This window comes from Lepidothrix coronata, unplaced genomic scaffold, assembly GCF_001604755.1.
Source record: "Lepidothrix coronata isolate B3197 unplaced genomic scaffold, Lepidothrix_coronata-1.0 Scaffold164, whole genome shotgun sequence".
In the NCBI taxonomy this organism is placed as follows: domain Eukaryota; kingdom Metazoa; phylum Chordata; class Aves; order Passeriformes; family Pipridae; genus Lepidothrix; species Lepidothrix coronata.
This window is the reverse complement of record NW_016690344.1, coordinates 1,933,697-2,073,182: the sequence shown is the minus strand read 5'-3', so window position 1 is coordinate 2,073,182 and position 139,486 is coordinate 1,933,697. Positions and strand designations below refer to the sequence as shown.

Below are 139,486 nucleotides of genomic sequence, written 5' to 3'. Positions count from 1 at the left end.
CTAGCTGTAGTCTACCACAGCACTGATCATACGTGACAAAGAGTTGTCACAGTCAGCCGGGGTTCATGTTGTTTCATCAAGGGGAGAACAAAGGCCAGTGAGTCCTGTGCATTGCTGAACTTGCAGGATTTCACCCCGAAAGAATTACTGCCTGGATATACTGCTAGGGTTTGGTTGACAGCTATTGCTTGAAAGACATTGAAAATGTTTTCTGAGATGTGGGGACCTTCCTCCTGATTTGGGGTGCTGAGCACTGGGACACACTCTGCGTGATTCACAAGGGTTCAAGTTTGGTAGAGGATGTGCTGCTGGTGCTAGACCAGGCTGGCTTGGCCCCATGACATGCTGTGGCAGAAGGTACAGAGGAAGGTTTGCTGTACGTGCTCTGTGTGTGTGAACCAGTGGCTGCCCTCTAGCTGCTGTGGGGAACTGACCTGCTGCACAGCAGCCTGAGAGCAGGACTGCTGTGGACTGGCAGGTTTGTGCTGTGGACTAGAACCCACAGGAGGTTTGCCTGCTGGCTCAGTTGTAGCCCTGCTGCCACAGCTCAGAGAGCCACATAGCCAGGGTGGCTTTAGGCTCTTTCCCTCAGGTCCATAGCAGCTGAGCAGGCATTGACCCAGGGAGTGGCAGGTCCCCCTGCTCAGATTCTCCTTGGCACACAGGGTCAGTTCTCCTTGCCAGTGTCCTACAATTTGTCCAGGTGAGGGTGGCTGTGCTCTGTTCAGCATGTCCAGCAGGCTGTGTGGCAGGCCTCCCTTCATCTCTCTGCCTGCCCACACATGGCTACCACAAACTTCAGACCTGGAAGATTCGTATTAAATATAGAAACTTTACAGGGAAGAGCTAAGAGCACTTGGAAAAGAAAATTCAGTACCTGCCTTCGGTGACAAAGGCAGAAGTAATGGGGCAATGCTATTGTTAGCAGAACTTTATCTACCAATGCTTGCAAAAGCTTAGTGGAAAGCAGCAGGACTGTGTGGCAGATTCCTCGGCCTCTTAATAAAATGCTTCCCCCTGCTGTCACTGTCCTATGTTCCCAGATAACAGGCACAGGCCAGAAATAGGACTGCCATGGTGAAAGAATTTACTTAATCCTCTTCGAGCTAAGCAAAAATGTATCAGTGAAGAGGCAATTCACAGGGCAGAGCTGAATTACACGGAAGAAAATTGTGTCTGCAAATCAAACAGAGTTCAAAGCATTGTGAGAGAGCAAAGGCAAAACAGGCTGGTATGGAAGGGGGAATAGCCCAGAGAGATGCTTAAGGGCATAAGGCAACAGGAGGTATTTGCTGAGCCTCCCCCAGCTCCTGCTATGAAAGCACAGGTTTGTGGATGGATGCAGCTGTCAGAAGGCAGCAGGGCAGATGAAGCTGTCATAAGATGGGAGGGCACTTCCAGCTGTCCAGGCAAAATAATCTGATAAGACCTGGGACCCTCTGAGAAGACAAGAATTGGTGAAGGGTTGGTGTGTAGTTCATGTAGAGAAAAATTAATAGGATAGAGGAACAAAGAGTAGGCAGCTAGACCAAGGGGACGAAGGGCCTGAGCAGAGTATGCACCCATGCCTGCACCCACCTGTGTGGAGGTGCCGTATCCATGAAGACACTTACCTGCTCTGCTTTGCACTGGCTGAACTTTGAATGACAACAGCGTGTGCAGAAGTACCCTCAGAAAATCGAAGCTGCTAAAGTTTCAGAGATGAAAACCAAACCTGCCAAAGGACTGCTTTTCAAGAGTTGGGCCCCACTGGCCTGGAGAAAAGACAGCAGATCTGAAAAGTAAGAGTGCACAGAGAACCTTAGAATGTGTTATATGCTTAGGAGTATGGGCTGGTTCTTTAAATGAGTAAAGGCTCCTGTTGTAAGGAGTTGAGGTACAGACTTCTGCTTCTTGAGGATGCCTGCTTCTATGCTGGGCTTTGTGGTTGATGTCCTTTTGATCTGTACTGGATGTGATAATTTTACAGGGCAGGTGAGACCGCTAGAAGCGTTGCATTGGGAGGGCTTCCTAAAAGACTGGGGCTTGGGGATAGAGGAGAGGTCCTAGCTCCCCTGGGGCTAGTCCAAACACTGAGTAGTTCAGCAGGACAGCTTATTGAGAGAGTTGTTTATCTCAAGACAAAATGAAGGCACACCTTGCACAGCATGTGCTATGCTGGGCACAAAGATGTCTCACTGCCTGAGCTCCTCATCTAATGCTCAGATGTGATGGGCTTGCTACACATGACCCTGCAAACTTCTTCTGGCCCACGGGGACCTGATCACATCCTCCCAGGGAAGCTGATTAGTGTCACCTCTGTTGGAATGTGTGCTCCTTTTGCCCCCTCTCCTCTTGCTTGTTTTTTTCACATGCATTTGATTTATACATATTCATTCCCTTCTTCACCAGAATGGGTTTTGGTGCGTGTCAGATGCATGAGAGAAAAATTTATAGAGCAAGCTGCAGAGGAAAGCAGCTGGGATTTTTCTTAGGAGAGCCGCAGTCGTTAATTATAGGAGTCTAACTAAACCTCAGCTCAGGCAAGAAGCATTTTCGAGATCTCCCTCCTTTCTTTTGTACCTTCCTGCGCAGGTTGTCACATCAATGTCAGGATTCGTGAACAAGTGAAAAAGACACCCACCTTTTTAAATAAAAATGGCATGCTGAGTGCCAGGGAGCAGCTCTCTTTTTGGCTCCCTCATCTCCCAAACTGGTGTGAGGGGCACTGCACTGCTCCCCAGCAAGGGCTGCACACAGCACTTGTCTGTCCCTTGGGCTTGCTCCCGCTTCTTCCCTGCCTCAGGCAGCATGGTGAGTCAGCTGCTGCTTTACTAAAGCATCTCAGGTCTGATCTAAACACCTGCCTCCTCTCCCCAGCTCAGTTCTGTGCAGCCTGGCCTGTTCTTGGGACAGCAGGTTCCCCAGGGGTACATTTTGTTAGCAGAGTCACTGCAGAGCTGGGTATTTAGGTCCCAAACATGTGTGCATCACAGGTAGAGCCAGCAGCACTGGAAAGGATTTTCTCTGTATGAGTTTACGCCAGGGGAAGAGAGGGAGGAGACATAACTCGGACGACCTTAAAAGCCTAATACTTCCTATGCATGTGCCTCTCTGATATGTTTCTGGCCAATGATCCCAGGACAGGCCATTCTATTCGAAGAGTGCCTACACAGATAACTTGTCTTAACTTGGCCAGCCTACTGACAACCTTTGCTCATGTCACTTCATGATCTGTAATACTGAGATAAGAGCGCTTTCTGCAGCAGGAGTCTGTCTGCATTAACAGCTAAGAGATACAAGAGGAAAGAAGGCTAGAAACATACCTATGGTATATAAAGCTATTTTGGTCTCTTTGCCAAAGAAAGTTGCTATGTGTTTTCCTCAAAGTTTCACAGGGCTACCAGGAAATGTGTGTGCCTAGCCAAGGGAGGTTGCTGTCATCAGAAGCTGATTTTGGCGCCCCAGATGGATGTTCATGGCCTTTTGATGGGGCTTGGGCAGGGAGAGAAAAGAAGGGGGGAACTGGCTTGCTAATTAAGAGGTATTCTCTGTCTGCTGCCTTTCTTCTGCTCAGAGGGGGAGGCAGAACCTGTGCCTGGTAAGAGCCTCTTGCCTGTGCTGGGACCCCTCTTAAAAGCTGCTAAACATTAAAAAATAATAAAGAAAAAATTCTGTGAGCACTTTGATAGTCCTCACAAGAAAGTGAAACAGAAGAGCCTTTGAGCTGCACATAGAAGAAAAACCTCTGTACATTGGTGGGGGGAAAAAGGCTGGTGGAGCTGAAATCTGGCAACAGTCCCCAGCTGGCGAGGGAGGTGCTTTTCTTCTGCAAGCTCCTGTCACGACTGATGCAGAGACAGAGAGAGGAAAAGCGCAGGATCCTCTGTAAGAAATAACTAGCACCTCAAACCCACCGGGGTGTCAGTGGGATGGGGAGGCCAAGCCAGCACTCATCCTGTGCCTTCACGCAGGGTCTTGGCCCTGGGCTCAACCCAGCAGAGGCACCCAGCCTTGTCACATCATGCCTTCTCCTGGGGGACCCCTTCCCACTGTGGGAGCCTCTCAGCCAGACAGCCTCCCCCTTTGCATCCCCCCAGGTTTCCATAGCAATCGGTGTTGTCAGCTGTGTAGGGAAGCCAATGGAGGGAAATAAAGGTTTCTTCCCATCCTGGGCCAGCTATGGGTTGGGAGAACAGGAGCATCCTGATGTTTCTGGTGCTTCTGATAGAGGGAGCAACACCTAGGCTACTCCAGTTCACCCCCAGAGAGGCCAGGGCACAAGAATGTGATGAAAATGCACAGCTCCCAGCGCTCTGCAGGGCAGGTTTTGGGGGACTGCATGCACCCCAGAGCCATCCTCACACACCCGCAGCCATGCTAGAGAGCTACTGATAATACTGAACGGATGCCATCCTTGATTATATGTCTTCTTCTCTCTCAGCCTCCATGTCTTTTCCCCCTCAGCCTGCTCCATTTCCTCCCTCTTGGCACATTGTCAGTCAGTGAAGTCAGAAATTAATCTTCAGCTTTAATGGAAAACACTTAGAGGGGGGAGAGGTGGCAGGAGGGGGAGAGCGGGGATGCATTTGGGCATCCTTGAGGGGCAGCCTTGAAAGCAGCATTTTTATTCCCAGGGTGGGGTAACAGGGCACTGGAGTAAAACCTCAGGGAGAGAGCAGAGGGTTTAGATGACAAAGGGGAAGGTGTATCCACGACAGTGCTCCAGCAGGAAGAGAAGGATCATCCTGGGTAAGCTCCTTGTACTGTTCGCTCCATGGATAGAGTAGATTTCATTACCTGCTAACTGTCTTCACCCCTCTCCACACAGACAGAAGGAAGGTGGAGACCTGCCCATTCAAAACAAATGGAAAACTTATGGGGACTTTCAGAAAATAAAAGGAAAATGTTAATTTGAACCCCAAATGTTTTGTATTATTTATCTTTAAAAAAATAAATTAGAAGATAGGTTAGTTTTGAAATGGAACTGTCATACTGAAAGAATGCCAAGCTATTTAATTTGTTAAATGTCTAAACATAATGTTTTGACGTTTTCAGGAAAAAATTATCCCATAAATTTTCAGACAAAATTTGCTAACAAATGTGACTGAAAAGTTTGAAGTCCTGAAAACCGCATTTTGAGGCAAGCTTGGTATGTGCCAAACATGTTTCATATGCTCCTGGCATCCAAAGCACAGCAGTGCTGGGCAGATCCCAGAGAGCTGCCCAGGGAGCAGGGCTGCCCAGGCATGCTTGGCACAGTTTGGGCTGGTCCCATTTATGTCCAGGGCAGCTCCATATGGTTGGTTTCCCCCTGACCCGGCTCCTACCAGCACCACTCTGCCTGCGGTGGGAAGCATGGCACAGGTACCCATAGGTTGATGTGCCTGTGCTCAAGCTACAGCTCTGCTGCAGGGGTGAAAACTGGGGCCCTGATTATATTTAGCATATGATAGTGGGGAAAGAAACTATAAATAAGCTAGAACCATCCTTCAATTGTTCATGCAGCATGGGGAAGAGAAACACAGAGGTTTTTGGGATATTCATGTTCATAATCAAGGGGATTCTTGGAGAGTCTAAATGCAAGATTTATTGATAGGAGAGAGAGGAGCAGGCACAGACACTGAATGCTGTGTTCCTGCATGGCTTGTTGAGAGGCTTACATGCTTTACAGCAGCAAGATTAGATGTCAAGAGGAGATTACCATTTACAACACACTGTACCACTGTACACTGAGACCTCTGGTCTCGCACAGCACCTCTGTGCCGGGCACCAACTGCAGTACAGCTTTGACCGCCTACACACCTCTCACCAGTTCCCAGCCCAGGCTCCTGCAGGTTGGAGAGGCTAAAGGCACATGTCTGGGAGGGGATTTCACAATTCCCCATGCCAGGGAGGGACTTGTTTTGAGCTCAATAACGCTCATATAATAATGAGTTTGAATTGGGAGGGTGACCAAAGCTGGTGCCAGGCAGAACTCTCTGTATCATTTCATGGCTTACATAGCTTAAAGCTTGCCCATCTCAATAACCAGCTCTGGCATACTGTGAGACCTGAGAGTATCTGACTTACTTCCATGAATTCAGCATTTTCCTGTCTTCACCATTTCTCCTGCAGCCTGGAGGAGGGAAGGAGGGGCTTGGCGAAGGAAGTACAAAGAAAATGAATCTGCAAAGGTAAGAGAGGAAAAAGCAAGGAGCAGTTGTGACTCGAGCTGTCTGCAAATCCCCAGAAGGACTGGAGGACGGCTGAAAGCATCTCCACTGAAGCAGGTTACTCCTGAGAGTGCCTTGTCTCACTGCAACAGGCTTGACACCAGCACTCCCCTGAGCCAGTGCCCTGAGGACCTCTCAGCTCTGACAGCTGCCAGAGATTTTTTCCTTAAGTCAAAGCAAGTTTAGTTTCAGGGTTAATATCCTTCCCCTCTGAGGGTCTGAAACATTTCCCAGGGCCTGCTTCCTCCAAACTAAGCCATACACAGCAGCAACAGATAGCAATAAAGTTTCATCTTGGGGCACAGGTCTTCTCTCTGCTGCTTTAATAGAAAATAGCTTAAGAAATAAAGCTGACTTCTGCCTGCAGCCTGGGCCAAGGCTCCTTGCAGCAGCCGAGGACCATGGATTGGTACAAGGTGGCCACTGTGGCAGCTGTGTAGCCTGGAGCCCCAAAATGAAATTTTCTGCAGCCTGTTTTTTTCATCCAGGCAGTGCCTGCAGTGTTAGGCAGGACACAGTGTAAGCTCAGCTCTGCTGTCAGCAGGCAGGGGGTGAGCAGGAGCTGGCCTCTTTAATGGGAATGGAAACCCAATTAATCCTTTTCAGACTCAAAGCCTACCATCAGAGGAAGGCTGAGAGGTCAGTGGAGAACTGCTCTACATAGCTACATTTTTACTGTATTAATTTCCCTGCTGCTCAGTCAGAGGATTCCAGAGCAAATCCACTTTGCAGCTAACACATAAATAGAGAAAAGCTTTTAGAAAATGGTGGGAATGAGTATTACCATGGTAGAAGTCTGCATCACTCAGCTTTGCATTTCTCAGGAACCAGGCTGCCTTTCCAAGGGAGTCTGCTGGTGCTTGCTCTCCTGGCCCGTGAGAGCAAGAGATGTTAAATGGAGATCTTCCTGATGGGCTGCCTCAATGTCAGTGCCAAGCATCACGCTGGAGCTGCTGCTCTAGGGCAGAGTTCCTACCCTACTGCCTTGCTTCAGAGACCAAAGATGGCGGGTTTTTCTTCCAAAACCTTTCATACAACCTCAGGTGGAAAGACTCCTTATTTCAGTCAAAGTCATGAATTCAGAACATTAGAGAAAAAAATGGTCAATCGCTATTTTTATCAGAGATCAATTTTTTCTGCCTTAATTGAATGGGCTTTTCTTTCTTCCCCTGCTAATGCAGAAGCTTCCAAAACAGTTGCCCAATTGCGATTGTATGCATGTTAACTGCTGAATTGCATTGAATTATTTTGCACTTTTTGTTGTCATTATTAAAAGATTGGGGAAAAATTTAGTAGTCATCTCATGAAGCCGAGGCTTGACTTCTACATTCTCAGTGTTTCATCTGCTCACCTTCTCATGCAATTGTGTGGACCTCGTGAAGGCAGTGCAGAGTTTGATGACTTGGGAAGGGCAGCAGAGGGGCTATTTCCCTTGCTCTGTTTGAACACCCTTTTTCTGCTGCTGGTGTGAAGGTCTGCAAAGCTGTTTGACGCAGGAGCTCCTGTTGCAGGGGACGTCCCTGGTTTCCAGCCTCCTGAAGCCTCCACCATCACCTGCTTGGAAGTACAGAGTTTATCAGTAAAAGCTGAGGCTAGTGCCTGCTCCTCCCTCCCCAACAGAGGGGCTTTGGTTGCTGTTTGAACTGTTTGAGTCCAGCAAGGTGCTGGAAAGAATCCAGGAGGCTGAAGAGAGGAGTGGCACCCTGATACCATAAGGGCTATAGGAGCTGGGGCCCAGGAGTGGCTTTGGCAAAGACTGAGGGATGGGGTACCACTGTCAGGGGAGTGGAGGGAGCAATGTAGGGGATTTGGGTGAACTGGGAGGTGCCAGGGAAATGTGACAGGAGTGAGCAATGAGGGGCAAGATTAAGGGAAGAAGACCTGATTGGAGCTGCCCTGAGCACCTAAGGAGAGGAGCACCCAAGGAGCACCCAAGTCCCCAGTGGCTAATAGCAGTGTCCTTGACCCTGTCTTTAGTCCCACTGCTGTGGAGCCCAAGTTCTGGGCACCCGTCCTGGGAAGATTGCTCAGCCTGCAGAGGAGTGACAAAGAAGGGAGACCTCACTCCCACCTAGCTTTGTGGTGCAGTGACAGCTACAGGGGCAATGGCATGGAGCTGCAGTCTTTGCAGCATCTGGTAAATTGATGCTAGGGCTAGTCATTGCTGACTTCAAAGGGGCAAGGAAGAGGAGAAGTGGATAGCTGTTTTCCTGAGAATGGAGAAAAGCTGGAGGTGGGTGACCCAGGCACTGGATGCTGTTGGACAGGGTTTGGTTCTAACCCAGGATTGCAAAGTTGCTTCGTTGCCATTGGCTTTTGGTCTCTCTATTGGGTTAACCTCTGTGGTCTCAGCTAGTGCTTGCTAGGGGTGATCCTCAGGCTCTGGGGCTGAGCACAGGCATCCCCTCAGAGGTGAAAGGGTCTCCTCTGGACAGGGCTTTAAGGACAGTTCTGCTGGCCTCGAAGACAGACTAATATTTGATGGAGAACCTGTTTGTGTTCAAGAGCCATCTGGATCTGGTGCTGAGTGACATGGTTTAGGGGTTACAGTGGTAGTTCTGTGTTGGTGGTTGGCCTGGATGATCTTGAAGGTCTCTTCCAACCCTTGACAATTCGATGATTCCATATTCTCTGCTTTACAAGCACCAAGCAGAGTGCCCACAGTGTACACAGTGCCCACAGCCTACAGTGCTCCAGGTCAAAGGGAGGGACACCACACTGTGGCCATGTGGGGGAAATTCCTGGACACTACCTTGGTGGGCAACAAGCTTCAAAGTACTAGCCTGCCAGCCTGACCCTCACAGCACCTTACCCCAGGCACCTTCTTGGGTCATACCAACCAGGCAAATATGTACTTTAGCTGATCCTGTGCAGAGTCCTGTGTTGAAGTGCCCGCTGGGGCAGGGCCCCTTCACTGCCAGCACACTGCTGACTGTACAACTTTCCACAGCCAGCCCTGCCAGCCCTCTCACTCACACTTATTGGAAAAAATAATTGGATGGATTGAAGTGCAGTGCTGTTTTACTTAACAGATAAGAAATTTCATATCTGCCCTGATTAAGGGCCAAGAGGCATGAGCTTGTTCCAGAGACAGCAGTGGAAGCAATTTCATTTCACTTCTGCTGACAGAAGAAGAAGTTTGAGGGGCTGAGCACTGCTATGGTTTGCTGCATTAATGTCACCACAGGAGGGACCTGCCTGCTCCCAGCGGGCACAGAGATGCTGATGAGCTCAGCGTGGAAGGTGTCATGCCCAGAGAGAGCCCTATGCAATGCCCAAGCCCAGCTAGTGGCACCTGGCAGTGAACACAGAGTGAGGGCTTGGGGCGGTGTGAGATACTCATCCTCCTACTCAGCACCTGGAAGGCAGGGGGTTCCTAAGCCCCTGCTGCCAGTGCCAGTGGTACCTGACACCTCACCACCTCTGTTCCTTCATCACAAGGGAAAAACATCCAGACTGGTAAAGAAAATCAGAGTCAAACTGAAGCCATCATAGCACATGGGTCTGTTTAAGCTGGCAAGAGCTTGGTGTCACCCTATGTTGAGTGTAGCGCTGCTGTGATGTTTTTGGCGCCTCAGCACAACAAAATGTCTTCACTAGAGGTATTGCCTAGTTCCCTTGGAACCAAGGGCTCCACTGGTTCCCCTGATTTCTGACTCTCTTGCTGCCACAGACCATTTGAAATAGGCTGTGTCACAGCACAGTGAGCTCTGCAGATGGGCCAGGACACAAACCCATATCATGGCAGGAACACATGTGCTTGAGCACCTCTGTCTTCAGCACTGGTCCGAGGTACCCGGCAAGTCCACGTACTCACCAAGGTAGGCTGGATGTCCCTCATCTCCCAGAGAGGCTGGCTGGCAAACAACAAAATGGTCCCGGTAGTCCTGGCATCCAACAGGTAAAAGCTGAAGTTTGGGAAAATTTGGGCAGCTCTTCAACTCTGCCACCAAAGTTGGAGTAGATGAGTGCGCAGGTATGAAGATGAGGCATGAAGAGGAGGACCTTTGCCTGTACTTAGAGTGAAAACAGTAAAGTTATTAATTGCTATCAGCACTGTGAGCCAGAGCAGGATGTTACACTGTGCTGGGGGAAGTGGCATCTGAGGTTGAGGCAGCAAAGTTAGGAGGAGGTGTAAATTGACAGCAGGTGTGAAGTTGCTCCTTGAACACAGGGTTCCCTGAGTCCAAAAAGTCAAGGGACAGGGGAGGAGGAGACATGTGAAGCACTGACGACCTGGCCACTGTTTCCCTGATGGCACAAACACTTGGCACGCAGACAGTGCTGTCAGTCCTCACAACTTCATTCCTAAGCTCATGGCATTTGGCACCTCACTTGGGGCCCACTGTCTACAGGCAAGTTTCCATGAGCTTCAAATAAAATTATTTTTAATTTTTTTTTAATATTATCAAAATAAAAATAATTTCTAGCCTTTCAGAGTTGGGACTGTGCAACTGGAAGGCACTGGCATTCTGCATTATGGGCAATCCTTGTGAAGGAAATGGTACTGGTTTGGCTAAGGTAGTGTGTCCTTGGGATCCAGGAGCATCTGCAATGCTCCCAGCAGCAGGCAGCGAAGAGCAGCAGGTTCATATGGTGCTGTTTTTAGACCCAAAACCACCACCAGTCCCTAGTTGATCCACAAAATGGAAGGTATTGAGCATCCTCCACATACTGAGAGGCTTTTGGGAAGTTGGATGCCCTCTCACACAACCCTGCACAAGGCGTAGGGCAGAGATGAACCAGGGCTAGAGAGTGGTGGGCTGATAAACGTTCTCCTGCTGTCAGCCAGGACCAGGTGCTGGAGTTCAGAGGAGGAAGCTGGGGAGGTTTCACCTCTCTTATAAAACTAATGTTGAGTTTCTAAATCAATACCTTCACCTTCTAAAATGTTCCAGAAGAACCTGTAATGATTTTTAATCTGTTCTAAATGTCAGAACAAACAGTGTTTTCTTCTGAAAAGCTTTGCAGTCAGTGGTGCTGGGAGCCAGGCAGGCAGTGAGTACAGCTCCATCCCTCTGCTCCTGGCTACACAGCTGCCACAGTGGCCACCTTGTACCGATCCATGGTCCTCGGCTGCTGCAAGGAGCCTTGGCCCAGGCTGCAGGCAGAAGTCAGCTTGGGTGGCTCCTGATTTTCTGTGATGAAACTTCAGCCAGGGGTGCTCATTCAGAGCCTGGGTCATGTATTATCCCCCATCTTTTAATACCTCTGGGTACTTCACCAAAACACCTCACAAGGATGAAGGATTTTCTGAGAGGAGGGTATAAGTGCTAAAACCTGTCTTTAATATTTGGACATGGCACTTTGAGCCACAAATGGACTTTAGCCCCTTTTACCCTTCTTTCTTTTTTTCCCCCCCATTAATTTGTGGCACATTATTAGAGCAAAAAACACCCATGTATGAAAGAGAGCGATTCAATACCTTGAAATCTTAGGCTAGTTTCCCTTGTGGAAGGGCACTTTACATGCTAAGGGAAACATCCTATGCACTGGCTTCATTTCAGACAGAAACCCCATATACATTTTGAAAAGTAACCAAAGAGCTGTGAACTAGCTTGACCCATGGAAAACAGACATGAAAACGGAAATAGCCCACTCCCCTGAGACACCAGCCCCTAAAAAGAGCTAATACACGTGCATGCTTCCAAAACGTCTCTTTTTCACACACAGCAGTTGCTGGTAAAGGTCCTCCTGACATGACATTTCAAACAACTGCATTTTAAACCAGCCTGGCTCAAGAGCACTCAAGGGAGGCATCGCTCTGGGCTTTGCTCTAAATAATGCATGTGGATTGCTTTGTGAAATAACTGCAGGTGACCTCCTGTTTGCCAGCCTGGCACTGCCACGTGTGTGATGGCCCCTCGATGCTGCTGTCAGGGGCATCCTCGTCTGAAAGAATTGAGGACACAGTGTAAGAGCATCCTCATCATCAGGGGAAATGTCATGCTAAGAATTGTTGTCCTAAATTTTAAAAATGAGGTTTAACAAGAAAGAACTGGTTTTAATTAAAAACAAAAAGGAAAAAAAAAGAAAATAAAAAAGGATGTGACTTCTGGCTAGTAGTCATTCCCACGTAATGCCCAGATTAGGAAGCCCATGAGTCTGATGCTCTATGCCAAGTCCTCTCCTGCTCTGCTTAGAGGTTATTCAAGCCTAACACACAAATCTTCCAAAAAACAGGATGCAGGACATCCTATTGGGTGTAGATGGTGGACATCCACACCACACTGACTATCTTTACCCCTCATCAACCAAAAAAGTCTTTGTCAGGGCAGCCAGGACTTCCTCCTGCCATCAGCAGGGCACAGCAGCCACCTCAAAAACAGCTCACCCTCCAGCAGCGATGCTGCAGGGCTGGAACCCGCATCCTGTCCTGGGCAGGGGATGATCCCCCCAGGTCCTGGGGAGCCTGTGTTCACGGGCAGGAGCTGCACTCCTCCTGCTGTTTGCAGACAAATAGGGGTTTGGGGAAATGCTAACTGCTGGCTTGTCACTTTGACAGCAATGTTTTCTTGATGGCCTGTCAACTGCAGATAATGGCAACATCCTCATGCTTAGGAACACAAGTCCCAGCATAATAAATCCCACACTTCTTGTCTAAGTTGAGTGGCAGAGAGAGATGAAATTGGGTCATTGCTGCTGCAGATTTGTCTTTGGAGTTGGAGGCACATCTTTCGACACAGCCAAAAGATGGTGGCTGATGAAGGCCGTAATCTCTGGCTTTGATGGGCCTCACAAACATATCATGGCATTGATGAGTTACTGGGCTGGGTTAGTGAGGTGTGTGAATCTCTGATGGCAAAAACAGAGGGGAGACAACAAACATCAATGTTGTCTAATGGGAGCACAGAGGAAGGACTGCTTCTTCGCTTGCCGTGACGGATGATCAGAACGCACTGAGTTTGGTGCAAGCTGTGCACTGGAAAGAGGATCCAGGTAATGTACACCCCAAGGAAGTGGTCTCAGGAAAGGATGGCTCCTGTGCTGGGGGTAGAGGCTGGAACAAGAATGCAGGTGAAGAAATTCCTACACTGCCTCCTGTACCACAGAGATAGGGGTAAACAGTGCAGTAAAGAGCAATTCGGTCAATGTAGTTTCACAGAACTGGGAGCTTCCCAAGGATTCAAGGTAATTCTGCTTTTGGAAAAGCAATGGCTTTGATCAGACACATCTCTCAGAGTATGTTGTGTCCTACCCAATGAACCCCTTTGCCTGTTAAGCCTTTCACCAGTGCACAAGGTAAATCACTGAGTGAGAAGATGCCCATGGATATAGAACTTAATTTTCTGATGAATGAGAGACAATTAGTTCAACCAGCCCTGGAGCTCCACCAGTCCTAATCAAGTCATCTGTTGCTGCTGCAGAATCCAGATGTAAAAAATCTCTGGGCTAGTGTGCCCCACTTTAACCTGGCCTCAGCTTCAGACACCGCTCTTTCTACTATGCTGGTCCACCCCAGGCTTGCAAGGGTTAAATAATTTTTTTTTTTTTACATGACAGACATGTCTTTTTGCACTTGCCATAGCCTGCTTCAGAGGAAATTCAGAGACCACACAATCTCCCATGGTCTATATGGACTTTGAATCTCATGGGCTCTGATCTATAAGAAGGGCTCTGAAACAGAGAGCTGTTCCTGCTGTGTGTGTAGGCTATTTCTGCTCTTTATAATTGTTTCCTTTGCCCTGTGATGTACGTCACTGAGTTTACTTCAGACAACGAGGAATAAACGTGGCATCCCAGGAAGAGAAGTGGGGCTGAATAACTAGAGCTTTGGATGGGCAACCTTGAAGGAATAGAAGCTTCATACACTCTAAATGCTTCTACCAAATAAAAAAAAAATACAAAGCTGTAAAAACTAGGGAGAGACCATACGTTCAGGAGAACTAACTCTTTTATATATATATATATATATATACACATGCTCTCTACTTTTCTGCAAGTGGCCAGGATTTCAGCAGCACAAAGGTGTTCTAAGCCTAGAAACGAGACCCCAGGGAGCGAGCAGTATGGGTCTGTGCTGTGGTGGTGTCATCCTTGATGTTTCAAACTTTGAGCAAAAGGCTGGATAAGGGTAAATGTGTTAATAAATGGCTAGAGCCTGACAGATATAAAATAATGGTCCTGACAGCCTGGGTGCAGCCAGACCCCAAATGAAGAGCTGTTGCTTTTGGATTCACAAGCAGCCGTGTCAATTTATCAATTTTTTATAGAGATTTTGATCTATATGAATGAAGCCACTGAGCCTCCAAACTCCAGTGTTTGCTCTTATTCCAGAAATGCAAGTTGTTTGAATACACTCTTTTTTTCTTTTTTACTTCATGGGGATTCTTGATATACAAAAGAAAACTGTAAGTTTTCCACTATTTCTCTATGAAAATCAGGTAAATCCAGCATGGCTCTACATCACATAGTAGAGCTTTCTTTTTTGAGTTGACCCTCTTGAGAAGACACTGATTTTATCACTCTATTATTGGAAATGAACAGAAATGTTGGGTCTAAGTGTCTGTCCCTAATTGGGTATTCACACCCTTGGACCACTGCCATGAAGATGACCCACCAGGAAGATGACCTGCCACACGTCACACTCTGTCCTCATAGAGAACTGTGCATGCTTTCCAGAGAGGGAAGAAAACAGAGGACTGGTCTATGTGCTCCTCAAAGCCAACACAATAGCAACCACTGACCTTGTGGATCTCGCACGTAGTGGTCAGGTGCCCAATGGCACTGCAGAAGGAGTGGTGGGGAAACATTGAAACGAGGAGCATGTGGTGGCCTCCTGGACCAGTTCAAGAAGTTTTCTTTCCATCTACTGAAGGTACTCGCTGTGAAGTGTGTCTGATTCAGCCAAAACAGCCGATGGGTGACAGCAGACCCCAGTTGGTAGCACTCAACTTGGAAACTGTTATGAAGACGAATGGTTCATGTCACATAAATCAGCATCTTAGCAGCTAGCAGCAGCTTAGCAGAAAGATTTGTTCAAACAATGAAGAAGGCCCTGTGTGCTTGAGAAGGAAGAGCATCTGTTCATGAACGCTTGACTAATTTCTCATTATCTTATTGAAACAGCTTATACCATTGGAAAAACATCTCCAGCATTGCTAATGTTCAGCCAACAGTTGGTTACCTGCTTTGATTTACTGAGATCATCAAGAATGACACAAGAGATGTAAGAACAGGTGCAGGTATTTCAAGAGGAGAGACAAGTAAAAAACATTTGAAGAGGAGATATAAGTAAAACCCCCTCCTTTAAAGCAAGGAAAACAAAATGAACAGGAGCAGGGCCTCATCTGTAGCCATGGCCAAGGTGAAATGATGGGTTGGGTTTGTTCAGGAACGGCTTGGATCAACTTCTAATAAATGTACCTGCTCCATGGGATCTGGGTAATATGAAAGTAGGAGTTTCTGTGTGAGGCTATGTGGGCTATGCCTGCCTCTCATGGCCTTTGCCATGCCATGGTCATATCCACTGCTGTGTCCATCTGCTCTGTTGGCCTCCCTGCTAAAAGGCTGCTCCCCTCAGCCTTCTCCAGCATGCAGTGTGCTGTGGCCAAGGTCTAGCCTCAGCATGGGCTCCCAGCAAGTCAGTCCTCTGCTACTTCAGCAGCAAGCTGGAGGCAGATGAGTGTCAAAGTTTAGGCTGAATTTCACATTGCAGACTCCAGATCTGCAATGAAAAGTTTGTTACTGCTCCCACTGGGAAAGTCAAGCTTAACTATTGTTGGTCCCTGGGGCCAGGCCCCTTGAGTGATATTTTCCTTCAAAGCATAAAGGGGAAGCACTCTGCTTGTGTCCCTCTCACTCATTACAGAACCCAGTGATTTGTTTCAGCTTCTCTGTCTGTGTCATAGAGATAAAGCAATTTGCCTATCACTGCAGAGCACTTGGTGATGGCTGGATGGAAAGCACTCTGAGAGCCAGCCCTCACCTTGCTCCAGCTATAATATCACAGCTCCCCAAAGGAGCTTAGCTAAGGAAGCTGTCCCTTTCTGCCATCCTTCATCACTTTGGCATCTGCTGGCATGACGTGGATGCTCCCCAGGTAGGCTAGATCTCTGCTGCTCTGGCTTCAGGAGATCTGGAAAAATGAAATATGCCTGGGGTGTGAGGGGAGGAGGTAAGGGACAGGTAGGGAACCAATGCCTGTTATTTCCACATCTCAGGTCTTTCATCATCATCACAGTTGTAAATGACAGTATACAAATTGCCGAGAGATAGAAGTAAGGAGAAAGCAGAGGGGAGAGGCTGGAAGAATGAAAGCAAGAAGAGGTAGAGAGTAAGAAGTAAGAGAATTATGGGCGCAGTTAAAGGAAAGCAGCACAAGGAGCAACAGTGCCAGACTTTGGAAGCAATGGAGGGACAAGGGAGGAATAGAGAGAAATAGAATCTGGCAGGGCAACAGGGGAGACAGGAGAATGGTTCTCAGGGAATTAGCTGGAAGAGGCAGAAGATGGCTGCTTCCCTGGTGTTCAGGAGTACAGATGGATAATCGATCAAGGGAACTTAATGTATTTCATCCAGTAATATTTCATGGCTGGGAAAGGCAGCTGATGTTTGGGAGGAGAGGGAGCGGGGGCTACTGGCAGCCTGCCTTCTAGCTTCAGGCTGCAGTGGCATTCCTAGGGTTAAATCTGGGTTTCAGAATGCAGATAGAGAGACAACTGGGAATTAGGAGTCATCCAGCCTGATGGGACAGCTTTTAGAAATAAAAATAAAGAAATTAACAGATGCAGAGAAACACAAGGGACAGAGAAAAATTGTTTGCCTAACATGTAGCAGATCAGGGGCTTCTCAGAGAGGTCAAGCAATCACCTAAAGCTGCACCTGTGAATAATGCACTAATAGTTATTTGATGAAGAAATATTTTTTTATTTATTTGAGCCTCATGAAAATGCATATAAAATCACAGCATATGCAAACACAAGCAGAGAATCTAAGATGCCTGCACTGAAATTAAAGTGACCAAAGGACAGACCCAAGGCACTTGGTTCTCATCTGAAGGCCAGAAAACACTACAGTATCTGGGGCTCAGCTCTCTAATTGAGGCGATTCATTAGCTTTTTGGCCAAATGTCTCTAATCCTGTGACTTGATCCCAGGCCTTGGCCTGGAGAAGCAGCCATCTCTCCTGCTGTGTGATGTGGTCCTTGCAGAGTTCACCTGGCCAGCTTATTCCATTTCATTTCTCCCTCTTCCAGTCTTCAAGACATTTTTGCCTTTCAACAACCCCCAGGTTTTTATCCAGAGCTAAAGACAGGGCTGCGAGCACTGACTCTCCCTGCCAGCTGCCTGCTTGCTGTCAGGAGGGGCTGCCCCTCCAGGCAGGAAACTGTAAACCCTTAGGCAACTTCTTGGGGTGTTCTCTCAATGGCTTGGTGAGTGTGGGTTTTGCAGTCCAGAGCACCATCTGATGCCAGCAGTAAGTCACAAAGCAGCCCCGTGGGGCTTTGCACACGTGTGCAATTAAGCACAGGCTGTGAGGGCGATGAAGGGTCTCTGGTTGAAGCACAGAACCAGGGCTGGTTTTCTTCAAGAATATGGTGGCCACTCGATGACTTGGGGTATCTTGGGTGTCCTTCTGCTGTGCAAGCAGAGGTGAAAGTGCCCCAAAGAGGAAGGAGTTGCCCATGGCTGCTTAGCACGCTCTCTGAAGCCAGGCAGCAGGCTGGAGTAGGCTGGGCAGCAGCTGTCCAAGGTGGCTCCCACGTTTGCCTGTCACCCATACCCTCCTTTCACACAGGCATTGAAGCCCACTTGCAGTCTGTAAGCCAGATCCAGTCTTTGGGATGCTTCCAGCCTGGAGGGGTCTTGGAAAGCTGAGCACCAGCACAGCTCCCCAGGCAGCTGCTGTGAAATCCCAGTGTCAAGGGTGCAACTGAGGTCCTTGGGAGGGACACCTGTGACAGTCCCCATATCTGGTGAGAACTGGGGTATCTCCCTCACATGCATAAGTGTCCTTTGCATCCCCAGCCTCTAAATGTAGAGGAGGGTGGATGATCACCATCAGACCCCGATCTGAGCAGAACTGTTGGCTTCTCCCCCTATGCAGAACAGGTAGCACCCGCTCCCCACTGATGGCTGCAGTCTTCCAAAGCTTTTCTGGGAGAAGCTTCTGGGAATGGCAGATGAACACAAAAAAGGCTAGAATGGCAAAAATGAGCTCTGCAGGACCAAAGGGAGCAGCTTGCCCTGTGACCACAGCACGGCTGTGGGCTGAGCTGCTGGGGATGGCAGCCAAAGGAAGCACCCAAAGCCAAGAGCGAGCCTGTGTCTGGGTGGATGGATACCTGAAGGAGGTTGAAGCAAGGAGAGAGAGTGAAGCAAGGGCATTAACTGGGCATTTCATAGCAGCTGTAGCTCCATGCTGCCTCCTTCACCTGTCGTCCTCTGCCTCAGCACTAGGACCCTTGGAAAAGGCAAGGAACTATGGGAGCAAAATCATGGGGAGATGGAGGGCTCCCCACCAGCTCCATAGCCCCTCACAGTGGGCTCCAGCACCAAGTTTTCCCATTCTCAGACCTGGCCAATTTCAGGTCAATTTAAGGTGGCATTCCTTAGCCAATCAAATAAAGCACTTTTCCTGACTGGCCCTTTGTGATGGCTTTTTATACAACTCTTAATGAATTTCAGGGTTTGCCCCTTGTAAAGCTAGGATTAGACAGAATTTTAATGAATATTAAGAGTAATACCTTTAATTGAAAGATAGCCTTCATCTGAGGTGAAATCCCGGCTCTGCAGGAGTCAGTGAGAATCTTGCCAATAACTCACTTGAGCCAGAATTGTACCCATTAGAGTTCAGGGCAATTTCACGGCTCTAGCTATTCCACAGGTTTAAAGAGAAAATGCCACGATTTGTTGTAATTACCCAGCTCCCTTTAATGAGAAAATTAAAGGAAGTTGGTGCAGAACAGGAGGGAAGAATGGGATGACAAGGAGAATGCTGAAAAGTTACCATATCAGTGGGGTGACATCCATCCTGTGATGTTCCTCACCCTTCGACCTAAGCTTGAAGCCCAAGTGAGCATCTTCATCCAGCCTTCATCCCTTGCCCTGCACACCCAGCCCATGTCCAAGTTTTGCCAGTCTGTTGTGCCTGGTTTTTCTAGGGTCTGGCTTGCTCCACTGCATGGATAACCCTAGCTCTAATCAGGTGCTGGTCAAAGTCATGTTTTGACAGCTCTGCAGCCTGCTCTGCACCCTGCAACCACGCTCCTTTATCTGCCTCTTTCAGTCCACGTCCAGTGGGACCTGCTTCTGTCACCATGATGTGACATCGACAGCTTTCTCTCTGATGGCTTCTTCTTGAATCGGGTTTAAACTTCTCATCCTCACCTCCCTAACTTTATCTTTCCTCTCTTTTCCTTTTAGGTTCTGATCACTGTTCCTGATCTCCTGACCATTCTAACTCTGAGCTCTCCCAGAGATATTTCTGCTGGGGCCGGCTTTGTGTTGTTATGTGCAGCATCCCAGATATGCCCTCCACATTTCCCTTTTTCACATCCACACAATACCTGCTGCCAGCATACTGCCTGTCACTGTCATCTCTGGGTGTTAGCAAAATGTAATTACATAAGTCCACATTGCAGCTGGGTGAAAAATAAGAATAGTACCAATAGTGCAGTGTCTTCCAAGCCCAGCCTTTCTTGCTCTATAGCAGCACTGCTGAAGGAGCAGCTAAGGTGGGGACAGAGGTTTGACAAGGTTTGGCAAGCAGTTCCTATGTGGATGGAGAATGGGACTTTAGGACACCCACAATAAACATTGATGAAGGCTTTAGGGACTAGCGAGGCCAAGTCAGTCAATCCAGTGCTTTACAGGTAGCAGAAGAGAAGACGGTATGATAATGGAGCTTCAGCCAGTATGCCAGCATGCTGCTGCTTCCAAAACAACCTGCAAGGCACAATGGAGAAGCCCTGTGGAGACGGAATTACAATAATTGAACCAAATGGCCATGTGGGTGTTTACTGCTCTCACATGGTCATCAGGGAGTGCAGTAAATCAGGGTAAAACCTGTGCAGATTGCACTACTGGGTGAAAACAAATAGGATGCTCTTTGGTACTTCACTTTTCCCATTTCCAGAGCCAGCAGAGATGCCACAGGAACATAATGCTCTGAAAGTGTGCTGGTGTGGCATGCAGTGCAGGGCAGTGATACCTGGTTGTGAAGACCCCAGTCAGAGTAATTTGGCAAAGTTGCCACACTGGTCTGGAGCAGAAGCTTGTTTTTAAAAACATGGGACCATTGGCAGCTGAGAAATGCTGCAGTAGGGAATGACGTCCAGCTACATGTCATGTGCTACTATGAGATGGCCCTGGCTGGGACACCTGAATCCAGAAGCTACATGGTCATTTTGGTGTTCAGGCTGTACCTGCTCAGGCCCAGAGCTGTGGTCTGGAGCCCACAAGTCTGCACATACAGGTGTGTCTCCCTGCTAGTGCAGGGAGGTGAAGGAAAAGGGCAGGCAGGCAGGCCCTTCCAGGCAGCGATGATGCTATTTGTGATGATGGGTTCGACATGCTGTATTAGAAATGCATCAATGGCTTTCAGAGAGCCAGAGAGGCTTGTAAAACATTTTTATTTTATTCTCACCTTTTAGAAATGTGTTTATGAGATTGTATCTGTAAGTGTATCACAGATAACAATATCTTAAGTCAATTGATTATAGCACGGTTCCTCGAAACTACAACCATTTATGTCATGGCCTGGCACACTCAACACTTTAAATACCTCCCTGTTTATAAATGATCGCTAGTCTGAGGTTGAGACAGTTATTGATATAGCTAAATGTATAACCCTGAGAAGGGACCCAAATAAAAAACAAGCAGCTGCATAGACTTCATGCACAGTTGGCTGTCAGAGCCAAACATCCACAAGAAGATAAGTATATTGGCTACTTCTCCTTAGATTCAAGCTCCCTACCACAGCCTGTCTGCTTGTGAATGTACCTCGAAGCTAGCCTGAGTCAGTGTGGTACCAAAATGGTTGCAGATGCAGTCCTTGTCACAGGTCCAGCTTGGGGGATATCCTGGGGTTAGAGAGGTAAAAGCGAATGGGCAATTTATAGGACTGCTGCTTCCCTCTGAACCCCACTGCTATTGTATTTTTGTCTCTATCTCCAGGCAATCTCATCTCCCAAGGTTTGTAAGACTCTTCCTCCTGTTAATCTAGTCCCTACAAGGTATTTCAGTAGCTGATGTGAGTGATTATTGGCCTGCTATGGATTTCAGATGGTGCATAGTGCCACCCATGATAGTGCTTGCTCTTCAGCAGGGAGAGCACAGTCCTTGTCCTGCTGCAGTGATTGAGAGCGAGCTCCAAATATAAGCACTTTTTTCGGTAGTTCATCACTTTCCATACAAATATTACCCTTTGAGATGCATTTCCTCTTGCTTTCTTCAGCCATAGGTGGTATATTTTGTAAAGTTTGATAATAGTCTGTTTGGCTGGTCTGTATTATTCAGATAGGAGGGGGTAAAGTGAGTTTAGCACCATGGGTATCTTCCAGATTGTACTTTTTCTCTTCCTGCAGTTTGATACCTTAGCTCCAGCATATCCCTCAGCTACTCAGCTCACATCCAGGTTCAAGATTGTCATTATGCTGAAGGACAATTTGGTTATGAAGAGTGATTATTTATGTATAACATATTTATATATAATATAATACATTAACAGAAATTATTATATATAATACAATATAATAAATATTTATATAGTGGTTGTTTTAAGCTGATAGCACAAGATTTAGCAAGGTCCAAGCCTGGAGCCCTGAGAACGTGAGACTCCATAGATGTCCGTAGGAAGTCCCTCTTGCTATAGCACATCTGCTGCTGCTCTGCACCAGGGTTTCCCACCCATCTCTCCAGAGCCTTATCCCAGGGCAGACCTGAGGAGAAGGGGTGTTTCCCAGCTATGCAGAGTTTTGCACAATCTCTTGTGATCTGCAGCCTGTGACCTTCTGCAGGTTCCAGCAATCACTTTAGGACTGCTCAGTGTAATCCTCCATGAAGGATTCCATCCCTAAATGGGCACAGTAGCTCTACCAGCATGCAAACAAGGCAACTGTGGCCAACAAGTTACATCAGTTTGTTTCAAAGCCCATGGTGGTTCTCTGGGAAATGGAGTTATGCTACCACCAAAACAGAGCTGTAGTGTAGGAGCCTGAAACCATTTCCCTGGCAGCTCAGTGCATCCTTGGCTCCTATCCCAGAGCTGTGTCTCTGCCATTTTCCCATATGACAGGTTGCTCCTGGGGATCTCCTCACCTTCACCTCCCATTTCCTGGCAATTTCGTCCTGCCACTCATCAATTTTCAATATAATTTGAGCATTTTGTCATTGGAAAAGAGAGAATGGTCCATTAGCATTGCCTTGGGTGCACTCACTGCCCTCCAGTTCCGCCCCAACAGACTGAAAGCAGCCCCCGAAACAGCCTGACTGAGCTCACGGGCAGCAGCAAGGCTTAAATGATGCAGAGGGATGGCCTGACCAGAAGATGTGATGTCATCCCAGAGCCTTGTCACCTCCCATGGCCAAGTGTAATGGACTGAGCCCACAAAAGCTGCAGCTTCTGCCCTCAAAAAATTGAGGTTGTCCTCAATTAGTTGCCACTAATTCATTCCCTTACTTCCTTACATTTTCTGCCTCCAACTCATCCATTTTTGTATTGCATCTCTTGTCCACCATTACCCCTCCACCTGTGACACCCCAAACTCCTCCAGCCCCCTGTTTCTCAGGGTGTAGGGTCAGTGCTAGCTCTGGTCCCTGGCAAGTACAGGCAAACCAAGAGGTTTGGTGGGACACAAGCTGGTCCAGCTGATGCTGACCGAGTGGCTTGGCCTGCAGAAGCTGATGTCTGTGGCTTACTAGCAGGGATTTACACATCAAAAGATTTATTGGAAGGATGCTGAGGGGGCCATAGGGTTATTGAAAAGGAACCCAAGGTCTTTCCGTGAAGAGACAAAGCCAGAAATTTTGACCTTGTCTGAAGATCAGAAATGTGCTGTAGACCTGGTTTGACATTAATGAGCTGAGAGCAGAAGAAGGGCCTCTCTGGAGGTCCCTGCCCTCAATTTGTCCATTTTCTCCCTGTTAAAATCATGGCACTCCCTGGGGATGGCAGCTCCAAAGCCCATCTAATTTTGTCATTTGAATGAAGTGTTTGATCTGAGAATTATTATTATTATTATTATTTATTATTTAATATTTGAAGGCTGATAATGCCTTTGACACTCAGACAGAGCTTATGAGCAAGACAAGTCCCCATCCTAAGGCTTGAGGGCCACAATTCCAGCTTCCAGTTAGTCACAGGACATCAGAATGCTGTTCTTAATGAAAAACGATGTGACGCATATGTGGTATGAGTCATTATAATGTTAACTACAGTTACTTCAAGCCCAGACATCTCCAGAATCACTTTCCTCCCTGAAGATGATTCATGTGCCTCATGTGTGACAGTTCAGCCATTTTTTTGCTTATTCAAGTGACTTTCAATACTTTTTAAGGGGTTGGGGGGTAAAGCCATTCTGTTCCTCTTTGCTGAGTTGAATTTCCTTAATGTGTTCACAGTCAGTTTCCCAGAGGTTTGGTACCAGGAAGGAGGAAAAAACCAGAAGCCATAAGATCTGCAGGTCTGTGTGCAGGGGGATTGCATTGGAAGGCTGCCCTGTGCAAGGTCCACTTCCCACTCCAGCCATGAAGAGGAGGGGGCCCCATGCAACCAGCTGCCCACAAGTCGAGCACAAGCCCTTAGGAGAGGGCAGAGGAATGCTGAAGGGTCTGGAGGAGGCTGCAGGATCCCAAAGGCAGGGGTGCAGCCCACAGCTGCCCCTCCTCTGAGTCAGCAAAGGACTGAGCACAAATTGGGAAGGTCCCTGTGGTGTTCACACAGCTGAGCCTTGATATGTTCTTCCTAACCTTGCTATCTGCCTTTCACCCAGGGCTTCAGTTGCCTTCATTTCCAGAGACTTTGCCTCCTGAACTGACTCAGGAGGTCCCCAGGGGCTCAGTCTGCCAGCCTCTGAAGAGGATTTATTCAGCAATTAGTCAGTGGGGGACCTGCTATCAAGTAGGCGACGGCCACCTCAGGTAGTAGCTATCTTTGCTGGGGTTGGACTTAAACCCTCTGCAGCCACACCACAGCACAGAGACAGCCTGAGAGCCCCCAGATGCTGTGGCTTTCTGTGTCTCCACAGGTACAGGCTGGGACACATCCTTGCTCAATGAGGATTCTTTTTGGGCAGAGCAGGACAACTCTGAAAAACGAGAGAGAACAGAAAAAAACCACACCTTTAAGGAAGTGAAGCACCACAGTTCAGCCCTTGTGGAAGAACAGAATTGAACCTTGTTGGCTCAAAGCCAGCTGTGGGACACAAGGAGTTCTCTCTCTGTCATGTCCTCTCAAAACATGGCTCAATCCTGCTATTTGCTTCGTGCCCTCCAAGGCCCTAGGGACTAGTGGTTGCAGTCTGTACCAGCCACAGAACCAGCCCTGGTAGCACGAAGGCTGAATCATGTCCATCAGCCATTGACCTCACTTCTCTCCTGATCGGACCTGGGCAAGGTCTGCCAGACAAGCACATGTCATAGACTTCTATTCTCGAGAACAGTTATGTCAAAGTGAAGTCTTCAGTATATGACCTAAATTCAACACAATAGGATGCAGAAGTGCACAAATAGGTCTCAAACACTCTGCCCTGTACCAAACACATCTACATTTTTACAGCTAAATCTCACTGAGCTATTTTGGTACAGGCTACATGAGAGTACAAATTTGGGGTTTTGCAGCTTTTCCCCCTTGATTTTCTTTGAAACTCAGAGTTTTACCTTCAACAGTTGTAGAATCACAGTGCATCAGGCTGGAAGGACCATTCTGAGGTCATGTATGTATTCACAGGTAGTCCCACCAGCTCAGCATTTTTAAAGACCATTATCTTTCATGGACAGATTTACCACAAAGCTTTGGCTGCAGGCGAAAACAGCCAAAGCATATGGAGCAGCTATTCTGAGTTTAGAGCTGCTTTGCTTTTCCAGAGCAATGCAAAGCAGCTAGACAGCACACAGGGTTCCCTTTCGTATTCCACTCGTCCTCCAGATGTCCTCTATTTCCTTGAACATACCCCCTACATGACGTGTATGCACCTGTACACACTACCTCCTTCTCCTTCCTTGCCCCACTTCGCATCCTCGAACATCTCACATTACTCCCCTGCTCTCCCAGCCTACACCTCAGCTGGCTCAGGTCCAGGAGCATCATCTCTGCCAGTGACATTTGGAATTCATGGAGGTCTCTTGCCCTCATAAGGACTTGCCCTTTTCCATAATGACCTCCATGTGCTGTCATGGCAAGCAACTGTCCAGGAGGATGGGAGTTTCTTACACTGCGGGGAGCTGGAGATGTTGCTGCATACTTTAGGCATCCAACAAGACTTCATAGTTGAGGAAAAGGTCACACTGAATGTCTACCCACAGCATGTCAATTGGAAGCTTAATTACTGCAGAATTCAGGTGCTCAGAACAGCTTTCCAAAAGTACCTCCTTCCCCCATCCATCGTGTGCCAAAGAAAAGTGCCCGGCAACTGAATATTGCTCCAGCACCACTGACAAGGGGGAGAAGGGCCTCTCTTTGACATGGCCACACAAGACACTGTGGGGGCCATGGGTGATGGGGAGCAAGGGAGGGATAGGAAGGGATTCCCTGTGGATTTTACTGCACTGGAGAGTTTTAGTTTTCATCCTCCTCAGAAGCTGATGTTTACTAAGAAGGAAGAAAATTACACTAATGCCAGAAGGATGCTATTCAAATATATTGCAGATGCAGGCTTCTCAGGAGCTTTAGCTACACAGGAAGTTGGAGTAATCTGTGTTATCAGGTGCTAATCATATCAAATCAGACAAAATCTGATGCTGGGTGCTAAGTTTTGTAAGGGACCTGCAAATTATGCTTTACTTACTGCTGTCTCCTAAATGGCCAGATTTCCTCATAAACACTTAAAAACTTCATTCTGTGCTCCAGGGCTTAGTGCTTCACTTTTACAGAAGACTTTTTTTTTCTTTTTAACTGTATTTTTCACGATAAGCCATCTGAATCTCTCTTATAATTGAAAACCCTCAACTTATCTATAACAGCTGAGTCATTACCAACACAGTACTGTAATATTTTTATTATTTTCTGTATCCCTCTATGAAAGCAATCTGGCCGTATGTTGGGGTTTTTTTCCTCACCACTGTACATTAACCAGATGGTTTTTGCTCTATTGTCCACAGATACACCCACATAGTCTTTTTGCCTTCATGCTTCCAGTTAATTTAGAAATCAGTAGTGATTATGAAGCATTGAAGTCGTTCCTTCCAATATGTTTTACCTTCTCCTTGACCATGCTTAATTTCTTCTCCCATCATGCTGCCCAATTAATTAGGTTTGTCTGATCCCTCTGAAGCTTCCCTCTCATCTCTAGATTTCACTAATCTGATCATTTTTAATAGCTGCAAATATAACTTTAATCTGTTCAGTGCTCCCTCCAGTCATCATAAATAAGTACTTCAAATCACTCCACTTGCCAGCATAAGGTGCACCAAGTGCCTCTGACAAGCAGGTCCTGCCTGATGTTCTCTGGTCCCGCTGATGCAGTCACCTGAGCAGCAGTGACCAGTCATCTCAAGTGCAGTTTGCTTCCCTTTCATTGTGTCTCCACTCTCTGCTTCTGTTTCTTTGAGAATGCTCTGCAGCTGATCCCTCACCTTTGCAGAGGCCTTCCAGTTATTGGGTGTTTTAGTAGTGTCTGTCCCTTTCTGGCACGAATTTTTTTATCTCAGCTCTACACTTGTGATTGTTTGGCAGGAGTTCAGGCTTATAGTCTTGAGTGATCTGGGGGTTTTTTTGGCTGTCAATAAAGTAGTGTTACCAAATTTGTCATGGCATATTTATCTGTTGCTATGTCTGTAGTTAAATGAAGCATGTGAAGCTCAGGACGTATTGGCAGGCAGATTTTAATGTTTGAGAGAACATAATCAAAAACAAAACCCCGCCTTCCCACGCCAGGCAGGCCTGAAACACAAGTATAGCCTTTTCCTCCTGTATTTTATGTCTCCGGAACATTTTTTCTAATTATTTTTTGAAGAGGGGCATCATTTGGCTGGTATAACAAGTCCAGTGGGATAGCACATCAGCTAATATTTAATGTAATGAGATCTCATTTCCTTCTGCTGGATGGGTTCTCACCAGACTCTCCCTTGCAGCTGAGAGCAAAGGGCCATTTTGATATCCATTTTCATTTCATTCATCCCAGTGGATGCATAAATACAACAAGAAGTTTCAGTGGAGGGGGAAGCTCTGTGCATTTTGCTACACTCCCTTCAAAGTCTGTCCCTTTTCCTTTTCTGGGCAGGAAAGTTTCCAACTGGCAGCTTATCCTCAGCGCCCCAGAGGTGTTTTATCTCTGACTGACTCTTCTAGGTCATACAGCCTTTTGCCTCATGTCACCTTCCAGGTACACTGCCTGTCTCTAATCTGGACTGAATGGCTGTGGTTATAAAAGCAAAGCCCCAAACCATATTGCTTAGGCTGGTTTTCACCATACCTCGATAAGCACTAGCATGTACATGCATGCTACAATCTATGCATGCATACATTTATCTCCAAGCCACTCAAGGTTGAGAGACCTTGATTTGGGATGCTAATGTTGCCTTATCGTTGTTAAAGCAGGAGAAACAGTGCTGCAGCTCTGCTGCTAAGCAGTATATCTGTAAAAGTTGGTGAGGGCTAAATCCCCTGCCCCGACAGACAATCTCAGTGCCTGCACATTAATCCAGAGATATGTGTGGCTCTGGCGAAGGATGGAATAGCTGCCCCAGGCTGACAGGAGCTGGCCAGGACTGTGCAGGGGCAGCTGTGGTGGACATGACCACAGCTGGTGGTCACCAGTGCTGCCTCTGTGAGCTATTCTCCCTGATTGCCTGCTTGCCTTCTGCTTGGCACCTTGGCCTGGGGTAAACCTAAGGCAGCTCTCTGGACCTTGGCAAGGCATGGATGAAGATGTTTCATCCAGCAACTGAGTTTTTCTTTCAGGCTCCCCCATGACACCGAGAGAAGGGTTTTGAGCCCATATCTTGGTTCCCTTCACCTCAACAGCCCCTCCAAGATGCTGTCCATGTGGAATATGGCCTCTCTGTTTGCCTTTAATTACCACATGTTGGCTGGACAGGGCTTTATGGGATCTCATAACTGAGGCAAAAAACAGACCGGGAAGCAAGCAGCCAGTGGTGACCACGTTCCCATGAGCTCCGAGGGACATGAGCAGGACCCTTATGGGGACTTTCACTAGGGGAAGGTGGTTGCCACCAAACCTCTTTTTTCTCACCCATGCAACAGCAAGTCCCACTGCCTCCTCTGTTTCCTTACAGGGCTGCAGCTCCCCCCCACATCCACACAACATCCTGAGTTGTGCATGGCCAGGAATTTGCTTCACACTCACTGGGACTTTGGCTAAGTTGGAGTCATCAGAGCTGGAGGAACCACTACTAGTCATCTGCTCTGTCCCTCTGTCCCAAGTCACATGCTGAGGCCACTTCGAAAGTATGCATATGATATGGACTGACAGATCTCAGATGGGTAGAGTTGCCAAACCTCCTTTGCTGCATCCCAAGCCCTTTCCTGTCTGTCCCACTGCCTAGGGACATGGGGGCAGACTATTCCCTTCTTAGACACCCCCAAACTCTGTTGGCTGTGTCTGGCCAACAGGGACATGTTTTCCCTGAGGATCGCTCTGTTCATAGCAGCAGCTCTGTGGTCTGGCTGATATGCTGGAAGACAGCCTCCCTGCTGAGGCCCCCAGCCTGGGGCTGGCATTCTAGGCTCAAATCCTTCCCAGGCCTGCTGGGGGATGTGGGACACAGATTGCCCTCAGGGATGGAAAGTTGGCCACCTGTCACTGCTTCTCTGAGGAACACAGGCATTTCAGTAATGTCATTAGCCCAGGTAATCCAGCCCCTTAAGCTCTGCAGAAGGATCTCTGCTGCTACTGGAAAGATGTGCAGCTATCTGAGAACTGAAGCACAAGGAAGGCTGCCTTAGCCTTCCCTAGCCAGAGCCTCCAGCTCCTCTGGGAATGGGACCTTGAGACCCAACTGCCCTGGTACATAGTCCATCAGCTGTCAGTTCAGCACCTGGAAGAAGCTGGGAGGTGTTAGAAACAAGCCTGGACCTTCAGAAAGGCACACTGTGCTGAGAAGCCACAGTGTAGTCCCAAGGGAGCCCCAGTGTGGGCTGCAAAGGGTGACTGTTGGGTAGTAAGGATGGTGGACACGGGTGGCTCTGGGTCTGGTGGTCATGGTCTGCTCCTGGCAAAGCAGCACTGGGGATGGGTGAAGGCAGGCAGCTCTCTGCCCCTTGCTGGACCAGGCTTCACGTGTGTGTGTATCTGCTAAGAGTCGTTTCGATGCTGGGTGCTCCTGAGGTAGGGGGAGCCGCTGGGGGGGCACCTAGGGAGTTTAGGAATAGCAGGGCATCAGTGCAGGGCTGAGGGAGCGGCCGGATGGTGAGGAAGCAGCACGGGTTACGCGGGACATAACCTGGGCGCGAAAGGAGGAGGGGGGGGTAGCGAGCACCGGAAGAATGGGGTGTTGACTCTTGCTGTGCTGGTGCAAATCCGGATTAACTCCACTCACTGGAGCGATGCCCAGATGTACGTGAGGCAAATCAACCCTTCACCCTCGTCCTTAAGGATCAGGGCAGAAAAATACCTGTCTGAGCCAGCAAACGAGCTGGCTGTCCTTGGGGTGCAGCCCCCAGGTCGGGCTGCCTGACCCCTCAGCACCGGCTCGGGCAGCGAGAAACCTCCTTTATCCTTTTCCTTTAAACTCTGCTCGCTGGCACTGGGTCTTTCCCTTGCTGGGGGAGTGGGAAGGGCTGTGCCCTGGGAAATGCAGCGAGCATAAGAGAAAGGAGAGAGTTTCTGCCGTGCCACATGAAGCAGCAGGAGAAGCAGTCACGTCGGGAGCAGCGGCACGGCTCCGGGTAGCCAGCCCTCGAGCCGCCGATCGCACCAGCGGGCGAGCGCGGCTCTGCGGGCGCGGAGGGGAAGCGCGGTCCGGCTGCAGCCCGAGCGCGGCGCCGCTCGCCGCCAGCACCCGCTCGGTGCCTCCGCGCTGCCGCACCCCGGCACTGACCGGGGCTCCGCCGCTCCCGCCGCACCCCCGGCCGCGGCCGGGCCGCCGCAGGGCCGCCGGGCGCCCACCCGGCCACAGGCCGCGGCGGGGCCGCCGAGCCGCTGCCGGCCGCCGTGATGCCAGCCGCCGCCGCTCCACTTCTGCCGCCCGTGCTCCAACTTGGCGGGTGAGCCCTTCCTCGACACGCAGGTAAGGACCCGCGCACAGCGTTCGTGTTGGGGCACCCCCGCTGACACCCGGGCGGTCCGGGAGCTCGTCCCCAGCGGCCCCAGGCTGCTCCAGAGCGATGGCAGCACGTCCCCACGGAAAGGGCAGCCCCGCGCCGGGCTCGAGTTGGCCCCAAGAAGGTCAGAAAATATGTTGGGGTGTAAAGATGAAAGGCTGTAACCTGGAAAAACCAGGACAAATTACCTGGTCAGAGGCTCTGCAGTGGGCAAAATGTAAGGATTTCGGCCAAAGTTCTGGAGGCCAGATATGTTAGGGCAACTGCAATGGCACCGTGGATCCAGCCAGCCATCGGGACTCTGTCCCCGGGCGGCAGCTCAGCCGCCGGTTGAAGTTTGGGGGTTGTTTTCCTTCTGATGAGAAGCCTCAGGAGCTGGCGGGAGCCACTCCACTGCCAGCCATCCCTGGGATGCAGCCGGGAAAAGAAACAGTCCAGGGACCTTGGTCGAGAGGGCTATTGCCGGTGCCATGACTTACGCCAATGAAATGACCCTGCTGCTCCCCTGAGCAGCACCATCTCCCTGTAGCCCTGCGGATGACCTCCCAGCTTGTATCTGTGGGGAAAAGCCACTCATTCAGGAGTTTCAACGAGAAGCACTTTCTACCCAGTGCCTGTTTATAATTCCTTCTCTAAAGCTGCTGCGGGTTTCACAAAAGCCATGCTGCTCTCCCCAAACCCACTTTACTGGGCTGCTTGCTTTTCTTCTGAAAAAGATAAATTCCCTTTTCATGAGCTTGGGATCTGCCACCAGTAAAAACCTTTTTCCCAGGAGAAAAGTAGCACTATATAAATACCAGGGAAAACCAGAGGAGTGGGGTCTGAGCCTGCCTGCCACGTACAAGCAAAAAAAAAGCTTTTGTCTCTGGGGGATAGTTGCTGGTTACTTTGTAGGCTGTCAGGAGAAGGAATTACCCAAGCCAAAATGCAGTGACTGCATTTCTCTGGCAAAAGTTTCTTATGTCATAAAAATGGCTGGCAGAGCTAAAGCTTTGGGGAGCTGAATCCACTTCACTTTGTCTCCCTGAACCACCATCAGAGACAGGTAATAAACACCATTATTAAAGAATGAGTAATTTGCTGCAGTTCGAGCATGGTGAATTTGTACAGCAGATCCCTGCTTTTGCATGGTACCTAACCCCTCCCTGCCCTCAGCCCAGTCTGCAGATAGCACCATCACTTGCAGAGAGGTGACCGAGCTCTCAGCAAAAATGTGCCAATTAAAATGCCCCTCTGCCACCTACAAGCTCCCTGGAGCAAGCCTCGAAGGGGCCAATCCTGCCTGGCCCAGGAGCTTGTGGCAGAGCAGTCTGTGGGCCCCTGGCATGGGCATGGGCACTTCTGGCCTTTTTGGTTTGTCTGCCTCCTTCACAGCCCCTCTGCATGTGTTGTGATGTATTCACACCTTCCCCAGAGCATCGTCGACCTCAGCAAGTATCCCGAAGATCTGCTCTTCCTGTTCTCCTTTTTTCTACCTAATTTCTAAAGCCCTGTACCTGAGCCCAGGGCTGGCAGGTAACACTCACAGGAGCTGCAGCTCTACTGCTGCTTTCAGGGCAGTAATTTCAGGCAAGGTCTTCAGCCAGTATTTCTCTATTTGTAAGATTAGGGATGGGCAAATGATTGACTTTTCTGAGTGAAGGGCCAAGCCACATCATTAGAGAGGGGAAAAAACATTCATTATAGGTTTCCTCCAAATTGTCTTTCTGTTGCTATTTCTCTGACAAGTGAAAAAGGCAGCAAAGCACACCAAATACTTTGCTCAGCCTGGAAGGGAAGGCTACAATGATCCCCAGTGTTTTCGTGGTGCATGACTTAAACCAGCTTCCTTTCGGAGTGAAACACTTCAGGTATCTTTTGAAAACCGGAGTTGTCTCCAGACTATATGACTGGAAACTCAACAGTTGGTATGAAAGATTGGCCCAAGGCACACGTGCACCGACTTGGAGATTTTATGCCACATGCAATAGCCACACTGGTGCTGCCTTGAGTTGGGCAGAGATTTCTCTGCAAATCCTTCCATCTCTCCAGAACCTCCAGAGGAGGGCGAGAGGGTGTTGCTGGGGCTTGTCCCCACACAGCAGGGAGAGGAACACCATGATCAGGTTGCCCTCACTTAGCCCGCGTAAGACCAACAATGCAGCTCACCCAGAGCAGAGCTGCCTCTTTCACACTATGACTCTGTATGGGTGCAAGCAGCAGCCTGAGTCCTGTCCCAGGGAGGTGGTGACATGGGCTGGGAAGAGAAATGGGCCAGGAAGAATGGGAAAGCATCTATACAGCAATTGGAGTAGCTCAGAGGCCCCCTCAGCAAGGCAACTTAACAGTGTTATGGAAAAGGAGATGTGACATTGTTTTGCAACATCTCTTTCCACACTGTATAGAAGAAAATTTAGCACTGCATGATCCTGGGCTCTGGTACTGCAGGATGAACAAGGGTTGTGGGATGGCTGAGGGCAGCTGTGGCCTTTCCTCTCACCATATTCCTGACAACCGAATAAATCAGTGTGAACTGCCCCTCCTCAAACACAAAGGGCACATCTTCACTTGAGTATTCTTTGGTAATAACAAATATGAAAGAGGCTCTAAACATTTGGTTTGGATTGCACCTTTTGACCTGAGTAATAATTTAACTCCTCAGAAGTTTGTCTGAGTCTGCAGATGTTGGCCAGATGGGAAGACAGCAATTCACTTATTTTCTGGACCAGGAGATCAGCTTACTGCTGATAAATACACACTGTGTTTGGAACTTAGGGTTTGAAAAATAAGCTGCAAAGGTGTCATCTCCACAGCATAAGTTCATTTTTAAAGAGAGAGCAGATCATTGGCAAATGAATTAAACATCTGAACTACAGAGGAGCCTTGTGAATCCTCTGGAGAATCAGAATGCAGTAAGCAAGGTGGAAATAGCCCTGAGTTTAAGGCAGGCAGACGTGGATAAAACAAACAGGGCAGTGGGGAAAGGAGGCTGCCGGCATGTGCTAGCCCTCAGGGTGATAATGAATCATTTGAGTATGGGTATGTTTTAAACAGAGACAAATGAGCAGTCCTTAACAGACGTTTTGCATTGCCAGCTTCGATTGACAGGAGGGGGATTTTCAAGAAGATGTGAGGATGAAGTTTGGTGCTGCAGCTAAGCTGCTCTATCAGCAAGCTGCAGCTGTGAAGGGGAGGACATCTCTGTGTCCCTCCCGACACCTTTTGCCAACCAAGCACTACATCCCTGTCCCCATTTTGGTCTCAGATGGTGCAGGTCTCTCACCTGGAAGAAAGCCAGGTCCTATCTGCCTGACCACTTCTGTGCTGGGTGACAGGACATGGCAAGGAGAGCATCCCCAGAGTGCAGACCCCAGGCATGGCCCTGGGGCAGGCTGGGCTGCAGAGCTGAGGGGAGCAGGGATGGTCCTGGAGAGGAGCACGCGGCACAGGTCTGCGCCAGAGCAGAGTATCACTGCTTTCAAAGTGGTCTGTGGGAATGAAGCAGTGGGGAGGATGGATGCAGGGTCCCATGGTAGCAGCAGCCACAAATGCCCTGCAGGACTTGACAGGCAGAAGAAGAGCCTTGAAGTGGAGATGATGGGACTGCAGCAAAGGGTATGGGTGAAAATACCTCAGGGGAGAAGAGCATGGAACCATTTAGGATAACCACTGTATTCAGTTCAATACTGGGTATAAATAGTGATGGAGAAAACCTGATGTGAAATTGAGGACTTTAACCATTAGCATAGGAAAATCAGCCACGAGCAAAATTACTATCCGTCAGCAAGAGCTTCTGTGCGTCTTTCAGCAGCAGAGAGAATGTCCTGGTAATAAACACATCTCGAGGGACCTCTGTGAGCACTCCAGTGGGATGCTTGGTGTCCCTTTGGGCACCCCAAGCAGGGAGCCTGCTCTTAGGTGAGGGATGGGGTTGCCTCTATGCTGGAAGCATTGCAGCCCAGGTGTCAGTTAGTTTGGCTCTCAGTAGCTCTACATGCATGGATGTTTCTAAGTAGGCTTTTTACACTGAGGGTGCCAATGCCCCTCTCTCCAGACAGCAGCCCTGGGGTACTTCCTTAGGGTGGTCCTGAGCTGAGGAAGAGGAGGTTGAAGCCCAGACCCAGTCTGAGCTCATGTTTCTCCAGGACAGTGATTTAGATGCTGTATCAGGCAGGGGAATTCACTCTCCCCTGGCCCCAGGCTGGTGTTGTCTGGCTGACATGAGCAATCAGAGCCCAACAGCCTCCCAGGGCTGATGCCTCAAAGGGCTGGAGATGCTGAGTGACAGTCCCACCAGCTTCTACATCCAGAAGTCATCACCCTAACCTCCACTGCCTCCTGGCAACCCTGCTGGGTCCCCAAACAGAAAAGTGAAAAAGCCCCTGGTGAGAGCTATCCATCAGTTTTGTTTGGCACCTTTAAAGCCCCTCACTGGGGCTTGTTCAGAGCACTGCAGGGCTGCAAGTTGTTTAGGTGCAAAGCCAGCAGGAGTGCCCTGAGGCTGAGAGGACTACCCCAGTGTGGCTGTTGGCACCTCCATAACTTGTCCATCCCTGATCCTGCCCTGGTCCACTTCCCCAGTACAACACTGCTGGCCAGGTCACTCTCTCTGCTTTGCCTCAGCTGGGCACCCCATGGCCACCCCACTGCTCTCCAGCTCCGGGGCAGCCCCCAGGAGCAGCCCCGCTGCACTGCCCCCCCTCCTCTTTGATCTTACACACCCAGGACAGCCTGCGGAAACTTCTGACAGCCACCTTATTTACTTGTTTGTGTCTCCAGCTAAAAAAAGGGATGCCGAGAGAGACCAAACCTGCTAATTATACACCTAGCCACCCACACCACCATGTGCTTTATTTCCATCACCATCGATGCTGCCGCATCCCCCTCTCGACAGCTCGATGTGCCCTTTCCCGATCTCCCTTTCCTGAGGGGCAAGGCGAGGTGCATCCCGGAGGGGTGCATTCCAGCGGGGTACGGCCCCCGGCCGCACCCGGGCCAGCGAGCTCCGACCCCGGGCCGGCGCTGTGCTCCCACTGTAAAGGCCAACGCCGGCCACGCGGTGTTGGGGCGCCGCAGCCGCCCCCAGCGGTTTGGACACAGAGGCGCCGGGCCCAGGCTGTGCCCGCAGGGAAGTCCCTCGCGGCGCTCTGGGTGCTGGGGGCGGCGGGCGGGTCGGGACGGCCGCGGCCCGGGGCGGTGCGGGCGGTGCGCGGCCGGCGGTGCGCGGAGCGCCGGGGACACCTGGCGGCCGCCTGGCGAGCGCCGGCCGCGGCCGGGGCGGGGGAGCGGCAGGGGCCCGGCCGGGGATGGGGGACACGGCGGCCAGGAGCAGCTTGTGTGCAGGCATTCCCGGTGTGAGGCTTGAATGCTGTGGTTGTTCGGAGGCGATGGAATTCCCACTGCTCCCCTGCTGATGGGATGTTCACGGGCAGCATGTCCAACTTGCTGGAGCTGAAGACAGGGCAGTGGGGGAGCCCGAACCCCTGGCGCGGCTCCTTCAGAAGCAGCCCGGCTCTCCCCTGCTAGCCCCGGGGATGGATTTGCTGTTTCTTACCATTAGGAGCAACGCCTTAGCTCTGAGCACAGCTGGGTCAGAACGCTGCTGCAGAGAAACGTTTTTATCAGGGAAAATAAAGACTCGATTTCCACCTGGAAATTGCCCAATTTGACTTGTGAACCTTGAAAAGCAGCCTATCGCATCCCAATCCTCAGAGCAATTTAGTCTCTGTTGGAGCTAGGAGCCCATTGCCGAGGCACTGGCTTTCCACCTGTCAGGAGATCAAAACAAGCATTTTATTCACTCCTTTCCAGCTCTATCAAATGGGCTGCATCAAAGTTGTGAATCAGGTGCTCTACATCACAAATGCGTCAGCTATCCTTCCTCTAATCCATGTTCACAGGCTCTGTGTCACCTTCTTTCTCTCTTGGTCCTCACCAATTCTTTCCCCTCCAGCAGCTTCATAGTCCTTTTCTTCTTCATCTTGGTTGCCAGGGTCCAGCTCTCTGCCTGCCTCAGATGTCACTTTGCTTCTTGCCCACCATTTCCCCTCCCAATGCTATACCTAACGTGCTCTTTTGCTTCTCTGTGTACCACCTCTGCTAGCCTCATTGAGGCTGTCATGTCCCACCACCCTCCTCTCCTGTCCCACACTGAGAGCTGCCTCATCCACACAACCCCTCTGCCCTTTGCAACCCCCCAGCCACCTCATCTGATGCTCCTGGCACAGCAACCTGTCCCAGGACTGGTGAAGGCTTTGTTATACCCCAGAGATGAACAGTCCCTCACTGCATGCCAGTGCTGTACCCAAGGCAGGAGCAGCGATGTAGAGACGGGCTTGAGTGTTGCCAGAACAAAACTGCTTTCTGCAATCATGTCTGCAGGGCTGATGAAAGCAATTCCTTCTCCTGTTGAGCTGTGTTTCACCCTGTGGGGCTCAGGGCTGGGACATGTCAGGTATCCATGCTTCTGTGTGGGCTCCTGGGACTGAGAGAGGACTTGGTCTGCCCCTGCCAGACACAATGTCCATGAGCCTTCAATGCCTTTCCTTCATCCTCCTTCATCCATTACCTTTCCAAAATGACAACTTCCCTCCTTGCAATGCTCTGCCTTTGCTTCTCAGCAGCCTTTGCAAGCTGGTTTTCTCTTGAGCAGAATCGCAAGCTTGGATGTCCAGAGGCAGAGGTACTGTCTCCTGGCAGGACTTGGGCCTCTGGTTAGAAGCCCTAAAAGCACCTCCTGAGAGCTTCTAGGAAGGCCTGGACTCTGGGAAGGGTGCTTGACATATCTCATATGCTTTCCTGCTCCATCAGGTGCAAGCCCACCTCTGTCCCAGGGATATGGCAGCTGTACCTGGCTATGATGCTGTGTCACATCAACTGTATCAGGAACAGGCATTCACACTGTCCCCTGCCCTCAGATCAGCCAGGGCATGGCAGTGCAGGAGGGCACCACTCCCCGAGGGCACCAACTTCCCCAGGTGCTATCCTGAAGGGGAAAGCCATTGGTCGGGGTGGGCTAACCTCACTCAGGAGTCTGGGGACATGCATCTCAGCCACAACCTGCTAATGAGCCCAGGAAGCAAGGCAGAGTGTTTGCCTGACAGGGCAATTAAATGATGATTGATTCCTGGAACAGTACTTAATTCATCATTAACGGGTTTATCATAGCTGGCATCTGTGCCAAGGGTCCCTCTAAGAACTGCCTCAGGGGATGTGGTGTGGAGGTGAGATCTGTGAAACATAAAGCTATATTTGCTACCTCTTTATTTTCATGCCTTATTTTGGCTCCTTTTACCCAGTACTCGCCTTGAGAAGCTGAGTACACAACACAGCTGTGCATTTCTCACTCTGCTGGGGACCACTGCAACCGGGCTGGGGAGCATGGAGGTCCCTGCCCAGCCAGCTGGTTACAGGAGCAGCCATGCAGAGGGGGAGGCAATTCAGTAGGGAGCCCGCAGCTGTCAGTCATCAGTAGAGCTGCAGCAATGGTTTGGTTTGACAAGGGCACTGAAGTCTACCTCTTCCCAGGTGTGCCCTCCCCTGGGCTCCCGTTGTGCATGTATGCTTGTATGTGTGCACCCTCCCTGTGCACTTAGCAGCATCTCACCACCATTACCTGCTGCCAGTCCTGCCCAGACAAGCCCCATGTGGCTGATGGATATGCACGCTATCCAGGGTTGCTGATAATGAGGTCAGAGAATGGCCACTCTTTGCCAATTTTGTCTTTTATGGCTTCCTTGCTTTCATCTGCTGACTTCATTCCTTTCCTTTCCCCAAGCTCGGTTATTAACAAGCTGTCTTTATTACCAGGCTTACTTTATTACTAGGCTTACTTTATTAATTCCCTGTGCAGCTAAATTCACTGTAGGATCCAAATAACCCAAAAGGGGTTTGGGGACAACTGCAGGGCTGGTGTAGCTCTTTCATTCCCTGTGTGTGTGCATGCAGGGCTGGTCCTTGCCCTCTCTGCCACTCCCTCTCTAATGTTATCTCTAGGGGTCTGATGGCCCTAGTCTATACCTGCGAATCCAGATCATTTGGTGCACGGTCTCTATGCAATGTGCTAATCTTGGTGACTAAGGAGTGGGATGGAACTCTAATCCCTCTGACACTGGGACTCTTCACATCAGCTATTGGAGAAGAAGGTTTCAGCCTGGCTGCTTTCCAGCAGGGACACACTACAGCACACTGCTATAGGCATTTGTGATGCTGGCCCTCCGTGTCCCCTCTCCACTGCTGACAAATGCCAGGTCTGGGCACCAGAGTGCACTTAGTGGTCCTTTTGCCTATTTATCAGAAGCACGGTGAGATCTTCTGTATTTTCCCCTCGTCTTTGCAGTTCTGTTATTGCCCTATCCTGCTCCGAGGGAGAGCATCGGCCCCAGCTCCCAAGAGTGGAAGGCAGCAAGGAAAAGAGAGTTTAATACAGGTAAATCTTTTAGAATCCCAGAGGGTACAAGACTAGCATGGACTAAATCCCTTTAGCTGTAGCCCTGCCCCGTCCATGCTTTGTGCAGCAGCTCTGAGATCCTGGCCCTGCTCTAAGGACACCCCTCAAAGGGCAGTTTGAGGAATCAAAGAGGTTTGGGCTCTCCCTCCTCCCCTGGGACAAAGCCTTCAGCCCTGCCCAGCCCACATTCACAGAAACTTCCCCATGCTTCAGCAGTATTTTCCCGTGGTTTCTTTTCCTACCCACACTATTGCTCTTCTAAGGAATGTTCACCCTGTGTTGTTCACTACCTGCAAACCCTCCCTACCTCTTCCCCACAGCCCAGGTCAGTGAGCCATCTCCCAGCTCAAAGTCAACTGAGTACATGTCCAGCAGCAGTCCAGCTGCATGGGTGCACCCATCCTCCACTGGTTCTCTGGCACCTCCCAAGCTGCCTTTTCGGTTTCCAATTCCTCCCAGCTCCTTTCCCTTCTTTCTCCCCCACGCGCTGTTTCCCAGCACTAGCTGCTGTGAATGTGTGGCTTTCCCACACAGCTCTCCCCTTTCTCTAACCTGCTGCAGAAGACCCAAAACAAGAAGCGCAGCAACTTCCACACAGGCAGCACCCACTGCCCGGTGGCCAGCAGCCTGCCTGCAGTCCATATGCTGGTGTTTCTCGGCACATTTGGAGCCAGCTCCCTTCAGCAGCTCGCAGCAAGATCCCATTCCTCCCTACCCTAGCCTGCTGTCAGAAGCATTTCTTGAGATGAGGCATGGATGCTGTACAAAAACTGTCAACTTTCTCTTACTAGTGCTGGGCTTCTTCTGCTTGGGCTGCTGCTCTCAAACAACACTCAGTGATTGATCTCTTCTTACTGTTTAATTCAAAAGAAAGATATTTTATTAGAAACCTAATTTGCATGTTAAGGTAGGCAAAGAAGAGGATTGTGGTTTCCTTGCCTGAAAACGGGGATGAAGCTTTGAGCTTCTCTGAGTCTGCGTAGAAATAAAACCACCTTTGATACAAATATGCATCTCTCAAATATTTTCAAAATACTTAACAGCCATCTGCTGCACAAGCCATTACAGGCTTTATTAGTAAGGTGGGAGACTGCAGAAGGCAGAGGATGGTTTTGGGGAGGGAGAAGTGGAGGGCATTCACCAAAACACACAGTTTTAGCAGAACAGTTCCATTTTCCATTACAGCTTTCTAAAATGTGATGACCACTGCCAGAACAAAGCCCGTGGACAGGTCCATTTAAAACCATGTATGGCCCCCAAACCTGCATGGCATGGCAGAGTTTGGCCAAGGGACCACTTGAGCTTTTCACTCTCTGGGATCTTCAACTCCAACTTCTTTACTTTTATTTCCTCCTTGAGGACAGATTTAAAGCCAAGGTGATGTGCTGTCTATCAGAAAGCCTATTGCACCTTGGGGAATCCTATAGCAGGAGGAAGTGTGCCTCTGCTACACAGCATCCTGCAGAGGGCTCAGTGACTGAGATCTCTAAGAAGGACAGGAACATTTGGGGTTGCAAGGCAATAAGGTGGCATGGTCTAGGAGCCGGGAAAGTGCTAGAGAGAGACCATAAAATGCAGGGCTCGGGTACTGAAGAGCACAAAGTAATTGTTTCTCTCTCCTGGGGAACACTGATATTTCACTGCACGTTTTCTTTGTGCCAAGGTGGGTTGGGAAGCCAAAATAGCAAATGCTCCTCTGAAGAAAAGGGGTGGAAATATTTAATCTCAGAAATTTTCATGGGTAAAAAAAAAAAAGGCAGCACAAGGTTTTGACACTCTGAAATGGAGGAAGGGAGAGGGAGGTGAATTTCCCCAAGGAATAAACCCATGTTGACATTTGTAGCTGAGGATCCTGTTTGGACTCAGAATTTTCTGAAGGTGGTGGCCCAGAGCCAAGGCTGTACCGCTACTGCGGTACCCAAGGGTGGAGCTGCTTTGATGTGATGGATCATTTACTTAGAATGTCATCATTTCAAAGTGGACCAAGCCCCCTGGGATCTCCCCTTTAATCTCGCATCTCTTCGTTCCTCCTCATGGCTGGCTGAGCATCCAACACTCCCACCCAAGCCTAAACACCACCTCCATGTCCTCACAGCAGCCCCCTGCCTTCCCTTGGTGGCTCACTGCTCTTGCCCCAGCTGCAGCTCAACCTTGGAGGAGCCCTAGAGAACCTCCCATCTATCTGCAAGTCAGTTAGGTGTATGTGTAATCTCCAGAGGGCTGTAATTCACTGTGCAACCCTCTGCTTTGGGAAGTCAGGGAGGCCCCTTGAGTGACTGTCAGTCTCTTAACTACTTCTGTGCTGTCTGTTAGGCAGCACACATTATGAACCAGCAGAAAAGATGCAGTAGGTCCTTTCCTGTCAGGCTGCACGTGGCCAACCCAAGATGCATTATAGATACACCAAATCCTCATCTTAATCCAGCCTGAATCAGATCATCTTGTTGCAGGGCTGCATCCTTATCTTACTACCAGCAGGGGAGAGACGAAGAGATGCTCTGTTTGCTGAGATAGCATTCAAGCTGTGCAGAGGTGGGGAGGACTCTTGTTTTCTCCATTATTGCCAATATTTTCTGTTCCCACTAGCCTCATCTCGACATCGGCCCTGCATGGGTGAGAGACTTTTCTGCTCCCTTGCCTTGCTGTAATAACAGCCTCTTCCCTTCTACCACCTCTGCTCCTGCAGGATCTCTTCCCCCTACCACCAACAGCATGGAGAGTGTGCGTGAGCTGCAAAACCCGCTCTTGGCCAAGGCCAACGGACACCTTCGCAGCAGCTATTCTTACCACCAGCATCACAGCCAGGACTACTCCAGTCATCACTGCCAAGGGAAACTGTATTCCTACATCTTCCAAAACGCTGGCAGTGCCAGGACTCACCAGCTGCTGGATGCCAGTTCCCTGCAGCTGGCTGTTGAAGCCTTGTACGGCCCCAGTTTCATCCTTGTGAAGGATGAGACCACTCTCAAGGCCAAGGACAGCAAAACAGAAAGCTGTGAAACCACTTTTACAGAAAGCAAAGAGGCTCCATCCGAAGCTCCTGAAAGGCACGAGGCGCAAGGGTCCTGCCTGGTAGAGAGTGACATCCGCATCCAAACTGTGTCCTATGAGGTGGAGGAAGACGAGCTCCAAGAGTACGAGGTGAGCTTTGCCAGGTGGGATGGCACTGAACTCCTGTGGTAATTCTGAACATGGACTAAAATTCTCGGTAATTTATTCTCCCATTTTTACCCAGAGCTCCCCCCACACCCTACCATCTCCTGCCTCATCAGTTTCCCTGTGCACCCAGTATTTCTTCTTTCTCCTTATCATTTCTGCTCCTTTTCCCTCAGTGCTGACCTCAGAATGAGGTCAGGTTCCCTAAGAGCAGCCCGCCTGCAGGCTGCTGGGACCAAAAGGGAGGTGGGTCTCTGCAGAACCCTTGGGATATGGGGACCCTTTGACAAGGGCAGCCTGCTGCTGCTGTGGCACTTGAGCTGAGGAGAAGCAGCAGTTCTTGCATAACAGCAAAATTCATATGCCTGATGGCAGCAGCTGAGAAAAAGCTTATATATAAAGACAGGATGAATCCTGCAAAGGAGGAATGAGAGCTAACAAAGCAGCCTCATTGCTGTGCTGTGCCCCACCATGGCTTGAGCAATGGTGCCAAGGCTAGGATCATTGTCCAGGACCTTGAGAGGTGGAAGTGGGTCCCCGGAGCCCACTGGAGCTGATGTCTGATGACCCAGCACAGCTCTGCTGCTTTTGGTGTTGGTGATGTGGCCTTTTCAGATGGCATCAGAGGTGTCCCCACCTCTGCATGCCTTCCCCACTGAGACAAATCACTTCTAGGGTGGTCTGAGGCTGGCCAAGTTGTGCCCAAAGGCAGGAGTGTTGACTGCAGCCACTGAGCAATGTACTTACTGGGGGGAGAGGGCATGTTGCCCCTGCAATGGAAGCTCCAATTCAACTGCTTTCCCTCACTTTCTAAATTAGTTTAGCAGGATATTGATCTCCTAGTCTCTAATGGGGATAAGGCACTTTGTTTAACTTTGTTTAAGCTGACAAACAGTCAGTTCTGCCAAAGCTGAAGATATTTCAGTTTAAGACTCTCTCTAATGCAGGGAAATCCCAGACCCCCAGCAAGTGAGCTCAGCATTTGCTCTGGCAGGGAGCCAAGACTCCATTCCACTTTTGAATTTGCTGAGCTACGTTGTTCTTCATTAAACCACGCTGAAGAGTCTAAAATATTTTTGAAATTTACTTTTTGAATTTGCTGGTGGGAATCATATGAAAATATGTGATAGGGCCAGGAGAGAGCAGAAGCTGGGAGGTGAGGGGCTGAGATGCAGCCTATAGTGAGGCACAGGGAGGTGGGCATGTGCTGAATTCATCTCGTTTTTCAGAGCGACTCCTCCAGCGACAGCGAAAGCGAGGATCATTTCCTGATGCTTCCCCCCAGGGACCACCTGGGTTTGGCCCTTTTCTCCATGCTGTGTTGCTTCTGGCCCCTGGGGATTGCTGCTTTCTACTTCTCCCAAGGGGTAAGAGATCTTGTTGCTTGCCTGTGTGTGCTGAGCACTGGAGCAAGGGCCCTGCAAGCCACAGCAGCCACACCTGGAGGGCCCTGCAAGCCACACCTGGAGGTGGCCGGCACCTTTCTGGATCTAAGGCTCATCTCTGTGCCACGGCCATAACTCTGAGGGTTGAGGCAAAGGGTGATGCTGGATGTCTCCACAGTTGTTGCGGGGTTGCAAGCCCTCCAGCTCTGGTGTGGGTTACTGGGGGTCAGGCTTTTCCTTTGGGTCTTCTGGGTGTTATTTAGGGAACTGGAGTTGCTCTTGGCCCTTTGCCCAGCTTCTCACTCTGGCATTTTCCCACTTGTCCTCCCACTCTCCAGTAGAGCGGAGGTTCTACACCATGACCCAGATTGAGGCAGCTCATGCCATAGGAACCAGGCTGCTCTGGAAATTGGACACAAAGGAGATCCTGGTGTCCATATCACACTACAGCTCCTCTCTTGTACTTGTTTCTGATGCACATTGGTTAAGCTATGGGAGCCAATGCCAGGCTGGCAGAGGCTGGAGAGGGAGGTGGCCCTCTGGCTGCACCAGCTCAGAGGAGCTGCTGCCTTCTTGAAGGCTTAGCCCAGAGCCTGGGCTCACTTACTTAGTGTTGACCCAGAATAATTCATGCAGAGCTAGGGGATTTACTCCACATTTGCACAGATGCTTCTGTACAAAGAATAGGTGGGGGGAGGTATTAAGAAGTTAAATCGAGAGAATAGGAACAGAAATGGAAAAGTGTATTATATGAGTGCCTGGCACAGAGATGGTGAGAGGCAGGGGAAACATTAATTAATTAGGACCCCAAGGAGCAGTTGATTTCACATTTTTCCATGTGGTGCAATATAGCACAGTGTACTCTCCATGTGATGACGTACGTGGGGCAATTTATATCTAGCTCCATTTGCTATAACTACCCCTTTTGTTCACTCACTGAGGCAAGGACCATCTCTTTATTCGATGTCTGTGCACAGTGATCTCCATGTGGCAACTTGAATACAAATAGTAGGTAATACTAAGAGCACTTAGAATGTGCCCTGAGCACTTAGAGAAGCTGGAAGTTGCCATCACAGAGAACCAACACCCACAACTGTCTCCACTGCTGGCTCCATCAGCCCTTCTATAGCAAATAGGCTTCAACCAAAAACCCCACACACGAAAAACCAGGTGGCAGCAGAGCCAGACCAATGGACCACGCTGTCTGGAGTCAACTCCCTGAGACTAGGCAGTACTCAGTACATATCTGTACAGGGTATACTGGTATGTAGTCGGTGCCACACAGCAATCACCCCAAGCACCAACCATTTGCCTGCTCTTACAAGGGTCCAGCCTCCCGCTCACAGCTCTGGCTCAGTGCCCAGATGGGTGCTTTCAGACAAGCAGCTGAAGCCCACGCTTCCCTTGGAGGCAAAATCCACAGGGAAATGTGTGTAGGTGGCACTGCTGTTCTGAGCCCTCCCCGACTGGCAAACACCGTGCTGTCTGTTCCCAGTTGCCATGGGACAGTGACCAGGGAAGGGAGACTGACTCAGTAGTGAAACAATTGCATGGTGAGTAAAAGGCCAGGTTGATACAGCTGTGAGCAACAAGCATTTCTTCTCCTTCCAGACCAGCAAGGCTGTCTCCAAAGGAGATTTCCATCTGGCCAGTTCCGCTTCCCGTCGAGCTCTCTTCCTTGCCGCGCTCTCCATAACCATCGGCACAGGAGTGTACATCGGGGTGGTGGTAGCACTGATTGCTTACCTCTCAAAAGGGGGCCATGTATAGCTGCCACCTGCATGTCACTGCCGTCCCTGGCTGGGGCCCTCCTGGGATTGAGCTTTCCTGTGGAGCACAGAGCACCAGTGCCTGCAAAGGCTGCTTGCACAGCCAGACCCTGGCATGGATGCACTATGCAGGTTTTTTCTCCTTTCAGAGAAACAGTAAATCCCTGTTCTCTCCAAGGCTGTAGTGTGCCACCATCCAACAACAGGGAATTGAGAACCAGTCTGGCTGCTGGGACCAGGAGGAGCACATTTGCCTGATGGAAGATGTGCATGCTGCTGCTGGGCTGGTGCCACCACCCCTCATCTGGGGCCACAGCTTCCCTTCTCAGCCCTGTAGCTGGAAGAGCCATTGCTGGTGCCCAAGTTTGGCCCACGAAGAGGGCACACAGGGAGGAGAGGGGATATGGGGCCAGAGAATGACCGCTGTTTCTTCCAGGAGGCCTGAGTCCTGGTGGGGTCTCCAGACTGCTGTGATGGGGACAGTATTCTCACTTCAGCACCACGGGGTGGCACCTGGTTCCTCAGATGCAGTGAAGTAGGAGGACAGAGCATGAACAAGACCAAAGGGCATGCTCTACACATCCCTCTGCTCTACACATCAGATCCCTGATCCACAGGAGAAATCCCAGTTGCTGCCCCATCCCAGAAGCAAGGAGGAAGGCAGGCTGGTGGTTGCACAACATCTCTTCCGTTCCTGGTGCAGGCTGGTAAAGACAGCAATGTTTTCTCCATGTTAATAATGACTGTCATGATGATCCCAAGTCTGAGCCCCCATACAGTTGCCATCCCAGAGTGCTGGGCCCTAAAAAGACTTGTAATTGAAATCTCTACTCAAGAAGTGACCTGGGAGGGGTGAGGGCCTGAAGGATTCTACTCTTGGCACTAGGTCAGGGCCCTGCACACAAAGAAGGATGGAAAGAAAAGGCTGACATCACATGCAGAGTCTGAGGTGGGAGTGCTGTTTGCAAGGGGATGAGATCCAGAGAAGGAAGAGACATGGGGGGAGCCCAAGACACAGGGGCTCACACACTCCTTCCCATGCCTTGGAGAGGGATATCTCCATCCTTCTTAAAGCCTCTGCTGACAAGGAAATCCCCAGCATCCCCACATACATCTTCCTTTTGCTCACTTGTATATTGTCAGAGACATGTTAAGTACTTCAGAGGTGGGTATGAAGGCAATGGCTGCCCCAAAAAGGCATTAAGAGGCTATGCCTCACCCCCTACTCCCCAGCATCTACCTTGACCATCCCTCCTCTCCTGGCCATGGCTCCCCTGTTGCCTCTTTCCCTCATGTGCAGGGGACTGCAGGCAAACTCTGGGCACCCCTCACCCCCTTCCCAAGGTTTCTGGGCAGGCTGCAGCCAGCTTTGCAAGAGGCACAACATGTTCCTCCAGCTGGGTGCCATTCAAATGTACATTTCATACTAAAGAAGCATGTTAATGTCTGCAATTGCTGTTGTACTTGAGTCATAAAAGAGAGAAGCGCATCAGAGACCTGTACAGAAGCTGATCTGAAACTTCCCATTACGTTTTATAACATGGAAGAGCTAATAAAAAAAGCAAGAGAAAAGTCTCTGTTTATGAGAATGTGGAGCTGGCTAGCAAAGAGGTGAGCTTTGCAGGAGTGCCACGCTTATTTAAACCAGGAGGTGTTTATGCTGTTCCCAAAGGAAGTTATAATCTAGCCAGTGTCTGGGCAACTTGGAGGGAGATGTATTTCAATGTAGATCACAGTGAGCAAGTAACACTGAGAGCGGGATGGTGGTGTAGGCTGTTTTCCTTGTGTGGAAGGGACGAGAATTAGGGAGAGAGAGACTGGAGCAATGTGTGTGTTCTGGCTACTGTGTGTATAGCAGCAGCATAAAATAAAATGTGCTTGAAGAGGGGCAAAAGAATACAAACATAGGAGGGAACAAGCAGATCTTGCTTCTGATGGTGGACAGAGACAGAATTTGCAGGGAAGGGCTGGGGTGTCCAAAAGAGATGAGGTGGCTTAGAGAGGAGTGATAAGGGGCAGACTCACCCAGCAGTTGAGTGGCAGTTTTCATTGCCCTGTCCTGCATGTGCTCAGCCATCCTGGCTGTCCATCCCTCCAAATAACCAAGCAAGACAAGAGCACTATTTCAGGGAGGGGATGTCTGTGGGTACCCATGCAGCCGGGGCGACCAGCCCCACAAGCCCCAGCTCATTGCTGTCCCAGCTAAAGCCCTCCTTGTCTATCCCCTTCAAGCACCCCCAGCTGGGGGGCAGGGGTGGAGGCTTCCCACCAATTCTGGTCCAGACAAAATCATTGGGGCTGCTAGACCAAAATCTACAGTAAGAAATTGCATTTACCTGTGCATTTGTAATTCTTCCAACTGGATTCCTCCAGGGCTGCCATGGGGGGTGGGGTCAGCAGCCCCCAGCCCACTCCCCATGGGCAGCCTGTGCCCCTGCCCCCCAAATTGCTTCTTTGACTTTTTTTAATTGGAGGTGCCTGGGGAAGGACCAGGCCAAAGGACCAACAGAATTAAAGTATTTTCCACTGATAGCCTGAATCTCTGATGACCTTGGGGGTGGGGAAGAGGAGAAGGGGCTATGTCAGAGCATCTGTAAGGGGGGCATTATGCAAATGGAGAAATTAGTCAGAAACAGCCTGAAGGGAAAAGTGGAAATTGAAATCTGAGGACCAGCATGGAGATCGCTGCTGAATAACTTATTACAGACTCACAGCATTGCTGCAGCCACCTGAGCAGAAGGGAAGGAGGCAAAAAGGCAACAAGACACAGCAAAGGAACACACAAGCTCCAGAAATTTGATTAAGCTTAAAAAAAAAGTTAAACTAAACCATGCCAGTGGCTGTGGAAGAGGTGTCTCTTCACCCCCTCCCTCCTGCCCTCCCGGAAAAGGGGTCCCTCTCCCAACCGGGACCCCCAGCCCTACTGCAGAGCCCTGTAATTGTCCTGATCTCAGAGGGAATACTCAGAAATGCAAAGGAGGGTAGGAGGGGCAAAGGAGGAATAGCTTCAAGTCCTGGCCTGGAAACATGTCTAGCCCAGAAAGGAGAAGGGAGCCTGGCAGTCACAGCTCTAGGAGGCGATGCAAAGGGCAGCGAGTGCAGAGACCATCTGTGCCTGTGCAAAGGGGCGATGGGGAAGTGAGATCTCTGGTGGCTGATGAGGGAGGATTTGGGGTTCTCTGAGAAGGAGGTGGAGGAGGGTCAATTAAACAGTGATATCTTACAAGAGTGTACACCACAACCTGCTGTCCTTCCCTGTATCCTTTTTAAAAAATAATCATGAGGTGCTGAAGAGTCCCATGACATATCAGAATAACTCCTCTATTCATGAATAATGTGTTCTTCATAATTAGGATATCTTTTTGCAACTGAGTTCCCCATCATCTGGCTGCGGGTGCCTGTCCCTGTGCTGTCCAGCACCCCCAGCACAGATGCGGTCCTGCAACCCTGGCCCCAGCAACCCTGTCCCATTGCCCTCCTGCCCACTGCTCCCTAAATGACCATGTCCTGGCCCAGTCCCCCCACCAGTACTCCCAGCCATTGTCCTAAGGTAGTGACACCAAGAAACAGACACAGAAAGTCACCAGAGAGCTCATTCACTCCCCATCTCCCCAAATCTGTGCCCAAACACCCCTCTCTTGCCTCATACACTGGATTTTGGGTTGCAAGAAGTACCATGACCAGGTGTCCCAGATGCCCTCCCTGCTGTGAGGACAAGACCTTGGGGACCAAGCCAGATCCACTCCCTGGGTTGGTTGAACATGCCCTCCATTCCTCCCCTGCCTTGGAGATGCTCCTGACTCAGCCAGGAGTTCAGAACAGCAGTGTCTGAAGTGCACTGGGATTTGGTTTCTTTTGCCAGCAGTGGAAAACACGCTCTTCCATCTTGGGCTTCTTCTGTCAAGGTGAGCACTTCCCAAGAGGCCTTTCCCTTCAGAAACAGCTAAGGACAGGGTGGAGTCTGTACCAAGGGTGGGGGTGGCCTTTGAATCTTGCCTCCTTCTGGGATACAGCCAAGAAGAAAGCTACCAAGGGAAAAACCACCAGCACCTCAGTGCAGATCTGAGCAACCAACGCATCTGAGCTGCCGCCAGGGGAACAGCTCTGCTCACACTGCTCGCCCCTTGGCAAGTGCTGTGGCATGCCAGAATGGGGCCACTGGCTACAAATGGGGCCTGGGGAGTGCTAACAAGGGATGCTGGGATGGGACCCTACTGGATCTTGCTCCTCTTCCCTCAGGGATGAGGCGATAGAATGGAGGAGAAGGGGAAAGAAGGCGGTGCGGTTTGTGGGGGAGACAAGACCCCTGTGGGCCCTTGTCCCCAGACAAAGAGATTCACTGGTCCTCCCAGCCTCCTCACCTGCTCTCTTTGTGGTCAGCCCCAAGGTGGGTTATGTGGAAACCACAAGGGCTGGACATGAGGTATCCTTCCTGCTGCACTCCCTGCACCTTCACTGCCTGGGAGGACAAAGCCCCTTGCAGTGGCAAAGCTACCACCTGCTCTCTGAGCAGCACATGTCAGTGGGATGGGATTGTAACCATGCTGATGGGACAGAAATGCCTCAGTTCTCCCCCCATCTGTCCTCTGGAGGCTGGTGAGAAGAGACACTGGGAAATAAAAGCAGAGTAAGTCCTTTGGCTCACTGAATGGCACAGTCAGTGTTTTCCCTTCACAGTAACCCAGTAAGGAAATAGCTATTTATCTGAGACAGGGCGTCTTCTATTTCTACCCCCCAAAAATTAAAAATCATTTAGCAGTGCATCTCTTCAGTTAGCTTATCCTTTCCTCTTTGCTTCCTCAAAACAGCCTGCAGTGGAGAGAGCATGGGGAGGCACAGCCTGTGGCAATGCCATCTCTCCTGGGGCTGGCAGGAGAGGATTTTTGCAGAGAGAAGCCAATTAAGAGCCATTACTCAGGCATCAGCTGCTGGGAAATCAGGAGGCTCATTACCTCTCCTCTCCCTGCAGGTGTAGGCACCAGCTCACTCTTCCACAGCCTCCAGTAGCCACAGGTGCAGGAACACACTGCTGGGGTTGAGCTGTCCCCACGGGGCAAGAGGACAAGTGGTGTCAAGAGGGAACAGAGCACTAGGTGGGCACACCTTGCTGAGAATAAGGCAGATGCTGTCCCCATGGCCAGTGGGGAGCCATGGGGCTTGCTGTGATGCCACTGGAGGGGTGACACACTGGAGGGTGTTGGTGTCACCCTCCATTGCTCATCTGTCCCTTTTGGTGCCAAAGTCTATCCTAGCACAGCCCCCTCCCAAGTCCTTGACCAAGCGGTGTCCAGGCATAGGGACATTTGGGGAATACATCTACAAGTGTGCTGCTCCCAGCAAAGCACAGGAGCTATCTTGTGAACTGTAACCCTTTTGCCACCCTGAGATGCTTTTAAGACCAACAAACCAACTGCCTGTGCAAAATCTGGAGGCAAAGTCATACTTGAGCTAACACATACCAGCTCAGTGCTTGGGCATAATCAACTATTCCGCTGCACTGCACTGGCCACCTTCTGCACCTGCAAACCCCCTCCCACGGACACAAATTGGGTGCATTAGTGGCAGAGCAGAGCCCTAAATTGCAGGTAGGTGGCAGGCTGCTGCCCAAGTGCTTTGCAGCCCCCCAGCCTTTGCTTTTCAGTCACCTTTTAATTTTCATCTTTTCTGGGGTCAGTGCTGTAAGCACCTCTGTGTGAGGAAGTTTAGGTGGCACCTGAGCTAAACTTCACTGCACACATGCAAAGAGAGAGATTTACCATCCAGTATCTGGATGTGGAGCAGCTGAGGCTGCCTCAAATTCATCTCCCACCACCAGCTCAACATGGGAGCAGCATGACATGTACAAATCAAGTGCAACAATTTCCCCCCCCATTTAAGCTCTGCTCAGCCACAAACCACATCAATAAATAATGAACACCCACTGTTTAGGTGATGCCATGATGGCAGTGACCCACCATGGCCTGCTGCCATCAAGGCATAAGGAGGGAGAAACATAAAGGCACTAAAATCCCTCAGAGGGATGAGTATTATTTTCCTGCCATGCCCCTCCCTCCTCCTCCCCCGCCCCCCCCCAGGCATCCAGCTAAGGGCAGAAAATCCATCACACCTAAATCTCTTCACTAGGACTTCCAAAAAACATCTTGCAAGAGGTGGGAGCCCAAGACCAGCACCCAGAAGAGATTCATCCTGCAACTGCCCAGGTGTGATGCTTGCAGCACTCCTAGTTAAGGGAAAGTTTGGTGATGGGAAGCAGCAGAAGCCTTTCCTGCACCCTGCAGAGCACTGGGTCCCACAACACAGGCTTCCCCCAGGCTCTACTGATGCCCAGCTGTCTCCAGCAGCAGCTGACCACCACCCACTGTGCTATGGCATGCTAATGGATGCTCCAGCCCTGCTGCCAGACAGTCTGCCCCAGCTTCAGTGCCACCCACATGAACCTCTGTCAGCACCCACAGGCAGAAAACTCACTCTCCCTGCTGCTTCCTTTGGTTCAGACAAGGAAGGGAACACTCTTGGGGGTCTTGTGTCCACCTTCAAAGGTGCTGGTGCAGCCACCTCTGCCACTGAAAGCAGCTGTCTCCAGCCTCCAGCAGTTTGGAGACGCAGGTAATCTTTCTGGAGTAATTACCAGATCACTCCCTTAGAGGAGTTCATAGATGAGTCCTCCCTGGCAGCTAATTACTCCAATTACTTCCTGACACACAGAGCCCAGGGCTCTCTGCAGTAGTACATAGCAGTGCTTGGCAGCTCCCTGCTTCCCTTGCTCCCCACGTGCTTCCCTTCCCACAGCACCCCTGCCCCAGAACCCCTCCTGTGGGACCACACAGGGTATTGCTGGAATGTATGGATGGTGGTGAAATCCCACCATCACTAAGGACAAGGAACTAAATGGTTTAAGAGATGCCCCAGATGGTGGCTCAATGCTGCTCCTCCTGCACTGCCCCACCTCACAGCTCAAACCCAAGAACACCACAGGACAACCCTGAGCACCCCTTTCTCCTTCAGGCTACTACAGAGGAAAACTCAGCCACACTTCCTAGCATAGGGCCCCTCTGCCTAGGAGGCTCACAGGGAGCAAACCCAGACTATGTCAGGAGCATGACTGGGCTGCAGCAGTCAGTGAAAGGTTCCAGACATCTTGAGGAAGGAAAAACAAGTTATTTGTGAGCAAGACTGGGGGGAGGAGGACAGATGGGGAACAGACACACCACAACATGTGTTATAGCATCTCAACTCTAACAAGGTCACCAGAGCTCCTAATGCCTCTGCAAAGACCCTGAGGATAAAAAAAAAAAAAAAGACTCAGGTCTGCCAACTCAGCCTCAGGGGCTGACCTTGTAAATAAAGGCCTCAGGAAGCTCTCTCCTCACATCTGTAGGTTGCTCTGACTCCTGGCAGCTTCCAAGGAAACAAGAGCAGGTACTGCAATTGTTACTACAAACCTCAATGGCAGCAGCCAGCCCCAGACCTCCTACAGTTTAGTCCCACACAGCCGTGCTGGCAGACACCATAGGAAAACACACACACTAAGGGGATGAGGCTTTCTGGAGTCAGGCAGAGACTTTGCACCCCAAGATGCTCACAGGGCAGAGGTGCAAACAGCTGGTTTCAGCCTCCCAGTACAGCACCACTTCAGGGCAGGACCACTAGCATCTCAGACATTGCCACTGCATCCCTGCAGTAACACAGGCCTGTGCCCACTCATTCATCTCCAGCCTTGCATCTGACCTGGGAGGCAAGCCTTGGCCCCTTACCAGGGAGACCACAGCTCCAACCAGGTCTTCAGAGCGCCATCAAGCAGCAGATTGTCCCCAGGGCCCAAGAAGCAGAAGAGGACCTTCTCAGAAGCAGGGACTGAGGTGTGCACAGTCTCTCCCTGCCCACAAGACAGTTTTAGAAAGCAGACAGGGAAGGGAAAGCCTTGCCTAGAAATCACACAGCATGAGTTAGAAACCACACAGGACTAAGAGTAGAAGGAGTCTTTATTGCTACTGCCTCCCTTGCTCATCCTCTGAGCGCAAAAAAGAGGGAGAACAACTTCCTGCCCCCTCTCCCTTTGGGGCAGCTCAGCGCCTTCTCCTTCCATTCTTCCAGTCTCTGGGAATAGGCGCTGTGAGAATGCTCGCAAACCTGACTGAACCACACAGAAAATAAAGCCAGAGACTAGGAACAAAATAACACAAAACCAGAACAAAAGTTAGAGTGAGGCCCCAGCCCAGACACCCCACCAGAAAGCCAAAGGGCACATCAGCAGAGGAGCTGTGGCCAAGCCAGCTGGCAACTGGCACTCAGGCATCCACCAGCGTCAGCCCATCATGCAGGGCACGCTTCCACATGTAATAGGTGGAACGGGCTGTGAGTGGGAAGCGGGCACTGAACTCCTTGTAGGTTGGGAAGTTCTTTGACTCAAAGCGCTGCTGCAGGAACAGCTTGGCCTGTGCCTTGAACTGGGCAGTGGCAATCACATCCATCACAAACATGCGGCTGTTGGCTCTGTCTGACATGGCATAGCCTGAAATGGTAGTGTCGCACGGGATGGCAGGCACTGGCTTATCTATGTGCTTGGTGGCTCCCTCCACTCGGCACTGGGGCTTGAGGCCTGGCTCCACTCTCGGAGGCACCAGGGAAGCCACACGGTTCAATGGCTGGCTGGAGCTAGTCCAGGGCAGGCGATGCTGCCCAATAGCCTTGCCACTGCCCTTCCAAAACCAGTAGGCTGTGGAGGAGAGAGATGGGTAGCGCAAACGGTACTTGCAGAATGGCAGCTGCCATTGCTGGACCTGCCTCCTGGCCACATCTCGCAACTGCATTCTCCAGCACAGAGAAGGCTTGAGCTGCAGGAGACTCCTGGGCGCTGGCCGGTCTCCATTTCGTCTCTTCCTAACAGGCACGCTGTTTGGCTTCAACTGCAGGAATGGCTTTCCTATAGGTAGAGTTTTCTGGTTATCCAATGGTGACTGGGGGTGTTTGAAGTTGGGGTTCTCCTTGATTGCTTTTCTTCGCCAGTTGTAGTAAGTGGACCTGGAGATGCCAGGGAAGCTGCGTTTGAAGCACCTGTAAGGCACCAGAGTGTTCATAGAAATGCATTTCTCTAAGTAGGATTTGGCTCCCTGCATGAAGATTCCTGCTTGGATGGGGTCTAGGGAAGGACTCTGGGATCTTAAGCTTGCCTGTGAATTAGCTGGCTCATTCACATCAGCCTTTTTTGGGACATCCCTGTGAAGCTCCTGCAACCTGTGAGCCTCAGACAGAGCAGAAGCATCACCATTGACCATGCTCTGCATCTCATGCTTCCAGGCATAGTATGTGGATCGGGAGATTTCTGGAAACATTTGTCGGAAGTGCTGGAGGGGGATTATATTGCCCTCCTGAAAGCAGGACTGAAGGAAGTGTTTAGCTGCAAACCTGGCAGCCGCTTTCTGCCGGTGTTCACGAGACTGGCGCTTCCAGCGGTAGAAGGTGCTCTTGGTAATGCTGTACCGGTCACGCAGGTTAGAATAGGTCAGCTGGGGGTCACTGTTCAGCAGCTCAAGGGTCTTCATGGGCTGGACAGGAGGCTCTGGTGAAGGTGCTGTGGGTTCTAGTTCCTCCAGGCCAACCACAGCCACAAAGTACTGTGCTTTGAAGACCTGCCGAGAGAGCTGCTGCCCCGACCACATGATGTGGAGTGTGGAGGTTTGCGGGCCACACTTTCTGGGCCGGATGAGCCGGTTGAAATAGGGACGGATCTTCAAGTTGCTCATGGGATAGATAGAGTAGATGTTGCACTGCAGTACTGAGGCAAGGGCATAGACATGCCACATGTTGGCAAAGGTGCCAGGGAAACAGGTAGCTTTGATATCAGCATCAAAGATGGCCTCCAGGATAGCCATGGGAAGGCTGGTCATCTCCGGGGTCTCTTCAGTGCAGAGGGAGTAGCGGGCAGCCTGCAGCATCACTTTGGAATCAATCATGCCATTCAAGTAGTATTGCTTGTGCAGCAGCATCTCCACGACGGTACGCACTTGCAGCTCCAGGCTGAGGCTGGGGTTGCCCCAGAGCAGCACACTGGCAGCCTCAAAGAGGCGGTTTCCCTCACCTTTGCAAATGAGAGGCAGCATGTTACTTGGGGCATCCTCAGGATAGAGGCTCCTGGCTACCCGGTCAACCTCTAGCTCATCTTGGAACTGATTCCCACAATAGCCAGGCAGGGAGAAGGATGACAGGGTCCGTTCCGCCTCCAGTGCAGCACTGGTGAGACCCTCCAGGCCAAAGCATTCAGTGGCTTCTTGTAGCTCCTGCAGCACAGACTGCACCAGCTGGTGCCGCTGGATCATCCTGAAGGATGGCAAAAAGAAAGAATTCACTAGAGATGAAAACAGTGTACAGTACAGACTGCCAGGGGCCTGGCCTCCAGGTCCAGCTCCTGCCCAAAGAACAGGATGGGGGAAAAGGTAGAGGAAAGGCCACTGCTCACCCCTCCACCCACACTCCCAAGGACAAAAGGAGGAAGCCTGAGTCCTCACAGGCAGACCTGGGACCGGGACATGAGTTCAGCTTGCTCTCCAGTGACCTCTGTGGGCAGCACACATCCTCCACATGTCTCAAGTGAAACTAAGGAGTGACTGCATCCTTTGGGGTGGGAAGCCACATCACCTCCCACCCCTGCGCGCCTGGCTTTGTGCCTGGCATCACTCCTAAACCCACCTCCCCCACCAGTACCTCCATCCTTTCCATTTTACCATTCCCCTACCAGCACCGTGAGAGAAGGGTTTCTCTCAAAGGGAAAACATTTGTCACCTCTGCAGGAAGGGACCTGTGACAGAACCACACTGCATGCCGATATGGAGGATCCTGGCTCAAACTGTTCAAGCTCAACAGAAGAAGCAGCAAGGAGCTTGTCCCCTCCCTCAGAGGGGAGCACTGCAGCTGCAACCATTGCATGCACTGAAAACTGCCGTAACAGAACCTGGGATGGGAGGAATAGACAGAGCCAGCCGAAGCCACAGTTACTGCTGCCTGAGCTGACACTAGATGTCACTTGGTGCTCAGCAGACACACACTACCAGCCAAACAGAAGTCACAAAAGGAGGGCTTCTCCTAATGAGCTACAGGGCAGGAGGCAACCCGAAAGTGCAGACAGAGTGTGAGCACTAAGTGGGTAGTTCAGAGGCTGTATGGAGCCCTCCTCCCTGTCTGAGCTGGTCCCAGTCCTGTCCTCCGTCCCTCTGCATGCCAGTTCCCACTCATGCAATACAAAGGATCAAATCTGCCTTCTCCTTTTTGTCCAGCTTTTAGACACCTCTATGGCTCTGCCCCCACCACTCCCAAGGGCTTTCATGATGGCTGCGCACTCTTTAGCCTATGGTCCAGCTTCATCAGTGCAGCCCTCTTCAGCATCCTTTCACCACCAGCCTGCCCAGTCTCTCCCACTTGAGCCAGTTTTCTCCAAAGGACCACAACACTCAAATAAGAATCACAATCTCCTCCATTTTCTCCTAAGGTTTATTCCCATACTGCCCCCAACATGTAGGGCATCACTTTGCAGCCTACTTAATTCACATCCCAGCCTGAGCCCACTTTCTCACACTTCACAGATATCATTATGCACTCACAGCTCCGTGGAGAGATGGGCAACAGCAGGGCCAGGCAGGAAAAGCAGGAGCTCAATAAAACAGATATCCTGCCTGACCTCTCCCAATTCTTAGCCCTGCTGCAGATATGGTTATTATTGCTGTAGCATCTACCATACCCCATGACCAAACCACAAACAAAATGAGGTACCAAAGAATCCCATGGACACATACAGGCTCTTCACCACAAGGAGCCTCTCTGCTGCTGCTGCCCCTTGCCTTTAGTCAGACTACAGGTAGTCACCATATCCAGTCACTTCCCCTGCTCCAAACTCCTCCAAGATCTCCTGCATATCAGAGGCCAGAACCGTCTTACAGCTGCTCCCACAGCTGTGGGGCATCAGTTATCAGAGGCAAACACAGGAGAATGCACACAGCTGTGAAGCAGAGAAGATAAACTGTCCTAAAATCCTGGTCTGAGGAAGTATGGGGTTGTCACTTCAGGTCAAGTGTGTATTGTTATTCTCCTGGAAGTTCAGAGAAGTTTACAAATATTTTGACTAAGCCTGTGGTAATATGTGCTTGAGGAGCTGAAGCAAAGGCATCCCTCAGGAGAGCTGTAGGGCTGACAAAGCCCAAGTCCTCCTTCTCTGGGGCCCGTCAAACCCTTTAGGGCCAGCCACCTCTCTCTGCAGCAGCCACTCCTTCCCCTTTCAGCAGCCACAGCCTGCCACTGTCCCACCAGCAGAGCCAGGAAAGGCAAGACAGGCTTTTTTTCCCCTGGAGAGGGTGAGGTGCTGACATAGGCTAGGGAGCATCAGCAACAACCCTGGTCTTTATGTCCTTGGGGCATTTCCCACCCCCTTACAGCTTGGAGGAGACATAGGGAGGGAGAGCTGGGGGCACAGGACTTAAGCCTTTTCTTCAGTGACAACTCCACAGCTTCAATGTCACTGCCAGCTCCTGCTGCCCAGAGCAATCCTAAGGCAAAACCCACAGCTGAAATGGTGGAGCAGGGCTTGGGTAAATCAGAAGCAGAAGTCAGACAGGCTGGGGGGCTTGGTTCATTGCCAGATCAAACCCAGGCAGCTCTCAACACAGGGGACCTGCTACAAAGGGAACACTTCTCCCCGCACACCCCCAGGGAAGCCAGCTGAACACGACGGACAAGTGCTCACTAAACTGCCTCAGCACCAAGAGGTAACCAAGGGAGCTTTTCAAAGCAGATAAAAGAGGTTTTACCTAACCTGGCTGCTTTTGCATTGTAACAGATAAGGAAACACTTGAAGATCACGTTCCCTCACCTAAACTGATGGGCTGGTGGCATCCAGTAGTGCAAGTTCCCCCAGCCAGTCCCAAAAAACGCTCCCACCAGCAGGAATCTTGGAGACTTCAGCTCCTGCCGCCCAGGCTGCCCGGCAGCACTGGCACCTCGCAGGAGCAGGGGTGTCCATGCATCCCAGCCCAGCTGGGTTAGGTGGCTCGCTTCCCAGCCCCAGCTGCGGGCTCAGGGCACCCCATCGGTAAAGGCTCTCATTTGACCGTACAGCAGGAGCACAGAGGCAGTAGTCTCCAGGAGTTATCTAGGCTTGAAATATCACCGGGGGAGTTTCAGTGGGTGAGTAGCATTGGCAGCTCGGGCAGCCTGCTCAGTCTGCCAATACCCACACGGCTACCGAAGCCCATGAACATCGCTCGCCGGGAGAGAGAAAAGCCTGGGACCCACCTTCACCTAGGCCGAAGCGCTGCAGCCAAGCCCAGCTTCGGCCGCCCCTCGGGCAGGGGCACTGACCGCTGGGGTGCGGGCGGTGCCTGACAGCCGCCCCCAGCCCCGGGCACCCGTGAGCGCGCACCCGCGGTCGCTCTCGCCTCTCCCGAAGGCGGCGGAGGCGGCTCCGTGAGGCCGCCCCAGGACAGGGACAGCCCCGCACCCTGAGTGGGAGCACGGGCGGCCGCTCCTCTCGCCGGGAGACAAAAGGGCGCACAGCCCCCGAGCGAGGGAGAGGCCGCCGGTGCCCGGGCAGCTGCCGAGCAGAGACGCAGGGCAGGACAGGACAGGACAGGACAGGACGCCCGCCTGCCGGGAGAAGGTGCCGCCACGGCGGTACAGCTCTCAGGGCCCGGGTTAGGAAGGGACGGCACGGAACCGCAGCCCCGACGGCGCCCGGCACAGCTCCGCACTCACCTGGCTCCGCGGGTCAAGTCACGCCCCACCCGCGCCCTGAGCCGCCCCACACCTTTAAGGGCGGCGGCAGGAAGCGGCGCGGAGTCGCGGCCGCCCCGGTGCCAGCCCCGCAGTGACCCCCGGGAGCGTGCAGCCGCGTGCGGCGCCGGGCCGGGCCGAGCCGGGCCGGGCCGCCCCTCCCCGCCGGCCCCTGCCCTCCCCTCCCCCGCCAGGAAGCGGGCCATCCCCGCCGCCCCGGCCCAGATGAAAGCGGAGCGGGCTGGGGGTCACTTCCAAAGCTAAAGTGATAATGGCCATTGTCCCGCCGCTGCCGCGCTTAAAGGGCCCGCCGCCTCAGGCCGCCCTGCCCTGCTGCGCCCCGGCGAGCCCAGGCACCCTGCGCCGCACAGCATCCTCCTTCCCCACAGCCCATCCGGGATTGCAGCCCCACGGCGGGTGGCAGAGCCCACGGGGGCCGCGGGGTGGGGGCTGGGCGCCTGTGGGGAGCGCCCCTCGTGTCCCACGGGAAGCAGGCAGGTCCCGTGTGGGTGTCACTGCAGCCCCAGGGTTGGCACACTCTATGTGTGTCCGCCCACACTCCTTGCTTGTTCCTGAGGAGGCTGCAGTCCTTCCATTCTGCTAGCTAGGAGATAGCCTTTCCTTTCCCCTCCCCAAGTGATGCCCTTTACCCGGCAAGGCCAGGCTGGTGGGACCCCAGCTGTATTGCTCTTCAAAACTTTCTCATTTGTGAGAGGCACCCAAATGACAACAGCCTTTTCCCTGTCCTCGCTTCTGGGCAGCCTCCTGAACAGCCTTGCATCTGCCTGCCCATGCCTGGGCCCTCCATGGAGCTGCCTTCTTCCCCACTATGTCTGCCCCACTGTCTCCCCAGCCTAATCTCGGGGTCGAGGTCCCCCTCCTTAACTCCTGCTTTCACAATGGGTTCATCCTGTCCCTCGGGCATCACGTGAGGCTGTGCAAACAGCAGGCGCATCAGGCACCTCACTCCAACATCGCTAAACTGCCAACACCAGCTCCACCCCATAGCCTCTTCACTCATCCAGAGCCCTAGAGCTTCCTCCAGGACCTGTCTCATCCCAAGTTACACCACCCCAAAATAGGACCCTAAGGAGCCCATCTGCTCTTAGGTGTGAGGGCAGGGCACGTTTTAACAACAGAGGTCAGAGTTTGGTCAACAGGGAAGACTTGGGCCCTTTGCTGTCTGGTCTTGGTGTGTCTCCTGTGTGTGTAGCTCTGGTTGCAGGCAGCAAGTAGTTTTCTCTCCCCACAACCCCCTCAAACCCAGTGAGGGGCAGAAACTAATTCCTGATGCCAGAGACTTCCCGCGACATCCTTGGGGAACCTCACCTTGGCACTCATTTCTACTGCAGCATTTGGTAATGAGAGGGCATGAGGGATCACCACATATGGGACTCTTGTGCAATTCAGGAAGAAACTAAACACAGATGTTTCAAACAGGGTAAATATGCCCAGCTCCCTCTCCTGCTGCTTTCCCTTCCACGTCAGTCCAGGAGCAAGCATTGCCGCACAAATCAAGGCATACCTTCACTGCTCAGAAGCACATGCCCCAGAGCATTTTTTCCCACTTCTCTTGTCTCACATCTGAGCCCAGGAACGCAGGGGGACGCCAGGCAAGGAGGGTTTGACAGGAGGAATTGGCTCCCTGGAAGCTGTGAACTGGCTGTTTGACAGTCCTCCCAGCCTCAGTTAGGAGTCACCACCCCAGGTGATACTGAACTCCAGCCTTCCATGCTCACAGAGGTCACTCTCAATGGATACAAAGAAGCTACAGAGTAAGGAAGAGAGACCTAAACCATCCCTTGGCGAGCTTTCCCCCCCCTCAAGCAATCTTTGTATCTCTAAAGCCAGCTCTACTCTCGCTATCAACCCATCAAGTCCCAGCTCTTTCTCCTCTACCCCACCCCTGTACCCCGCCCCTCACCCTGCAGGCTGGTGTTCATACCCACAGCTGCTGAGCTTCCTTTCTCATTCTTCATCCTTTTAACTTCTTTGGTTGCAAATGAAAAGTAGTGCTCACAGGACATTGAGACACTGGTAAATGCCAGAGTCAGCAGGGTCAGTGATTAACATAGGAGCTGGAAAACACACAAAGAGACAGCCTGGGCAGTTCTGTTATGCAGATGACTGCACACACACGCTTCCAGCTTATAAACAAGTAGTTAACATTTTTCTGTTCCTTGAAGGAGTTAGGTGGGGGACCACAGTACTTCCTGCTTTGCTGCAGGATGCTTCAGCATGATGGTAGGTAGGCCATGGAGACTGGCTGCCAGAAGCTTTTCTACCTGTTGTGCTTTAATCTGCCTGCTGCAGCCCAGTTTCTCTCAGACAAGACACACAGAAAAGGTGCAGAGATGTTCAGCTGCAGGGGGTCTCAGGCCACCATGTTTCTAGCCTTGCTGGAAGGCAGGTTTTACTGCTCCAAGTTTGGGCCTGGAGTCTTCTTCCAGGTCAAGAGCAACCTCTGTGTTCAGCAGATAAACTTCTTGTTGACTTGAACCTTATGAGGAAGGGTGTCTCAAGGACTTGGTGCTATGTTCTTGTATAATAAGGTAGGGCTTCCTCTGGTTCTGTCACTGAATGTGACAATCTTGACAGTGCCACACATGGGGACAACATTTAAACACTCAGTTATGTACCCCATCAGGAAGGTTCCCCAGTTCTGCCTCCACTGCCACCTAGGGGACCTCCAGGAGTGGAGGGAGTCAGAGCACCCTACCCACTGCAGGGCTGTCCATAGCTGGACCAGAGGAGACTATTCAGATAGGATGGGATATGACTGAAACACCTGGGGCAGTCAAATGCCATTTGGGGCAGGTCAGACTGTGAGCCAGTTGCCAAAACCACCTCTGGAATTGGAATAGGTTGACTCAAACTAATCTATGATCCACTTATGATCTATACATGGGCTAAACTGACATGTCCATCCTCTTAAAGCCCTTGCTGGTGACTTTGCTTCTATTTTTCCCATCTTTCTCCCTCCAGAGCACTGCAGAATCTGAATCTGAGTGCTGTCATCCTTCTGAGAAGTCAGGGGAGCTGGGACTGCTGAGGGGCTGACAGAAATGAGAGCATGAGGGTCCTAAGTGTGCTGTCTTGGCTGGGTTTCTCTCCTGTGCCTGGCATTGCTTTACAAGGAAAGCAATGAGCAGAGCTTGCAGTCTGAATTGGCAACAGAAATAGGGTTGCTACAGCTGCAATATACCCACCAGTCTTAGGGGAAAGGAATGTCAAGTGGTTCTGGTGTGATTGTACCCAACAGGGAACTGGAAAACATGGAGTGCGCACCAATTTTTTGTAGTAACTTGTTCAAGGTGAATGAACAGAAGTCCTGTTTTGGGGTTCATATCATCTGGTACTTCTCATTCCCAGACCTGAAACCGCCTCTGAACCCACTACCTCAAGCCTGTGCTGGAGCCCTTAAAGTGATGATCAGAGAGACTGACTGTTGGGCTCTGTGTAGAGGTCCTGTTAGGCATCCTTCTGTCTGTGCATGCCCTGGGCAGTGCTGGACACCAGCAGACAGTGGATTTTATTCAGTTCTGCTCACATCACACTGAGAGGGAAGGTGACAAACTGCAAGGAGTTTTCAGCCAAAAGCAATATTGCTGGAGTGACTGAATTATAATAGGAGACGATGTGAGGAGAAATTCTATTTGGTGATGCTGAAGTAAGAACTGGCAGGCAGTGACATGGAGTGCATCAACCTCAGTGAGCGAGAACAGTTTACAGGAGTGACTTCAGCCACGTGACTGAGGACAGAGGGGTGGCACAGAGGGCAGAAGTATGTGGCCTGAACTTTAGGACAGTTTGGTGGCAAGGCCCAGCCAGGAGTTTCATCTCCCAAGGGAAGTGGGGAACTGACCTACGCATTAGATCCCACCTTGGACAAGAGACTGAGGCCCCTAAGTCTCTCCCATACCCTGTTGCCCTCCTCCTTTGAAGTGACTAAGAGCTCAGGGTCATTCCCCTTCCTCCAGCACCCCTCAGTGCTGCCTCCTTCCCATCCTTTAAAGAACACCCAGAGCCCTCAATGCTGTTCTCTCTGACCTAAGATCCCTTCTTGTGGGACCAGGGAACCTAAGTGCTGTCTCCTGAGAGTCACCCAGAGTACCATGTCCCTCTCCTAATGGTGACTGCCTCCCAGCTCATCTTCTGGGTGCTGTTCAGCACTGACCAGTCTAATGCATCATGAGTGCACAGGAGAGCTAGGTCTGCCTGTCCCTTGCCCTGGGATACCAGAGCCCTGACAGTAGGTCCCATCTCTAATTCACCTGTGCTCAGCTCGGGACTGTTTTGCCTTCTGGTTTCTGTCCAGTTGGCCTCCCTCTTCCTTCTCACTCTGTGAGATTGGAGGGAAAGTTTAAAATTGGTCTTGGCACTGTGCACTTGTTTCCCGATGCCCCATGAGGCTCCCTGGCACATAGGAGGAAATTAAACATGAAGCGCTAAGTGCGGTACCAAAGCACCAAGCAAGGACCAGGAGTCTTGGCCATATCCTGGGGTCCTGGCCATGGGTGGCAGGGATGGGGGAGAGCTGGGAACTGCAGGAGATTCAAAGTCAAGATCAAAGCATTTCCCTCTGAAGCCCTAACACTCTCCTTCCCTCCCACTTGCACATAAAAGCACTCTGCCCTCAGCGGGCTCTCCACTGGGGAGGGTGGGTGGAGGAGGGGTCTGCTTTCCCCCTCGTTTTTCCTGTGTTGCTAATAATTCTTCTCATAGGTGAAATGATGAAAATCCTTCACCTCTCGTCCCCCATGCCTTCTTCTTACCCAGATCCAAAGGGCCTCAAGCCGTTTCAATGGCTATGAGTTCATGGCAGACCTAGCCTGCTTTGGGGTGTTACCAGCCGATGCCAGCATGGGGGAGATGCAACAAGAAAAGCCTTTGAAGTGTACAGTAGAAAGACACTGTTAGAGGCAAAGCACAAGGAAGGAGGATTGAAAAGAAAGCAGAGCAGTTTGGCCCACAGGAGGGGGAAAGGCTAATTAAGGCACAGTGTGGAGAAGGAAAAGGCAGAATCATTAAGATATCCCAGCAGGAGCCCATGGTATGGCTCCATGGAGGTTTAAGCCATGCTGAGCCTGGCCTCTGCTAGTTGCCTCCCTCCGTTCCCCATTCCCACCCTTCGCTTTGGGGTGGCACAGGAGTGTGAGGGACTCTCTCAACTAATTCAGGTTGCTGGTCCAGCTGAAAATTAGTTGGTTTCTTTCATACCATGCAGACAGAGCTGAAACCGAGGATGGCAGCCTTCATTACCTCTCCCTTACTAATGATCTGACAGAGGGCTAAAGCTTGGAGGTGATCCCAAACTGAAGAAGCTGCAAACTCCAGTGAGGATGGGCACATATGAAGAGACTAGAAACTGGAAACATGGGCAGGAAATGGTGGATTCGGTTTTGGAAAGCCCAGGAAGGGGATAATCTTCTGGCAGTGCTTCATTATGCAACATCACACAAAGCCAGCAGCATTAAGACCTGTGAAAGAGGGAAAGCAAGCTGCAGAGTCAAGGGTGCAGTTTTGTGTTTCTGTGATCAGACAGATGCTGCTTCCTTCAGAGAACACCCAGAGCCACTTGCCCCTCAAAGCCAGTGAAAAATGGCTTTGTCGGGCTTCTCCCTACATCCCAGCTACAGGCCAACAGGCAGAGAGGGACCACAGGGAAATGGAAACACAGAGGGTACCGCTGTGAGTCTGGGGGTGCAGGAGGACCTGGCTTTTCTCACTGGTCTAGGACAGGGAAAAAATGCATCTAACAGCAGGCGGGGGAGGATGGGGGATGGGATGTTTCACACCTAGCAAGCAGGAGCAGATGGGGCTGGATTTAAACACCACAAGGAATTCACTCACACTGCCTCAAGGAGTCCAGGACCTAGCAAGCCATGCCCAGCTCTCTCTTCCCTGGATTCATGGCACTTTAGTGACAGGTTAGCAATGCAGAGGGGTTTCTCTAGGGTCTGTAGCTAGTCAGGGAGCTGAGATATGGCCCTTCAGTGCAAACATAAACCCCTGCTCAAGTTGTGATTCCCCAGTCCTTTCCCAAGCCCTGCCCCCAGGCACACACACTGGAATGGCCATGGTGTTTGCTGGGGGAGAAACGTGAGAAGTAGAGCTAGAGTGCTGTAAAAGATGTAAATGTTTCTGTGCTGAGAGCACAGAGTGTCTAGGGCATAGCCTCCAAGGGGGGATGGAGAGTCACCGAGAAGGCACTTATCTTTTGTTCTTGATCTTGGCTGACTTAGGAGGGTTCCCAGGAAAAATCCTGAAGCTGATACACTAAAGGGAGCTCACTTGTGCTTTATCAGGTGGTGGTCATGGGGTGACAGGGACAGAACAAAGGGCAGGGAGGAGGAACAGGTAGGAGGAAGGGCTTGGGATAGGCAGTTCTGGCCATCTCAGATCCTCTGGCTCCCTTGGTGCTGAGAAGTCATTTCGTCAGTTGGGAAGGGAAGGGGAGGAATATCCCCTTGTCATAAAGTGGACAAGAGAGCAAAGGAGTCAGTTCAGTTCCGATAAGTACTGAAAAGATGACACACACAATTGCCACAGCTGCAGTACTGCACCGTGAGAGGATGTGACTGCCTGGGAGCAACAGTTGCCCAGGTCTGATGCAACAGCTGAGAAAAAAACCCAATTCTTTTAACATAAAAATTAGTCATCGCTGAGGTCAGGTTTTTGGTGGGCTGATCTCTGCCCTCTGAAGCTTAAGCTTTAGGTATGACTGATAGCATTGTGAATGCAGTAAAAGAGCTGAGAGAAGGAGATGAGGACAAGGAGAAAGGGACACTGCTTAGGGACAGGGCCATTTACTGAGGAAACAGATTGATGTGTCTTCTTGCATCCCTGAGTACATATGCTCTGATTTTGTGTATTGAAGTATCTGGACCACTGAGCAGGTAGAAGCAGAGCAAAGATGAAGGAGGGTGAGGGAAGAGAAAGAGGGCTGGGAGGTAGGGAACTGGGAGAAGAACAAAGCTACTTGGTGTACAGGAAGGGGTATGTGCAGAATCCCAAAAGCTCTGCAGAAGAAATGGCATCAACAGGGTGGTAGGTGTGAGACACACAAGGAAGGGATGCAAACTCATAGGATCCCTCATCCCTTATCATCAGACTTGTCCAGAAACTTACTTGCTTTGAAACATTTCACAACCCAGAATTCCAGGTTATGAAACCAGAAGTCAGCCCAAATCTGGAAAAAAATAATTGTTGGTTTCTGTATGAAACTTGGGATCACTGAGAAGCCAGAGAGAGTCCATTCACTGGCACAGCCCATTGTTGCTTTCTTGAAGTCCCTCCCTACCCTCTGCCTGGGGTTTCGTGCTGCCCCACTCCAGTTCATGCAGGAGAGTGGGGAGCACACACCGCCATTCACCATCACGGCGGGAATCGCTGCCTTATCCCAAGGTCCCCACTTGAGAAATCCCCTGCAGTGGCCACCACGAGCTGTGTGTCCTTTCGAAGCAACCTGAAACTTCACTGCTGACCCCAAAATAAGCCAAACATGCAGAACCAGTACCAGTCCTCCTTTCTTGTGTCCCCTGTGACAGGTGGACAGTACCCGCTGCCCAGGGGAACCGTCCCTCAGCCTCTGGGATCCCCAGAGGGAGCAGGTCGCGCCCGCCCAGCTCCTTCCTCAGGGGAAGAGGAGTTAGTGCCTGGTTTCTGCAGCCCTGCTGCCTGTGGCTCGGCCCTGGAGCGTGCCCGGCAGCCACGGGCCGGCTGTGTGAGGGGGCGGGTGGGGTGGAGGTGCGGGACGGGAGCGCACCCACGGCCCCGGGATCCCCCGCCAGGTCCCTTTTCCTGGGGACGCCTCAGGTCTCGCCCTCCCCGCATAAACTCACACGCCGCCGCCAGGGGGTGCTGTGCCCGTGGTGAGGGCGGTGCCCCACCAGGGGGCGCTCCCGCCGGGTCTCGCGCGGGAGGGGCAGTGCTGGCGGGCGGGATCTCTATGGTGACGCCGCACGCGGAAGCGCGCGGCGGCTGCCCCCGTGCGGGCGCGGGGGGCTGATGCCGGGCGAGGAGAGGTGATGGAGATTCCCATGTAGCGCCCGCGGGGGCGGTGCTCTCCCGGACGGTCCGGCGGGTCCGATGGCGGGTGGCAGCGGCAGCGGCAGCACGGGGGGCGCCGGGACCGGCGGCCGGTGAGGAGGGACCGAACAGGCCGGGCTGGGGGCGCCTCCGCGGCCAGGGCGGGACGCGGCGGAGGGGAGGTGGAGTGGAATGGGAACCCCCGAGCTCACTGCCGGCCCCCGCGTGTCCCTCCGTTGCAGGGCTGTCCCCCGGCTGGACGGGCTCTTCCTGCGGCGGTTCCTGCGGCTGCTGGCCGTGCTCTTCCCCGGGTGGCCCTCCGCGAGCGCCCTCATGTTTCTGACTCTGCTCGGTGTCGCCTTGCTGGGTGAGCCGGGGTGGTGGGGATGGGGGGCGGCATCCCACGGCTGCTCCTCGTGCTCCCCTGCTTGGCCTTGTCACCGCTGTCCTTCAATTCCTTCCTGTGCTTGCCTCCCTCCTCCAGAGCAGCTGGTTATTTACCAGGTCGGCGTCATCCCCAGCCAGTACTATGAGGTCCTAGGGAACAAAGATTTCTCCGGGTTCAAAACATTGACTGCCGTTGCCGTGACTCTGATCATAGTGAACTCCACGGTAAGACCAGAGGCTCAACATGTCTTGGGAGAGGAAGGGAAAGTTGCCCTTGGCTCCCGTCATGATTCTGGTCACAAAGGATCTAAGTCTGCCCATGTCCAGCTGGGTAGCTACGTGTGAGATGGATCACTAGTACAAACTGCTAGTTTTTATTTCATTTTGGGAAATGCTTGTTATTCTCACTTATTTCTTCCTGTCTTTCTCTTTGCCCTCATTCCAGCTAAAAAGCTTCGACCAGTTTATCTGCAACATGATGTACGTGAACTGGAGGAAATCCCTCACTGAATACCTCCACAGCTGCTACTTCCAAGGCCAGGTCTACTACAGCCTGCATGTGCTGCGTGAGGACATCGATAATCCGTAGGCTGCCTGCGGCTTTTTTCAGTATCTTGCTTGGCTTCTCCTGGACTGCTGTGCACCTTTTCCTGGCTTCTCTGTGTCTCTGGCTAGGGGCTTGAGCCCTAGAAGCTTTTACCATTTAGGCACAAATACCCTCTTCTGCTCTGATGGTACCTGTTGCTGGGAACTCCTGTGACTGCTGGTCATGATGGTTTTAGGGGTAGGATGTTTCAGTTGCAAGGAATATGGATATCAATCAGAACAGGCACCTACTTCTAGTATAAAACATGCTGTCTGCAAACTCAACCCTTGGCACTCAATGTGACGTTACAAAGGGCCTGGCTGAAGTCAGAGAGCAGTGCCTTTCTTGCCTTCACACAGCCAGTGCTTTAGGACAGTCCCTGTTCTGTTTGAACTTCAACCACCAGAGTCTGCAGCTGAACACAGTTCTGTTCAGTTGGGTTTTTAGTGGTTTTGATAACCCTTGGGAGTAACATCCAGGAAGGGCTTTGTTTTGCACTGTATGAGGGCTGCATTTCCCTTTTCCTGTTCCTAGGAAGGAAATGTCAGGAGTGACTCGAAATATGAGAGGAGGAGCATTCAGTCCCTCCCTGCTTGTCCCAGCCCACCCCAACCGAAGTCCCTCTCCAATTTGCTTGGTGCACTGTCCTGCTTACTGCAGAGCTACTGATCTTCCTGGGCTGTGCAGCAAAGGTCGAACACCTCCCTTCCTCACAACTGCGTGTGGACCTTGGCCTTCCAGCCTGTCCTTGCACACAGGGCACTGCTGTTGTAGTTATACAGTTTGAAGAGTTAAAGATCCTACGTGAGACATCATGTGAGAAGTCACAGAATCACAGAATATTCTGAGGTAGAAGGGACGCACAAGGATCATTGAGTTCAACTCTTAAGTGAATGGCTCATGCAGGAATCGAACTCATGGTGTTATTAGCACCATGCTCTAACCAACTGAGCCAATCTCAAGGTAGAGGCTTTTTTCCCCCCTCCGGAATTTAAAGAAGTTATTATTAAATACTTGCTGAAAAACAAGAAATCAAAGGATAATGTTTTACGAACAGGTGTTTTGAGATTCCAGGCTTTCCTGTTCATTTCTGATGGTGTTTTGCAGTGGTAGCGGAGTTGTAAGGAGAGATTAAAAATCCATGCCCCAAGGCATGCAGTGCTTCCCAGGGAGTGTAGTGCATTGGCCATAGCCTGCATGCCTGTCTTTTTCCTTGGAGGTGGAAGGGAAGTGGAGGACAGAGGCCCCTCACCACACGATTATTCTGGTCAAGTTTATTTTTAACCAGGGAATGTGTTCACACTATGCAGTGAAATGCAGGAGATAACTGGGTCACTCTGCTCTGCAGCAATAGAGCCAGCTCTCTTGACCTTAGCAGACCAAATGTGTGAGATTACTGCAGAGTATTTCTCATTAACATCTTGCTTCTGCTCCAACATCCAGTCTTATTGTTTAGTGTCTTTTTGGTGTCACTGGAAAAATTCTCTTCAGCCTGCAATTTCTTGATGAGAATTTTTTCTCTACACCTTAGAGAGAATGAAATAGAGAGATGAAGAGACCTCCTATTATGCAGTGCAAACCAAGCTGAGTGTTAGATGCATGGAGTCATCCATCTCAAAGGAATGAAGAGTGCGTTCTAAGTGACATACAAACACTTGCAGCACCTAACAGGGCATTTGAATTGATGTTTATGTGTTTTCATTACATGTTGCTTAATAGCTCGTAAAAAGCAATAGCCTCCCATGAGTCTGTAGCACATCTTAAATTACAACTTTATGGGAACAATTGCAGTCTGAGGAGAAAGAAAAAATTGTGACTGTAAGGTCAGTCAGGGTGAGAGCTGCCCCCAACCTACATCCACTGCTGTTCCAGGGCTGCAAAAGATTTGAGATGAAAGTCATTGTAGTTGTATCTGCACTGAGAATAACCAGGGGTCCAGCCTTGCTCTTTATTCTGATCTCCAACATTCACAGTCACGTCCTTTCCACTTGGGCATAGCACAGCAGGCTGAAGTCCTTGTCCGTGTACTCTGGGCAGATGAGGTGCCGAGGGAGTAAATATGTTGAAATTCTTCTAGTTACCCCAAGTGCAACTCCTGCTCAGCAGTGCAATAGATGGGACTTGAAGGTCTGTCACCCGTGTGCCTGCTGCCAATGAGGTGAGAAGGGTTGGTGTACTGCTGCCTGCTCTTGGGAGCTAGGGCAAGTGGAAGCACTTTCTTCCTTGCAGCAAAGGGACCTGCTACTGTGGAAGTGTGGCTTTGATGGAAGTGTTTGCAAATATGCAACAGTTGACAAAGGCCTGTGCCGTAGCCAGTCCTGATGGCTCTCATGCCTGAGATGCAGGACCAGTACTGAAGGTCTGGGGGAGAGTCAGCAGTGTTTTGTAGTTTGGGGGTTGTTCCAGGAGAGGAGTAAAGGACAAGAATGCAGAGACCTTTAGCACAGAGTTGAGCAGTGTTGTTGAAAGTGAAACATAGGATTAATACAAGGAACAGGGTGAAAGTAACAGCAAGAGCTGTTCTTCCTGGGTGACAGGGAGGCCCTCTTAGTTTGGTCCTGCTGGGCCATGGAAATGGTCTCCTATGGGGGAGCAGAAGTCACAGCTGCAGGTCCCTCCCAGGCAGGGTCGTTCACCTCACCCTGTCCTAAGTTCCCACAGTGAAACAGTCTGGCTTGTTCCCTTTTAGGGCTTTAGTACTGGTTCTTGCATCTAGGCTTTAACAGTGTCCACGGCTCTTTGTGTTGAGCAGGGACCAGCGCATCAGCCAGGATGTGGAGAGGTTCTGCAGGCAGCTCAGCTCCATGGCCAGCAAGCTCGTCATCTCACCTTTCACGCTGGCCTACTACACACACCAGTGCTTTCACAGGTAAGGATGCATCCTGGCCATGCTTTCATGCCTCTATCCTATGCTCTTTTTTGAAGCCTGGCACCCATGTTACAACTCCCCAGATGGATGTTTGTACACACAGGTAAGTGGTCTCTGCACTCCAATGGGAATTCTGCCTTGGGGATACTGGGGTGTGCAGTGTTGGCTCCCAAACCTCTGTGAAAGCCAAGAGAGGTCACAGCTGAGGTCTCTGATTGCTTGAGACCAATGATGCAGGAATGTCCTTTTGCTTGGATTATTAGCTGACCTCTCTTTCTCCTTCTCTGTAGCACAGGCTGGCTAGGCCCAGTGAGCATCTTTGGATATTTTGTCATTGGGACGATTGCAAACAAACTGTTGATGAGCCCAATTGTGTCTAAACTTGTGCAGCAGGAAAAACTGGAGGGCGATTTCAGGTGAGTTGCAGCTGAGCAGTGTTTTCACTGTTTCTTGGCAGCTCCTGTGAAAGCTACATTTTTGTCCCCATTCAGTGCTATGTATGCAGCTGCTTCTCTTGTCTCTGACTTTCCCCCCACTCGGAGAAACCTACCTGTGCAATCATGCTCCAAAGTCCGTGTACTGATGGACATTGCCCTTTGTCATGGCAGGCAATGCCCTTGGTTCAGTCTCCCAGCTCAGTCTTCAGGCTGTTTGCCTGGTCATTGCTGATGCCTCTGCTATGGGTGTGTTGAAGAAAACTGAATGTGGAGCTTCACTGGGTGCAGATGCAAGTTCAGCGAACTGCATCTACTAACAGAAATCAGGTTTTTGCTTCACCACCACTTTCATTAAGTTCCCAAAACATCACAGTCTTTCCATATGCTCTGTAACTCACCTACTCTCCTTTTGTTTGCAGGGTTGGCTGGGTGTGTGGCAGGGGCTTTGCAGCTTTCCCCGAGGCTCAGGGTATTCAAGGACAGCAGCAGAAGCTGGTGTGGCACAGGGAGCCTAGACCAGGGCAGTTGGTTGTGGTGATTCTGTATGGTCGAGATGCTGGACTAGCAGCAAACAGGACCAAGGGCTAAGAAGTTGTGAGCAGAGAGGAGGATACCAAACAAATGCACCATTGAGCTGGTCCAGAATGATGTCACCATGTGCTAAGCCTTGGTCTCTAAGCTTTTGAGCCTGTTGAGTGCTTCTGTCAGGAACTGCCTCAGATCAGTGCTCTGACAGATGTAAGATGAGTTTCCTCTAGCAGGGGTTTTGGCTACATAATTCACTGAGCATTTGTGTACCATTATTATGTTTTTCTTGGTTATCCAGGTTCAAGCACATGCAGATTCGTGTCAATGCAGAACCAGCTGCTTTCTACAGGTTAGTAGTGTTCATTTCTTTATATCCTCATAAGGATCATCCCAGTTCAGGGCATCTTTGTTGTATTTATGTGTCCCACAGGAGCCCAGGTCCTGTTGCTGCAGCCAGAGCTTTCTGTCCCCTCCTTTCCACTGTAGCGTCATACAGCCCTGCCATGGTGTTCTTTGCATTCTGTGCATCATTTGCAGAAATAATCCACAAAAACTGGAGACAGTTATTTTTCTTTTGCCTCCATTCTAACATCTCTAGAGGCCAGATACAGATTTGGTGCTGACTTAGAAACAATTGCTGATGTTTTGCCAGGTCCTTACCTGGAAGATTGATCGAAGTCTTATCGCATCTTGTTCCTCTGGGAACTTGTTACATGTTGCTAACATCCTGCTGTTGCTAACCTGCATTTCTTCTGTGGGTGTGCTAGCTGCTGCCTGGTCAGCTTACCTCTGCTTGCTCCTCTTGGTCAGTCTGTGCTCTGACCCTCCCTGTGCTGTACTGCTGCTCTGAATTTGCTCAGTGCCATTTGCCCCAGAGCTGAGCACACAACTGGGAGCCCAGCAGCACCTCCTTGTTTAGTGATGCCCTGAAGTCTGCTGAGCTGCTGCTTTGTTCACAGAAATGTTGAGAACCCAGGAAAAGAGCCGTGATTTTCCTGTAGCTTGTTTTGAGGTGGCAGAAGGTTGTTGCTTCTCTCTTGTCACAAGTCTGCCCTTGCCCCGTGTGTTGTGAAATTGCAGTTCTTCCAGGAATTTAAGCAAGTAGAAGCTGTCATCTCTCTGGTCTTCCCTGCCTGTGATCTATATTTGTCTCCTTCGTGCTGTAATGACTGGGCATTTCAAGTGTTGTAGTGCTGTCTCCAAAGTGGTTTGATTCAAAATCACTGTTTTCATAAAGATTTATATTGACAGGTATGAAACTGATTTAAATAACTGAAATCAATCTTGGTTTGCATTGGCAAGTCTGAGTTATCTCTTTGTGGACTGTTTGATTCCTACTGGTTGATTAGAATTTTTTGTAATGGAGAAGATACTCTAATTGCATACCCTTATTTAAGCTGCAGTACTTTTCCTCGCAATTTTGAATTGTTTTATTCTGTTACTAAGTAGAAAATGGAAAGTGAATTATACCAGAAAATAGAGTGTCTTACTTCAGTACAATCTGTTAGTAGGAAAGGTTGACTTTGTGAGAAACTAGAATTAAATTGAAATCCACAAAACCAGGCATTTTCATGGTATTCATCTTAATTAAAAATAAAGGAATTTTTTAAAAGGTTACATTCTTAGAGTCCTGCAAGAGGATGAGCATGAAGCAAGTGGCTGGTTTTGACTGCTCAACTTCTCTAGCTGTTAAACCTTGTCCTCTTGCACCTGCCTGACCACTGTTTTGGTAAAGGAAGAAACAAAAGCTGAGCACTGTCACTTTTTTACTTTTTTTGTTTCTAAGCCTTTGGCAAACTTGCTTTAAAAGTGAAGTGAGTGGAAGGAAAAGAGGAAACCAATACAGGGATCTGTCTTCCTCTGCAACAGAAATAATAGCTCTGGTCCTTGGTGCCTTGCTTGCCTTTAACTCCTTGTGTCCAAGGTTTTGTCCTCTCTGAATACATGGACAGCAAAGATTGCTGTCAGTAGTTCAGTAGTTACCTGAACTGGGTTGTAGGACAATAAAGCCAAACTGAATTCTAGCAAGATGCATTTTTGAGAAAGAAAATGTATTTTTCTAAGACCTGAGAATCTTCAGAAATGAGACTTAAAAAATCTTAATTTAGATGTTTTTGTGCAGCTTCTGGCCTTATCTAGTCAGGCCCTTCTGTTGCATGGACTGTGATGGGAGTGTGGGTATGTACTGAGCACAAGCCTGTGTTAGATGTCAGGGGCAATAGCTATATCTCAGGGGCTATATCTCTGGAGTGAGATGTGGAGCTCTCTGCATTTTGCCACCTGAGGGCAGCCTAGGCCTTGCAAAACAGCAGAAGGAGCTGCTGCACTTGCTGAAGGTGGTGCTTTAGAGCTGAGATGTCTCCTTGCTACTAGCTCAGCCTGGCCATGGGAGCATCACTGCAAAATTGGCTGGTGGGTGACCCGATGGGGATAGCCCTGGAAAGGGGGAGTTGTGGGGCTGGGGTCACCCCCACTGGGGGCTGCACTGCTCAGGACTTGTCTTTGACCCACTCCTGTGAAGTGGGAAATAGGAAGAGGTGACCTGGGGCTGCTGGCCATGTAGGCTGTGTGGGCTTATTATCACCTCCTGGACTCCCCTCTGCCCTCTCCTTTCTGGCTCTAGCTGCGTAGCGGTTCCATCCCAGTCTTCCACCCAGGCTCTGCTTGGGAAATGTGTTTGACCTGGGATGTGCATTGCTCCGGGCTCGGGCCTTGCAGACAGTGACCCTCCTCCTGTTTGCAATAGCAGCATCCACAGGCTCTGGGAGAGATTTGCAAGACTGCTTGTTTCAGCCAGTTTCTTGATGATGCTCTTCAGGAAGGTGCTCTTGGCTGTTCAGTTCCTGCTCAATGAAGAGCTTGTTACTTGGAAGTGAAGGTGCCAGACTTGTTCCAAGCCTCCGTTTTAAAGCCCATGGGTCCTGGGATGTCTGTTGCAATCTTGTTTTACAGGGCTGGGCGAGTGGAGCACATGCGCACGGACCGGAGGCTGCAGAGCCTGCTGCAGACCCAGAGAGAGCTGATAGGCAAGGAGCTGTGGCTATACAGTGAGTGGGGAGTTTGAGGGGTGAAGTGGGGTGTGTGGTAGCTCCATTGTGGTGGCCCACAGGCATGGGAACTCTACTGGTAGAGCATTTGGGTGGGTGCTGCGTTTTCCTCTCCCGCCTCTTGCTGGGGCATGAAAGCCCTGAGGGTGAACAGAGGGTGTCTCCTGGAGTGCTAAATGGGAATCCTATTGTGTAAAAGCCTCATAAAGAGGCAGAGCTGTGGAGAACCCAGGAATCTGGCTTTCTGGGGGGCAGGTGTTCAAAGGCGAGGGAAAGGCTTAAGCTTTGGGGAAGGAGAAGATGGTGTATGTGGTTGGAAGCTGTGGAAACTTCTTTCCTATAGAGCCTGTCCCTTAAGCATAGTTGTCCTCTGAAAATCTCCCTTCTCCCATTGTCAATGAGTCTAGGTTTTGGCTTTAAATGACCACTATAAAGACAGCTCTTCCTCATCTCAGAAGCATAGTGAGCTTCTGAGCAATATGTGGGAGGGAGAGCCTTGAACAGAGGTGTCTGTGGGAATTTGGGGTCTTAAGTCTTTCTACCTGTTGTGTGCTCCAAGATACACTTCATGGAAAACAATCTCAACCCAGAGCTTCCTTTTTGCAATCCCTCCTGTTTACTGTGAGTCAGCCAGACCCCTGAAGCATAGAAACAAGCAGGCAAAGTGACTTTTGCCCCATGGTGGTTCCCGAGCTGTATGCCTGGAGGTTTCTCTGTTCAGGAGTCTGCCCCAAAGTGCTCTTTGCTTGGCAAATGAATTTTCACCCTAGTGCTTGTGCTGTCCTGTGAAATGAGTTCTTCTGCTCTGGTGCATCATAAAGGGCTGAGACAAGAACATGCGTATTCCTCTGGCTGGGCTCATGGGCCACATTTGAGCCTGGCTGGGACAGAGGTTCCTACTCTAACACTTTATCTTCTCTCAATGTGTTTCTGCCCAGTTGGGATCAACACCTTTGACTATTTGGGTAGCATCCTGAGCTACGTGGTCATTGCCATTCCCATTTTTTCTGGGGTCTACAGTGACCTGAGTCCCACAGAGCTCAGTGCCCTCGTCAGCAAGGTGAGTTAAGGGTTATATCCCAGACTTCATTGTGGATGGTGAGCAGGCACTGAGGATGGAGGTTTCACATGGGGCTGGTGGCCCTGGGGCTGGATAGTCATGCAGCACTTGACCTTCAGGTTAGACTGTCCCTAGCCATGGTGTCATGGAAATGGGAGCTTGTAGCCAGCTGGTATATGATTAACCTGGGAGTGAGAGCTGTCAAGGTCACATCTACATAAGTGTTTACTAGCTCAGACCTGAGTGTCTAAAAAATAGTGAGATTAGAAAGTCTCTGGCTTTCAGCAGTGTGGGGGGATTGGGGTCTGCTCAGTGCTGCAGGTCTGCCCATGGTGACCACAGCCACCAGTGAGGCCGAGCTGGCTTGCATTTGCCTTCCTGACCTGACTCGTTACCAGATACTCAAAACTGGCTTCTGATAGAGAATGCAGAATTAAAAATAGCTAAGTGAATACTGCCGGCTGAAACACCCTCCTCTGAGCCATATACGGTGCTGGTGGCATGCATCTGCGTGACTTAGGGCAAGTGTGCTGGACCCTGGGCTGGCCAGCAGGCACTCTGCAAATACCATCCCTGGGTGGCAGGACATGTGTCCACCTGGCAAGAACTGCTGCACTGAGCAGGGAAGCCCTGTTCCTTTCAAATGTGGTCATCTTCTCCTTCACTCCCACCACCATGGGTGACTTCACAACCTCTCATTGATCTTGCAAAGTCAGCTGACATGGCCTAATATGTGGACTCCTTTGCTGCCTCCTTGCAGTCTTGAAGTAAGGGACAACACCCCAGCTCAGCACTGACCCTTACTCTGGCATGTGATTTCTCCCCAGAATGCTTTTGTTTCCATCTACCTCATTGGCTGCTTCAGCCAGCTCATAGATCTCTCCAGCACTGTGACCGATGTAGCTGGCTACACACACAGGTGAGCTTCTCTGTCAGCACATCTCTGGGAGAAAGGGAAGTGCAGGACAAGACTCTGCCCATGTCTGTGCTAAAAAAATAAGAAAAAATTGCTTGTGTGCAAACATGGGCACGTTTGGATATTGTGAGACTGCTGGAGTTGTCCATAGCAATCATGCAACCTCTTGTTTGTCTAGGATTGGTGAACTGCAGGAGACCTTGCTGAGCCTTGGCAGAAAAAAAAATGGTAACTACTCAGAAGCCAAAACAAGCTGGGATTTGGACGGGTGAGTCTCCTCTCAGCAACTGGCTGGCTTGCAGCTTACATGCCAGAGTGTGAGGCTGCTGTGGGATGGAGATGGCCCCTGCTATCAGAATCTGTTGCACACAGTTGGTTGGAGCAGGCAGTGCTCACTGTGATTTGTTGTTCCTGGGGTGCGTGGGGCAAGGCTGCTGTCACAGAGACACAGGAGGTCTAAGGTGCCTGATTTTTGACAATCTCAGCGTGGTCACTTACCCCCAGATCTCTCCTCCTTTGTCTTGGTGGTGGCCCAGCAGCCATTTTGGGGAGGACCCAGTGCCAAGGGACACAGCTTTCCTTCTGGACCAAGTGACGCTTTCAGTGCCGTCCTCTGGCAAGCTGCTCATCAAGGACTTGAGCCTCAGGATCTCACAAGGAAACAGTGTGATGATTGTTGGAAACACTGGTACAGGGAAGACATCTCTCCTGAGGGTCCTTGGAGGACTCTGGGAGAGCACGCGGGGTAAGGACTGCTACATGCTGCAGCCTTCTCTTTCTCAACCAAGGCTACTCTGAGTTTGAAAGGTGGTCTTGTGAGGCCAGTGCCACCTTGTGATGGTGAATGTGTCACTGATCCACCGATTGGAGCCATTCTGTGGCTATCACATTCTGTGGCTCTCATTGCTTTGTCCTGTGTTGCAAACACACTTTTGTGGGGATTTGTTGGCTACTTCATGGGACAGAACTACACAGGGGGCAGTGGGGAGTTGCTGGTATTGCAGGCTTGACTGAGTGTGTCTCTGTGCAGGGAGCATCAAGATGCTGACCTGCTTTGGCCCCCGGGGAGTGGTATTCCTACCACAGCGGCCCTTCTTCACCGACGGAAGCCTGCGTGAGCAGGTGAGCCCAGGGGCTGTCTCTACTCTGGCCTCAGCTCTGCTCCCAGCTGTGGTCATGCCCTGTGAACCTATATGGTGCGGATAGGCCTGCAAGAGGGAGGATGCCTGTGGCTGCTCTTTCCCTTGTGCCTGAGTTCATGCCACCTCCTTTGCATACCTGAAGGACTGTGTCCAGCTCCCTCAACCTGGTTTCTTTTGCTCTGTTAAACAGGTGATCTATCCCCTGAAGGAGATCTATCCAGTTTCAGGTATGTGGAAATTCATTAGAGCAATTAACCAACCCTGTGGTGTCGGCTCACTGTCCTGTACTCAGTGTAGCTTCTCCCCTGCCATGGCCCATCAAGAACACTCATCTCTTTTGCTTTTGTTGCTCTGCTTTTCCCTACAAGATTTACCTTAGTGTATGTTAAGGTCAGCTCTGTGTACCCTCCCTTCTGGGAGGGAACATATTCACTTGATAAGAATTTACTCTCTTAGTACAATGAGAACAAGCTGGCCATGCTCTACCTGCTGTGCTAGACGTGATACATGTTGCTGTTGGGATACATCTGATCTGTCTGGCACAGTCTGACTTTGGGCAAGCCATGTTTGTCTTCATCTTATTTTCCATTCACCTCCATCTTTCACTGTTTCTCTTTTTCAAATGATATCCCAGGGCTTTGCATTCTCTTGAGGTCAGAATACATAGATCCTTTTTTCTTCCCTGCCCTCTTCCCAAGTCAGACCATATGAGGTCTGCCGTAGCTTGGAGATGTCCAGCAGTGTTATCTCCTGCTTTCAAACACTTGGGAGTCACAATCTTGCTGAGAGTAGCTACAGCCATCAGCTACTGTTGAGGCTGTTCAGCAGCTTCATAGAGGTCCATGGCAGATGCACAGCCCTTCTACTCAGGTTCCATAGATGCTGACTGTACCAGCTCAAATGTATATTCTGCTCCACAGCTGATTCACCCTGAGGTTTTTCTCATCCCACATAGCGTCCTTTTGCCGGCTATTACCTGAGCCCTGTTTCCCTGACTCCACCACCTGCAGTGTGCAGTCTCAGCTGTAAGAGCAAAACTGGTAGGCAGGGCCTTGGCAATTGAAGCCTGGATCCTTGTGTTCTGGCTGTGTCCATCTGTGGCCATGGACTGACCCAAATGTCAGGTGTATCTGTGGAGCCCAGCTACCTACTGGCATGCTGCTCACAGGCATGGTTAACATTTTTAAGGAAAGGTCAGTCTTCGAGGCTATCTGTGCCAAAGCTCAGGACCTGGTATAATTAAGGGATCAGGTCAGCTACACTGAATGTCAGGAAATCCTTCCCTTCTGCCCCACCAACTCCTCTGGGCAGCTGTGGCTTCAGCACACATTACCCTTGCTTATGCTGTGCAGCTTTCTCCCCAGGGTCCGCAGATGATGAAAGAATTGTGCGATTCCTGGAGCTGGCTGGGCTGGTGAGTCACTGGTAGTGCTGCTGCCTTCTTTCGTGGTGCTGCCAGTGAAGGAAGAAGGGATGATTTTTTTGTGGCAGCACAGCATGACTGTGTGCTGGACTTATGTGGGGACATTGTAGCTGGGGCAGGACTGTCTATGGGACAGGAAGAGAAGGAGGGATAAGGCTCAAGTGGGGAAAGCGAGACTAGCAGGAAAGGGGTGGTTATGCTCAGAGCCATGGGCTGACAGGGTTGGCGACTGCGTTCACAAGTCTGCTGTGCTCTCTGCAGACTGATTTGCTGGCAAGGGCTGGAGGACTGGATGAGCAGGTGGACTGGAACTGGTAAGGGAGCTCACTATCTGCATGAATTCGGCTGATTTCTTTGAGTGGGGAACACTTCTAAGCAGCATGGCGAGGGGCACAAGGGACATAGGGACAGTTGCTTGTTGGTGTCTCTGATATCAGAAGCCGTATAATTTTCAGCAAACAAGTTCTGTTTCTTGTGGGAGGTATTGAATCTTGACCCTGCTGCAGGTATGACATCCTGTCTCCAGGGGAGATGCAGAGACTCTCATTTGCACGGCTCTTCTACCTCCAGCCAAAATATGCAGGTGAGTGACTGACTACTAAAGAAAAGGAGAGGGGGGGAAGGCAGGGCCTCTGGTGTAAAGAGAAGCTGGTACAGAGACAGCTCATGAAATCCCTTGTTTGCTAGGAGCATGCTTCGCCTTGGCCATTATTTTAGCAGCATAGCACACAGAGGATTCAGTTGTGAAAACATTTCATTATTTGTGTGAAGGATGGTAAATCAAGAACTGTACATAAGACATACTCTTTTTAGGGAATTAGTGATTAATGTTCTTCATCCAGGTCCAATGGCACCTGTCCAATGGCATGCTCACCAGTTGCTATGTAAAGAAGTGTTTATGCTGGGGAGTGTGGTGGCAGCTGCCATATCTGAAGCTCACAAACATCTGTAGGGTTGTGGAAGCAATATGGGAAATTTAGCCATGACATGGCAAAAGAAGACAAGGACCAGTGGAGAAACAGTCCTGAGAGATCACAGAAGCATCTGTGATTAGCTGATGGGGCCAATTCCTTAGTCTCTGCTGGGTGGGCTGTTGGAGGACTTGCCATGAGGGCCAGGGTGGATGTGGGTGAACAGAGCCAGTGTCAGTAGCAGGCAGCCACAGGTAAGTACCTCTCTTTCCCCTGAAGCCTCCATCACAGCTTGGTGCTGTCTGGGCAAAAGGAACCTGTGGATTGCAAACTAAAAACTGTAGAGATGGTGTAAAACATTGAATTTTTCTGCTCCAGATCTGTAGTATTTACCCTTAACAGTCAGGAAGGTGCTGCAGGCCATCCTAGCAGCTCCATGTGTGGTGTGCTGGAAGGGTGCACTGGCTGCTGCTCATCTTGGTGCTGTGGCACGTGGCTTGTCTTGAGAAGGTCATGTCTCAGCTTTCTCACTGGGGGGATGAGGCAGTGGCTGGCAGCTGTTGAGGGAGAGGAATGAGGAGAACAGTGCAGTTTGGATGGATTCAAGGACTTGAGGGGAAGGACAGCTTTCCAAATTGACTGACACCAGCTGTGCTAGAGGAATACCAGAGTCCTTAGGCTTTTCCTCCTTGCCTTCTTTACATGCTCTTGGTGAACTCCAGTTAATAAGTGAAATGTTCTCGGCAGTTGCTGCTCTTTTGCCTAGGGGAAATGTCTGGCTGGGAGAGGATTTGTGGGGTTTACAACATTTCTTTCAGTGCTAGATGAAGCCACTAGTGCCTTGACAGAAGAGGTGGAACATGAACTGTATCGTCTGTGTCTTCAGCTGGGCATGACGCTGATCAGCGTGGGACACAGACCCAGCCTGGAAAAGGTGAGGCAGGGAGACAGCATTCCATGCCTCCCTGGTGGTGGCAAGATAGAGGAGATAGAGAGGGTCTCCGGTGAGCAGAGGGGAGTGACTAAGGCTGGAGTACGTCACTGTGGGAGGACATGCCCTTGTAGAGACATCCTTCAACATTGTGTTATTGAATTACAGTTCCACAGCTGGATTTTGAAACTTCATGGGGAGGGAAGATGGGAGCTCACTCGATGCGAGAAGATGAAGCGGCTCCCTGCTGGGGAAGGACACTGAAAAACATGCCCTTGTCTGGCCAGACACAGAACCTGCACATCTGGGAGAGCTCTCGATAGCAGACATGGAGCTGCCAAGCCAGCAGCTGTCAACATATGATTCAAACAGTGGAAGACCAATTCTGGATTTTGCTGATGGACACAGAGCATGTCAGAACTCATAGTGTGGGGTTCTGTCAGGAGCAGACAGCTATGCCATCCTTCTCCTGGCCTCCTTCTGCCTCCCTGGCTCTCATGCGGGAAAGGCGTGAGCTGCTAGGCTGCCCAAAGAGAAGATGCTGCCTCATGGGCCTTGTAGAAACAAGGGCCATACTTTGTCCAGGATGCAGTGGTGCGAGGCTAGGATGCAGCCTCCTTTTCTGCCCTCTGTGCCTTTCTGGGAGCTCTGTCTTTGATACACAGCTCTGCAGAACAGATTTCTGTACTTTGTGGCTCTATTGAGGGTTGTGTTCCCCAGGAGGAGCGTTGTAAGGGGTGTGTCTCTGCTCTCCGTATGACACATAGCTACATGTAAAAGGAACATTTTTGTATTAAAATATGGAGTCTGTTTTCAAACTGTTTTTATGGAGAAGAGTCAATATTTGTTAACTGGACTGCTGGATGTTTTCTTTCTGGGGTTTGCTTTGGAGGACATGCTTGTATGGTCCTGGACTAGACTGGCTGAAGAGCACAGCAGGGGTAGGAGTAAGATACCTGTCCAGCACTAGCAATCCTGCCCAGCTGCTATCTCCACAGCTACTGCAAGGCACAAGGAACCCTAAGGAGGGATTTTGGCCCTCTCCCTTTAGGGTAGGAAACATAGCTTGTCTCCCCTTACTGTTCTGCCTGTGATGAGTCATGTTCTCTCACCTGCCTCATATATGTGTGTGGAGGCAGGTTTTGAGGGTCTCTGTGTTGTGAAGAAGTCACTCTGAGAATGCAGTGGAGGTGTGGTCTCTGAGCACTTACTGGCCACCACTTGCTTAATAGAAATTCTGGATGTTTCCCTAGTTTTGCAGTGAAGGTAGAGGAGGTGGCTGCTGGCAGACCCAAGCTAGTAGCTCTTCTGCCCCTCCACAAGGTGCTTGTGTCCCTCTATGATCTGCTGCACGGCTTCATGGTCATCCAGTGTGGTCAGGTCCCCAAGCTCACTGGCCTTGTCCTCCACGATTTTCCGTAGCACCCGACGCATAATCTTACCCGAACGTGTCTTGGGCAGCCGGTGTGTGACCTGTGATGGGGAGGAGCAGAATTAAGGCTGAGGTAAAGGGGTTGGCCAAGCTGCCAGGGTGCTGGAGCAGCCTGCATATGTTACCTGAACGTAATCTGGAGCTGCGTACTTAGCGATCTTCTTGGAGATGAGCTCCTGTAGCTCAGCAGCAAGAGTCTCCTGTGTGTAGCCACTGTCCTTCTTCAGCACAACAAACACGTAGGCTCCTGGCAGAAAGACCTGAGGTTACTGAGCACTGTGTACACCATGCTTCTGAGGGCCTGCCTGGACTTAGTGCCAGGAGAGAACTTCTCTGCTGGTAGCCTCTGGGGATGCTCTGTAGCCAAAGCTGTGAGTGTTTTTGACCATGATGCTGCTGCTGTCACCTTATGCAAAGCCTAGCTGGTCTTGTGCAATTGTGGTGGCTGTGCTGAGATCCCTGCTAACGTGCTGTGTGGTGTGGACACAGCCACAGTGTCACTTCCGACTGCAGTCCCTTAGCCCCAGGAGAGATGTTTCAGGGGCAGGAAATGAAGCATCTTACCTTCTCCCTTGATCTCATGTGGGTAGCCGATGACGGCAGACTCTGCCACTGCCACATGATGATTCTGGAAGAGAACAGGGCTGGGGTTTGGCTTGATGCTTTCAGCAGGCTGGCTGCCACCTGGGAGCTGCCCTGAGCTGACTTGGCTGCTGCAGCCCACTGTAATGCAGAGAGATAAGGAAGGGCCTCAGGTGGCCTCTGTCCTTTTTCCTTCTTGCCTCAGTAGGTCTGCAAACACAAGTCTTTTCACCCTGCCCCTGGTTGCTTTAGGCTTGCACCTTGTAGACCCTGTTCTGTGCCTATAGGTTGCTCCACCAGGTCCCACAATCTTCACTGGCCCAAAGATGCTCCTCCTTAACATGTCTGACTGCTGCTTTGGAATTCATCAGCCTTACCAGGCTTTGTCTCTCTCTTGCTGTAGAGAGCCAGAATGAGAGGGGAAAGGGTGGGAAGCTGTTCCCACAGGCAGGCTGTGGGTCCAACACTGTTCCCTGCTGCTATAGCAGCAGCGTATTTCCATCTGGGGATTCAAGAGAGACCTCCCTGAGCACTACCAGTGTGCCTTTGCTGTTTCCTTGGATGGCTTTACCTCCCACCCATACCTCTTACCACAATGTCCTCCACCTCTGCAGTGCCCAGCCGGTGTCCACTGATGTTAATTATGTCATCCAGCCGTCCTGTTAGCTGGTAGTAGCCCTTCGTGGTACGATACGCACCGTCCCCAGTGAAGAAAAAACCTGCCAGAACCATGCCATGGTCACTTGTTGCAGTGAGCATGTGAGCTGCTCACCAGCTGGGTTTTCACCTTGCCCCATTTTCCTCTCTGTTGGCACCAGGGCTCCTGTACTCTGTGCCTTCGTCAACTGCTCAGGGTGAAGGTGCCTACCTTCCTTGTTAGTCTTCTGCCTCTTTTGGTGCCTGATCTGTCATAAGGCTCCTTCCCTCATTCTGCAGTGTGCTGGCTAATGCCCAGCCTACCTCATCACCTCATGCTGGGAACACTTTGCTCCAGTGCAGGTGCCTGTGGTCTTGCTGCTTCACCTCTTAGCTTCACATCAAAACACACACACTCTGGGGCTTGCTCAGTGCCTTGGGGTGAGTGATAGAAGCTGACAGGATTTGCAAGAGATGCACCAAGAGGTCTGTCTGTGCTCAAGGGGATTGGGGCAGAAAGACAAATCCACTACCTTAAGACAATGTGTGATCCAATGGGGAAGGTTGGTGAGAGAGACCCATTCCCAGGGCAACGCTGTGGTAACAAGCCTGGGGAAATGAAGGGCCTCAGCACTGAGGAGGGTCTATGGAAGAACAAAGCAGCCGTACCAGCTCTCCTGAGTCCTGGCTCCATTCAGAAAGCCAGCAGACAGACACAATCATACCCAACCGAACATGTCTTCAGTGCCCTGCCACCTGTTTTCCTTACCTGGATAAGGAGTCAGATAGGTTTCCAGAAATCTCTTGTGGTCATTGTAAATGGTTCGTGCCATACCTGGCCAGGCTTGTGAGATGCAAAGGGCTCCAGAGATGTTGTTTTCTAGAAGGACATTTCCCTGTAAAATAGTTACTTTTTAGTAACCATGGCTGAGGGTACTTGGAATGTTTAGTTATTGCCTGTTTTACCAACCCTGTGATGGAAATGTCAGGGAAGGCAGTGAGGAGGGTCCTTTGCTCCCCAGTCCAACAGGACAGGCTTAGTCTCTCCCAGCCCCAATCTGCCTACCCTGGTGGGATGCAGGGCCCCTCCAGGGACATTGGATGTTCCTGCCTAGCTACCTCACCTTGGAAAGATGTGCCAGGGAGCCCAAGCACAGCCTGTCTTGTCAGGACAGTGCAAACTAGAAAACAGTTCAGCTTCTGCACTAGTTGGAAGGACAGCTTCACTGTTTGTCCCTTTCCAGTAAGAAGGTTGCTGTCCAGCAGAGGTGAGCAGGAAAGACATGTTCGCAGCTCTCCACTCCCATCAGCAAGTATATTCTGCAAGTGTCTGGTGGAAAGTGGGCTGAACCAGTGCCTGGACTGCAGGTTATAAATATACCTTGTCATCTAAGAGGGTGGGGCTTATCCCAAAAAAGGGTCTCATAGCCATGCCTGGAAGGATTTCTGCTCCGGGATTAGAAGGACGGGGTGAGATACAGATGCCTCCTGTTTCTGAAGAAAAAGAAACCGTAATGCTCATCAAAGTTGGGAACAAGAAGAAAGCCAAGTATCACTGCTTGGCTAGCAGCCTTTATCCTGGCCCCACTGCACATGGCACAGGCTGTGGCTGGGTTTGCCAGAGAGCTGGGGAAGGCTCTTTGCAGATGGATGATGTGCTCATTTAGTTCAGCAGGAATCTGCTGAGATGTGCCATCAAATCCCCCGTGTTTGTCTAGGTTACCTTTAAAGGCCATTTCTCTCTTTCATGTTTAGGTGCTCCTGGGCCCTTACAGCCTCGCTCATACAAGAGTGTCAGTAACAACCATTATCACTTGGCCAACAAAGCAGCAGGTCACTCCTAAAGCCTGGGAGAGCAGAAGCTGGAACAAGGAGTCATATGCATCTCACCGGTTTGCCACCATGTGTCCACTACTGGGCATCGTGTCTCGCCAACCACACGGAAGTACCATTCCCACGCCTCCTTGTTGATGGGTTCCCCCACTGCAAGGGGAAAGACAAGGGAGCAGAGCAGAAAAATCAGGTTCAGGACACAGCTTCCCATGACCTGCTTGTGGAACCATCCCCAAATAGTGTAGTGTCCTGTCTTTGGGGTCTCATGTTGCTGCTGTTCTTGGCATTTGTGGGAAGAGGCAGAATCTGATGCGCAAGGATTTGCTGCTCCAGCCCATGCTGCTGCACTTACCTGAGCCAAGCACTTTGAGAGAAGAGCGGTCATACTTCTTCACCCATTCATCACCGTATCGCAGGAGCAGGCGGATGGCAGTGGGCGCCCCATAGAACTGGTTAATTCTTAACCTCTCTACTGTTTCCCAGTAGCGGCCTGGAATGGAAACAGGGCCAGTGAGCACCCACGCATGTCCTCCCAGCCCAACACCAAGATAAAGATAGAAGAGGTGAGAACAAAGGCTCTCTAGCAGTGCCAGGACCCTCAGCCAAGTTAATCCCATGATAGGAAGGACTGAAGCTATTCAGGAGCAGCAGCAGGCCCTTTTCCTCCACATCACATAGCTCTGCTACTCTCCCTGCTGCAGGGAGGGGCAGGGAATAACAGCTCTGCCCCTGGAGAAGCAGCAGTGGCTTCCTAAGCAGAAGAAAAGACTCTTCCCCTGGTAGCTCTCTACTGGGCATAGCCTGCAGTCTGCTCCTGAGGCAGCAGAGCCATTGCTGCATGTGTCCTGGCATCAGGCTGCCTGCAGGTGTTGTAGGGTGCTGTGGAATATCCCAGCTCCCCTGAGACACCTCACTCACCAGGGTTAGGATGGACAGGAGTGCTCTCAAAAAGGACTGTGGTGCCACCATTGCAGAGAGGGCCGTAGACCACATAAGTATACCCCGTGATCCAGCCAATGTCTGCCACACAGCCAAAGATGTCCCTGTCCTGGTAGTCGAACACGTACTAAACAAGAGAAGAGAGGCAGTGAGGGGTACTGCCAGGGCCTGCCTTCCTCGCAAGGGGGACAACAGGGAGCAGTGTACTCTCTCTCAGCCCTAACATTACTGCATCCTTCTATCTTCCTACCACCCCTGAAGGGACTCTTTCTTCCTGCAGAGTTTTTGAAAACATCAGAAAAAAAATAAAATTAAGATGCTTTATGAAGTTGAAGGAGATAGACACTTAATAAAAAAAAAGAACAGCCAAATTTGCACTTTTCCAAAGGAGAGAGCTACAGCCTTTCCTTCCTTTTGCTGATGTCTAGACGAGGCTGATCCAAATATCCTGTCGCATCAAAACAGAACGTTCTGGCTAAGGAATGTCCCTCTGTACTTACATGCCTGCATGGAGGGAGAGGAGTTGTAGGCAAGGGCAAAGTGCTAGAGAACTCCATGAACCTCTCCTGGGCACTTCTGGGTTCCTGGACAGTAAACACTCAGGAAACCCTGAGCTCATCAAGGAGCCCAGCATAGGAGCATTGAGGCAGCAAGCAGAGGGATCATGTGATACTTTGGCCCAGAGCAACCCCAACTTGCCCACAAAAATTGGAACCTCTCCACCTCAGCTGGATGAGTGCTGTCCTGTGCCTGCAGGCAGGTGGAAATCAGAACAAGCTCTTCTTCCCACTGCCCCATTTATTCCTTGGGAGACCCTTTGCTGCAAGGCCGGAATATGAAGGAAGGATGCCTAACCTGTGCAGGGCAGAACTGAGTGCTGTCAGATTGGCAGCGACACATCCAGTTTCCTTAAGCACTCTCCTTCATTTCATTTTCTTAGTGCCAGGAAAACTTCCTAGGGGCTGGTCTCCCAGTAGCCCACCACTTCTTGCTTTCTGCTCTGACTTGTGCAGTTTCAGACTTTCCTGTCTCTTCCTGCAGCTCCCTGCTGCAGGCTGCCAGCTGGGGACTCCAGGGCCCCAAGTGTTCCATAATGCTCATAATGGAAGCTTCTCCTGCTTCGTCTGTCTTTTTTTAACAGAGCAGTGAGTTATGGTAGCAGCAGTCTGCCCCATCAAACTGAGGGATCTGTTTCCAGATTTCCAATGCTCCTGAGAGCTAACATGGCCACGTGCTGCTCACCCTTTGCATTGCCATTCTGGTATGGCAGCCCTGGCTCTCACAAACCTACTCTGATGGTCTCAAGTGGGTCACTTATTGTGCTGGGCAAAGCTTAGCTCACAGGGAAATCAAGGGCTTCCACACACCCCGGGAAGTCTCCAGCATTCAGAGCTAACAGAGAAGACCCAGCCAGCCCTGAGCTTGCTTAGTCAGTGTGCATGGTCTGAGGCACTGCTGGAAAGGCAGTCATGCACAGGGAGAGCCAGACCCAAAATTAAGGGACTGTTCAGTTAGGAACTCCCTCGTACACAGAACCCCATATAATTTCATAGGAATGCCCCTTGCAACCATTCCTGAGGCCACATGCATCTCTGTGCTCATTGCCCTTTTATTCAGCTTGGTTAGAGTTTGGTTTTGGCACGTGTCATGGTTAAAGGCTTTCCTCCTACCAAAGATGACCCACACTCTTCAGGTATAGGCCCTTTTTCATGAGGGCACTCACCAGCTTTTACAGATGTTGTTAAATGTGCCCCTCCCAGAAGCACTGCTTTCAATCTCCCACATGAGTTGGGGTACTTACACTTAGGAAAAGCAAGCCACAGTTTTTAAGGAGCAAATGGATTCTTCCCCCTCACACAGTTGTGATAGTTTCAGTCTAGGCCTTCCTGGAGACCAGCTTGTAACCAGGAAGGAGCTAGGGAAGTGACCAAGGAACTATTCCATGCTATTCCTTTACATAAACTGAGGTATAAATAAAGGTGGTCAGAGAGACCTCACTCTCTCTTCTTCCAGTGAGGTTTGGGAACGGTAGATCCTTGTCTCGGTCTTGCTTATCTGGAGCTGAGGCCTGCAGTGACTGTTGTTGTGTACCATGCATGAGGGGAGAGTGCTGGGCTGCGTCCGGCTGTCCTGCTTTTCTCAAGGGAAGTGGTGAGATTCTGTTAGTTCTTTATTTTGTCAGTACTGGGTTTTTCGATTGTGCATACCTGTTTTCTTTTCGTCCATTTTTGTCCTTTTTTCCCTTTTCCCTTCCCCTCTTTCCCTTTTGGGAGCAATTTGGGGTTTCTGTGTTCATATGTACATAGCACCTTAATTGTATATCTGTAATATATGTAAAATATATTATATATTTTATATAGCTTTTGCTATTCAGGTTTTTTTTCCTTCTCTCTCTTCTGAGAGCTTTTCTTCTGTAGTCTGTGGGATTTGGCAGGAAGCCAACTACAGCTGGTTACAACAGTAATATAAAATTACCGTTGCAGGACTGAGCATCCTACCTAGAGGTTCCATCTAGTATAGGGCAGTGAAAGAAAGAAGAAAGCCAAGAAGGTAGCTCAGAGGAATATGTGTTTGGGAGACCCTGCCCTGGAGCACCACCTGTAGGCAGATGTGCTCTACTGGGCCAATGTCCTAGGAGGGCTTCCCAGAGACTTGGCACTGGCTAAAGATGGGCTCATAATGCAACAAGGAGCAGGTCTATTCCCTGCACTGCCTATGAGCTGCTGGCTCATATGCACTGTGTCGCTGGGATCCATTACCTTGTGTGTGAGAGCTGCAAACAGCAAGTAACCAGCTTGGGAATGAACCAAGCCCTTCGGTTTGCCAGTACTGCCTGATGTGTAGAGAAGAAACAACATGTCTTCACTGTCCATGACAGCAGGTTCACAGCATGCATCCTCTTTCATCATCTCCTGCAGGAAAGAGCACAGCAGTTTTTCAGGGTCTCACAGCCTCCCCTGTGTTGCTCGTGCACCTGTGTTGCCTGTGTACCTCCCCTGTTGCTTCCCACACCTTCTTGTGCACCTCTTGCCCAAGCCTCCTTCCCCTCTGAGCACTCAGCTCCCCCTAAACATTATTCCTTGTGTCTGCACCTCCACTCCCCTTGCTCAGCAGCCTGAACTCCCTTTCGCCTTGCGGAGCTGGCAAACACTCTCCTCAGTCGAAGCAGACCTGCTGAGTAAGAGGCAGCTATTTTTACACTGCTGCTGCTCTGACCAGCACAGAAGTCTTCCAGGAAGCCTTTCCAGCACTAATTGCTTGCAGATGCGATGAGCAGAGACGGAGAGACTACTGTGTAGCTCCAGGGAGCCAGCAGAAATGCACGGCAGGGGCTCACCTGTTCAGAAACAGTGCTCCATGCTGGCAGCCATAGATAATGGGCACACGAGCAACCTCACTGCCTGCTTCCTTGGACACAAATTGCTAGTAGCACTCACAGAGAATGCCAGATCTGCCAGCGGTGTGTGACAGTGCAGTGGCAGTCCAAGGCTGGGTTTACAAAGTAGCAGCCCATGTCTGGTGTTTCTAGCCCTCAGTCCACCCTGCTATGAGCCCTGACTTGCACTGCCTGCTCCTGAGAGCACAGGGCTGGTAGCGTGGGAAGAGACACCAGTAGTCCATCCTGATGACTCCTGAGACTGTCCTGAACTCATGTGCAGCTCTGGCTGCTGCTGCTGCTGTGGGACAATATCCCCAAATTGTGTCAATGCCAGTGAAACTGTCATGGCCAGCCAAGACCCTCTCTCCACCCACTGTCCCTACTCCCAGAGCAAGCACTTTGCCCAGGGAAAGTGGCAGTAGCACCAGGCAGGCCTCACCTCCTCCAGTGGCACATCTAGGGCTGTCATGGGAACCTTGCTGGTGGTCCTCATGGAAACTAGAACCCGTTTCACTCTGGGGCACTGCTTCACAGCCTGGTCCACTGTCTTCTTTAGTTCAATAACCTTGCCACCTCTCAGCCCCTGGTTCACTGTAATCACTATCTCTGACTGGGCTGCAGAAGACAGAAGAGTCACATGAGCAGCTCTGCCCTTCTCTATCAGTCACACAGCAGTTTGGCTCTACCATGATGCTGCACCTCTCTCTCTGTCTCTCAGCCCCTGTTACTCATGTCCTTCATTTAGCAAAACCAGCAGATTTGCATCTTGATTTTCCATTAATTCCTGCCTATGTTGCATCTCCTCACAGGAGATGCCGTATCCCAGCCCTTCAGTCCCACGGATGAAAGAGAAAACCAGTTCATCCCATGGGCTGGAAGGTATTTAGTGAGCTCATGCCATTTCCTGGGTTGCTAATCCCTGCTCCATGGCTACATATGATATCAGGATACCCCCAGATAGCTCAGAGAATTTTACTCAGAAAACCTTTGCCGTCCACACAATCCTGAGCCCCCCAGCTGCTGAACCAGCAAGCTCAACACTGTCCCCCAAGGGAAACACATGTCACTCTTACCCACTGGCTCTTACCATCCCGGATCCTGTCCGCAAGGGACTCTGCACTGAACCCAGCGAACACCACAGCATGCACAGCCCCGATGCGGGCACAGGCCAGCATGCTAGCCACTGCCAGTGGGCACGGGGGCATGTAGATTGTAACCCTGTCACCCCGTTTCACCCCTTGCCGTTTCAAGGTGTTTCCCAGGCGACACGTCAGCTCTAGCAGTTCCCTGCCCAAAGAAGCAATTACACAGTTAGAGACTTTCTTGCAGATTTAACCACTGTGCTTAAAGATAGGGGACCTCAGAGTTATACACAGTTTATCCCTGCACTCCTCACTCTGGACATCCATGGGAGGGCTGTAAAATTCAGTGGGAAGGAAAGCAGAAGACAGATTCTAACATGGGTTTTTATTTGTAGAAAAGAAATAAAGCAAAATGGTTTCTGTACAGCAATGGCCACTGGTAATTCCTCTGGCTCAGCAAGCACACAACAGCGCAGCTGACTTCCACGATGACAGCCTGCTCATTTCTTACCAACCTGTACAACTGGCTTGACACACTACCCTGCATAGCTGGAGGCTACATGTGAGAAGTTAGATATTTTCTCCCATGTAAACAGGGTCCTGTGCATTGCTAAAGCTGAGAAGGTCAAGTCCTCCAGAGCTTGTGTCCACTAGCAAGAGCAACAGCTGTAGGAAAGCAGTGAACAAAAAGATGCCTCTCCCGAGAAGCGTCCCTCCCAAAAACCACAGCTTGGATGTCAGTGACTCATTTTATGGAAGGGCTCTCCATGCAGGGAGATTGGCAGGGGTGGATGGTCATATTTGTAGTGTGAGGTCTGGAGCCAGAAAGGACAGAGGGACTTTTTTTACTGTGCAGGGGAATTTAAGTGAATCTTGCAGCAGAAATTCAGAGAGCAGGCAAATTAAGCTGGAAGGTGGTGACCCCAAACCAACCCAGCAGGGCTGGACAGGCAGTCCTCCGGAGAGCCAAATCCAGCAGCACTGCTGACGTGCAGATGAGAATGGGATTTCTCAACACACACAGAGCTGTGAATCTGGCCTGTCTTGCAGACCATTTACCTGTAAGTTTAGACTCCAGGAACCTTGCTGGGAAGGCACACGTGTGACTTTGCTGTGTGTTTTACCTACAAGCACCGCAGTGCTGCCCCAAGGATCTTACACCTGCCTCCCCAGCTGGGTAGAGACTCCTCAGGGCCCAGAGGATTTAATCAGGAGGTAGGCTAAAGTTTCAGACCAATACAAGCAAGCCAACATTCTGTTGATCTATCTGCGTGAAGGGATGCTGCATTCCATCACATGACAGACATCAGCAGATCAGCCCTGTAGATATTCATGCATGCTGCAATAGGACTCGTATACTGAGAGGTAGTAACTGACCTGTATGTCACCCGTACTTCCTCTCCTGGTTCATCCTTCTCCCAGATTAAGGCCACTTTGTCTGGGGCTGCATGGACATGACGGTCCAGGCAATTCACTGGAATAGAAAACCCAGTCTCATCAACAGAGAAACCTCAGTACATCTTACCTCTCACCTCTCATAAAGCCAGAACCAGCAGTCCAGTTTTCAGGTCAGTCAGGGCTGTGTGTGGGTCTTCTCAGCAACCCTGTGCAACATTTGTGGATACTAGCCAGCAGATCACAAGCACCATCCCAACCTCATTACACTCATCACCACTTCAATACCCACCAATCCCCACTATCAGCTTCCCCCTTAACTGCAACTTTATGCAATCCAGAGCAGAAACTGCCTAAAGCTCCTTTGGAGGTCACATCCACAATGTCCTTAGAGTGCCCAGCAAACATTAACTCAACCACCACTCCACCCAGCACTGCCTTGCAGCTACCTCTGGGTGGACTAGGGCAGTTTTTGAGTGGCAGTGCTCCTAAATCACAAATGTAGGACAAAACAAACTCTGTGCAGGAAAGCTACAGAGTGCATTTGTCCAAGATGGAAGAGAGCCAGGGCAAAGTCAGAGCACACAGCCGCTGGCTTTCCAGGGACATCGTAAGCTGAGGCTTTGGCTGTTGTTCTTCCAAGAAAAGTTTCCCACATTGTTGGCAGCTGCAGTTTCTTCAGAAGCCTTGTTCACTCTGTGTTTTCCTTAAACCTGCTACTGAAGTCATGGGATGATGCAGCAGCCCCAGTTTGCATACCAAAATGCTTTTATCTCCTGACCATTTGTAGTTTCCCAGGAGAGAAAGAAACATACATGAAAGGGGGAATAATAAGATCTCAAATCCTAAAGGCAAATAACTCCTGCTCTCCTTTCAAAATGGACTACAAGACCTGATTTTCTGAGAGGTTTGTCTCTTATTTTGAACACTGGGACCAACACCACTGTGAGCAGGACAAAGTGTTACCAGCCCCTGGTAGCCCCGCTAAGGCAGTAGCCCCAACCCACAGAAGAGTCTCCCATGACAGTGGGGACTTCCAGTGTGGCTCATTGCTCTTGTATTTTGCTTTCTGCAGATACATCCTGCCTTCTCTGGGCAGGGATGATCTAGTGCAATCCTGCCTGCTGAATTCACAGGGTTTGGTGCTGTTGCCTGTTGCCAGAATGGAGCCACTGCCCTCATGTGGGATCCACAGAGGCTGAGGAAGAGCAGCCTGGCTGCCAGCACACCCCAATCCACCTGCAGCCCCTCCAGAAAGACCCAGCTGCTACCACAGGATAAGCCACAACCTTACACTACGGCCACTGCAGGACCAAGCAGACCTTTTGGAATCCCCCTCTCTCCAACCCTGTAACAGTGTGCTCTTCAGATATGCTTCCAGGACTGAAGCCCCACACATAGAATTACCTGCAGGCAGTCGGTGGGATCCCATGTCTGCCTCCCTCCTTACCTGCCACGTTCAGCTGCCCACCCAGGAACCAGGAGACCCTGCCCTGGTGCAGATCGCAGTCCTGGACAGAGTGGAAGGGGGTGATCCAGGTGAGCCGGCTCCTTCCTAGTGCTCCCCAGAAGGCATCCCCTTGATCCACTGAAACCTTGTACAAGTCTTGGTGGTCCTTGAGTCTGGAGAAGGTGATGGCTTCGGGCATGTAGGCAGTGAGGGGCCCATGGCTCCAGTCTCGGGCAGCCACCAACCCAAGGGGGCATCTGGGAACCTGAGAAAGAGTTTTGGAGCAGCAGGTCCTGGCCAGCAGCCTGGCCATCACCGCAGGGTATCTGCCTCTCACCAAGGAGATGGGTGCCCTGGAGCCCTTTCAGCTGCTCAGGACACCTGGCCCAGGCAAAACCCAGGCCCCTGTGCAAGCTGGGGCTACGTCGTCCTGGGCTAACTGGACACAAAGAAGCCCTCCAGCACAGGGAGCCTTTCTCCCCTGCCTTGTTCCTCTCCTCCTCTCTTCCAGAGCACTATGGGAAAAAAGAAATTCAATCACTTTAAGGGAGGGGAAAGGGGTGGGCTGTAGAAATATTTGACTGAAAATAACCTCCATGCTAATTTGAGTCCTGACAGCCACTCTTGAACAAGAGCCAGGTTCAGCTTGTGCCTGGCCTCCCCTCAGGGGCCAAGGTGCCTGGGCCAGGCTCTAACAGCCTGCTGCTGCTCCTGCTCTCCCAAGGCTGCTCTGCATCCCCAGACTTCTCTGTTTCATCTCCACTCACCTCCCTCACACCTCCCTCTACTCATCCCCATCCCCTCACTCCCCACACCTCCCCTGCTACAGCCCCACAGTCCTCTGCTGGCCACAAAGGCAGCTTGGGGCAGGTTACCTGTAAGAGTTAGGTCCCCCTTCATGCTAGTCGTGAGTGATAGGACCATCCCCTTCCCAAAATTAAAGCCCATTTACTGCAGAGAACTAGGCTGTGTTATCTGTGATGGGCCAGGGAAGGCTTTACTCACTTGGCTGTCAGCTGCAGGGTGGGGATATTGCAATCCATCCCTTCCCACTGGTCAGATATCAGAGCTTTCCTCTCTGGCAAGGGGGGCTGGGCTCTCTCCCTCCTCCCAAACACTACAGACCAGCTGTACCACCAGGTGGACTGGAAGCACTCAATGAGGCCATGGTAGAGCAGGGGGTGGTGGTTTGGCATGAAACACTGCAGCCCATCTCCTCACGCTGAGACCTCCCACCATCCACTGTAGCAGAGCAAAGTTTCTTCCCTGCCTCCAAACATCTTTTTTTCTGCTTCCCTTTCCTTCAGGCCCTACATAGGTAGATTTTTTAAGGCAGAGTTTGGAGGCTTCCTTAATTTCATTGACCAGATTCACCTCCCTTCCTAGGGGTCACAAGAGAGGGGCAGAAAAAGCCTTTCCCTGCAAGTAGAGCTGTTCTCAGTAAGGCACACTGATGGGATCAACAGCAGACATGAGAGGTTAGTAGATCTCTTCTTTGCTCTTCATAGTGTGACACCACTCATGATCTGTGGAGCTGATATGTTTGGTGAATAGGTTGGACACCAGCATGGGGAACAGGATCTGTCTGCCATCAGGTACACTCATCACACGCTATACACCTGGTTTGTATCAGAGCTGCCCCAAGGTCAGTGAGTTACCTACAAGGGTTCTGTCACTCTGGGGAAACGCAGTCCTGTGGGCTTACAGTCCCTCCACAAAGTCAAGCCCAACCAGCCTCATCATTCCAGAAGTCTCTTATTTACTATGCACGCCTGCTCTGCTTCTGCATTTTCCCCCTCCCTTTAAGACCATCCCCAGAAGCCCTTAACAAGGCAGGCAAGTCTCAACTTCTTATCTGATAACTCAGAATAGGTGCCCACTGCTCTCAAATCAGAGCTCACCTTGCTGGAAATCCTGTCGGTGCCCTTCCCTTTCAACCAGCTCCCCTGCATTTGCAGCATCTGGCTGCTGCCTCAGCTCCTCAGGCCAGCTGAGCCCTGCAGCCTGCTCCTGGCAGAGGGGTTGAGCCTGCCCAAAGGTCTGTCTGACTCTCTAACACCATGGCACATGTGATATGGGGTGACCCAAAGCACCAGGGCTGTCCTGGATGCTGAAGTGACTTGTTCTCTGACCGGCTGTATGCTGTAACTTGTGCTCTGAGTACAAGCACATTCCTTTCAACTTTTTCCCTGCAAAGGGAGAGCAGCACCCAAGCCCTGTATTCTCCATGCTTGGGTGGGGAGGAAGGTGCAGACCTCTTTCTATGCTGCTTTGGATCTCCCACCCCTCTCTGGCTACAGCCTGACATCCAATGCCCTCTCAGCTTTGGCTGAACTCACCCTCCTTAAACACTGGTGACCAGACTCATACACAGTATTCCCGTTTAATTTTATTCTTGTTCATATCTTTACAGAAAATGGCACATAAATCACAGATGCTGGATGACTAGAAGTTGTTACAGCTCCATATCTCAAACACCTCAATACTGAATTCTTTTCTCACTGTATATACATTATTTACACCCCATGGGCTAAATCTAACACGTCGAACGACCAGGGAACAAAGACGAACAGGGGTTGGATGAGCGGGCTGAACATTTGACAGAAGAAAAACTGTGGGGAAAGGGTGCTCACAGCTGAAAGCAGGACAGAAAGGGGCACCTGGAAGTCACTGTCCTACAGCTTTTGGAGGGGGAATAGTGCCCTACTGGGATGGAAAAGTGATGGTACCATGGAGTGGGTTTGGCTGTGTGAATCTGCATGTGCTTATATGGCATGTATGTACACATTACAGGGTGTATCAGAGTGGATGTGCATGGCTGTCATTCCCTTTAACACTCAGAGGGTGAGCTGGACAAATTTAAATCAATAAATACATTAGGTGGATGTTGTTGTCTCACCTGCAATAATGTATTCAGTAAATAATTTCACCATCTGGCCTCTCTGCAGGGTGCAGGGCTTTGGAGTTTGGAGCAGAGTCAGACCCAATTGTCCAGCATTGCAGGAGCCAGAAACATGGGTTGGGATCACCTCAAATTGCCAGGTGGGACCAGGGTGTTTTGCCTGTGGGCTAAACCTGCCTCTCCTTGCCAAACAGGGGCAAAACATAACCGGCCTAAAATTGCAGCCCCTTCCCAGCAGACCCCAGTGCTGGGCAGGGAGATGGGAGGAAAGTGCAAACTACCCTGCATGGATAGTCATCGTTTCATGCAAACACTGCCATGGGCTTGTCCGGCTGTGGCCTGGGCCAGAGGCAGAGGTGATAGCCAGGGGAAGGTAATGGGTCTGCCTGGGGCATGGTGGAATAGAGCACAATGGGAAGGGACCTAGGCAGCACTGGGGAGAGAAGTGCACCAAGGAGGGCCATGGCAGCAGGGGACAGGCTTGCTTCAGGATGGCAGACGGGCTTTGGGGCTGCAGCAGCAGGAAAAAGCCCCAGAGACAGTCATGAGGCTGAAGGGACCAGAGCCTTGGTGTCCTCTCAGGTGGCAATGATGATGTGTGTCCCCCAAAAGGAAGGGATGGGGGGTAAGGAAGGCCTGGTGGGGCAGAGGACTGAGGGGCAAGGGTATGCTCAAGGGGAACAGGCAATGGGCACCCCTGCCAGGCAGCCCCAAACACAGAGACCAGGGCCCTGCTCCCTGGCAGGGGTGGCCAGGGAGGCCTGACAGTCTGAGTAGGAACGTGGTCCCCAGAGGACAGAGTGTCTATCGGGGCTGGCTTCCACCGCCTCTCTTCCCCCTAGATCAGCTTCTCCTCCTTCTGCGACGAGTTCAACTTCTCCGTCTGTCTCTCATCCTCTGCCACTGCCATCTCCTCCCCTGTCTCCGGCTTCCTGCCTGGGGCTGGGGTGTCCCCAGCAATGGTCCCCAGGACTTTGGTGCTGTGCTCCTGAGCTTTGGCCCTGAGGGCGGCAATGCTGTTTTCTCTCAGTTCCTCCTGAGAAATGGTGGTTTTGGGATCCGGACCCCTCTCTTCCTTGTCACCTTTGTCAAGCTTGGGCAGGGCCTGGCGCTCCACCTCTGTCTTCCTCCCCGCCTCAGCCGCTGCCTCCAGAGACTTTTTGTGCATCCCTAAAAAGAATTGTTGGTATTCGGGTTTAGAAAAGCGCCTGGGCATGGGAAAGCCATCTTGAACTGAAAACAGCAAAGATAAAGAGAGGCCAGAATTAAGGAAAAGCAGAAACCCTCACTTCATACAGCAGTCACGGGGAGCCACTTGCTCCTGCACCCGTGCGAGGACAGCCCGGACAAGGCAGCTGCCTGCTGGGGCAGCCTGGCATCTGTGGACTCCGGGCTGCCCCCAAAGGTCTATAATTACTTTCCTCTTCATTTCTCTCTGTAAACCTAAAGCTAACTTGTCCCTGCATGGGGATGAGGGTCTCAGACAGCAGCACAGTTGCCTGAGATTCACTGAGGATGGGGAGGGAGATCCCTATTGCCTATTTCTCTATCAACCCACTCCACACAACTGCCCCCTCTGCCTCTCTGTTTCACAGAGACAGAAGGACAGGACAGCCCATCGTCAAGATGCCAGACAGTGGTTTTGGGGCAGAACCAGCCTGGGAGGTCAGAAAGAGGGAAGCAAAGAGCAAGAGTGTGTTAGGGTAGCTGCTACCTCCATGTCTGCACAGAAAACCAAGTGAAAACAGACAGAAATGGAGCTCCACCAGGTGTCAAGAGCAGGAGGAGGCAGCAGAGTGTTCCCCCTGGGACCTGGGGCAAGGACAGTGCATTTGGGGGTCCTGATACCCCACACAGCATCACAGGGCTGGAGGAGTGAGACTGGGATGACCTCCTGCCCTGGACAAGGGTTAGAGCCTTTGCTCCAGGGCTGAGCATGAAGGATGCTTTAGCCATGGGAATTGGAGGGTAACATCAGCCTGAGCATGGGGGCAAATTCCTGTCCCAACCAGATTCTGCAGGTCAGGGTCCAAGGTCCAGCAGGAATTTGGGATGAGCAGTCAAATGCTATTGACAAGGGTCATTGGGGAACAGGGGGCATTGAGCGAGGCAGGGCAGGGAGAACCTCACCCTGCTGCCCTTCACCCATTTTCAACATAACTCTGATTTCTTCCTTGCTTCCCCCTCTTTGTCTCTACCCACTTGCCATCACCCATGAAGGCAGCTGCTCTCTTACCCAGGAGCCAAGGGGCACAGGACTCCATGATGCCATCCTTGGCAGACTTGAGGATGGACTCGGGCAGTGGGATGGAGTGACGCACCATGGCACCGTAGAGCCCATACTCAGCCATCACACTGCTCCTCCCCCAGCATTTCTCCCTCTTCCGCCATTTGGCCCGGCGGTTCTGGAACCAAACCTGGAGCAAGCAACAAGGAGGGACATGGGTTTTTTTGCAAGGAGAAGGCATGTCAGTCCCTTTCCCACATGGGAACACACATGTTTGTGCAGCAGGGTGAAGGCAGATGTGTGGATGCTCATCCTGAAGGCACTACAACCTCTTTTCCTATGCAGTAGACACCAGGTATCTCTCCCTCCCTCCCTTGCAGGAGTGGCAAGGGCCAAGTGTGAAAGCAGGTCCCACCCCTCTCCGCAGGATGTAATTAATTTGCCATTGCAGCGTCTTTTTCTAGTGGCTTTTGGCTCTTGTGCCTGGGATTTTTTTTTTATTATTTACTGGGTATCTGAGCAGCAGCACAGGGCTGCAGGCAGTGGTGCCTGAAGGGAGGGCTTGGATGGGGGTGGAGGATCAGGAGAAGCAGGAGAAGGGGGAAGCTGATCTGTGCGCTTTGCCCTGAATTCCCAGTTTGAAAAGCCCCTCATCTTCTCAGAAAATTGGCAGAATAATCTCTGAGCTGTGACCTGGGGGCCAGCGAGCAGAGAGGCGGGCGGCAATGGCGGGGAGGGGGTGATACTGGCAGAAATCTATTAGTGCTCTCTCTCTGATTTCCATTCCTCTTGTCTCCTTCGCCCTCCTCCCTCCCCGGTTCCCCTCCCTTCCCACCGAGCAGAGGCATCAGCTTTAGATGAAAAATTGCTTGAGGTCTATTCAGAAGGAGGCAAAGGAAGAGTCAGCCCCAGGGGCAGCCCAGGCCTGATTGAAAAATAAGTTAATTTCAGTTTGAATCGATGGGCCTCAGGCACTGAAATATCACGGGAAATTAAAGCAGCTGGTCCCCAGGGAACCACGCCATTGACCTGCGCTAATTAATGCCATGGAGTTACCAGGCCCCTCTCCAAGAGGCAGCCCCTCCCTCCCTGCGGACACCCCAAACACCTCCTCATTTAACTAATTAGACTCACAGAAAATTGGGTGTTAATTTGTTTAGGATTTTTTTTTCTTTTCTATTTTTTTCCCTCCCTTTCCCAGAAAGTACATGGCAGAATGGAAATGAATGGCAGGGTCTCGCTGGCAGATGGATGCTCGGGGTCACTCCGCAATCTTCTCCGACTTGATTGCTTGATTAGGTCGTTAGCACATTAAAAAAAAAAATTGCTTGCCGTCTGGCGCTGGCCTGATGAGTGGGATGAGGCGGGATTCGCCTGGGTAATTTATCTTTTTATACTGCAAAGAATTTGATTTCAATCTGCAGATATATGGAGGTGCCTTTGACACCTGTTTAACATTACAGAGCTGACAGCTTAACCCTCTCTTGTCCCCACCATTCGTTTCGTTGAGGGAGCCCAAGCTGCACTGGGGGGCACTGGGGGTCTGTCCCAGACCGCCAGCTCTGCCGTGGGGACAGTAACACTGATGCCAGGGAATGATGTCCTGCTCTCAGCTGGTAAGGCAAGCTCACCTCTTCTACCTGTGCAGAGAACTGCCTGGCACTGCAGCCCTGTGGTGGGGACAGAGCTGCAGGGTAGGCGGGTGGTTTGCTAACACTGGTGACAACCAGCCTTGGCCATTCCTGGGAGCTCAGCCAGCCTGCTCCCACAGAGAGCTGGGTGGGGTGGTGGTCCCAGTGGCTGTGATCCCAGCTTCTCCCAGCAGAAGACACTCTGTGCATGTCAGAGGGAATTTTACAGCTGCTTCACCACACATCACCTCCTCTGCATGATGAACAGTCTGATTTACACTTTCATACTGCCAATACCTAACCTCTGGACCATGTATGGCTGCAAATCCTCCAGTGCCTGAGCAAAGACCCTCAGGAATGCACACCTTCCTCTTTTCACCTGCTCATCCATGCCACTTGGCCCTGTAGTCAGCAGGATATTGAAAGGGTCTCTCACTCCAGGCATTCCTCTCACTCCCAGAGCCCAGAGTGAAGAGCTGGAGGCTCTTCACTGGAGGCTCCTACTCCAAACTCAGCCCAAAATTCCATAGTTCTTTTTCACCCACCAGACCCAGGCAGTGGGACAGCCACCCCCCTACAATTCCATGCTGTGAGGGGGCAGTTTAACCCACCTGAGACAGGAGAGGGATCCTGCCTGTTCTGCCCTGGATAAACCAATATAGTTAGATCCATCACAGCAGAGCTCCTCTCCGATTTCAGAGAGAAATTCCTGCACAGTCCCATGTCTGGTGCCTGTAAATCTGGCTTGGTTTGGGGCTGCAGTGACACTCTTCCACGCACCTAGAGTGGCTTGCAAGGCTCACCTCTGTACAGCTGTTTTTGTCACTAGCTGACACACTTAGGATCTCACCCACGAACAGGGTTTTCCACGAGGTACCAAGTGGGCAACTTTTTTAACTCCCCTCAAACTTATTTTATCAGATGCCTATTCACTGATGTTTTTACTACCTTTCCCTTTCTCTTCCCTCCTGCCTTGATGTCCCAAACATCTTCCCCCATGCCTCACACTCCTCTTCCCTTCTCCCTGGTCAGGTCTCAGCCTGCCCACTGCTACTAAATCAGATGCCCTGAAGCATACCCTTTTCCATGGCTGTGTTACACAAACACTGGAGGTAGCAGAAGCTTTACCAGCTGGCAGCCCAGTCTTGACTAGAGACAGTAGAAAATTTTCAATCAAAAAATGCTGATTCAATCACATAGGAAAAACAGTGTCCAGCCAGTGGAAGTGTAATCAAAATTATTTATGGCTTTCTTATGAATGCTGTATTTTAATCTCAGATGCAAAAGACATGCAAAATCTATGCTTTAAAGCCAAATGGGAATATCAAAATTACATCAACATTTCAGTAAGATTATTCTGAGATTTCTGAAACCAATTTTTGTTTTTTGATGGGAATTTCCTCTTAGTTTTGACTAGGAAAAATGAAAGTTTGAAATCCCAGAATGTCTATCAGAATAGAAATCAGGAAGACTGACCATCTTGCTTTAATACCAAGAGCCATATCTTCATCTCATGAATGAAGCTGAGTGAAACCAGTAGTGCTCTTTACAGAATATTGCTGGGATCAGATCCCAGCCCAGCATCTCTGCCACAAGCCGATCCCAAGGAACATGGAGAGAAAAGCTCCAGCATGGCACTGGCAGCTCCCACGCCATTTCAGATCAGCAGAATTGTTCCCTGTGGCCTGTTCTCATGATTTTGTCCTCATTCAGATGGCTCCATCGGTGGGACTTTCTTCTGGGAGATCTCACTGCTTTCTCCAAATTTCTCGATGTGTTACCAGAATTTTCCCATGCCTTGATTCTGAGCTGAATTATGCACTGGTTTTAGTAATTCAGAGGTATTCTCAGCTCTGTTGGTACATCAGCCACAACTTCCAATTATGCAGTTATTTATTATTGGCACCTCACTTCTCCTGGAGTGGGTTCACCCTTACATTTACTCATGGTTTTGGTATTCTTCAGCTACTTACTGTCCTTTCTTGCTTTACTTCTTCCAGCTCTTTAAAATTTGATCTGCTACAAGCAATGTTTGGGTTTGTCCATGTTTCCTCTTGCCCCTTCCAATTCTGTGGATTGGCTCAGCTTTGTGAAATGCTTTATTGATATGATTGTGTACCGTGCACCTTCCTTCTCACTTGCTTTCATGTGGTTCTCTGTTGCACAGCTCAGGGTATGGTAAAAAGACTGTGCTTCCATACCTCATGGGCAGTGGGGAAACCCCCTGATTAATTTTAGACTGAAGCACATCAGATGTGCTATTACAATCTGATGTGGAGAGGTGTCTTTTGGACCAACGTGCTATATCTTAAGTTTTACAGCTCTTTATTTTCACACAAACACCCTCTGGAAAACCCAGGAATCTTGTTCCAGGAAACTTACCCTCAAAAAATGGATAACAGAGTAAAGTGGACAGGTTTGTCTTGCAGTATTGCAAAGCCTTCTAAATGGGAATGTTTCTAACTTTAATCATCATCTAATTCTCACCTCCAGTGCCCACTGCCCAAAGCAATAGAAGTTGAGGCACTCTATGCTTGACCACAGGGTTGCAAGTGTTTTGGAGCTGGAGTTTTGGAGCTGGAGTTTTGGAGTCAAGACTGGCAAGGACAACCTTGCCAGTTTCCTCCTCTGAATCACAAATGACAACTGACACTTCTTCGGATTATTGATGATGCAGAAGAGCAAATTATAGGAGGAGGAATCTCTCATTTTGCAAAGGGACATGAGACTTAATGTATCCTTGTTATCCACATTCATTATATTAGTTAGTTTGTTTACCTAATCAGTGCCTGAAACATTGTCTGCTAAAGAGAGAAATCTCCCTGCGACTGGCAATGTCCCAGGAATCTGAATTAGCAAAGGGGTATTTTAAAACATCTATGGTGTTATTCTGTATTGTTTCTGTATTGTTTCAACCTAAAATTTTCCACTGGTTACACTCATTTTCGTGGCTGCTACTTTCCAAGCTGAGGTACACAGACAGGGGAATTGGTATTGGAATTTTTGTCTTCCTAATATAAAAAAATGTTATTTTCCCTGCCTGAGCATGCTTCATCTATTAAAGGAAAACTCCAGGCTAGACAACGGTGAATTTTTGCTTCACCAAATCGTTCATACTGCCTTTGAAATAGCATTTCAACAGGGGTCTTTCAAAGAACGAGCTTTATGGACCACAAGCCGGTCGCAGCCCAAAGCAGCACAAGCTGAATGTCCACTAGATGGCCACAAGCAGATGAACGTCCGCACCTGCAGACACATCGACACAGACACACAGACACTCCGGCACATGCTTTTGCCAGACTGCGTGGAGCAGCTGCACACAGCTGTCGGGAAACCAGCATCTAAAGCAAAGGACAAAATTCCAAGACCCCCAACAGCAACGTTGAGACCATCTCCCCTGCCCGTGGACTGACATGCATATCTTCTTTGCATACCTGCCACTTCTCCACTTGAAGACCTTTGGTGAATCCAGCTGCAGACCAGACAACACCTCCAGTTCACCTCCACATCCAGGGCCCTGCTGCCACCTCAGCACTCAGTTTCTCCTGATGACTATGGCTCTCCCTTTCTACCTTCTCCCTCTCCAACCCAAGATTCAACAATGACAGTAGTCAAAATGAAAACCTCATCTGAAAAAACAACACCATCCTCACCCTCATATCGGACAGAGCCTGTGGCCCCAGCTGAGTTCAATCTCAAGATGTGAGCACTGCAAAGAACAGCCTCTATCTTCCTTGGAGCATGTCCCCATCCATACCCATGAGTACTGGGGCTGTAAAATGAACTGCCATGAGGGTGTGAGGTCTGACTGTGCCCTAGGGCTTCCCCGAATCCCTCCCTTTTAGCAATCACCACAGGAAAGCTTCCTGGCTGCTGGTGGAGACTGCACCATTTCAGTAAGCTTGGAAACAGTTTACTGCTGTCTTTTCAAATGTAATGTCAAAATTATTGGCACTGTTTATGGTGACATCACTTTCTATGGCTGGTGTAAAGTGGTCATGAAGTTAAATGAGAGCAGTAAAGGTTGTACATGGGCTGCATGGCTTATCACAGGAATCATCAGCCCTCCTCTTACTAAACACTGGGAAAGAGCTTTCTGAGCTCACATTAGAAAGAGCAATTCCTGTACACAGTGTGACAACAGCCCTTCTTGATAGTAACTGGAGTTGTGTCCAACCCACTTGGCTAACAAGTCCAACCAGACATACAAGATGAGCTGTGAGACAGCACTCATCCCTCTCAAGCAAAGATAGGATGGTTCATTGAAGCTTGGGTCTCCTCTAAGCTAAAATAGTAACAAGGGCACACATGGAATACAGGCTTAATATGGCATCCAGCAAAAAGGTACACGTTATTACCATGCCACCAGTCCTGCAGATTAGGCCTTCCTCTGAATCCTGCTCTTAAAAGCACTACCTGGGCCAAGTATTGCTACTCGTTGCAACCAAAGCTGGAAAATCCTGCTTGACCGGGACACGTATATTAAACTGTGTTCCTATGGCAAATCTGAGGCTTTCACCTGGCCTTGTCACCTCATGTGGTGACATGTCTTTTCACTTCTTGTTAAACTTCAAAAAGTGAAGAACTTCATTTGCTGCAGGGCTGTGCACGATGTGCACAGTCGGCACAGTGAAATCAGTGGTTCAGCACACACTCAATCTGTGCATCACATCTGCACATAAAATGCATCTCTGAGACACTGACTTCACTATGGCCACACTGTGATTCCAGCTGACCAGTAGTTTAGCTGGTGCTACAGCTCCGTAGAGGCCGCTGGGACACGGCAGATAAACACCCAAATTACTCTTTTCCTAACATGCTGATTGAAAAACAGGAGAAACATCAGGGTCGTAGGTGCATGATAGTCACAGGAAAGCTGACAAGAGTGCACTCATCATCCTAGTCTACACAAACCCAGGGAGGCATTTGTCATCGTCACAAAGGGTGATAGTGCACATCCATCCTTTGGGTGATCACAACGCCTGACTCCATTAACCAAGCTGCTATCCTGCCTGTATTATTTCATTTTGCCTTCTTTTCCCTCACTAACACTGTTCTGTAGGTCCTCTAAGACAGAGGAAACCTTAGCATAGATCTTTATAAATGTTCATATGCAATGCACTCTCTGACCATGCAGGGATGCACAATAATTATGGTTTTCTTGTTGGAGCAAGGTGAGTTAGGACAGTCAGAAGAGAAATGTCACATCCCCTTCATAATACCTTTCAATGGGCACTAAAATCAGACCATGAGATGCCAGCATTCCTCTGAGGCTGTGGAGCACTGCCTGTGCTCTGGGACTGCACCCTGCATGCCCAGCATGCCCAGCAGCTCCAGGGTGCCCTTTCCTTTACCAGTATACACCAAGCAAAGGGCAAAGGTGCTCTCTGACCTTCTCCAGAAAAAAAGCATTGGCACCAAAGACTGTGCACCAGCAAGAGAAGGTGTCTGCAGTACTCCCTGGCATGTAGTATTTTCTGAGCTAAAGCCCTGTGGGCATGGGGACAGTCCACAAAGTCCCTCTGAGGGGTACAGTGCACACTCACTAATGCACTGTACTCTTGAGGCATTGAAGCATCAGCTGGAAGATATCTACACAAACATGTGATGTTTTATAAAATGTTGTAAGATGTAATCAGTTTCCATGCAACAGTTTGGACTGACCACTAAAAGGAGAAAGTTGCAGTCTTTACAATCTTCCCTTAGGAAGGTACATAGTAAAGATGATGTTTGCAATTCCTTGCCTCACGCAGTGAGAGATATCTAATCACCCAAACTCAGAAAATCCTTCACAGAGCTCTTAAACCTGGGGAAGGAGGATGACCACCAGAGCCAAAGAGCAGTGCAGAACAGTGGTCTGGCCCCTGACCACGAGTCAAGAGGTAGGACTGGCAGTTATCTTCAGGGTGCCCCTTCAGCGCTCTACTCCTATCACGTGTCTGCTCCTGGCTCTACGTGTTCCTCAGCTCTGTGTACCCTTAACCTTCTGTGGGTAATTCACAGCTCCAGGGGTTTTCACATGACATCTTACAGCTGCAGAAGATTGATGGTCCAGGCACTGGCTGCTGCTGTGCCACTGACGCTTGCAGACAACACCATCAGCTCAGACTAGAGCACAGCACAGCACAGCTAGCAGTGTGACCTGCAGAGCTGCCAACAGCCTGTGGGTGCTGGTTGCACCAGGACGGCATATCTGAGGTCACAGTACATTTCCAGGTACCCCCCATGCTTAGTCTGCCCAAGCTAAGATCTCCCAGGCTGGGACTCTCCCTCAGTTGTCACTTAGACACTGAAGCCTTGAACTCAGTCATGGTCATCATATAAGCTCAAGAAGTTGACCCAGTCAACAAAGAAATAGTGGGTTCCTGTAGTGACAGTCATGGGGCATTCTGAGTTGGAAAGAGGGCAATGAAGCCAAAGATACGAAGTGACCCAGATATCAGAAACACCAATGGACATAAAGCACGTTATCTTGGAGTGGACATCACTGGCACATCCAGCACTTTTGTTGTAAGATACTATAGCAACAGTTTGTTATCCAACTCCATTCCTCTTTTCTGCTCCACAGAAGGAACTGCCAGCCTCATGCATGTAGAGATCAGAGTCACCAATATATCTGTTGAGGACTGGACTTCCCTACACTGCCTGGGCCTACACTGCCTGGCTCACAGAACACCCAAAGCAGACCAATGAAAAGGTGGAGGAGGTTTGTGCTACCAGAGAAGAATAAGAACTTGCTGAGATCTATCAGGGTAAAAGGAAACAGAGAAAAATAGATCCATTAAGAAATAAAGGGGAGAGTAAATTAACTGAGTGTCTGAAATGCCTGTGTTATTGAACTGTTAGAAAAACCTCTATTCAAAGTCAGGAAAGGAGGAAAACTTCATAATAAAGGGTCATTAGAGGAAAACACAAAGACAACCATCAGCTGGTCCCTCTGCCAGACATCCTAAGACTGGAGGGGAATTAACTATTCAACTTGCTGGGCTGACCATTATTTTTTAAAAAAACAGTTGTGAAAAACTGAGTAGTATCAGAAGAGAGAAAAGAAAGTTCATCATTAAATGAAGGAATGAATAGAAGTGTTCCCAGCACAGGGATTTGGGGTAGCATTTCCAGAAGAGTTTAAGTGATTGAGGAACTGCAATGCCTATGCAAACTCAGAGAAGTGTTACCCTTAAACAAGTGTTATTAAGAAAACGGGAGATGAATGCGGGGAAGAGTTGTCACAGCCTGACATCAAACCTGCAGAGCCATTCCTAATTCTCCTGGACGTGACAGGGAAAGCCTTTGCCAAGCACTTCACAGAAATGGGCTATGGCATATTCTGTTGTCCATCTGTCTTCCTCTTTCAGGGAACTCACGTGCCCCAACACTTGAAAGTGTCTGACCCTTGGCATCTCCAAACCAGGGAGAGAACAAGCAAAGTCACTGCAAAGAGTGCTGTTTCCCTCCCAGTACTGTGGAGAAGCACAAGTTCACAGTTCCTTATGCTGGGACAGCCATAAACATCTTGCAAGGGACAGAGCAGAAGTAAAGGACAGCCAAGTTTGGGTTTATTTGTTTTTCTGTCCCATTTAGAAAATCTATCAGTGGCTAAAGCAACTCAGAGACTGAACACAGAGGGATAAAGCAGTACCTGAGTATAGAAAACATTAATAACTCTGTATCTCCACATCTGCATTAAAAAGACCTTTTGAACTCACCTACAGCCTCAGCTGTAGCAAAGTAAATCCCACAACCTAGGCAGGTAATCTGCATGGTCTAGCAACAAACAGCAGAGTCCCCACTTCACAGTAAACTGAAGAGTTGCTCCTGACCCTCCATTTTCCTTCCTTTCTCCTGCCACATTTTCTTTCTCTGTCCAAAGGCATGCAGTGTTAAGACTTTTCAGACAGGAATCCCTTTGGGAAGGCCTGCTCTTGCCTGTCACCCAGCCCCTCTGTTTGCAGCTCTGGTAATTATCTTGTAAACTAAGTTCTAGCACATGGGCTGAAAACAGGCCATAGATAAAGGGTAATGAAAACAATCCATTACAGAAAGGGCCAAATTAAACAACTCTTAATTGAAAAATGGAAATGAATATGAGTTTAGATCAACTAAACAAGCATGTTATTGAAGAGGCAGCAAACTCCTAACATACCAATTAAAGACATGGAGGCAGAGATGCACCATACGCCATGAGAAAAACTCATAATAATATTCTCACTAAGCCAGTAAGTTTGATTAGTTTTATTACTCTCACTTGTATACTTCCTACATTTCTAAAAGCATAGGGGAAGTTAATGACACTTATCTGATATCACACAGCCATGGCTTGCCCCAGTGCTCAGGAATTATTGGCAAAGGTAGCCAGCAGTAGCTGGTTAACTCTATTTCATGATTAACTGCTTGCAGGGCTCTTTGAAAATAATATTTTACATATATTTAGGTATAATGAATATATAAAAATATATTTTGAAATGTGCCTCACACAACAGCAACACTTCATTTCAGGCTTCTCCTTCACCTTGGTAATCTACCTCCAACAACCCTGACTGCTCTGCTCACCTCCTTATAGCCACATGGTCTCCATGAACCTGCTGTATAGAGACAGAGATTCCAGTTGGAACCCACTGGGCACTGGCAGTGTGTCTCATGCTGGCCTTTCTCTGTTCTATGTACGAGAGTCACCCAAAGTTTTACCAAGAATAGACAAGTTCTCACTTCTTAGAGTAACAGTGATAAGCTTGGAAAATCCAACACCACACTACTTTCTGCATCACTAAGAAATCCTTTGTCAGGCATTCCAGGCACAGATTCAGGAAAGGTGACCAACTGCATGGAGTAATCACAGCATTCCATTCTTACACCATAGGATTCAGGCTACAGCTCAGCACTCTGCAGCAGGTAAGAAAAGCTGGCAGGAGAGGGAGAAGCCAGGGCTGCTAAAGCTGCATAAAGTTAATTTTTCCTTCACACTTTCTATTATGTTTCTTGGGGGAACTCCTTGAGTTCACTCCTGAGCTCACGCTCAGTGCAGTTCAGGTTCCTCAGGCCTTTCCAAATTATGTTCATCTCTAAATAGAAAACCTTTTTGCAAAAATAAAGCAAGGTAAGGCTCTTATTCTGGAAAAATACTCTCTTGGTACAAATGCTTCCCTCCAAATGACTACTCTTCCTGATTCCTCCATCCCTGTTCAACTCCCTGCACAGTGATACTGAAATGCATTAATCTGAAAGCAGCTAAACCAATACATTTTCAATTAGAGATTTAGTTGACCTTGTTTTGGTTTTAACCAAAACTGACCTTTTAGCTGCCTGACAAAACTTGCTGGATACACAGACAATCCCCACTTCTCATGCACAGTACCAGGAATCTTCTTGGGATTCCTTTTGCTTACATGAGCAATTTTATGTGTCCCAAAATTCATCATCCACATAATAACCATATAATATTTTGACAATATGAACTGACAATTTTTAGCACTTTTATTATCTTTCTCAATTGATTAGTTCCCTAAGAAGGTGACTCTAGTGTCCCCCCAATGGCAGCCAGGATCTTATTTTTTCGAAATACTGATTAATCAATTTGTTTGATTGGTAGGAGACATATTATAAGGAAAAACATACACACACATTTCAATAATCCCAAATCAAATTGTTACTGAACTTTAATATTGAAACTACTGTGTTTAAAGTTCAGAACTGCTACATATTAATAAATTCAATAGGGATAACTTGTCTAAAATCTACTCATTACACTTAAGAGTATTGTTATGAGAAACAGCAGTTTAAGTCAGATGTCACAGTACTTGAGGCCATTTTTAATACTTCATTCTGTTTATTAAGATATACTTCCCCACAGGAATCTACTTACCTCACCTGGATTTTACAGAATGGTCTGTGTTTATTCTAATAGGGGCACTTCAATTCTTTTGAGTATTTTCAAATATATTGATTAATGTGGACTTTTTAGTATCTTGCAAAATGGCCACAGTGACATCTGGTCTGACTTGTGCATAGTGTTTCACTATGAAAAATAATTACTTTCCCAATGGGAAGATGCTTGTTTTTCTTCCAGGAGCAGCCAGTTCAATGGAGGGGGGGGGGAAGACACACACAGTGTTAAAGAGTGCTGCCTTGGAAAAAAAATCACATGTTCATCTTCTCTTTAAATGGAGGATTTGAATATTTTTTCCTGGATTCAATGTTCTTTCAAACCAATAACTTTCTTGGCCTCTGATGGCTATTTGTAGCATTCTGCTGAAGGTTTTACCTGCAAACTGTTCCTATATATCATTCTTTCAATTGCACTCTTTGAATTTCACTTTCACATCAAATTTCATAGGTGATTTACTTTCTCTTTGACTATTACTTCCTGAGAAATAATTCCATGAATGAAATTAAGGGGTAGATATCACTCTTAGGTGTGGATCCAGTGAGAACCCACATGGAATGCTGTGGAAGTCCACAACATATGATGCTCACAACAATCTTAGAAAACACTTTCATTAATGATATAGAAGAGGGAGAGAGAAATGTTGAAAGATGAGAGGAACTGTAAGCCACAAAGAAAATTAAAAAATATAGAGCTCCCTTGAGCAGCTGAAAACTCATGCAAAGAAAAGAATTCAACTATGTGGAATTATAAATATTATGAAAATGGGAATAAGATTCATTGTCAGCTGTCTCTTCCAAGGGGCAATAAATGATGTTAAGAGATTCAAAGCAAGGTTTACTTCACTCAGGCAGTTCTGCTGCAGAACCTCTTGCTGCAGGATACTAAAATATTTACATGTGTTCAAAATCCCAGGAGGCTGATAAAGTACTCAGTAAGTATCACTGGATAGCTGCCCTGTTCTCATACTCTAGCACCCACCTCTTGCCAGTGTCAGAGCTGGTAGGGCTGTGATTATGGCTGTCAGACAAAGTTAATAAAATGCCATATGAAATCCAGAACACGGAAGGGAAAATTCTGAGCATTAAAAAAAAACAACCAAAACAAAAAAACAAAAACCTGTCCAAAAAAAGTTTAAAGTGACTGAATTAGACAAATAGAAATAAATAAATAAGGAAGCAAGCAGACCAGCGCTAATATAAGGCTGTTTCTACAAGGGCTGAGAAATCCAGCTGAACCAGTGTGAACACACCCAGCATGCAGTTGTAGGCATGTGGTCTCTTATCTCCAGGAAGACTGACAGGAAGGATGGGCTCCACGTAAGAACAACCAAATGATTAAGAGATGAGTGTGTGATTTATGAAGGATGATTTAAGGAAAGGTCTTTGCAACTTGTGTAAGCAATGATGAAAACCAAAAGTGACAGCCAGGAGAAGAAATAGCTTAGATTTATTTAAAGAGTGTGAACATTATAACAAGGGGTAAAGAAATAGGCTCATAACACAAAGGGCTAAAGTTGAAAAGGAATATGAGGTGAAATATCAAGAAGAGTGATCAAAGGTGGGAATTATCTTGGCATGGCTTGTCATACACAAAAAACTATGGACAAGGAAATTTCATAGAATATGTGGTAAGGGATAATCGGTTGCTGACCTACTGGAAAGAACAGTGGTGCTCAGGACTTCTACATGACTCTGATGCTCACCCTGGCAGGGTGCTCATGCTCTCACACAACAGATGCCACATAAATTCTGCTGTTTCTCATTATTTCCCCTTTCACGATGAGGAAAACTGTTACTCACAAGCACTTTCTTTTGGAATATACATGCCACTAGTTACACCTGATGGTCAGACCATGAGGTGCTTCTGCTGTCCAAGTCTAACCTGATCTTTAGGGCAGAGGGATCCGAGTAAGGAGCCCTCTTAGTTTTAAAAATTCTGCAACACAGGGAGAGTAGGCAGTTGTTTATTAGCCAGCTGCAGAATGACATGGCAGCAAGTCAGTGACAGTTAAGATACATTAGCTTCTATTTCGCTTCTGTATCAGGTAAAACGCTGAGTCTCAGCACTGGAAGGATGCTCCAGATGCTGAAGCAGTACATGCAGTGTCCAACTCTGCACTCTCTGCCATAGTATCTCCCTCCACCTCACACATAGTGAAAGTCCTCAGTTCTGGTCAGAGAAATGGTGCCTCTGGAGTTCAACATATACTGTGCCACCAGATAAACCTCTTGGCTGAAAAGGTCCTTTACGGGAAATCGAAGGATCCTCTTTCTAGGACAGCATCAGATGGTGGGTGCAGGCAACACTACACTCCTGATAAGTCTCTCCTCTCTTAACTTGATGTCCTACAGGGTCACAAGAAGAGAAATGACCCTTCATCCATCTCACTCTTTAGAGGCAAAGCATCAGGGCTTGTTGCTCAGAGCAAAATCCTAATGCATCAGGTAGGATTTCAGATGATGAGCCATTATCTCTGAAGACTGGTGTAAATCCTGTCAGCACGAAGGTTATCTACAAGCTGTTAGGTCAGCAGGAGTCCTGCCAGATCAATGGAATACGAAGCACGACTTGCTTTTATAAAGATGTCACTCTTGTTTAAGCATAAAAATAAGGCTGGTGAGGGGGTCTCAGGACTGAGGGGAAAAAAGGTTGCACTTTTGTTTGCGAGGATCTTCCTGTCTCTGCATAGGGTTAGACCACAGCAGCTTCCAGCATCAGTGTTATCTTGCTAAGTGCCCTCTGAGCTACATTCCAAACCCACAAGGGAGCAGCCTCCTGGGCCATCTCTTTAGCAAAGAAAGCGTACAGGCTCAAGAAGCAGCTCAGCAGGTGCTGGGCACGCATGAGGGACTGAACAGAAGGAGGAACCTGGGAAACTAGGACCCTCCCAACACAATGTAGCACTTAAGACAATGTCTCTTGTAGAAACTGCTATACACCAGTCACAGAGGCAGTCACTGCCACTGTGTGGAGGACCAGGCCAGTTTAACTCTCAGCCAGCCCAGAAATATTACCTGTACCTGCTGCTCAAGGCTCAGCCATTACAATCCTATGCCTTATGTAGCAACCTGGCAGGAGCAAGTCATGAGTGAAGGGAGGCAACAAAAGCTGCTGGAGCCCACCCTTGTGAATACCATGTGTAGTCCGTCCAAGCACATTGTGCCTCCCACACTGTACACAGCAGCTGTAAGTCTTCTCCAGCATTTTGGCTGTAATGATTGCTTGCATTGATTGCTGCCACACAGGACAAAGGATGGTGCTGGCACAGCTCTGCAGCTCAGACTGCTCCTTATCACTGGAGGATTCACCACACATGGTGATACTCCATGCCACCTTGTTCTACCTCCTCATGGTGGCACAACAGGACTGACATGCAACTAAAACCCAAATGTTAAAAACTGTAAGCTTAACAAAATTTAACAAATTTTTAAAAAATATAAATATCCCCAGAAACCTTTAGGGAAATTTCACTTGAGGAGGCATTTGCCTTCTCAAGTGACAATGATGGTGCAAACACCTCTCTGGGACTCCCCCATCATTCCCACACTGAGTCCACCCACAGCACTACTAGCTGTCTATGCCATCCCTGTGCATCCTTCTGTGCCCAAAGGAGCAGAGATGAGCTCTTTCCCTCTCACAGTGCCCACCCAGACACAGTCTCCAGGAGGTTCTCTTCCTTCCTATACCTTCTTTCCCATAGCAAGTCCTCAAAACTCTGTGGTCTTTTCTTGCATGTCTGTTCTCCTTCTCTGAATTAAGATTCCCTCTGTTACACACACCCTAAATCACTGGTACAACACACCATGCATAGCACATGTTGACATACAAACACCAAATACAAATCTGCCAAGAACAGCTGATCTCTCTGCCTACCCATGGAAAGCAGGAGAATTGGCAGCCTGGGGAAGTTTATTCAGAGAAATGTCAGCCTTCCCATGCTATCTTTTCTTCAGGGAGGGATGAAAATGGCTGAGAGGAGCATGATAAGGGGATCCAAGAGATATGATTACCTGTATCCTGTCTTCTGGTAACTCTGTTTTCATGGCCAACATCTCTCTAGCATATACGTCAGGATAGTGGGCCTCATTGAAGGCCTTTTCCAGTTCCTCCAGTTGGTAGGATGTGAAGATTGTCCTGAGGGGAGTAAAACTCTTTGATCAAAAAACATAAGAAGAAGCAGCAAAGATGATGAAGAGTCAGAGAAATGGACAGTGAAACCTGGGTAACCTGCTAATGCATAACTTTTCCCCACCTCCTATGTTTCTGTGCCCAAAGGTCAGGTGCCAGGGTGAAAGGAGAATCTGAAAATGCCAGAAGACAGCACTTTTAACAGTTACAAATCACCTTCCCTTTTCAAGGACCTGCCTCTAGAGACTGTCCCTCCCCAGCAGCGAGCACCCACAGTGATGCCAGCTGCTCTTACATCTCAGACTCCACTGCCTCTTTCAAGGATCCTGGCTGGTGTCCTTATCTTTTATGTCCCTTACAACTTTGAACCCACCCCTGGCCAGGCTTAAAACCACACCTCTCCTCCTCTTTCATCCAGACATTTCTTAACCCTTTGATAGTCACATTGAGATGAAGCAGCATCCCTGCAGCACCCTGCCTAGAGAGGTGCTGAGCCCTTTCCCAGCTGCTGATTCTTAGCCTGTTCAATCACCATGAGCAAATAATCCTTCACCTCGAGTCCCAGTCCATGGATGAATTCTCTGAATGTTTTATCCACTCTACTCCCCACCGCTTTTCACCACTCCTTCCCCACAAGAGCCAGGGCCAGCTCCCTTCCTCTATCTTTCCCCTGGTTGCTCCCACCCTGATATCGCATTAGCTGCTCCCTGACAGCTTGCATTACCCTATTATCCTCTGGAAATCCTCCTGGACCACTCTGGGCGGGCAGCAGCCCAACCTGCCATTGCACAGCAAGTTCTCAGTTTGGGACAACCAAATTGAAAAATCAGCAGCTGGAAAGCTGATACAGATGAAAGCCCTTCTCCAGCAGATGCATGAGAAGTCTCAGACCACTTCCACTCCCCGAGGATTAAAACTCCCACCCTTCAACTCCTTCAGTACAGAAAATGCAATTTTTCATATAAACTAACAATACTCTGATGGCAAAAAAAAAACCAAAAAACCAACGAACAAACAAAAACACGAACCAAACAAAAAACACCAAAAAAACCCCAAACCCAAATAGCAACCAAGAAAACAAAACAAAACAAAAATTCAACCAAAAACCCCAAACCAAAATAAAACAATTATCAACTCAAGAACTGCAGCCTTTTTGCAAAATCAATGTATAAATATCATCAATCTAAGAAATATATAGCTCCTGGAAGGAAAGAGAAAATAGTCTTTTTCTAAAATATATCCAGATTTCAGAAGGGCCTTACAATTCCAGAGAGCATAAACAGAAATTCTCAGAAATATCCTCCACTATACAGAATGAAAAGGATTCCATCAGATCGATAATATTACTAACAAAAGCAGCATGCAAATGCAAGGGACCTGCCTGCAACCAGACCCTTCTTTAAATTCATTCTTAAATCATTATCTTTTCAAACGGTTTTTCTTCAATTCTGACAAATCTGTGAATTCTAGGGACAGCAGAGCCACATCAATTCGTGTATTTTCTCTCTCTGGGACCACAGAAAAAATTATTCCAGTTTTGATCCAGTTTACGTTTCAAGCATTCCCCTCCACCTTCCTCCGACAATAGCGCAGAAGCCCGTCCAGGCTCAGCAGCAGGAGGGTTTTGCCTGACGTTCAGTTCAAGTTTTCCCTTTTTAGCTCATCCTCGGGTAGCCCCTGTCCCTTTTGCAATACGCAATCCACTGCCCCTTTTTGTGTTTCTATCCTGGAGCTATATGCAGGCTATTGGTCATCTCTCAGCCCTTCCTTGGTCCAACTGGGGGTCTTAACCGTTTAGTACAGAATATACAACTACAGACAAATGTTGCAGGTCTGTTTCTGTATAGAACCGAAAATAAAACAAATCCCCATCCAGACGGGGACCTGTACACCAGACTCGGCTGTGTTTTCGCTCAGCCCTGTCCGGGCCACAAAGAAGATGAACTCGTATTTACTCCAGAGCACCCAAACTGGTAATATTTCCCTGTGGAGGGGCTCCGAATTCGGGATGAGCCCTACAGACCGAGCCTCCTGTTGCATACATAGCAAGACGCCTCCTGGGACGGTCTCCTTCCACCCCGGTATCCTGGTAAGCTTTCACTGGGGCGTCTTTTAATCCACCTTTCCTGCATCGTGGTAGGATTGATTTAATTATTCCTAAATCACCCTCAGTGGATGGTGCCTGGCCTTCCTTTGTCCTGGCGCTCCGGCCACAGCAACGCCAGAACCCAGCACAGGATTTTTTGTTTCTGTTTATAAGGCGCAGACAATCCAACTCCTTTTTAACTGTGGGAGAAGTCAGGCAAAGTCTATTACCCTGACCATGCTGAGGGGAACAAAATCCCAAAGAAGATCTTCGTTTCCTTAAGCAATTTTCCAGCCTTCTTCAGCTTCTCTGAAGGTTGTCTCTGATTCCCAATTATTTAATCTATTGGCAAAACATTTATTTCTAAGTAATAAAATATTTAAATTATTGATAGGAATTCTGTCTTGCTGACAGCCAATATTAAGATTGGTGTATGTGGAGCCGATAACGGGTTTTATTATTTCTGACAGGTAGATGATCTTCCCTTCCCGAACACCGGTGATCCCTATTCCGCCTAGATGCTCATGTGCTGTTCGGCATTGCGACTGGGAATACCTGGATCCGCAGCCAGAAAAAATTTAATAAAACGACACCTGTGGTTGATCCCCCCGCTCCCTGTAGGCACGTCCCCAAATCCGATTTATTTTGGACGGGGAGAAAGAAAAAGGGAAGGACCCGGTGGAGAAGCCGCAGGGGCGCTCCGGTGGCGGGTGCCGGGAAGAGTATTTTGCTCCAGGCCGGAGCGGGTCGGCCCCGCCGGCGCGGCGGGGCTCGGTGGTGCCCGGTTCCCCGGGGACTGAGGCGGCGAGAGCCGGCGGGGTGGCCTCCCCTGGCTTACCTGTGCCGCCTCTTCTTTCGTTTCTTGCTCTGGTTTAGGGAAGATTTGGACATTTTTCGGTCGCTGGAGGAGACATCCTCGGAATCTGCGGAGAGACAGGCAGCGGCTGTGGGCTGGGGCTCCCTCCCCGCCAGGGACCCCCAGGTAGAGCCGGGCCCGGCAGCTCCCCGCCCTCCGCCAGCTCTGGCCGAAGATTTCGTTGCGGTCGCGCCGCGGACGGGGCACGACGCCGGCCGCTCCCTCCAGCGCGGCGCGGCCCCAGCGCCGCTCCCGGTCCCGGTGAGGGCAGCTCTGGGCGATCCACCCCGGACAGGGAAGGCTCCGGGCGGGGACCAGAGGCTGCAGCTCTCGCTTCTCTCCCCCAGTGTCGTTTGCTGAGGCTGCTGTTGTCTCGCTGCTAAAATGCAGAGCCCGGAGAGCTCAACCAAAATGTAGGAAAAGAGGGAAGCTGCAACCCCCTGCCCCTGGCCGGGCATCCGCGGCCGCCTGCCCCAGTCCGGGGATCCCGGACTGCGCCGCAGAAACACCGGAGCGGGGACGGAGAAATTGAGGTTTACGGAGCTACCAGCAAAAACAAACCCCGGGAGGAGCTGGTGCCTATCCGCAGCCCCCGACTTCCAAGGGATGCAACGGCCCGGGGATGGTAAGGACAGGACACTGCCGCCTTTGCCCCGAAGGAGCAGCCGAGGGACGGAACTGGGACCCACATTTCGATGCGCGCTCCGGCCGCCCTCCGGTCCCGCTCCTGCCCGCGGCACCGCTCTAACCTGCCCGGCCCCGGCGCCGTGCTGCTCGGCGGGCCGTGCTGCGGGCACGGCCGGCCGTGCTGCGGGCACGGCCTGGACGGAAACCGCGTCGGACGGCTCCGACCGCTGCCGGGAGGAAGCCAGGGGTTGCCCTCGGGGCCAGGGTCGGGCGCTGCTGCCTGCCGCTCCAGGGGTACCCGAGGAGGCCTCGGGAACGGGCCTGAAGGAAGAGTTGTGGGAGGCTGCTGCCGTCTAGGAAAAGGATGCCGAAAGGCCCCTAATTCTCCGGCAACGACTTGGGGTGGCGGGGGACCGCTCCGACGGGGCTCCGCGCATTCCCGGACCGGGCGCCCCCGGCCACGCCGTCACGTAGCGGCCGCAGCCCCGAAAGGGGGAAAATACGGTCCCGTCCGCCCTTCTCCTCTTCCTCGGAATCGAAACGAAATTGCCCTCCCGCCGCCGGGCAAGTGGCCTCCCGGCGGGGCGCGGGATGCGGGCGGCTGCGCTGGTGGGGCGCGGCGAGTCCCCGGGGGCCGGGGACGTGCCTACCTGAGCTGGCCGTCTGGCTGCTGTCCAGCTGCCCGGGAGCCCGGGCCAGGGGCTGCAGGTGGACGCTCTGGGGGTCGGAGAGCACCTCCAGGAAGGTGGGCTGAGTGTAAAAGCCAGGGATGCCGCCGGCCCCCAGTAGCCCCATGCCCACGCCGCCCACCCCGGCGGGGCTGAGCACAGAGCGGGCCGCCAGCAGGTGCCCCGCGGGCAGAGAGTCCAGGGCGGCCCGAGGGTGCGACGGCGGCTCCTTGTTCAAGCCCAGGATCTCCTGGATACCGAAACCGGTGCAACGGGGAGGGGTGGGCCCGGAGCTGGGCTTGACCCCTGCCGCGGGGGGCGGCGGAGGCGGTGGCGGGGCGGCGGCGGCGGCCGCGCCGTCGGGCTTGGGCTTGCCGGGCAGGCTGGGTGCCAGCGCCGCGCCCGCTTTGCCCGTCATGCTGCGGCCGGCGGTCCCTGGTGCCCGCTCCGGGAATGCCTGGGAGCCCCCGGCTCAGGCCCCTTTTATCCGCCCAGCCGGGAGCCCGAGCGGGGTCAGAGCCGCGCAGCCAATCACAGGGGCCAGCCGCGATCAGGGATGCCAAAAAGCCGGCACCGGCGGCGGCGGGGCCGCTGCTCGGCGGGCTGGGGCCGGTGCCCGCCAGCGGGCTGGGGCCGCCGCCGCCCCTGCGCAGAAAAGGGCCGGTCCGGCCCGGCCCGGCCCCGTAGGCCCCGGCCCCGCTTCGCCTCCAGCCGTGCTGGGGAGGTGGGGTTAGGAAGGGAGGGAGGGATGGAGGTATCCCTGCTTTCATAAACACGCACGGCGTGGGGCACCGGCCCTGGAGGAGAGATGTGCAAAGCCTCTGAGCAGGGAAACGATGGACTCTCTGGCTTTCTTGCTTATCCCGTATTCCGAGATAAATATGTGGTCAGCAGAGAAATTAGGGACCTTGGAGGAAACCCAAGAATTAAAACTAAACAGCGTTCCTTGAAAATGTAGAGCTGGAAGCATTACATGTTGGAGAAACATTCATGCCGTCAGAGGAGCTGAAACAGTTGCTTGGACTCTCTAGACACCCATGCCCATGCCATGGTTTCTGAACTGCACAGTTCCTCAGTAACTTGCCTTTTACCAGCTGTGGCAAGATACCACACAGCTTGTCCTTGCCAGCATTACCCCAGCCAAAGACATTAAACTAAGAGAAAGCTAAAGCATCTCATTTCACTCAACCTGAGGCCACAGTTCCACCACAGCATGTACCACGACAGTGGTCAATAGTTCACAGCGTGGCTCCCAAAGTCTGTCCATGGGTGCCAGTTAATCAGTGGAACACCGAACTGGGGCTGGGACTGTAGCTCCAGATCAGCATGAAAAGCACATCTTCTGCTTCAGCTTCGAGGGGAAGCAGCTCCCTGTTCCTCCTCTTAGCTTTGCAGGCCTCTGGGGTAGTCCATCAGGCCAAATGACTGCTGCTTTCCTGTGAAGGGGAGGTTCTTCTGGTCTCTGGAGAAGGCTCTGCAGTGGCCGGTGCATTGTGGCACAACAAGGGCTGGGAACTGCCTCTGAAAATTGTGGGATCTGCCCAGGATGGCCACAGGTGTTTTAGACTGCATACTTTGGAAATCCTGGTTTAAAGTCTTGGCCTGCCAAAAGATTGGGACTGCTGCAGGTGCTGAATATTACACCTCCCCTGAGCAAACCAGAGGCACCTCCACTGTGATGGTAGGATTGATGAGGCTGTCTTCTATTAGAACAGCAAGGTGGTCATGTACTGACCTGGTATTTCAGATATTCCCAGCCACTATTTTAAAGCAACTCATGACTTCACAGTGAAGGAAATGGTTCCTAAGAGGTGAATGAAGACTGCCAGGGCACTGTAGTGGCTGGCTGCTCCCTAAGGGACAGGGAGCTGGGAGCCAAATTTTATAACACAGTCACTGGAGCAGGATCCCTCCAGCCAGGGTCCTGTCACACTGTACCTGACCCTCCAGGTCTTTCCTAACAACCTTGAGCAGCCAGCTTCACTCTTAGAAGGTGGGGAGGTTGTGCTACAAGCCTTGTGAGGGTCATCTCAAGCAATTCTACCATATCAAACCTTGGTTGTGTCTTGTCTGCATTAGCAGATAGGTACAGAGGGGTGGGTTCTTTGGATGTGCTAGCTCATGCAGTACTGACACAGAGCTCAACTTGACAAGCCCAGCAGAGCTTATCAGCCTGAGAGCCACTCCACAGTACGTGTCACCTCTATCATTTTGTGCCTCCTTGACTGGTGATTGGAAGTAGTTCATACAAAGTTAATGTTCCAACTACTGCCAGGCTATAGAGGTATAGACATAGGTTCTTTGCTGATGTATACTGAGTTTCTTGGTGTTTTCATTACTTTGCTCCAAACGCTCCATCACCTGCCCCCTGGGGTTTTCTTGTGGGTTTTGAAGTGGAATGTCATCCAACGGTACTACATACCCCCTCATCTCTGTTCTTCATGGGGGTGCTGGAGGGCACTCCATTCTCCTGATCGTGTCTTCAAAGCTGTGAGGGCAGTTCTGTCTGCCTCTGCCAAATCTTTGTGAGTATCTGGTGACTGAGCTGCAAAACTCAGTCCATGGCTGTCTGCTTTTCAATAGGCCATCTCTCATTCCTCCTTGCCTCTCTGCAAGCTTTTGTGATTAGGAAACTGAACTTATATATCAGTACTTACTTATATTTCAATACCTGTGTGACTAATCTCTGGCAATATTTTCAACCAGAAGAAATTCTGTCTTTATTTGAGCTTTCCTCATCTAAATGGCTCAGATGGTCTCCTGGGGAGAGGAACCTTAGAAACCTCAGATCCTCTCATATGTTTCTGATTCAGATCATTGTTTGCCTTCTTCCACAATTATTCTGCATTATCCTTGATGCCGAACTTTTCCACTTCTCCCATTTCTGTTTGCAAATCTGTCCCTCATCCAGGGCACACATATTGGGCTGATTTGTTTCTTCATTCAGTCTTGACTTTACTCTAGCCTTCTTCTGTGTCCTTGGACAACCTGAATCCCAGAAGCAATGTTTGTCATTACCCCCTCAGTCTGCAGAAAAATATCACTTCTCCTCCATTTCTATCACATTTCTGTCAGCATAGGGTTCAAAGCTGTCTTTGTCTAGACAGACTTCAGTGGATTCAGTGGATAAAAGTGGCTTATAAAAAAGGAGAGCAACTTTTTACATGGGCAAACAGTGATAGGACAAGGGCGAATGGTTTTAAACTGAAAGAGGATAGATTTAGATTAGCTGTTAGGAGGAAATTCTTTATCCAGAGGGTAGTGGGGTACTGGAAGAGATTGCCCAGAGAAGTGGTGGATGCCTCATCCTGGAAGTGTTCATGCCCAGGTTGGATGGGGCTCTGAGCAACCTGACCTAGTGGGTGATATCCCTGCTCATGGCAGGGGGGTTAAAACTAGATGATCTTTAAGGGCCCTTCCAACTCAAACCAATTCTATGATTCTATGATGATTCACACAGATAGGTCACAGACTTGTTCTCCCTGTGCTCTTCCATCTCCTCTACAATGGCTTTTAGGTTCTTCCAGCACAGTGTCAGTTATCTTGCTCTCCTCTGCCTGTTCTGACAGTGGAAGTGGCCATGCAGCTCCTGCCTGTCTCCTTTCAAATCCTATATAGGGAAAAGTACTTTGAATAAAAGTATCTCTCAGTATGTTTCTATTTTAGCTGTGTTCTTAAACTTTGGGGAGCACTAGTGATCAACTGAAGTTGCAGTCCCTTGACAGTTTCACATTATCCTTCCACCATATGTTGTACTGTAGATACAGGACATGATAACACTAATACGACAAGAAGAGACACTTGCTGTATTAATAAAAACTGCTGAGACACAAAGACTGACCAGAGCTACCTGCCCATAGATGTTGTAAATTCTGTCTGTCACACAAAGTCTTCAAATCAAGGCTGAAAGTTTTTAAGAGGTGATGTATAACTCATCCAGAAGCTATTGGCCTGACACATAAATTATTTGGTCAAGTTTTATAGCCTATTTTATGTTGAAGTTCAGGCTAGAAGGTTGTAATGTTCCCTTCAGGTCCTAAAATCTTGAACTCTATGGAGCTTGCAGTGTCTGATGGGTATGTTCTATCTACAAGAAAGCCTTCCCATATAAGAAGCTTCTGAGGTCAAGTGTTCTGTTGAACATGTCCTTTTCTTTACATGTCAGTATATTGATCTCTAAATAATCAAAGATACAAAGTACATGATGACAGGAGATTATGGTACTGTCATACCCATGGCTAAAAGCTCTCAGCTGCTGGCTGAGTTATTGCAGCCCTGAGCGGCTTGGTCTGTAGCAAGGCTGTAGGAGAAACTCTTTAACAGTTAGGAAAGCGTTAGGACAGGATGACTATCCTCTATAGAGCAGGCATTAGGATAGGATGCCTATCTTGGAGAAAAATCACTGGATAGGTTTAAGGATGGGTTACACAAACATCTTGCATGATTGGTTTTTCTATAGCGAATCCCATTTGCAGCTGGGAAAGGACTAGGGAGCCTGCCAAGGTCCTTATGAGCTGAAATTGCTGTGTTTCTATGAATAAGAAGTCAAGATTTCAAGAACATTGCTTATTCCACTGCCATTCAGAAGAGAGAAGTCTTCTACTAAGGGTGAAGTCTAACAATCAAATTTGGGAAGACGAGTGGCTTTTTTTCCCAGAGGAAGCAATCTTGTTTTCCAGATCCTAATCATTAACTAAAGAAAAAAATATCTTGCCCATAAAACATCAATAATCTTAAAATTACAAAGTGAACATAAAATGATGCCAGGGAATCTAAGCAGCCTGAAGCTCTGATGCTGTCCAGAACTGCTCTTACTCTTGTCACATATTGCTAGTGGAGACATTTCCAATTCCACTGTCTCATTTGTCACTTTGGAAACAAGTCTGTATTTCATGCATGTAAGGAGAAGTCTGAGAAGGTAAAGGTGTGTTCTATGGATTTACCAGATGTCCTTCATGAAGTTGGTTGCAAGGCAACTTCGTGTCTTCCCAGCTTTGGCAAATGTGCTTGCCTACAACCCATTGCAAATGGCACCTTGCCTGGGAGTGTGCTGTGGGCTGTATCACTTGGCAGAAGTACCCCGGTGGAATTTTTTCCTCCATTGCACACATAAATTGGTTTGGGTTTCCAAAACTGGGGCACAGAGACAATATCAAAATGATCTAACAAGGTAGTGGGACAAGCTGCAACCTTCTTCACCACACCAGTGCCTGTGGGGAGCATGTGTGAGGAGGCAGAATGCTGCAGCAGCCCCCACCTCAGCACCCATCAGCAGGTGTGGTGCTGCTCTTGCTCACAACCATGCCCCTGACATGGGGTCCTGACCCTCCTGAGGATCCAGAGCACAGGTCATGCCTGAAGCTGTTTCCCATGTGTGGGGTGTGAAGCCGTGGGAAGGGGCACTGGGACTGGTACACTGGGTCTGTCCAGGCAGGGGGCTTGGGAAGGCAGCATGCCCCAGCAGTGGAAATGGGTTTCCTCTCTGCCTCGCCCCACTCATTTTGAGCTCCTCACGTAGCAGGAAAGGAGAGGAAACTCACATCTCCCAGACCTCTGCTCTAGGTTTCTGTGCTTAATGTCACCACTTGGGTGCAGCTCCTCCTCTAGCATGCAGCAAGCTGAGTTTCCAGGTTCCAGAGGTGATTTTGTCCCCAGGTGGATTGAGCTCCTTGGGGACTGTCATCCTCAGCAGGGTGGTCCCATAGACAGACATCACCCAGGTTCCAAGCTGGGCACACTGTCATGTCCAGTACGAACATGCTGCCATGACGTTACAAATCCTGGAGCACAGGGGAATACAGCTGAATTTTGTGAGTGACATAGAGACATCTCAGGCACGTGGCATCAGATGGGGCAGGAATGCTGCGGCCAGAAGCAACGGTTTGGAAGTTGTGGTGTAATTTCAGATGCATATGCGTTTGGGGCCATTGTAGGACATGGGTGAAAACCACCTCAGGGAGATGCTGTCAGGAACAAAACTTCCTCGCAGATACTCAGCACCACATCCTGCCTTCTGCTGTGTCCAGAGAGGCTGTGTAAGCCCCTGCGTACCAAGAAGGACCAAGACCATCCAGTGGCCTCCTTACTCAGAACCCTTTTAGGAGTGATTTTAATTCGTGTAAATGAGTGTTTTTAATTTGTTATACTGGCCTTTATCTCTATTACCATCTCATTTGCTTTTAAACCTAGTTTTGCCATCCTGAGTGAATTCCATTTGATGCATTAGGAGTAATTCTCTTCCCAAAGGGTTAGACATTTTCTCTCCACATAAAAGTCGCTTATTTTGGATAAAGAGACGATTAGATTTATCTTTAATATTTTAATGGCAGCCAGGATTATTGGGTGGGCAGCCCCGGTTTCAGTTGTTGTTGGGGGATTAGACTCTAATAAACTCTTCAGATTGGGATTTTTTTTCTGTTTTTCACAAAGTACTTGTATTTATTTAAAAAATTCACTTCTTTTTGACTCATAAATTCCATTTGCTGTTTCCTATTAGTATTAAATCAAGTTGATTAAATTCATAGTGACTATTTGCACATATATCTTTTTAATTTTAACATCCACAACATAAAATCTTTAATGGTGCAATTTGAAGTACCTGCAACATACATTGCTGTTGCTGTTTAAACAGATGGAAATGAGGATCCAGAAGGAAGGGAGAGGGAGAGAAGAAGGGATGGAGAGATGGATGCTGAAAAGGGGGTAAGCTGACTACCCCAATCATATGTAATGTGAAAGATTTGGGGGTTTATAAGGAGATAAAATTTGGAAAAAAGCTCTCTCTCCTCAAAATCACCAGCATCTTCTTGGTGAGCAAAAGGAGCTTGCAGCCTGCCCATGGCCGCAAACTCAGCTCGCCTCAACAGCTCTTCCAGTGCCAGGAGCCAGGCAGCCCATGGAAGGTGGCATTTGCTCAGAGCAGATGCTTGTGGGGCCAGGCCGGTTCAAACCCAAAGAGAGGGCGCCCCTCACCTCTCGGGGCTCTGCACCCTGCCTTGGCTGTCATGGATCCTAGTTTAGGCTAATCGTAAACTTGGTAATAGAATAAAATGTCAGCAAAGTAGAAATCAATAAGTGTTAATGCTCCAGGACTTTCACTGCTGGGCTCCCCTCTCGGGTTCCCCCCCCCACCCCCCGCACCATCCTGTCCCTTTGATTTCAGTCCCTTCTCTAATCCCCACCTCATCAGCTCCGGGAAGGGCTGATCTGCAGCAGAAAATCCCTCATTCGGGGCAAAATCAGCTTAATTTGCAGCAATTTGTAGCAGGTCTTTGCTGGGATTTGAGTCTCAAAATTATTCCGCGGGTGGGGGCTGCAGCCCCTTGCAATATGGGCAGAGATTTCCCCGCTTCTCTGTTTGCAGAGATTTGTCTGCGGAGTAATTACAGCCGGGGGCGCAGGCTGGCCCCCGCCCGCCCCGGCGCTCGCCCCCTCCGCCCGCGGGGCCTGGCACCGGGCGAGCGGCCGAACACGCAGCCGCCCGGATTAGCAGCATTAGCAGCCAGCGCCGAGCAACAATTAATCATTTGCTGGTAAATACAAGCGGGAGCCTCCCTCGGCTGGCGGGGAGGGAAGGGGAGAAGGGGGTGGCCGCCCTGGCTTGCAATAGAGCAGTGAGGAAAGGAAAGGGAAGGGCAGGGGAGGGATGGAGGCGCCCGGGGACCTTGTGGCCTCGGGACGGGAGATCAGAGCAGGCAACTTTCCTTCCACTAATGCCGCTAATTACAGGCGGCAGCTCCGCCGCCGGCCGATGGCGGATCCCAGGCACGGGGACCCCCGGTTCCCCCGGGGCCGGGCTCCGCCGCGCCGGGCGAGCGCCTTCCCGCGGGGCAGCCCCCGGGAGAGCCCGCGGGGGCGGGACCAGCCCCAGGGTGCCGCTTCGCACGGCGGGGGATAGCGTGCCGAAATCTACGACCCAAATAATCCCGGAGGATGGGCGCTCAACGGGGAACTTTATTTGGAGTGCGAATTGGTTTGCGGGAGAGGGAAAAATAAAGCGGTGTGGGGACAGCTGCTGTCACAGTGTGTTTCGGGGCCAGGCTACGGCTTCGCTTGGCACCCCGTCACTTTCTTGGTAAAAAATTATCTTGAGGTGAAATCGGAATTACACACGTTAAATGAATTAAAAGCTGACTAATTAGTGGTTCTGACAAATTCAGCGGGAAATCATCCACTGGCAGAGAAATTTTGAAGATATGTTGCCTAGAGATCGGTTCTTGGTCCATACCGTGCAATATCTTTGAGGTGACTCAGAAGAAAATACGAAATCAATGCCGGTAATGATTTCTACTTGACATAAAAATTGGTGGAGTGATAAATAAGGATGGGAGTAGGTCAGTTATACTGAGCAATCTGGATCACTTGGCAGGCTCTGCTCATTTGAACAATATGTGATTTTAATATAGCCAAATGCAAAACCATATATCTCAGAACAGAAAATGAAGGTCACAGGATGCTGTCGTGGGAAGCAGTGGCTCTGAGGAGGATGGCGGAGATGTGACAGATAATAAAAACTAAGCATGGATTTTTGGCATAATGTGCGCTATCAGAGCTATGCCATTTTTGGATCTATTGGCAAGAAAATATTGCCTAGCAGGATGAGGATGGTCTTGGCATCCCAAGACCATAATAGATTCATACTGTGTCCACTTCTGCTGTCTGAATAAAAAAACAAAACAAAACAAAACACCAAAGAACTGCAAATTATTTAGATGAGAACTTCATGAACAATCCATGAACTCGAAAACGTTCCATACCATGAGAATTAAGAAGCTCAATCTATGCAGCTTGTTAGGCAGGAAAATTAGGATGTGGCTTGGTCACCCTCTGTAAGTAGTTAGGGGAAACACTTTCAGAGGATGGAAGGTTCCTTGATTTATTAGACAAAGGCATAACAGGATTCAGCACTGGAAGGTCAAGCTAACTAATTAATAATTAATTAAATATAAGTATTAATGTAAGTCCTGGATTTTTCACAGTGAGGATAATTAGTAGAGTAGGCGAGACATTTTTAAAAGAGTTTCTTGTTGAAAAAAACCTCTTTGGATGGAAGTGTTTGGGGTTTTGACAGAAAAATAGATAGTTGCTTAGAGAAATCCCTAGAGCAATATATTTTGAAACAGTTTGTTTTACAGAATTGTTCAGAAATGTATTTTCTCTTGTTAATTTATGCATTTTCATTTTATATTATTGTACTACTATCACATTATAGGATGAAAAATCATTTAAATCTGTTTTCATTTTAATTTTCAAACTCTTAAGTAGTAGTACTGAGAAAATACTAAATTGACGGAAAATCCTTTTGTTATAATACAGCAGAGAATCTTCACACTGCCAAAAGTGTGAAATATTTCATGTGCCATGAAGTTTCTGATGACCGTAATGACTTTAAAATATAAAATAGGAATCACTATCTCCATTGTCAATCACAGTGTGTTGCTAGCAGTAGCTGTGTGTATACTGCAGGCAGTGCTTGCTGCCAGATGTTGCTGATGACCCATAAGGCTAGTAAAAAAAAAAGTTGCAAACCAGCATTTTGAAATTACAACTTTAATTCTCCATGGAGAGAAAATACTTTAAAGTGTTAGAATTTCCCACAGTACGAGAGAACCTGATTTACAGCCACATCTAATATTCCAGCATTGAAACTGTTTACTGAGGAATGGTCTTTCCCACTTAGACGTTCTAAAATGCGTGCTCCAGCACAGACAAAGCTTACAGCCTTAGCTCAGGTTGGACTGGGTGACTAATGAGTCTGTCTACATCAAACATGGCTTTTGGATCCAGTATGCACTTGAGATGTGAAGGTTCCAGTCACCTCCATTCCTTCACTCTGTGTTGCACAGGGGTCACAGGAGGCTCAATCTGGTGTCCCTGCAGATGAAATAGGATGGAAAGATGATGTGGAACGAGCCCCCACTTCCACCACCCTCCAGCTGCTAATGGGTCCTTGGTCCATGGCACCAGAGAAGAACTAATCCAAAGACATTGCCCAAACATCTACAGTGGAGGTGCCAAGTTTTCAGCAACAACCGCCATTACTGTCCCTTAATGAATTAATAACCCACAGGACAGATAGAGCCATGAAATGTCTAAAAAAAGCCATGGAGCCAACATTGAATGCAGTAATGGGAAATCAGGGTGAAAGGATGGAGTAAAAAGATCACTTATCTGGGCAATCCCAGGACAGTCTAAGCAGGTGACATTCCCAAACCAGGAGCTGGACTTCAATGGTCCTTGTGGGTCTCTTCCAACTTAGGATATTCTATGACTCTATAAAACTGGGGCTGCGTGGAGGGTCACCGTGACCCATTGTGACCCCATGCCACCCTTGCTGCCACAGCAGGAGGGTTGTGCTCCGGCTGCCCAGGCATTTATCAGCAGGTGTCACACCACTTTGGTTTGAACCACTGGAATCACATCATCCCTCTGCTTCCCCCTTGGTGAGCCAAAGGACCGAGATGGCAAAATGAGCCCAGGGTGCCCTCAAAGTCTGTATTAGCAGCTGGGCTATCTCTCATGTTTATCCCAGCTTTGGGTTGCTTGGGATAGGTCCATGGTTTATTAATGCTCTTGGGCCTGGGCCTCTTTCTCATCTTACATCCTTGCATACTATCTTCCAATACGCATCCCATTTTGTTGGAAAACCTGTCCTGCTCTCTTGCAAAATAGCCTCTGTTTTGCAGTGCATCTCTGCCTTCATCCCTGTGGGGAGCTGAGCAGCCCACAGATCAGCATGGATTTCTGAAAATGCCACATTATCACAACCCAGACTTCACAGTCAAACCTAGAAGACTTTAAAGAGCATTTTGACAGTTTGGGATGGGAGAGGCCATTATCAGCACTGCTGCTTTTGTGTGGTAGAGCACCAGCAAAGCTGGCTCTCTGCCAGCTGCCAGAGATTTTGTTTGCAGAGGTGGAGCCCAGAGAAATGAGCCACGCATGTTTGTTAGATGGGAATAACTTAAAGCGATGAGGAAGTACTTTGAACTGAACTACGGAGTTTAGAGGCCCTGGAAAAAAAGCGGTGCTTGCTTCTCAGGGATGAGACTAGGCAAAGCCAATGGCACAGGGTGGTGCCACTGCCCCTCCTGGGCGACCTGTAGGATTATCAGCTGGAGAAGATCCTTCACACGAGGTGGCTGGAGAAGTCACCTGGCTTTGGTGTGCTAAAACCCACTGTCTTCTGTTGAAGTTAGGGTAAGACTGGAATGCAGTGCTCCTGGTCCCTCTGATCATGCCATGGCACTGCCCTTTGTCTTCAGACTCCTAACAAAACCTAGACTAAACTAAACATTGCTCCAGGCATTGCAGTATGTTCTTAGTTTTGTTGTAAGTGAACATCCTTTTCCTGAAGATCTCCGTAATAACCATCAAGAAAACCAGCTTCAAATTAAGGCTCCTCTGGAGTCTAATAAACATTAGAAAAGCAGATAACAAAACCCTAATGGAAAAAATGGAAAAAGAGGGAGAATGAAAAGGTAATGTGTTAAGGATTTGATTATGCTTCCAGTTCACACATCTCGTAACATAAATCGAAACCTGGGAAAATTAACAGTAAAGAAACATTTCAGTAATCCCTTTAAGTCTGAATATCTGCAACAAAAATACCAAGGTGCAAAATGCTTTTATGTGGTCTTCTGAGATGGATTTATAAAACAGAACAAAACACTTTTCTCAGAACAGAAAGCACTAATATACCTTTAGTAACTATGGTTTTTCTTGCATTAAACGAGGGGACAGATTTGCTACCTCTCCTCACATTATCACACTGAGTAATACTCATAGAAGCAAATTGAACTACTTGTGAGTAAAATTTACTCAAAAAATAAGACTATCAAAGCCAAATCATATATAAATAATATCCTTCAAAGTCTGCTGAACACATCTTCTAGCCACAGAGCACTAACATTTTAATTACCAAAATATAAAAATGCTCACTGCAAAAGCCCAAGAGTCCAATGTTTTTGAATTAAGTCCATTAAAAATAAATATATTAGGTTAAAAATTGTATAAGGCTTTCAATAATGTATTAAACTTATTTTGTTTTTTTGTGCATTAGAATGGCTACAGTTGGTGTCATCAAACCTTTTGCAGCAGTGCTGGTAGAGACACTTTTTAACAAAAAATGAAATTTTCTTGTTCTCTCCTGATTCTTAGAGGTTTTTGTGAAAACCACAAATACAGTGAGACACAAGACAGCATCATATAATCTAGCAACAACACAGAAATTACAGTTAATGAATTCTTTTGCTTGCAGTGACCTGTAAATGAGATGTATTACCTTAACTAGATCTTGACCAGCTTCCTTGGGAACTGGCAGTCCATTCTAGAGTTACTGACTAAAGAGGGAATAAATATGATGTGCTTCCAACACTTACACAACCTAGCTCACTAGAATAAACCTTCATAAATATTTTTGAAGGTCAAAGTGGTCTTTCCACAGGAAAACCAAGATAATTGACCCAAACTGCATGTTACTGGAATGATAAAGTAAATCGCCACATTAACATTTGTGCTAATAAAAGGAGTTGAATGACAGAGTATTCAAAAGTTTCCACATTTTGTTGTAATTAATTTCTACTGCTTGTTAAATGGTTGGGGTTTTTTGATGCTAACATTCTCAAAACTTACTTTGTGAAAAGTTTGCTGATTGTTGGTGAAGCTGTGGCATTAACTAAATCTTTTATGTCTACAAATACCTTTCTATTTTAGAAAAATAAAAGGCGCAATAAAAGGTGAAATAACCACCAACTGCCATCCCAATGTCAAGACTGACCTCATCAAAATGGTCTGCATAGCATTATATCATGTAAGTTTGCTCTCTGGACCTTAGACCTTCAGTCTCATCTCTTCTCTGCCTTGGTAGAGCTAACCAACTGCAGGTGGTTTAGTGCTTAGAAGAGGGAAGAGGGGACCTGCTGCTGTGAGCAGTGCTCTGAAGGGTGCCATATGAAGAGAGAGCAGAACTTTTAACTCTAAATGGGGTGTCAGGGAAGACTTCATTCACATAGTAAGCCAAGACATTGGAGGTTTTAAATATCTGGTACCTTAGTCCAGGTAGATGAGTCTATGACAGTGACTGTTTCGGTTTTCAGCTTAATTTTTCTTGTAAGAGTGTTTCTTTATGCCATATCACTAATCATCACTGCCCATGTCTGACAAACTCCATGCTGAACTAGTGCGTAAATTTGACTTAGGCTGTTACTGGCTGATAGTTTTGAAATCATGTTATGAAATTACCTGAAATAAACAATCCACTACAGCCTGGCAGTTTAACATCAGCAAATTATTTTTTTTCTTGTTTTAGTTTACAAGAGGAGTAAAAATAAACTAATAATAGTTTATAGTTATCAGTTTCATGCCGTTGTATATCACAGCAAGTGGTGGAGGTTTGCACCAGAAGTCCTAGCTGACACAGGTGGGTGACAGCTAGGAGGAAGAGAGATAGGAAGCTCTGTTAAACAAGGTGGGGGATCCCCATGGAGCATTCAGGTAACAGTGTACTGTATTTTTCTCCACAGTTTTTTCTGCCTCCAGTACTAAGTGCAGCCCTATCTCAGCCTGGCTGTGGGGTATTGAGGCTGTGTGCTTGCGAGAGGAGAAAATATCACTGAAAAAAACCCATGGCAAGTTTCCTGGAAAAGTCTGGGTGCTCCTCTCCAGGGGAGATTCCTCAGGGACCTGCTGGTAGTTCTTCCTGCTGCAAGAGGAGCCAGAGCCTCTGTGCTGCTTATGGTTTTATAACATCTAGCATAGCGTAGAAATTGCTCAGCATGATTCCAAAAGACAAAAAGAGGGAAACTTGAAAAGAGTCTGTCTTAGGAACCTAGGGAAAAGGCAGCGATTCCAGAAATGTTTAACAGAAAAGTGAGAGTATAGAGACACCATCATTAACATGGCTTGAAAGACAGGATGTTAATGCAGCTGAAAGCTCTTGCTGGTTGGACCTGCCAGGACATCCCCAGCTACAGGGGTGTATCAGCAAGTGGAGGGGCTTTGACTCTGTTGACATAGGTGGGTATAATCAGGAGGAGAAAGTGAAGAGAAGGCACAGGAGGGATGGAGACCAAGAGACAAAAAAGAAAGAGGGGGGAGAAAGAGAGAGAGGAAAGAAAGGAGAGAAAAGGGAAATGGAGAAAGAGAGGAAATGTGGGGGGAGAAGAAGAGAAATGGGAAGGAGAGCAAGCGAGACTGTATTTCTATAATTACTGTGGATTGGCTCGGATTAAGGGCAACTAGCTATCTCTTGGTTTTTGCTTTTTATATAACAACTAATCTCCTTCTAATCAGTTATTATTAAATTATATTCCATTTTTAATTCATTCACAGATCATTGGTGGCACAATTCGGACATCTGGACAGATAATTGAATAGAGATAATTTATGTAAATGAGGAACAGTTGTGTACAAAGGTGGGGGCGGGGAGATTTCGGCTCCCGAGGCTGGTGACCTAATGAGGAGTCTCCAAAAGCTGCCTTTGCTCCCTGGGAGAACTCAGGTGTGAGGGGGGATGCTGGGAATATTTGGGTATTGTGTGTTGGATATTAACACACATACAAGAGGCCATCAAACCCAAGTTGACTCATTTACCTGAGGGATCAACCTGTACTGAACATAATTTCTCCCACAGCTGAAAACAGTAGCCAAATCAGCACCTGGAGATGCCCCTTGCCTCCCAGGAAGAGGTGGTTTCTAACCCCGACCTTTTCATGTCCCTTATTTACAGCGTGATGCCCCAGCACTGCACTGACCTGTCTGTAGGGATGGGGCAGCAGGAAAGGAGCTACTCCTTCTCAGAACACCAGCTCACTGCCAAGCCTAGTACCTTGTGCAGGCCTGATTGGAACCTGGGTACTATATTTTACTCCTCAGAAATGCCTCTCTGCTCTTTGATAGATGTGGTCTAATCTCTCATTGCTTGTCCCAAAGTCTGAATTTTGGAATCAGGACAAACTTATGTAGGTAGGCTTCCAAGAGAGCTTCTGTGATCAAAGGCAGTAGCCAAGCACCAGAGAGGAACTGGAATGTGAAAAAATGTGAAGTGTTAGTAGCAATGTGAAAAAACTGCCCCAAAATTCTGGCTTATTGTCATCTATATGGGAACTATCTGAATGGGTAAATGGACATCTGAAGTCAAATATTGTCCAGAAAGAGAACATAATGTGGCAATGAGACCCCTCAGATTCAGCATGAATACCAGTGGGATAGGGAGTCTACCTTGAGCATTTTCCCATTCTAGCCAGAGGATTCTGATCAATAGGCTCAATAGAGCCTAAGACATGGTTTGTCTTATCTTGAAAGAGGTGTCCACACTGGATTAGGGGATTTACATGTCCACTGACTTTATTGATGAGATAGATACTGACTACAGAAGTAGCCCATGGCTAGCTCAGGTGTGGGTATCTAAAGTTAAGCAAGACGGATCCCACTGTAGGGGGGATGAGGTATTATTCTGCTTTTGCAGTAATGGAACAGCACAAATGCATATTCCTCTACCTTAGAACAAGGGTGAAGATTAAAATGAAGATCTCGTTCCAGGCTGTGGTTGTATTACTTTTCTACTACATTTGGATACCGCAGAGCTAGGTGCTGAAGAAAGAAGCATGATAGATAAATTTATCTTCCAAAGGGGGAAAGAATTCTAGACTCAATTGCTCTAGCAAAAATCTATTTTCCATCACTTTATCATGATAGGAGGAATTTTGCTGTGCATACTGAATTGTCTTAGTATTATGGGACTGTTGGAGGAAGGGAACTCCACAGATGCATTCAATGTGTGAGAAGAAACTCACAAGATTTGTTTGTCAAAATAAATTCAAGTTGAATTGCCAAGGATACAATGCAAATGAAATGAAACTGGTTCAAATGACCTTCTTGCTCAGTGTCAGAAATACACTGGGCTTTGTTCAGCTCTGCAGGGGTTTTTTTGTTGATTAAAAAATTCCCCTTTCAGGTCTGTTCTTGAGGTTCTAATTAGCAAAATGTGACATTGCTGCTGGAAAAATTATTGTGAATTTTCAGATAAGGTTGTCAATGATAATGAGAATGCAGCCATATGACTCTAAATAATAGTCTCTGAGTGCAACTATAAGGCTGGGACAAAAGTTCTCCAGCAAGGAGGGTTTAAATCTGCCCTTCTTCAAGTCTTCGTAGACAATGGAAAAAGCAGACCAAGCTGCCATTTGCAGGATACTGAGTTGGGAGACTTTGTGTTCATAAGGTAGAGAGAAGCAGAGTGCTGCAGCGTAGAGAACATAGGCAGGAGTCAACTCAGCAAACTGTCACAGGGATAAAATCCCAGAGCCAAAAACATGCCTCAGAGACAGACAGCAGGACAGTGAGAACAGCTGGAAATAATAATTTGGTGTGATCAGAATGTACCTTTGCAATATGACAGGGCTCTAAAAAGAATTAAGACAGCTCCATGTTCAGAAGCATGACATTGTGGAACAGCCCATTAATGCTATATTTCTCCAGTGTTAAGACTCATCTGTGCAGTTTTGCACATTTGTTTTTTAAGGAAATACTGATAAACCAAACGAAGTGTAGAAAAGAGAAAAGAAAATGCCTGGGAACTTGTGGTTTTGGTCTGTGAGCCGTGCAGATGTGTCTGATTTAAGTGATAAATAAAGGGAGAGGAGTAGTAATCCCTCAGCTACCAGAAAGGTACAAAATCTGATGAGCAGACTAAAGATTTGGGCTATCACTAGTAACAGGAATAGTAGTCACTAAGTGAAAGGTAAATCACCTATGCACAGGATAAAGGTGAGGCACTGAGAGGTAATGGATAACATTAAACTGTAGACATTTCCCTGGAGTAATTGGTGGGACTGGAGGAGCTCTGTTATGGGGAACATTTAGTAGATTAGATGTTTCCTCTCTCACACACCTGCTCTCTTACTGGTGGTAGCCACCAGTACCAGACACAGGAGCTGTGCAATGCTGCTGGCTCCTTGCATCCTGTATGCTTGGCTCATATAAATCCCAGTGAAGGCAAAAAACTCCTACATCATGTACCATGTCCTGTCCCAACCCTCCTCACCTCCATGCCCATCCTCTTTGACGTGATTTCCAGCAATCTTTCATACACTCATTCTTTCCTGATACTGCTCTCCCTTAAGCATACTGGGAGCTGCTAAATGTCTTAGGGTTTCACACCAGTTTTTCTGGTGACTATTAAACTAGTTTGGTAACTAGTAATATAGTCTGTTAAGAAGGGATTATTGCATTTGTTTGGTTGTCTTAATCATACTTTATAATATTAAGCCCTCTTTTCTCTTACAGTGGAAAAGCTTCTCAAGAAAGGGAGCACTGCTGTGTGTCCTAAACTTACCCAGTCTGGGGTAGTGTATTTCCTCTGCAAACTTATTCAGTAGCCAAACCTCCTTGACATTTATCTCCATTTCATCTCCAGTTTTCCTCACTTCATCATGGTCTTAGTCAACTGCATTTTCCCAAAGGAGCAGGTGGGCCGTGATGAAAATGCAGACTCAGACATAACTGACCCTGAGAGAGCTTTGAAGACCAAAGCTAGTATTCTGGCTTAGCAGATGATGCAACATGAGAGTCACCATAACAGCTAGAACACAATGGTGAGTTGCTCATAGTAACCCAAAGAAAGACTGATCCTGCGAATGTGCCCACCTTTAATCCCTGATACAGTGAATTTAAGTCCCATCCAACCAAGGGATCGTGATTCTCTCATGGTCTGTCTCTAATCTCAAATGGAGGGGTTTGCACTCCTCAGACAGACAAGGGTGTGTGGAGCATCAAGTGTGATACAAAGGTATGACACAAGCATCCAAGTATCAGAAAGAGTGTGGCCAACAGGACCAGGGAAGTGATTGCCCCATGTACTCAGCACTGGTGAGGCCACACCTCAAGCACTATGTTCAGTTTTGGGCCCCTCATTATAAGAAAGACATTGAGGTGCTGGAGCATGTCCAAAGAAGGGCAACAAGGCTGGTGAAGCATCAGGAGCACAAGTCTTATGAGGAGTGGCTGAGGGAGCTGAGGTTATTTAGTCTGGAGAAAAGGAGGCTAAGGAGGGACCTTATCGCTCTGTACAACTACCTGAAAGGAGGTAGTAGAGAGGTGGAGGTCAGTCTCTTCTCCCAAGTAACAAGCAATAGGGCAAGGGAAAATGGCCCCAAGTTGTGCTAGGGGAGGTTTAGATCGGATATTAGGAAAAATTTCTTCACTGAAAAGTTTGGCAAGCACTGGAACAGGCTGCCCAGGGAAATGTTAGTCACGATCCCTGGAGGTATTTAAAAGACATGTAGATGTGGCACTTAGGGACGGGGTTTAGTGGTGGACTTAGCAGTGCTGGGTTAATGGTTGAACTCAATGATATTAAAGGCCTTTTCCAATCTAAGTGATTCTATGATTCTATTCTATGAACAAGAATGCATGGGGCCAAGGAAAGAAGGTGACGGAGGATAATCAGGACAATCATACAGACCAAAAATAGCTGGGAATAGAGAGAAAGGGTAAAGGAAAAAATTTCCAGCCTTTACTTGAAATTCCATTACTTGGGGTGGATACTCCTGCCAGCCTAATACATTTGCAACCTCCCTAGATTTCCCCAAGGAAATGTTGCAGAAATAGATACTTCTATTAAGGTATACAGACAGTTTATTGTAAGTCTCCAAGACATAACTTGATTTAGATTTCTTAGTAGGGAGGAGCAGTACTAGCAGTCAGGTTGGTTATGTGGTGGGAGTGGCAGATGCTCACGCCACTCTTTTAACTCTCGCAGCAATGCTCGGTCAGTCACGGGCTCGTGTGACAGTGATCTGGGTGGCATGTCCCTGCCCTTTTCCTTTAGCCAGATCCCAGAAGATGGTAAGGGCTGATACTTTGTCCATCTCTATGTTTCAGTCATCTGTCTGGTCTCCATCCTGTCATTCCTGATTAGTGAGAATACACTGGGGTGTGAGTGAGGAAAGCAGTAGTGTGTTCAGTGAACCAGTGGCACTGCCTTATGCCTCATCCCTCCGTGTACTTCCATCTCAAATATTGCTGAAGGTCAGATGGTGGATGTCAAAAATGAGGAGACAGATTCCTAGAAAACTAGGACTGAAGGGAAGTCACAGAAGCTGTTTTTTCCTCCTTTCTGCCCCATGGCATTACCAGTTATACCCATGTCATTCTTGACAGAGGGACAAGCACCTAAGGAATTTCTTCCAGTGTCTCCCTGGTAGTCTCTCTCTCTCTCTCTCTCTCTCTCTCTCTCTCTCTCTGCCCCTGCTCATTTTTCTTAATTTTGTTCCTAATGTCTAACACAGACCTTTCTTGGCACTATTTCCTGTGTCATGGACACAGAGGGCAGATTTTTTCCCTATACAACTTTTGTGAATGGAGATTTTCTTTTATCATCCCTCTGTCTTCCCTTATCAAGTTACACAACACTTCTTTCAGGTTTTTCTTCCAGGACATGTTTCAGATCTGTGATAGTTCTCACTGCCCTCCATTAGAAACCCTCCAATGGGTCCATTTTGAAAGGCAATGCCAAAACTGGGCTCAATACACCACCTAAAGTCTTACCAATGCTGAAGGAAAAGTAATTTCCAGAGGTCTTGATAGCTGCAGTCTTATCTATTCTTTACAGCAGGAGGTTTGCTTTATTTGCAATAGTATACTACTTTTGACAGGGCTTGCAATCCCTTCTAACCCCTAGTGCTTTTTTGGAAGAACTGCTGCCTTACAAGTTGTTTTCTAACCCCTGTTTATGCATTTAATTTTTTCTGCATCACTGACATTCTTTGCATGGCTTCTTACTGATTTGCATCTACATTTTTTCAACTACTTTCCCAAATTACCAAGATGATTTTGAATGCCAAGTCTGTCCTTCAGTGTACTTAAGGTGCCTTCCAGCTCTGTGTCTTCCTGATGTGCCCACTCCCTCTTTTGTCCTCCATGTTGTTAATTCAATCAGTGAGCAGAACCAGACCCAGAATAGATCTTTGTGGAGCTATTCTCAATACATCCTTTATTTTGATAGTAAACCATGGAGGACTATTTGCTGAGCAAAGTGTTTCAACTAATTTTTCATCTGTCTAACAGTAGTTTCTGCTAATTTATATTTCCCTAGTTTAGTCATAAGGATAGCTTTTGAAATGGAGCCTAAACAGCTTATGGAAATAAAGATACACAACATCTTCTGTTCCTTCCATATCTACAAGACCTGTTGCCTTGCAACAGCGAGAAATTAGATTGACTTGAAAAGACTGATCTTTAACAAATCTACACTGAATACAATTGACTGTCTCATTTTGCCTTTGATATTTAGAAATAACTTGATGATTTATTCCAGAATTTTAATGGCAAAGGGAATTAAGCTGATTGGTCCATAGCTACCTGTCGCCCTTTCCTTCGCTTTTCTAAGAGCAATGCCTGTGATTTTCCTG

At 49.4% G+C, this 139,486-nt stretch overlaps 5 protein-coding genes and 1 long non-coding RNA gene across 18 annotated transcripts; 3 read left to right on the top strand and 3 right to left on the bottom strand.

The window, feature by feature from the left end:
- The first annotated feature begins 30,472 nt into the window (after positions 1 to 30,472).
- Positions 30,473 to 48,160, top strand: SYNDIG1L (synapse differentiation inducing 1 like). Of its 2 annotated transcripts, none has more exons than XM_017829362.1 (4): positions 30,473 to 30,544; positions 41,693 to 42,147; positions 43,392 to 43,529; positions 45,159 to 48,160. In XM_017829362.1, the coding sequence occupies exons 2-4, from the start codon at positions 41,719 to 41,721 to the stop codon at positions 45,315 to 45,317; spliced, it is 726 nt and encodes a 241-aa protein (XP_017684851.1). In that variant the 5' UTR covers positions 30,473 to 30,544; positions 41,693 to 41,718; the 3' UTR covers positions 45,318 to 48,160. The 2 variants fall into 2 exon arrangements, with proteins under 2 accessions (XP_017684851.1, XP_017684852.1); XM_017829363.1 differs by lacking the exon at positions 30,473 to 30,544 and adding an exon at positions 41,492 to 41,538.
- A 5,155-nt stretch (positions 48,161 to 53,315) lies between these two features.
- VRTN (vertebrae development associated) lies at positions 53,316 to 67,008 on the bottom strand. Of its 5 annotated transcripts, none has more exons than XM_017829476.1 (3): positions 66,916 to 66,959; positions 61,017 to 61,149; positions 53,316 to 55,633 (listed from the first exon to the last, which is right to left on the bottom strand). In XM_017829476.1, exon 3 carries the CDS (start codon positions 55,630 to 55,632, stop codon positions 53,605 to 53,607), a length of 2,028 nt encoding a protein of 675 aa, XP_017684965.1. In that variant the 5' UTR covers position 55,633; positions 61,017 to 61,149; positions 66,916 to 66,959; the 3' UTR covers positions 53,316 to 53,604. The 5 variants fall into 5 exon arrangements, with proteins under 5 accessions (XP_017684965.1, XP_017684966.1, XP_017684968.1 ...); XM_017829477.1 differs by lacking the exon at positions 66,916 to 66,959 and adding an exon at positions 66,203 to 66,228; XM_017829479.1 differs by lacking the exon at positions 61,017 to 61,149 and having other exon boundaries at positions 66,916 to 67,008.
- Positions 67,009 to 67,080: 72 nt separating this feature from the next.
- On the top strand, positions 67,081 to 82,106 carry ABCD4 (ATP binding cassette subfamily D member 4). 5 transcript variants are annotated; one of them, XM_017829427.1, is made up of 19 exons: positions 67,081 to 67,215; positions 67,345 to 67,469; positions 67,587 to 67,714; positions 67,935 to 68,074; positions 70,828 to 70,944; positions 71,235 to 71,360; positions 72,208 to 72,258; positions 74,862 to 74,956; positions 75,895 to 76,016; positions 76,844 to 76,935; positions 77,111 to 77,200; positions 77,469 to 77,677; positions 77,963 to 78,054; positions 78,265 to 78,301; positions 79,427 to 79,488; positions 79,759 to 79,811; positions 80,004 to 80,080; positions 81,227 to 81,342; positions 81,508 to 82,106. In XM_017829427.1, exons 1-19 carry the CDS (start codon positions 67,163 to 67,165, stop codon positions 81,601 to 81,603), a joined length of 1,881 nt encoding a protein of 626 aa, XP_017684916.1. In that variant the 5' UTR covers positions 67,081 to 67,162; the 3' UTR covers positions 81,604 to 82,106. The 5 variants fall into 5 exon arrangements, with proteins under 5 accessions (XP_017684916.1, XP_017684918.1, XP_017684917.1 ...); XM_017829429.1 differs by having other exon boundaries at positions 79,439 to 79,488; positions 81,508 to 82,104; XM_017829428.1 differs by having other exon boundaries at positions 77,472 to 77,677; positions 81,508 to 82,100.
- Positions 80,087 to 94,596, bottom strand: LOC108504441 (acetyl-coenzyme A synthetase 2-like, mitochondrial). 4 transcript variants are annotated; one of them, XR_001877106.1, is made up of 16 exons: positions 94,068 to 94,595; positions 92,600 to 92,696; positions 91,228 to 91,427; positions 90,580 to 90,755; positions 89,521 to 89,673; positions 86,741 to 86,888; positions 86,175 to 86,312; positions 85,880 to 85,972; positions 85,371 to 85,483; positions 84,759 to 84,885; positions 83,945 to 84,072; positions 83,336 to 83,399; positions 82,897 to 83,018; positions 82,551 to 82,812; positions 80,802 to 80,965; positions 80,087 to 80,725 (listed from the first exon to the last, which is right to left on the bottom strand). XR_001877106.1 is itself a non-coding variant. In XM_017829425.1 (14 exons), the coding sequence occupies exons 1-14, from the start codon at positions 94,378 to 94,380 to the stop codon at positions 82,636 to 82,638; spliced, it is 2,049 nt and encodes a 682-aa protein (XP_017684914.1). In that variant the 5' UTR covers positions 94,381 to 94,595; the 3' UTR covers positions 82,185 to 82,635. The 4 variants fall into 4 exon arrangements, 2 of the variants coding, with proteins under 2 accessions (XP_017684914.1, XP_017684915.1); XR_001877105.1 differs by having other exon boundaries at positions 80,087 to 80,965; XM_017829425.1 differs by lacking the exons at positions 80,087 to 80,725; positions 80,802 to 80,965 and having other exon boundaries at positions 82,185 to 82,812.
- An 855-nt stretch (positions 94,597 to 95,451) lies between these two features.
- LOC108504419 lies at positions 95,452 to 96,591 on the top strand. Its single transcript, XR_001877101.1, has 3 exons — positions 95,452 to 95,545; positions 95,622 to 95,712; positions 96,481 to 96,591. It is a non-coding gene; the product is annotated as an uncharacterized LOC108504419 (long non-coding RNA).
- A 1,169-nt stretch (positions 96,592 to 97,760) lies between these two features.
- On the bottom strand, positions 97,761 to 119,493 carry VSX2 (visual system homeobox 2). The gene is made up of 5 exons (XM_017829364.1): positions 119,058 to 119,493; positions 117,763 to 117,847; positions 114,721 to 114,844; positions 99,206 to 99,386; positions 97,761 to 98,139 (listed from the first exon to the last, which is right to left on the bottom strand). The coding sequence occupies exons 1-5, from the start codon at positions 119,491 to 119,493 to the stop codon at positions 97,808 to 97,810; spliced, it is 1,158 nt and encodes a 385-aa protein (XP_017684853.1). The 3' UTR covers positions 97,761 to 97,807.
- Between the last annotated feature and the right edge of the window lie 19,993 nt (positions 119,494 to 139,486).

Coding starts and splice junctions, on each gene's coding strand:
- SYNDIG1L (XM_017829362.1), top strand. CDS start 41,719: ATGGAGAGTGTGCGTGAGCTGCAAAACCCGCTCTTGGCCAAGGCCAAC. Junction 42,148..43,391: donor ACGAGCTCCAAGAGTACGAG/GTGAGCTTTGCC, acceptor CTCGTTTTTCAG/AGCGACTCCTCCAGCGACAG. Junction 43,530..45,158: donor CTTTCTACTTCTCCCAAGGG/GTAAGAGATCTT, acceptor TTCTCCTTCCAG/ACCAGCAAGGCTGTCTCCAA.
- VRTN (XM_017829475.1), bottom strand. CDS start 58,195: ATGCCACCAGCCCATCAGTTTAG. Junction 55,634..58,172: donor CCACCAGCCCATCAGTTTAG/GTGAGGGAACGT, acceptor GCCATCCTTCAG/GATGATCCAGCGGCACCAGC.
- ABCD4 (XM_017829427.1), top strand. CDS start 67,163: ATGGCGGGTGGCAGCGGCAGCGGCAGCACGGGGGGCGCCGGGACCGGC. Junction 67,715..67,934: donor TGATCATAGTGAACTCCACG/GTAAGACCAGAG, acceptor CCCTCATTCCAG/CTAAAAAGCTTCGACCAGTT. Junction 77,678..77,962: donor ACTCTGGGAGAGCACGCGGG/GTAAGGACTGCT, acceptor GTCTCTGTGCAG/GGAGCATCAAGATGCTGACC.
- LOC108504441 (XM_017829425.1), bottom strand. CDS start 94,380: ATGGCCAGGCTGCTGGCCAGGACCTGCTGCTCCAAAACTCTTTCTCAG. Junction 86,313..86,740: donor TCCTGTCCATCCTAACCCTG/GTGAGTGAGGTG, acceptor TTTCCATTCCAG/GCCGCTACTGGGAAACAGTA. Junction 84,073..84,758: donor CTATCTGACTCCTTATCCAG/GTAAGGAAAACA, acceptor TGGTTCTGGCAG/GTTTTTTCTTCACTGGGGAC.
- VSX2 (XM_017829364.1), bottom strand. CDS start 119,493: ATGACGGGCAAAGCGGGCGCGGCGCTGGCACCCAGCCTGCCCGGCAAG. Junction 114,845..117,762: donor CGAAAGAAGAGGCGGCACAG/GTAAGCCAGGGG, acceptor TACTCCCCTCAG/GACAATCTTCACATCCTACC. Junction 98,140..99,205: donor CTGTGCCCCTTGGCTCCTGG/GTAAGAGAGCAG, acceptor AATTCTTTTTAG/GGATGCACAAAAAGTCTCTG.